The 142,753-nt window shown below is 32.7% G+C and overlaps 16 protein-coding genes, 2 long non-coding RNA genes and 1 pseudogene across 27 annotated transcripts; 13 read left to right on the top strand and 6 right to left on the bottom strand.

The window, feature by feature from the left end:
- Positions 1-1,445: 1,445 nt before the first annotated feature.
- LOC115722860 (transcription termination factor MTERF15, mitochondrial-like) lies at positions 1,446-3,735 on the bottom strand (annotated as a pseudogene).
- On the bottom strand, positions 1,446-12,785 carry LOC115722859 (transcription termination factor MTERF15, mitochondrial). 5 transcript variants are annotated; one of them, XM_061104260.1, is made up of 3 exons: positions 12,568-12,703; positions 11,370-11,669; positions 9,987-11,305 (listed from the first exon to the last, which is right to left on the bottom strand). In XM_061104260.1, exon 3 carries the CDS (start codon positions 11,303-11,305, stop codon positions 10,184-10,186), a length of 1,122 nt encoding a protein of 373 aa, XP_060960243.1. In that variant the 5' UTR covers positions 11,370-11,669; positions 12,568-12,703; the 3' UTR covers positions 9,987-10,183. The 5 variants fall into 5 exon arrangements, 4 of the variants coding, with proteins under 4 accessions (XP_060960243.1, XP_030508057.2, XP_030508056.2 ...); XM_030652197.2 differs by lacking the exon at positions 12,568-12,703 and adding an exon at positions 12,467-12,528; XR_009684560.1 differs by lacking the exon at positions 12,568-12,703 and adding an exon at positions 1,446-1,576 and having other exon boundaries at positions 10,067-12,529.
- On the top strand, positions 3,924-8,186 carry LOC115722858 (protein NRT1/ PTR FAMILY 8.3). Its single transcript, XM_030652195.2, has 5 exons — positions 3,924-4,081; positions 6,033-6,138; positions 6,234-6,451; positions 6,534-7,051; positions 7,323-8,186. The coding sequence occupies exons 1-5, from the start codon at positions 4,049-4,051 to the stop codon at positions 8,143-8,145; spliced, it is 1,698 nt and encodes a 565-aa protein (XP_030508055.2). The 5' UTR covers positions 3,924-4,048; the 3' UTR covers positions 8,146-8,186.
- LOC115722857 (protein NRT1/ PTR FAMILY 8.3-like) lies at positions 12,658-15,511 on the top strand. The gene is made up of 5 exons (XM_061104258.1): positions 12,658-12,816; positions 13,201-13,306; positions 13,402-13,619; positions 13,702-14,219; positions 14,523-15,511. The coding sequence occupies exons 1-5, from the start codon at positions 12,667-12,669 to the stop codon at positions 15,343-15,345; spliced, it is 1,815 nt and encodes a 604-aa protein (XP_060960241.1). The 5' UTR covers positions 12,658-12,666; the 3' UTR covers positions 15,346-15,511.
- A 9,928-nt stretch (positions 15,512-25,439) lies between these two features.
- Positions 25,440-28,650, top strand: LOC115722856 (protein NRT1/ PTR FAMILY 8.3). The gene is made up of 5 exons (XM_030652194.2): positions 25,440-25,783; positions 26,151-26,259; positions 26,807-27,024; positions 27,101-27,612; positions 27,692-28,650. Exons 1-5 carry the CDS (start codon positions 25,727-25,729, stop codon positions 28,527-28,529), a joined length of 1,734 nt encoding a protein of 577 aa, XP_030508054.2. The 5' UTR covers positions 25,440-25,726; the 3' UTR covers positions 28,530-28,650.
- Positions 28,651-32,897: 4,247 nt separating this feature from the next.
- LOC115713875 (uncharacterized) lies at positions 32,898-41,554 on the bottom strand. The gene is made up of 6 exons (XM_061105034.1): positions 40,838-41,554; positions 37,586-38,921; positions 36,462-37,479; positions 35,712-36,310; positions 33,510-33,707; positions 32,898-33,460 (listed from the first exon to the last, which is right to left on the bottom strand). Exons 1-6 carry the CDS (start codon positions 41,552-41,554, stop codon positions 32,898-32,900), a joined length of 4,431 nt encoding a protein of 1,476 aa, XP_060961017.1.
- Positions 41,555-45,204: 3,650 nt separating this feature from the next.
- Positions 45,205-46,877, bottom strand: LOC115722144 (allene oxide synthase 3). The gene has a single exon (XM_030651275.2). It carries the CDS (start codon positions 46,853-46,855, stop codon positions 45,359-45,361), a length of 1,497 nt encoding a protein of 498 aa, XP_030507135.2. The 5' UTR covers positions 46,856-46,877; the 3' UTR covers positions 45,205-45,358.
- Positions 46,878-51,265: 4,388 nt separating this feature from the next.
- On the top strand, positions 51,266-53,376 carry LOC133031515 (uncharacterized). Its single transcript, XM_061105033.1, has 2 exons — positions 51,266-51,968; positions 52,560-53,376. Exons 1-2 carry the CDS (start codon positions 51,266-51,268, stop codon positions 53,360-53,362), a joined length of 1,506 nt encoding a protein of 501 aa, XP_060961016.1. The 3' UTR covers positions 53,363-53,376.
- A 34-nt stretch (positions 53,377-53,410) lies between these two features.
- On the top strand, positions 53,411-53,812 carry LOC133030800 (uncharacterized mitochondrial protein AtMg00860-like; the record flags this gene model as incomplete). Its single annotated transcript, XM_061103690.1, has 1 exon — positions 53,411-53,812. A coding segment is annotated over exon 1 (402 nt), but the record flags the coding sequence as incomplete, so codon positions are not given.
- Positions 53,813-64,979: 11,167 nt separating this feature from the next.
- Positions 64,980-67,858, top strand: LOC115723348 (protein NRT1/ PTR FAMILY 8.3). The gene is made up of 5 exons (XM_030652791.2): positions 64,980-65,261; positions 65,359-65,464; positions 65,536-65,753; positions 65,852-66,372; positions 66,891-67,858. The coding sequence occupies exons 1-5, from the start codon at positions 65,205-65,207 to the stop codon at positions 67,726-67,728; spliced, it is 1,740 nt and encodes a 579-aa protein (XP_030508651.2). The 5' UTR covers positions 64,980-65,204; the 3' UTR covers positions 67,729-67,858.
- A 2,699-nt stretch (positions 67,859-70,557) lies between these two features.
- On the top strand, positions 70,558-74,192 carry LOC115722294 (protein NRT1/ PTR FAMILY 8.3). The gene is made up of 5 exons (XM_030651463.2): positions 70,558-70,897; positions 71,529-71,634; positions 71,752-71,969; positions 72,279-72,835; positions 73,104-74,192. Exons 1-5 carry the CDS (start codon positions 70,847-70,849, stop codon positions 73,924-73,926), a joined length of 1,755 nt encoding a protein of 584 aa, XP_030507323.1. The 5' UTR covers positions 70,558-70,846; the 3' UTR covers positions 73,927-74,192.
- A 213-nt stretch (positions 74,193-74,405) lies between these two features.
- LOC115722049 (protein NRT1/ PTR FAMILY 8.3) lies at positions 74,406-77,698 on the top strand. The gene is made up of 5 exons (XM_030651169.2): positions 74,406-74,793; positions 75,512-75,617; positions 75,697-75,914; positions 76,085-76,641; positions 76,713-77,698. Exons 1-5 carry the CDS (start codon positions 74,749-74,751, stop codon positions 77,533-77,535), a joined length of 1,749 nt encoding a protein of 582 aa, XP_030507029.2. The 5' UTR covers positions 74,406-74,748; the 3' UTR covers positions 77,536-77,698.
- Positions 77,699-78,801: 1,103 nt separating this feature from the next.
- Positions 78,802-87,149, top strand: LOC115722050 (eukaryotic translation initiation factor 3 subunit I). 5 transcript variants are annotated; one of them, XM_030651170.2, is made up of 8 exons: positions 78,802-79,164; positions 79,256-79,471; positions 79,585-79,712; positions 79,833-79,952; positions 80,064-80,153; positions 80,258-80,344; positions 80,446-80,525; positions 81,452-81,692. In XM_030651170.2, the coding sequence occupies exons 1-8, from the start codon at positions 78,981-78,983 to the stop codon at positions 81,525-81,527; spliced, it is 981 nt and encodes a 326-aa protein (XP_030507030.2). In that variant the 5' UTR covers positions 78,802-78,980; the 3' UTR covers positions 81,528-81,692. The 5 variants fall into 5 exon arrangements, with proteins under 5 accessions (XP_030507030.2, XP_060960238.1, XP_030508591.2 ...); XM_061104255.1 differs by lacking the exon at positions 81,452-81,692 and adding an exon at positions 84,984-85,035 and having other exon boundaries at positions 78,852-79,164; XM_030652731.2 differs by lacking the exons at positions 78,802-79,164; positions 79,256-79,471; positions 79,585-79,712; ... (3 more) ...; positions 80,446-80,525; positions 81,452-81,692 and adding exons at positions 84,567-84,910; positions 84,984-85,183; positions 85,271-85,397; ... (3 more) ...; positions 86,184-86,237; positions 86,332-87,149.
- Positions 87,150-93,960: 6,811 nt separating this feature from the next.
- LOC115722141 (uncharacterized) lies at positions 93,961-96,677 on the top strand. 2 transcript variants are annotated; one of them, XM_030651271.2, is made up of 9 exons: positions 93,961-94,076; positions 94,238-94,304; positions 94,387-94,634; positions 94,736-94,852; positions 94,957-95,112; positions 95,209-95,363; positions 95,456-95,543; positions 95,642-95,695; positions 95,787-96,677. In XM_030651271.2, exons 5-9 carry the CDS (start codon positions 94,963-94,965, stop codon positions 96,480-96,482), a joined length of 1,143 nt encoding a protein of 380 aa, XP_030507131.2. In that variant the 5' UTR covers positions 93,961-94,076; positions 94,238-94,304; positions 94,387-94,634; positions 94,736-94,852; positions 94,957-94,962; the 3' UTR covers positions 96,483-96,677. The 2 variants fall into 2 exon arrangements, with proteins under 2 accessions (XP_030507131.2, XP_060960235.1); XM_061104252.1 differs by having other exon boundaries at positions 93,961-94,125.
- LOC133031036 (cell division control protein 2 homolog) lies at positions 94,089-126,575 on the top strand. The gene is made up of 4 exons (XM_061104253.1): positions 94,089-94,275; positions 125,869-125,885; positions 125,964-126,211; positions 126,315-126,575. Coding segments are annotated over exons 1-4 (438 nt in total). The 5' UTR covers positions 94,089-94,274; the 3' UTR covers positions 126,487-126,575.
- Positions 98,974-100,787, bottom strand: LOC115723182 (cytochrome P450 CYP94D108). The gene has a single exon (XM_030652615.2). It carries the CDS (start codon positions 100,619-100,621, stop codon positions 99,086-99,088), a length of 1,536 nt encoding a protein of 511 aa, XP_030508475.2. The 5' UTR covers positions 100,622-100,787; the 3' UTR covers positions 98,974-99,085.
- LOC115723935 (uncharacterized) lies at positions 103,508-105,226 on the bottom strand. Its single transcript, XM_030653397.2, has 2 exons — positions 105,014-105,226; positions 103,508-104,923 (listed from the first exon to the last, which is right to left on the bottom strand). The coding sequence occupies exons 1-2, from the start codon at positions 105,044-105,046 to the stop codon at positions 103,604-103,606; spliced, it is 1,353 nt and encodes a 450-aa protein (XP_030509257.2). The 5' UTR covers positions 105,047-105,226; the 3' UTR covers positions 103,508-103,603.
- On the top strand, positions 110,182-112,759 carry LOC133031035 (uncharacterized). The gene is made up of 2 exons (XR_009684559.1): positions 110,182-111,585; positions 112,488-112,759. It is a non-coding gene; the product is annotated as an uncharacterized LOC133031035 (long non-coding RNA).
- Positions 116,475-119,439, top strand: LOC133031034 (uncharacterized). The gene is made up of 2 exons (XR_009684558.1): positions 116,475-118,316; positions 119,192-119,439. It is a non-coding gene; the product is annotated as an uncharacterized LOC133031034 (long non-coding RNA).
- Positions 126,576-142,753: the final 16,178 nt, after the last annotated feature.

Below are 142,753 nucleotides of genomic sequence, written 5' to 3'. Positions count from 1 at the left end.
TTGTTAAGTTAGAACTTAACGCAATTCTTTTATGTGGTTTTAATTTTCTTTTTTTTTTTTTTTTTTTTTTTTGGATATTCCTAATCCATGAAACAATGTCTAAAGAATGTAATTTATTAGAAATTTTTTCAAACAATTTCAAATGAAATTGACTTATATAAAATAAGACTCTATAATATTGTGGCAAGTCTTTGTCTACTTCTCCAGTGAACCCAAAAATTCTACTCTATAGGAGCTTAGTTATAAAAAAGTATTGATGTCTTACACAAAAAAATATAATTGCTCTTAGTAAATTTATTTAATTTTAAGAAACTTAATAGTTACAAAAAATATAATTTGTGAGGTTTTTCTTTGCGCAGAATTGTTGGCGGGTGACGAGTTTGGCTATGATTCCAGTTGATGCAGGGTCGTTTGGGAGCTGATTTCTTCATTTGTTCTCATGTTTGGGTGAGGAATAAAGTGTTCAGGCGATGATGTTGGTTTGGGCAATTTGGTTCGCACAAAATCAACTCTTGTGGAAGGGTAGATAAATTTGAGTGGAGTTTGTTGTCAAATTAGCTCGTATCACTCTTGATGAGTGGATAATATCTCAAGAAAGAAGTTTATTTCCTGCGTTTGATATTTGGTATCTTTCGGATGGAGCTGAGCTATGGTCTAAACTAGATTATGAAAAACTCAAGGTGAATATATATTGCATTGTTTAACGAGGAGGGAAGGCATGTTTTTGGTGGCGTTGTTCAAGATCACAAGAGTCGGGTCGTGGCTGGAATTACGGCACTGCAGATTGGGCAAGTTCTTCTAGAGTTTGCTGAAGCCATGGCTCTCAAGGAAGTGTTATCATAGTTGAAGCACAATTTTCTAGATGTTAGTATTATCAAATCTGATTGTCATGTATTCATACAAGCTGTTAGAAATTTAAATGTCTTATCATCCACTTTAGGTGGTATCATTAAGGATTGTAAATAACTTTTATCTTCTTTTAAGGATATTTTTTTATGTTTTGTCAACGGTCTGGTAATCAAGTTGTTCATCTTATGGCTAGAACATCTTATTTATATGTTAGTCGTATTTTTTTTGGAGTATAATCACCCCTTTAATGTCGTTAATATTGTTAAGGTCGAATTAGTCTAATTGAATAACATTTACAATTAACAGGGGAAATTTACAAAAATACTGAAATTTGAGTTAATTTTTACAAAAATACTGTGACACGAATTTTTTTTCAAAAATACGGTATTTTTATAAAACACCAGTAAAACACAAAGCAAAACAACTCAAAACAACAGTAGAACACTAGTAAAACACCAGTACAACATCAGTGAAAATTTGACACAGTATACTGCAGTATGAAACTTATAAAAAAATACAGTAAAAAAGTAAAAAATACCGCCTGACAGTATTTTTGTAAAAAAATAACAAAAGTTAGTATACCATGTAAATTTCCCTTAAAAAATTTGTTAAAAAATTGAATAACAAGGTTTGAAAGCCTTAATCTTCACACAAAGAACTCTTAAAATAACAAAGAATAATCTAAGAAAATGAAAGTAAGAGATAGGTTTTCCAAGAGCTTGAGGACGTATTTACCACACAATAATAATACACCACAAGTACAAAACCATTTATGGAAACATTTAGAGGGAGTCAAGAATAGATTCAAAAACAGAATTCTTAACAGCCTCTAGCCAATGATAGCACCATTATAATTTCATAAACACTTTCATGTTTTCCACATCTTCTTTGGTTGCTGGTTTGCTCTGTGGTTTCAAAATCTTCCATAATCCAACTGGTTGTTGGCTTTTGACTTCAACATCTTCTGAATACCTCCCGAAAAACTTCAGACACTCCGGATAAGGCTTCACGTAAAGGTTGTAGAACTTCAGTCTACTAGGCTTGATCAGTGCTCGTAAACCAATTGGAGAACCAAGACCGTCTTTTGATCTTAAATACTCAATTACATTGAACCGAGGAACTATCTGCTTATCGAAATTCACACCAACATACTCTGGGACTTCAAGCAAGCAACGAATGTTGAATTTCATCCTATTCACTAAAAAATCAACTTTTTGTTCGACATCTTCCATCTTGTACACAATTGATCTCGGCTCCTTCCATAACACCTCAAAGGCCTCTCTGCGAGTCAAACCTTGCTTGCAAAAGTAATCAACTCTCAACTTCACTTCAAAGCCTGCTCTAAATTCACCCTCACTATAGATCTTCTCCAGGATTGCCACTCTACATTTCAAACTCCTCAATAATTCAAAACACCGCGAAAGTTCGCCTAATTCCATACTGAGAATTCTTGGGTCTCTACTAATTTCTCTGCTTATCAAATCATTATCAAACCCCAACGCTTTAAACTCAGAAATCAATGGCTTCAACCTATCTTCTACCCCGAACCCCAACACCTCCAGGAAGGAATGCAGAATCTAATCAACTCCTTCTGCTGACATGGGAATCCCATCCATCAAGAATTCAACTCTCCTTCGAATTTCACTTTCGTTCATCAAAGTAACCTCGGGAAAACCTTCTAAAACACTACTCAAAGTAGCATTGTTAAACCCCATACCCCTCAAAACAACAAGGGTTTTGAAAAAATTGTTAGGGTCTAAGTGATACTTTCTAGAATGCTCTAAAACACTCCTAACCATCGATGGAGAACCCGTCGAAAGCCCCAATTGTGAAAAACTCATTTCCCATTTATTGAGAAACTGGCAATCCAAAACACCAGGACATTCACAGACCAAAGATACAAGTTCATTTTGGGGAATTTTGAAGTTGAAAAGAATACCAAGGGACTTTTCCATGTCCTTTAGGTTCATCTGCAGTAAAAAACGATTGTTCTTTGAGAGAAAACTGTGGAGCAAAGAAGACGGGAAGCCATACCTTTGAAGCAGATTAGCAATGGAGATTTGATTCCTGTAATGGGATTGTTGAGGGAGCCTGGAATTGCTCTTGATTGGGATTGTTGAGAATGATTGAGAATCTTGGTTCAAGAAAATTGGTAACTGATTCCGAAGAAGATTAAAAGAGACTCTTCTCATTACACTTGCTTTGGCCATTGTAAGATTAGTACAACAATTTATGAGTCAATTTCCTTTCAACTTCCATTGGTAGACATTTTCCTATCCAAATCTCTAACAGCAAAATATATCTCTATCTCAACTTGTAAAGCTACCCTTACAAGAAAAAAAACCTTGAAAAGCTGCATTTAGAAGAAATGCCATAGATCAAAGTGAGTCAAGAAATTCTAACAATAATTGTAATCATCTATTATATTTAACAAGAGATTATAAAACACCCTGATGCTAAAATTGAGCATGTGTGGTCATCAAATCATTGGAATTTTTACAACTACAGAAACAAAAACTATGATGATGGCGCAACAAACAACGAAATGAATAAATTGAGACTTGAGAGAGAGAGAATGATATAGATTAAGACTAAATTATTAAAATTACAATAACAATGAATCTAATTACAAATAAAGAAATGTGTTCAAAAGCTCTATTCTTGCCTAAAACTACACACTCTGCAAATTTCCATTATCACAGGTGCTCTTGGTTGTTAACAATTAACAGTCTAAATCCCCATTTCAGTTCACAAGCAAGAAATTCCACCAAAATTCGCATTCATCTTCAGTAAGAATCTATCTAGGCTTGATTAGAACTAAGAAGAAATGGCAGATTGTTTACATATTCGAATTGTTTCTTTCAAAGAACAAAATTATTAATAAAACAAGAAAAATGAAAGAAATAATTACCTGCTTTGAGGTTGGGGAAGAGCCCTAAAAATAAAGTAATTAACTTTAAAAATCAAAACAAATAAGAATAATAATAAAGTAATTAACCTTAAAACATTAAAACAAAAAGGTAGAACTGCAGCTTGACACGTCAACTGAAAAGTAGGTTTTTTGTTCTTTTTTTTTTTTAAATGAAAATAAATATATCTTATCTTTTTCCTTGCTAAACTGAATATATATTATCTTATCAGATTGTTTCAAGTCAAATTTTCATTTTGGTTTGATTGGAGAGTGTTGAAGAAATTGAGCATGGAGGATGTGGTTGAAGATGGTCTTCCTCAGGTTTAGACCCTCTTTTTTAACATAAAGTTCTAATTTTTACATTACTTTCTATCAATATTATCAGTCGTTTTTATTTGTAGAATTAGAAAAAAAAATATTGAATTGAGTTGATGACTGCTGTGTTTATGGAATTTGTTAACAACATAGGCTATGCTTCTTCTTCTTTCATTTATTTTTTGGTTTTAGGTAAATAGAATAATCCCAAATTAAAGATTCAACAAACTCTGAAAATGGGTTTATTTTAGAAATATTTGCACCAATAACTATTATTATTAAATTATTTAAGAATTTACCCTTACCTATTTTAATACTCACAATTTAGGCATTTCTTTTTTATAGGTATACCAATGTATATTTATTGCTTCTCTCTCTTAAACTCTGCCTACATGCTAGTTTTCTTTTTTTTTCTTTTTCTAGACAGTAGCTTTTTTTTTTTTAATAAAAATCTTATTTTTTCAAAATAATAGTAAACTAGGTTGATCAAATATTTTTTTTTTTTACATTCTATTCTTTTTTTTTTTATTTTATTTTACATTCTTTTTTGTTTTTTAATCTAATTAGTAGTTTTAGAAAAAAATAATTATATGTATCAACGTGAATTGTATTTATGAAATTTTCTTAGACCATTTTATTGTTTTCAATACCGCTATACGCCTACTAAAATTAAAAATTAACCATATGTTTTTCTTTTACATTTTATTGACTCTCCTAGTTGATATACAATCAGATTTTTTTAAAAAAAAAAAATTATGTGAATAAACGACACAAATTGTTATTATTCTCACTTTCTTTATTTTTTATTTCAAAAGCTTTTTTTCACCACGCAATTTATTATTTGGACACAAAAATTACACTATTATAATCTATTTTTTAAAGTGATCATTTTGACATGTTAGAAGCATATATTTTTCTGCTACAAAAAAAAATGACTAAAATTAAAAGTTAGACTAAGGTTTCTTAAACAACAAAATAACACACTATAATTTAAAATCTAAATAAGAAATTATAAGTCTCCTCAATATTTATCTTTTTACTTTTTTTTTCCTTTTTGTTTACTTCTTCTTTTTCTGACATTATTATCTTCTTCATTTATTTATTAATTTATTTTTTTGAAAAAATCTTCTTCATTTATTATTATTTTTTTTATTATTCTTTTTCTCTAAATTTATTATTTCTCTTAGTTTTTTTTATTTTTCCTCTAACATTTAGATATCTCTCTTACATTTTAGTATGTGTTAAAAGAAACTTTTTTGTTCCTTTTTTATATTTTGTAACAAAAAGTAATAAAATTTAAAATTTAATAAACTTTAACATATCAAGTAACATCATAACTTAACTTAAAGTCTTTTGTTATTTTGTATTTAAAAGTTAAAATATAGTATACTAATAATAAATTTATTTAATAAAAAGAATTTAATATGTTAATAAAAAAACTTATAAAGTTACCAAATAGTATCTAAAACATAATAGAATTAGTTACAATATGAAAATTATTATATATATTAATTTTAAAGTTGTCTGATCAAAATAAGCAACCAAATGTGTATGAGAAAAAAATTATCTTGAATTAATTTTTTTCTAATAAAAAGTAACCAATTGATATATTATTTACATCAAAAGCAACCAAAAGGTTGCTTTTTTTAAAATTTGCAAAACACTAAAATTTCTGGAAGCGAGATTTTTTTATTTTTTTCAATTTTCGGTAATTATTTTATATTTCGGTATTTATGCTGACGTGGCAATCGGTATTTGTGCAAATAATTTTCTTAAAGGTATTTTTATAAATAAAATCAATTTTAGGTATAATATTGAAAAGACCCCTTTATTTTAAGCTGTTCAGATTCACTGTCTTATTATTTTAAGACCACTGTTGTATTATTTTAAGACCACTGTTGATTGTCAGATGTTATTAAAGTTTAAATGTTATATGGTCCAAATGTCTTGCATTTAGGGGGAAAGTTGTGACCTTTACACTGGTGATGGCTCCACTGATATAAAGGGCAATTCTGTGCTGAAGCAAAATACTGGAAATTGGAAAGCTTGCATCTTTATTCTTGGTATTCTATTTTTATATATTTATTTTATTTCATTTTCAAATGGGCAAATTTCTTTCAAAAATGTATAATTTATTATTGTATGAATTGGAATACAGGTACTGAATGTTGTGAACGCTTGGCCTACTTTGGTATTTCCACTAATCTAGTCACTTATTTTACTCACGAACTTCACCAAGAAAATGTGTCAGCAGCTAGAAATGTCACCATTTGGCAGGGAACATGCTATTTCACTCCCCTTATTGGAGCCATTGTAGCAGATTCCTACTGTGGAAGATATTGGACAATCACCTCATTTTCGATAATCTACTTCATCGTAATCTCGAAACTCATAATCATTTCTTCATATGACATATTAATAATAATGTAATTTGATTGTGTAATTGTTGAGTGAATAGGGAATGTGTGCTTTGACTCTCTCGGCATCAGTTCCGGCTTTAGGTCCAGCACAATATGCAGTATTACTATTTGGACTTTATCTGGTTGCATTTGGGACTGGTGGGATCAAATCATGTGTTTCACCTTTTGGTGCAGATCAATTTGATGATACTGACTCAAAGGAAAGAGTCAAAAAGGGGTCTTTCTTTAATTGGTTTTATTTCGCAATTTACATTGGTATTCTTATTTCAACTACCTTTCTTGTGTGGATTCAAGACAATGCTGGATGGGGTTTAGGATTTGGTATTGCTGCATTGTTTATGGGCATTGCTCTTGTTGGTTTTGTTTCTGGTACTCACCTCTACAGATTTCAGAAACCAGTTGGGAGCCCTTTCACAAGAATGTGCCAAACTTTGGTTGCATCGTGTCGTAAGTGGAATCTCGAGGTGCCTGAAGACAGTACTCTTCTGTATGAAATACATGACAGAAGCTCTGCTATTGAAGGAAACCTCAAATTGGAACATACCGATACATTGCAGTAATCCCTCGTCCTTTCTGAACTGACAGTCTCTTACTTTTTCCTTGTTTAAATATGGAACATTGCCTATAGCTCACACATGGTGCCCAACATCATCTTATGTTTATTGGTATAATTTAGTATCGGGAGCATGAAGATGGTGGTGGGCACCATTCATCCGCTAACAAAAACACCTTTGATTCTTCCTAAAGTGGGAGGATTAATTTCATGAGTGTCTTTCAAAAGCATCTTGATGCATTGAATTTCCATTGAACTTTGGATTTTTTGACAGGTGCCTTGATAAAGCTGCTGTGATTTCCGACGCTGAGAGAAATAGCGGGGACCTAACCAATCCTTGGAGGCTTTGCAGTGTATCTCAGGTCGAAGAATTCAAGACGATGATACATTTGATTCCACTCTTGGCAACTGGAATAGTCTTTTCTTCTGTTTATGCCCAAATATCCACAACATTTGTGGAACAAGGGATGATGATGGACACAACAGTTTATTCTTTCACCATTCCTCCAGCCTCTCTATACATTTTTGATGTCATTGCAGTTGTTTCTTTGCTTCCCATTTATGACAGATTAATCGTCCCAATTGTGAGGAAATTCACAGGTGAAGAGAAAGGTTTCAACGAGTTGCAGCGAACGGGAATCGGCCTCTTCATTTCAGTCTTATGCATGTCAGCTGCAGCGGTGTTAGAAACTCTTCGGTTGCAGCTAGCCAAAGACCTCGATTTAGTTCACGAAAAAGAGGCTGTACCATTAAGTATCCTATGGCAAATACCCCAATACTTTTTTATGGGAACTGCAGAGATATTCACCTATGTTGGTCAACTTCAGTTCTTCTATCAACAGGCTCCAGGTAGTATGAGGAGTCTATGCTGTGCATTAAATCTTTTTTCACTTTCATTAGGTTACTATTTGAGCTCCTTTCTTTTGACTATTGTAACTTACTTCACAATAAAAGATGGCAAGAGTGGATGGATACCAGACAATCTGAATGAAGGTCATCTTGATTATTTCTTTTGGCTTTTGGGAGCCCTTAGCTTGTTAAATGCATTGGTGTTCACATTCTTAGCCATCAAGTTCAAACAGAAAAAGTCTTCTTAAGACTTTCTATGGATGGAGGAGGTTTCATGTCTTAGTGTAAATAATTGTTTGCATTCTTTACATTTGAGTGTATAGCCACAGGAAAAAATAAATATTTTTGGACCTTTATGTTAGAAAAAATGTTTATTTTTCAAAGTCAGTAAAAAAAAAATAATTTTAAAAGAGAAAAAATATTTGGATATAAAGTTCTACTCTTTATATGAAATTGACTTATATAAAATAGGAATTATTTCACAAATACACAAAAACAACAAAAAAAAAATTACAAAAATACGTTTTTACAAAATTTTAAATATTTTTACGATTTTTTTAATTTTATTTACTAAAAATACGGTCTTTTTATGTAGTATTTTTGTTAATTTGTTGTTGATTTTTTATTATCTGTATGTTATTTTTTATGTAGTTTTCTTGAAAACCGTAAAAATGTAAAACGAAAATTTAAACGTAAAAATGTAATTTTTTTTTTTTATTAAAAATGGTACTTTATGTAATTATCCTTATAAAATAACTCTTTAATATTGTCGCAAGTCTTTCTCTAATTCTCCAGTGAACCCAAAATTCTACTCTATAGGAGCTTAGTTGTTATAAAAAAAGTATTGATGCCTACTTTGCACAAAAAAAATATAATTGCTCTTAATAAATTTATTTAATTTTAGGAGACTTAATAATTAGAAAAAAAAAATAATTTGTGAGGTTTTTTTTTCGCAGAATTGTTGGCGGGTAGCGAGTTTGACTATGATTCCAATTGATGCAGAGTCGTTTGGGGGCTGGTTTCTTCATTTGTTCTTATGTCTGGGTGAGGAATAAAGTGTTCAGGCGATGATGTTGGTTTGGGCAATTTAGTTCACACGAAATCAACTCTTGTGGAAGGGTAGGAAAATTTATGTGGAGTTCGTTGTCAATTTGGCTCGTCTCACTCTTGATCAGTAGATCAAAGCTCAAGAAAGAAGTTTGTTTCCTGCGTTTGATACTTGGTATCTTTCGGATGAGACTGAGCTATGGTCTAAACCAGGTCATGAAAAACTCAAGGTGTATATTGATATTGCATTGTTGGACGAAGAAGGAAGGCATGGTTTTGGTGGGGTTGTTCAGGATCACAAGGGTCAGGTCGTGGTTGGAATTACGGGACTGTAGATTGAGCAAGTTCTTCTAGAGTTTGCTGAAGCCATGGCTCTCAAAGAAGTGTTATCATAGTTGAGCAAAATTTTTCAAATGTTAGTATTATCGAATCTGATTGTCTTGTATTGATACGAGTTATTAGAAATTTGAATGTCTTGTCATCCACTTTTGGTGGTATCATTTAAAATTGTAAACAATTTTTAACTTCTTTTAGGAATGTTTCTTTACATTTTATCAAACGGTCTACTAATCAGACTGCTCATCTTATGACTAGAACATAGAACATCTTGTTCATATGCTGGTCGTATTTTTTTGAAGTATAATCTCCCCTTTAATGTTGCTAATATTATTAAGGTTGAATTAATCTAGTTGAATAAAAATTTACAGTTACAAAAAAATAATAATTTGTGGGGGGTTTTTGAGTGTACAATTATTAAGTTAAAAGAATATATTTAATTTTTTAAAGTAATTTTTTTTTCCATTGATTAATTTTTTTAGTATACACATATAGCTGGGTTCGTACCTACTGACTTCTCTAATCAAACTTCTTGACACGTTGCTGTGCTGAACTCTCTTCAAAGTAACAATGAATTCCTCCCAAAACAAGATTTCTCCCAAAACTTTATCACCCGCCCAATGAAGAAAACAACCTATAAACAATCAAATAGAGTGCAAAATACAATGAGCATTGAGCACGAAAACAAGGTTTGGAAGCCTTAATCTTCACACAAAGAACTCTTACAATAACAAAGAATAATCTAAGAAAATGAAAGTAAGAGATAGGTTTTCCAAGAGCTTGAAGATATTTACCACACAATAATAATACACAAGTACAAAACCATTTATGGAAACATTTAGAGGGAGTCAAGAATAGATTAAAAACAGAATTCTTAACAGCCTCTAGCCAATGACAGCACCATTATAATTTCATAAACACTTTCATGTTTTCCACATCTTCTTTGGTTGCTGGTTTGCTCTGTGGTTTCAAAATCTTCCATAATCCAACTGGTTGTTGGCTTTTGACTTCAACATCATCTGAATACCTCCCGAAAAACTTCAGACACTCCGGATAAGGCTTCACATAAAGGTTGTAGAACTTCAGTCTACTAGGCTTGATCAGTGCTCGTAAACCAATTAAAGAACCAAGCCCGTCTTTTGATCTTAAATACTCAATTACATTGAACCGAGGAACTATCTGCTTATCGAAATTCACACCAACATACTCTGGAACATCAAGCAAGCAACGAATGTTGAATTTCATCCTATTCACTAAAAAATCGACTTTCTTTTCGACTTCTTCCATCTTGTACACAATTGATCTCGGCTCCTTCCATAACACTTCAAAGGCCTCTCTGCGAGTCAAACCTTGCTTGCAAAAGTAGTCAACTCTCAACTTCACTTCAAAGCCTGCTCTAAACTCACCCTCACTATAGATCTTCTCCAGGATTGCCACTCTACATTTCAAACTCCTCAATAATTCAAAACACCGCGAAAGTTCGCCTAATTCCATACTGAGAATTCTTGGGTCTCTACTAATTTCTCTGCTTATCAAATCATTATCAAACCCCAGCGCTTTAAACTCAGAAATCAATGGCTTCAACCTATCTTCCACCCCGAACCCTAACACCTCCGGGAAGGAATGCAGAATCCAATCAACTCCTTCTGCTGACATGGGAATCCCAGCCATCAAGAATTCAACTCTCCTTCGAATTTCACTCTCGTTCATCAAAGTCACCTCGGGAAAACCTTCTAAAACCCTACTCAGAGTAGCATTGTTAAACCCCATACCCCTCAAAACAACAAGGGTTTTGAAAAAACCATTAGGGTCTAAGTGATACTTTCTAGAATGTTCTAAAACACTCCTAACCATCGATGGAGAAACCGTCGAAAGCCCCAATTGTGAAAAACTCATTTCCCAATTATTAAGAAAATGGCAATCCAAAACACCAGGACATTCACAGACCAAAGATACAAGTTCATTTTGGGGAATTTTGAAGCTGAAAAGAATACCAAGGGACTTTTCCATGTCCTTTAGGTTCATCTGCAGTAAAAAACGATTGTTCTTTGAGAGAAAACTGTGGAGCAAAGAAGACGGGAAGCCATACCTTTGAAGCAGATTAGCAATGGAGATTTGATTCCTGTAATGGGATTGTTGAGGGAGCCTGGAATTGCTCTTGATTGGGATTGTTGAGAATGATTGAGAATCTTGGTTCGGGAAAATTGGCGACTGATTCCGAAGAAGATTAAAAGAGACTCCTCTCATTACACTTGCTTTGGCCATTGTAAGATTAGTATAACAATTTCTGAGTCAATTTCGTAGACATTTTCCTATCCAAATCTCTGACAGCACAATATATCTCTATCTCAACTCGTAAAGCTACCCTTACAAAAAAAACCTTGAAAAGCTGCATTTAGAAGAAATGCAATAGATCAAAGTAAGTCAAGATGTTCTAGCAATAATTGTAATCACCTATTATTTTTAACAAGAGATTCTAAGATAAGCAGAAACAAAGCTGTGAAAATAAATCACCCTGATGCTAAAATTGAGCATATGTGGTCATCAAACCATTGGAATTTTCACAACTACGGGAACAAAAACAATGATGATGGCACAACAAACAACCAAATGAGTAAAATTGAGAGAGAGAGAGAGAGAATGATATAGATTAAGATTAAATTATAAAAATCTACAATAACAATGAATCTGACCACATTAAAAAAGAGTGTTCAAAAGCTCTATTACTGCCTGAAACTACACTGTGCAACCATAAAACATCTATTACAATCGTTTTGCGAATGGTCGCAGAGTGTAAATTCAATGTGGTTATTTTGCAAATTTTACAATTTCATGTTGTTAGTTTGGCAAATTTCCATTATAGAATGGTCCCATAGTGTAAATTCAGTGGTTGTTATAAGAGGGTTCCAAATTTCCAATGTCTATCACTTCACACTTAACAATTAACAGTCTAAATCCCCATTTCAGTTCACAAGCAAGAAATTCCACAAAAATTCACATTCATCTTCAGTAAGAATCTATTTAGGGTCGATTAGAACTAAGAAGAAATGGCAGAATATTCACATATTCGAATTAAGTAAGAACCCTAAAAAGAAAGGGGATAGTGAAAAGAGGGTTTTCTTTAAAACAGTTTCAAAGAACAAAATTATTAATAAAACAACAAAAATGAAAGAAACAATTACTTACCTGCTTTGAGTTTAGGGAAGAGGAACTGGGAAGAACCCTAAAAATAAAGTAATTAACTTTAAAAATCAAAACAAATAAGAAAAAAAAATAAAGCAATTAACCTTAAAAATTAAAACAAAAAGGCAGAATTGCAGCTTGACACGTCAACTGAAAAGTTTTTTTTTAAGGAAAAGGTAGGGTCTTATATAATTAGTCGTCATATGAAAATAATATATCTTATCTTTTTCTTTGCTAAACTGAATATATATTATCTTATCAGATTGTTTCAAGTCAAATTTTCAGTTTGGTTTGATTGGAGAGTGTTGGAGAAAATGGGCATGGAGGATGTGGTTGAAGATGGTCTTCTTCAGGTTTAGACCCTCTTTTTTAACATAAAGTTCTAATTTTTACATTACTTTCTATCAATATTATCAGTCCTTTTTATTTGTAGAATTAGAAAAAATTATTGAATTGAGTTTATGACTGCTGTATTTATGGAATTTGTTAACAGCATAGAATACGCTTCTTCTTCTTTCATTTATTTTTATTTTTTGGTTTTAGGTAATTAGAATAATCCCAAATTTAATCTTTTGTAATCTTCAACGTTTGAGTAATAATCCCAAATTAAAGATTCAATATTTAGACTCTGAAAATGGGTTTATTTTTAGCTGTTCAGATTCACTGTTGTATTATTTTAAGACCACTGTTGATTGTCAAGGTATAAATGTTATATGGTCCAAATGTCTTGCATTTAGGGGGAAAGTTGTGACCTTTACACTGGTGATGGCTCCACTGATATAAAGGGCAATTCTGTGCTGAAACAAAATACTGGAAATTGGAAAGCTTGCATCTTTATTCTTGGTATTTTATTTTCATATATTTATTGTATTTCATTTTTAAATGGGCAAATTTCTTTCAAAAATGTTTAATTTATTATTGTATGAATTGGAATACAGGTACTGAATGTTGTGAACGCTTGGCCTACTTTGGTATTTCCACTAATCTAGTTACTTATTTTACTCACAAACTTCACCAAGAAAATGTGTCAGCAGCTAGAAATGTCACCATTTGGCAGGGAACATGCTATTTCACTCCCCTTATTGGAGCCATTGTAGCAGATTCCTACTGGGGAAGATATTGGACAATCACCTCATTTTCGATAATCTACTTCATCGTAATCTCGAAACTCATAATCATTTCTTCATATGACATGTTAATAATGATGTAATTTGATTGTGTAATTGTTGGTTGAATAGGGAATGTGTGCTTTGACTCTCTCGGCATCAGTTCCGGCTTTAGGTCCAGCACAATATGCAGTATTACTATTTGGACTTTATCTGGTTGCATTTGGGACTGGTGGGATCAAATCATGTGTTTCACCTTTTGGTGCAGATCAATTTGATGATACTGACTCAAAGGAAAGAATCAAAAAGGGGTCTTTCTTTAACTGGTTTTATTTCGCAATTTACATTGGTATTCTTGTTTCAACTACCTTTCTTGTGTGGATTCAAGACAATGCTGGATGGGGTTTAGGATTTGGTATTGCTGCATTGTTTATGGGCATTGCTCTTGTTGGTTTTGTTTCTGGTACTCACCTCTACAGATTTCAGAAACCAGTGGGGAGCCCTTTCACAAGAATGTGCCAAACTTTGGTTGCATCGTGTCGTAAGTGGAATCTCGAGGTGCCTGAAGACAGTACTCTTCTGTATGAAATACATGACAGAAGCTCTGCTATTGAAGGAAACCTCAAATTGGAACATACCGATACATTGCAGTAATTCCCTCATCATTTCTAAACTGACAGTCTATTACTTTTTCCTTGTTTAAATATCAAACATTGCCTATAGCTCACACATGGTGCCCAACACCATTTTATGTTGATTGGTATAATTTAGTATCGGGAGCATACAAGGTGGTGGTGGGCACGATTCGTGCGCTAACAAAAACACATTTGATAAGAATCAAGAATATGTTCCTAAAGTGGTAGGATTTTTTGTGCTCTTTCATAATTTCATTAGTGTCTTCCAAAAACATCTTGCTGCATTGAATTTCCAATGAACTTTGGATTTTGTGGCAGGTGCCTTGATAAAGCTGCTGTGCTTTCCGACGCTGAGAGAAGTAGCGGGGACTTAACCAATCCTTGGACGCTTTGCAGTGTATCTCAGGTCGAAGAATTCAAGACGATGATACATTTGATTCCACTCTTGGCAACTGGAATAGTCTTTTCTTCCGTTTATGCCCAAATATCCACAACATTTGTGGAACAAGGGATGATGATGAACACAACAGTTTATTCTTTCACCATTCCTCCAGCCTCTCTATACACTTTTGATGTCATTGCAGTTCTTTCTTTGCTTCCCATTTACGACAGAGTAATCGTCCCAATTGTGAGGAAATTCACAGGCGAAGAGAAAGGTTTCAACGAGTTGCAGCGAATGGGAATTGGCCTCTTCATTTCAGTCTTATGCATGTTAGCTGCTGCAGTGTTAGAAACTCTTCGGTTGCAGCTAGCCAAGGACCTCGATTTAGTTCACGAAAAAGAGGCTGTACCATTAAGTATCCTATGGCAAATACCCCAATACCTTTTTATGGGAACTGCAGAGATATTCACCTATATTGGTCAACTTCAGTTCTTCTATGAACAGGCTCCAGATAGTCTGAGGAGTCTATGCTGTGCATTAGCTCTTTTTTCACTTTCATTAGGTTACTATTTGAGCTCCTTTCTTTTGACTATTGTAACTTACTTCACAACAAAAGATGGCAAGAGTGGATGGATACCAGACAATCTGAATGAGGGTCATCTTGATTATTTCTTTTGGCTTTTGGGAGCCCTTAGCTTGTTAAATGCATTGGTGTTCACATTCTTAGCCATCAAGTTCAAACAGAAAAAGTCTTCTTAAGACTTTCCATGGATGGAGGAGGTTTCATTTCTTAGTGTAAATAATTATTTGCATTCTTTACATTTGGGGTAACATTTGGGAGTATGTGTTTAAGTCTCATATCAAATTTGATTCTAAAATTTTTAGGGAACTTTTCATCCATATATACTGAAAGTATTCATCTCAATTTTATTTTATCTTTAAGAATGTTGCAGCAGATATGGTCTGCATTATTGCCATGAATTGCTGGGCTATTTAAAAAGAACTCATCTGTCAGCACAAGTAGCTTTGAGTCATGGATAAAATCTGTTGAAAACACCATCAAGATTAATGTGGATGCCGAAACAGGTAGAGAGTGCATCAGTACATCTCTTTTATGGGAGTGCATTGTAGAAGTACCCTATACTTCTACATCGGTATATATTAAAGGACAAAACTTAGTACACATCTCTAAAGGAGTGTTTTGGTAGACACCCTTTCAGCATTCCTGAGATTTTTTTAGTCTAATTTTATTTTCATAATTATGTACGTTGTAGTTATATAAGATCTCATGTAAATTTTAATATATTTTATGTTTATAAAACCGTAATTATGTAAATATGTTAATTTTATTTTTAACTCAAATAATTTTTTTTTGAAAATAAAATCATCATCTTTATTAATTGCAATCCATAGTGATTACATGATTAAAATCTGGAGTAACATCACTACTCCTGATAACACGATCAGCAACTAAATAGGATGCTCGAGCTAAGAAGTGAGCAACACTATTTGCAGAACGTCTAATAAATTGACATAAACATCTCTCAAATTATTTAACATCATCTTACAATCAAAAATAACACTTCCAATGTATGAAACCATAAGAAGAGAACTACGTAACACTTGCACCACTGTAAGACTATCAATTAGGGGTGTTCATAAAATAGTCGATCCAATCCAATCCCCACGATCCAATCCAATCCAATTCGCAAAGTGCGGATATCCGCACTTGTGCGGATTGGATTGGATTGGAAAATTCAAAATCCGCACTTGTGCGGATTGGATGTTGATTGACATGTAAAAGTAACCGATCCAATCCAATCCACACATATTTATAACAAAATTAAAAAATTATATATACAAATAACATTTTAATGTAAAGAAAATAGTAATTTAAAAGTCTAATACATATAATACAATTATATTGCAAAACTTAATAGATAAAATGTATATTCTATTCTTATATATTTTTTTTCTACATACAATTTAAAATAAAATTAATAATATTTTTATTATATATACAATTTTTTTTCCTCCTTTGAATTTATTATTTGATATTTTGTTTATTTATTGTGTTGTTGGAGACATAAAATAATTATAGTTTGTTTTATTTTGTTGCTAGTTATGTGAAAAAAAAAAATTCATAATATTAAATAATTTAATATTAAAAAGTAACCAATCCAAAGTAACCGATCCAATCCGCACTTTTGCGGATTGGATTGGATTGGATTTGAGCTATTGTGCGGATTGGATTGGATCCAAAAAATGAAATCCGCACTTAGTGCGGATTGGATGTTGTTTGACCAAAAAAGTGCGAATTGGATTGGATGAACAGCCCTACTATCAATTTCAATGATAACCTCCTTCCACTCCTTTGCCTTAATCCAACTCAGCGCCTCCTTAACACCCAAGGCCTCCACCATTTCGGGCTGCATCACTCCTGAACGACAACAACTAACCGCCTCCACCAACGCACCAGTTTAGTCTCTAATTACCCCCGTGAAGCTATACGTTCCATTCTCTGAAAAAATGGCAGCATCGACATTAATCTTCAAGGTATTAACAGCTGGTTTGATCCATTTTTCATCTCCATCTACATCTGTAAGGAAAGCAGCAGTGGGAATCATAGTTGTATCTTGAGCCCGAGTCCAATCTGTGAGGAGGGCTTTAGCTAAATGAACAACGCTCTCAACCGTGGGAATTTTCTCAGACCAAACTAACTCATTACGATGCCTCCATATCGCCCAATACGTCATTGCAGCTAGCCTTCGATTTTCCTCATCTACCTGTTGTAGGACCGAAGCAAACCAGTTGGTAAAAGAACCAACTGCTGTCAGATTAACACTAGTATCCAACCGTTGCCAACATGCCTTGGCAAAAGAGCAATCCACCAAGCTATGGTAGATTGCTTCATCAGTTTCTTTGCACACAGGGCATATGGCATCAACCGACACATGTCTAAAGCGGAGTCTTATTTTTGTAAGCAAACAATTAGTAGCAGCCTGCCATAACAAGTCTTTCACTTTTGGGGGAACACTTAGCTTCCAAAGAGTATTCCAAAACATGGAGTTATCATCCTGTGCCCCTAATTCTTTGCTCACTTGCAAGAACTTATAAACTGATTTGACTGAAAAATAGCTCGAGCTTTCCCAACTCCAATACCAAGCATCGCATAAACGACTTGAAGACAAGAAAATGCTAAGAATCAATACTATTTTAGATTATGTATTTTGTAAAAATTATTGAAGAGATTTTTTGTTTTATTAAATGACAAAATAAATCTTATATTTTTCAAAACTGTTCAAAATGGTAGTCTGAACCCAATTTTTAAAAAAATTTCTTTAATATAACCAACTTAAACACGACAAATACTCATACATAAGGATCACGTGGATCATGTTAGCTCATACAATAAAGTAATGATAATATTACACATGTTGAACTATGGATGCCATTGATGGACCACCCTATGTAAAAACCAAATAGTAATTAATAATGTATACAGTGTTGTAGTACTCATAGACTCAGCCTCAGCCTCAGTTTAGGAGGGACCACACCCCTTTTCAACTACTAATAATAAATGATATTTCTTTTCTATTTTATACACTTACACACCAATTAAATTCTATATATTATGTTTTTAATGGAGTAAGTACTATATGTTGCAGCTATTAATTTCAATTTCCTTAAATATTATTAAATCTCATTAAATTAATATATGTCAATTAAATCTTAAAATATATAATTTATTAATTTTTATAAATATTTAATTTATTAATGATCATGATACTTTAATTTTTGTCCTAATTTACATTTTAAAATGCTATTGTGCATTAGAACATAGCAAATATGGTGCTTGTTTTATAAAGGGTAAATACCTATTTGGTACCCTATGTTTTATTAAAATACACTCTTAGTACCTTATATTTTGAATAATGGTCAATTAGTACCCTCTATTTGTAAAAACTATTCATTTAGTACCCTTAATGCATTTAAGATTTTAGTATTCCCAAACTACCCTCATTTATTATTATACTCCTTATTATATTTATTTAGTTAAAAAAATTATTTATTAATTATCATACATTAATTTTCAAGTATAAAATTATTTAAATAAATAAATTCTATAAACTTTTTTTTTCCTTTTTTTTCTTCTATTCTTTCCCTATTCTTCTTCTTCTTCTTTCTTCAACGACATGGTGGTGTGGTGAGGGCAAGGTGGATGTTGGCGATGGCAAGACGTCGACAATGTCATATCTGGGTTTGAGTGGTCGTCGTCCGAAGGCGAGTTGGAGGTGGCTTTCGTTTGCGTGTTTGGTGTTCTGGACTTTTGGGTGCCTCGATGACGAGGGTGAATGGAGAAAAATGTTCCAATTGATTTTGATTCCATATTACAGAAATAGTAATACTGTTGAACTTGAAATTCTCAAAATTAATGAAAAGTATAAAAAGAAGAACAAGTTAAATCGATTAATGAAATAGAATATTAGTGAATTGCATTAATTTATTTATTTAATTAATTTGTTTATATATATTTTTTTTTCTAATAAAGTATTTATATAATTTACAATTATATTTAACTGATTTTTTTTGTTCTTGAATACATATTTTAATTAGTTCTTTTATTTTAAAGTCAATTACTAATTTTTTTTAAATATATTTATATTTTGATTTTTTTTTTGGCGAAGACATTATGAAATTAATAAATAATTATTATTACTAATCGTGAACAGAACAAACCGTTCACTCCATTCCACTCAAAAAAATTATTAATCAATCGATTTATTTTTTTTCATAAAATCAGTATAATAAGATATATAATAATCAGATTAATATGAAAATGAGGGTAGTTTTGAAATATTAAAATTTTAAATGCACTAAGGGTACTAAAGTGAGTAGTTTTTGTAAATAGAGGGTACTAAATGATCATTATTCAAAATATAAGGTACCAAATATGTATTTTAATAAAACACAAGGTATCAAATAGGTATTTACCCTTTTATAAATTATGAGTTGAAACTGTGGAAGATTGAAGCTCACTCTCAAAATCTTTTTTCTTCAGTTAATTCCCATTCTTCTCATTATATTTCTACTTTTTTCTAACTCGTTTGAAACATATGAGTATAATATTATGATATGGTTACTTCTCTTCTCCCTTCCATTCTCTTTACATCTTTTCATAAGCTTTTCAAATCCATTATTTTCATGTTCAAATAAATATTTGAATTTTAATTTTTTTTTTTTTTGAAAAGGAATTTTAATTTTAATTTTAGAATAGTAAAACCTGTATTTTTCCTAAATAAAAAAGAAAATAAAATTTATTTTTCAATTATATTTATTCTTGTTGGGGTCATTCTTCCACTTTTCACTTAAAGTCTCATATTAGTAAGTTATTGTTAACTTTAAGCTTAAGTTCTCGCATTTTTATTTTTAGTTACTGGTAATAGATTAATTTTTTAATTAATTATAACTATTCAATAATAATCCAATAATTAATATTAGTGTAATCATTGTGGTTACATATGTAACCATTGAGTAGTATATATATATATCTATTTTATATAAAGTGTGCCTATATAACAGAATTCTTAGTTTATGAGAAAATTATGGGTGACTTTTTATTTATATTAAAAATAAAATTATTTATTAATAAAAATAAAATAGTTTATGAGAAATTCATGGGTCACTTTTTATTTATATATAATAAAATAAATAAAATAAACCCCATTAAATCTAAATACAATTGGGTTTTTGCTTTGTACATCTACTATTGGCTTTTCTAAATATACTTATGTTATTTAATTGGATTTTATTCTAAATAAGAATTTACTACTATTTATATATTATATATATATTGCTAAAGAATTTTTCTATTTGTTTTTTTGGCTCGATCAGATTATAATTGTTTGCCTCCACATCTAAATCTGAATATATAAAATGTGGCTATATAAACGAATTCTTAGTTTATGAGAAATTATTGAGTGACTTTTTTTTTAAAATATTTTCTTTTTTATATAAAATGTGGCTATGTAACAGAATTCTTGGTTTAATGTTATTATTTATTTTTCTGTCAAAATGTTAACAGAATATTCTAATATTTGACAGAATATTCTGATTAGAAAACGTTAATTATAATTGATTAATTTTAGCTAAATAATCCTACCAAAATTTAATCTAACAAATTTCTCTCTTTAGAGCAAAAACCCTAGCCTCCAACATATCCTTTACGAGTTTATAACCTTAGTTATAATTTCTTAAGCTATATTTTATAATTTTAATTTTCATTTTAAAATTTGAAAAATACTAATGAAGACAGCATGCTACATGCTATCATACAAAAGTATTGCATTTATATATCCCACGATGCTTAAAAAATACTTTGGAAAGTTCATCTTGAATTAATTATTAATATGTAATAAAAGATATTAGTTATTATATTATTACTTCAAACAAAGGAAAGTTCTAGCAGTGCTTCTACTTTCTAATCATCTCTTGGTTTCGGGCAGAAAGTCATATTCATGTGTTATGTGTACGTTAAATTTTTGTTAATAGGACAGGGAAGAGAGTATAGTCTTACAGAACTTGAAATGTGAACCTGAGTTGTCAGTATATACATAAACTTTAATTTTGACTTTTTTAACCAGCTGCCACACACAAGTTACTTACTCTGAATTTATAACTATTTATAATTTTTTAACACTCAAAAAGTTACTGGGTTTGTTTTCTATAGCTCTGCTTATTAATGTAGAAAAATATTTTTAGATTGACTCTTCTATTACGTTTATTAAATGAATTATTTTCAAGTTGACACATTAACTTAAAAATGACACAATAATGACCTACTACAAAGTATACACTTATATTCATTCTATTTATTGAGAATCAAAACTTCAATCTTCTTCACTAGATTAGCCAGACAGACACAATATTTGGACATAAACAGAGGACACAATATTATAACTCAAACTCAGAAACACTTAGTCGAAACTTGAATGAATAATGCCACTCTTTTAAGTTTTAAGACTGTATATGACTAGGCAATTTTCGTTATTGTATCATCATTGCTGCTATATAGTTGATCATTTTTAGATTTTTGATGTGAAATTTTGTATTGTGAGCTTTTTAGAATTTCTAATAGACTTCAATGAGTAATAGATTTATATAATTATACTTGGAATAAATTTTGATAATGTTGTTTGGTGGATTCCTATTTTGTTATTAGGAGAAACACTTAGTCAGAATTTGAATGAATAATGCCACTCTTTTAAGTTTTAAGACTGTATATGACTAGCAATTTTAGTTATTGTATCATCATTGCTGCTACATAGTTGATCATTTTTAGATTTTTGATGTGAAATTTTGTATTGTGAGCTTTTTATAGTTTCTAATAGACTTCAATGAGTGATAGATTTATATAATTATACTTGGAATAAATGTTGATAATGTTGTTTGGTGGATTCCTATTTTGTTATTAGGTAACATAATATTATTATTCGTTAGGTCTCTCACAATTATTAAGTAAAAAAAAATTAATTTAAAAACCTTTTACTATATTGAAAGGTGAGATTGATTTTTATTTTACTATATAAAATGTGTATATATATATATATATATATATATGAGAGTTTATAGTTATACTAAAACTTCTTTCTAGGAATATTACATATAAACAAAAACCTCTATTTTGGTACAAAAATTAGATACCAATTTCAACTATTTATAATTTAAAATACTGTTAAATTATTAAGTTCGCATTAATAAAATATAATATCTGTGTATATTATTGGATAAAACTTAGTACATCTCTCTAAATGAGTGTTTTGATAGATATTCATAAAAGTTTTTTAGTCTAATGTATGTTTTATGATTATGCACATTGTACTTATATAGGACCAGATGTAAAATTTTCAGAAAATATAAATAAAGTAAATATATTTTATGTATAAAACTGTAATTATGTAAATATGTTAATCATATTTTTAAATCAAATAATTTTGGGTTAATATTATTTTCGATTTTGTGTTTTATAAAATTATTAATCAGGCCATCAATTTTGTTAAATGACAAAATAAATCTTATATTTTTGTAAAATTATATAAAATGAAATTCTGAGTTCAATTTTCAGTAATTTTTTTTTTTAGTAATTTGTGGTATAAATACCTAATTTTAACTCTTGATTGTAAATATACCTAAGTTTAATTTTTAACGGTAATAATACATAAGTTATATTTTTAAAACTTCCGTAGATATCTGACCATTAAGTATCAAGTCAATAGCCATGTAGCAGTTCCTAATTAGTTCAGGTCATTAAATATTTATTTTTTATGTATTATAAAATTTAAATATACCAATAAAAAATAATATATGGATAATGAGTTAATATTTAAGAGTGAGGTATTTACGAAAGTTTTAGAAATATAACTTAAGTATTATTACCGTTAAAAGTTAAACTTAAATATTATGTTAAATTTAAATATTTATATTAAAATTTTTTTAATATAATTAACAACCTAAACGCACTAAAGACATACATATCACGGGGATCATGTGAGCTCATACAATGAAGTAATGATAATGAGGTTAGTCCATTACATATTGGTTGAACTATGGACCACACCCCTTTTCCCACTTATGTAAAAAGCAAGTAGTAATAATGAATATAGTAGTTATATACAGTAATAATGATATTTGAAGCTTAAATATTTTATATTTTTAATTTCATATACTTATAAAGTTATATATTTTATGTTTTTTTTCACACATTAAAATTATATATTAAATAATATGTAGCCACGTATTTTTAAATTATACTTAATGAGTTTAATTTACACTTAACAATAAAAAAAATAGGACTACTATAAAATTGTAAGATATATTTTTGCTACTATTTTTTTTTATTAGAGTTGTAACAATTATAAATCTTAAAAGAATTTCAACACAAATATTCCTAAAATTGAATATATATATCCGCACCAAATAATTCAACTAATTTTTATATTTCCATAATATATTATTCATATATTTATATAATCGGAACAATAAATCACACATAAATCTTAAGCAACATTTATTTATATACCATTTTAACCAAATAATTTAATAAATTTTAATCACGTAAATCTTGCATAAATATATTTATATATATATAAATTTTGAAAACTATATTTAAAAAATATTTATTTTTATAATAGCTTGGTGCAGTGCAGTTTAAACCGCTTTTATAGAATTTAAAACCGCACACCTCACTACACAACACAATTTAGAAAAAATATAAGCCGCAATTGCATTATGTAAATAATTTCAAATCACATTTTTATATGGTGTAAACAATTTAATAAATACATATTTAGATTAATTTTTAGTATAATGTTCTGATGTTTAATTAATGTTTTTTTATCAAAAATAAAAAAAATAATAATAACTTTATAGTAATTTTATTATGTAAAACCAAAATATAAATATACTAATTAAATAATATAAATGACATAAAAATAAATAAAAAAATAGTACATTATTTATAGTGACACAACTTTTGTATCAAATAAATGTGTTAAATTTGATACAAGATTTGTTATGTGTTAAATATGCATAACTTTTTAGCACATCATTAGAGTATATTTTTTTAACTGAGTGAGCTATATTTTAGTTTTCTATCATTGGAGATGTTTTATAAGAATAAAATTGGTATGAAATCTTCACACCATTTTCTTCTAAGGATACACTAAATTGGTGTATCAATTTTAAATTTTGAATTTACACAAAATTATAGTGCGTAACTTTTTCTTTTCATTCTAACCCTTCTTTTATTTTGTTTAAAAATACAATCATTAATAATTTTTTAACATGTGCATAATTATATCATAAATAGTTATAATTGGTTATTAATATAAATAATATAAAATTTGAGATTTTTAAGCAAAATATTTTTATTTAGTGTTAAATCATTCAAATTATTGCACCAAAATAATAAATTATATTTACTAAATTAGTGAAAAATACACACGAAAATGGTGCAACTGTTAAAAATAATCTTGTGTGATATTACTATAATGGCACGTTTACTAAACTGTAATTAGAATCAGAATAATCAGTGGAAGAAATGAATCGGGTTAAAATATAAAATAATCGAAAACAATATTTTATTTTGTTGTTTACTAAACTGACTGGAAAGGAAATCAGAATCATTTTATTTTGTTTACATAATCAGGAAAGGTAATCAGAATGACTTAATTTGACTAAATTGTCATGGTTAGAATATGTAATTATTTTTTATTTATATATTTTTGAAGGGCATATTTATCTTTTTTATTTTTAATTAATAAAAATATAATTAATATAAAGTAAATTAAAAAAAGGAAAAAGTATTCCATGAAAATGGGAGAGAACCTTTTTCTTTTTAATTTGTGTGGGCCCATTAGTTTCTCCCATTCTAAGGAAACTTACAAAAATACTGGAATTTGGGTTAACTTTTACAAAAATACTGTTACACAGAAATTTTTTCAAAATATTGTGTTTTTATAAAACACCAGTAAAACACAAAGCAGAACAACTCAAAACAACAGTAGAACACTAGTAAAACATCAGTAAAACACCAATGAAAACTTAACACCAGTATACTACAGTATAAAACTTATAAAAAAAAACACAGTAAAAAAGTAAAAAATATCGCCTGACAATATTTTTGTAAAAAAATAGCAAAAGTTAGTATACCATGTAAATTTCCCTTCTAAAATTCAGTAAACAAATGAATTGATCCCATTCCATTTTAGTAAATATGCTAAGTGTAATTTAATATCAAGTCTTAATAATAATTATAAAAATATCTCTAATTAATAAAATGCCAACTAGAATGGTTGCTCCGTTGACATATTTTTGAAGGGAGTTAGTATATTTCTTGTAATGTCCCACACGTTTCATATTTTAGTATATGTATTATTTTTTTCTTTGAAAAAGAATAATAGTACTGATAATTTTTCTTTCTAATAAAATAGTAATAATAATTAATTGATCACTTTTATTTATTTATTTTTCTGCAATAATTGAGCACTTCTTCGCATTGATTTTTATAGTTCTTCTTCTTCACTGAAACTGTACTGTATTTAATATTAGTAGTCTGAAAGATATATGAGAAGAACAAGAAATGGAAACTTTAGAAGAACAAAGCTCACTCTTGGAAAATCAAATTCCTCTTCTTCAGGTAATTCCCATTAATATATTATTACTTCACTATAATATTATGACATAGTTAATTACTTCTCCCTTTTCCATTGTTTGTTTTTTAGATCCACAATTTGATGTTCAAATAAATATTTGAATTTCATATTGGAAACAATAATGAAGCATTTTTTTTGTCTTTCCATATTTATTTTCTTAGATAAAACCCAAAACTGGGTTTGTTGTAAGTGAAAATTTGTCAAATTAACCAACCAAATGCAAAATGTAAAATAACTACATTGAATGTAAACAATAATAATAAGTTGTGGGGACTCAATTTAAAAAAGCTATAAAGTTTGGTCTGCTCAGATTCTCATTTCATTTCATAAAATGTTGTTTTGTTGTTTAAGAATGGCGGAGACACCGAGCTTTATACCGGCGATAGCTCAGTTGACGCCAATGGAAAGCGCGCGGTGAAACAGAATACTGGGAATTGGAAAGCATGCTTCTTCATTATAGGTATTATATTTAACAGGAATTACTCTATTTACTATTTTTTTAACTTTTTTTTTTTTAAATTTCCGGTTTGGATTTCTAAAGTGGTTGCAGCGCTAGTTGCAATATGAGTTTCTATACGATTTTTTGTTGCAATTTAGGTTGCAGAGCTAGTTGCAAAAATAATTTCTATGTAGAATTCCGTAAAAATGCAAAAAAAAACTGGTGTAAAAATAAAAAAGCCCTTATATTTAATAACAATAATAATTCTAACTGAATTAACTGTTAAGCAGGTCTTGAGATTTAGTGGATTATAGGAAAAAAATATTTTGGCCTTTATTTAGAGAAAAATGTAATATTTTTAAAAATCAGTAAAAAAAAATGTGTAATTTTAAAATGAAAAAAACTTTTTTTTGGACCCTGAGGTTAGTGTGTCCAAGCCTAGCTCGTCTATGTCCATGGCTGGACATGCTGTTATGACAGTTAAAGTTGTTAGACTTTAAGTTTTGTTTGGATTACATTCCACATTCATTTATATGAAATTTTATTGAACAATGATCAATGTCCACAGGTGCTGAATTTTGTGAAGGCTTGTCCTTCTTTGGTATTTCTAGTAATCTTGTTACTTATTTTACTAAAGAATTGCACCAAGGAAATGCGGCTGCTGCGAAAGCTGTTTCGGCTTGGCAAGGGACTACCTACCTCACACCCTTTATTGGAGCCATTGTTGCAGATGCTTACTTTGGAAAATATTGGACCATTGCTGTTTTCTCCACTATCTATTTCATAGTAAAATTCTCATCTTGGTGTACTCTTACTGATGAAAAGAGCACTTTTGGCTTATGAATTTGGTGTTTTTTTGTAGGGATTGTGTGCCTTGACTCTCTCAGCATCACTACCAGGACCAAGCTCTTTTTTCTTCATATGTGGACTTTATTTGGTTGCTTTAGGGACTGGTGGCATCAAACCATGTGTTTCACCATTTGGTGGGGATCAATTTGATAATACTGATTCAAAGGAGAGATCAAAGAAGAGATCTTTCTTCAACTGGTTTTACTTTACAATGTCCATTGGAATTTTCATAGCAACTACTTTTCTTGCATGGATTCAAGATAATGTTGGGTGGGGTTTAGGATTTGGTATTCCTACTATGTGTATGGGCATTGCCATTGCTTGTTTTCTATTTGGAACACCCTTTTATAGATTTCAAAAACCCAATGGAAGTCCAATTACTAGAATGTGCCAAGTTTTGGTTGCATCCTGTCGAAATCGAAATCTCGAGATGCCTAAAGACAGTAATCTTCTTTTTGAATCACAAGAAAACAATTCAGTTATGGAAGGAAGCTGCATTAAACTCAAACGCACTAATACATTGAAGTAATTATTGTTAAATTTCCTATCTTTTGTTTGTGCTCCCCATTTATTGTTTCTAATAATTAATCTCAATTTGACACAGATTTCTTGATAAGGCAGCTGTGATGTCTTCTGGTGATGAGATTAGTACTAGTGGGAAGTCCTTCAATCCATGGAGGCTTTGTAGTGTAAATCAAGTTGAAGAATTGAAGAGCTTTATTGGGTTGTTACCAATATGGGCATGTGGAATAATCTTCTTTGTTGATGCAGCTCAAGTTTCTACAATGATGCTAGAACAAGGGATGGTAATGGACACAACTATTGGTTCATTAACAATTCCACCAGTTTCACTTGCAACTTTTGATGTAGTTGTTATTCTTTTGGTTATTCCAATATATGATAGGGTAATTGTACCCTTTGTTAAGAGATTTACAGGCAATGAAAAAGGCTTCACCGAGTTGCAACGAATTGGGATCGGACACTTCATTATGGTTCTAAGCATGTCTGCAGCCGCGGTTGTAGAAATTTATAGACTTTACCTTGGGAAAGAACTTGGATTAGTTCACCAAAAAATAAGTGTACCACTTAGTATATTATGGCAAATACCTCAATATGTTTTGGTGGGAATTGGAAAGGTTTTCACTTCAATTGGACTAATAGAGTTGTTTTATGAAGAGTCACCAATTGGTATGAGGAGTTTAAGCAGTGCATTACTGCTTCTAAATATTTCATTAGGATTCTATTTGAACTCTTTTATTGTTACTATGGTAACTTACTTCTCAACAAAGGGTGGCAAGGTTGGATGGATACCAGATAATCTAAATGAAGGTCATCTTGATTATTTCTTTTGGGTTTTGGCAGCTCTTAGCTTCTTCAATTTTTTGGTCTACATAATCTTTGCTATGAAGTTTGCAAAGAATAAGAAGTCTGCTTATTATTAAGCTTTGTCCATTTCATGGAGGTATCACTTTCACTTATGTATGTTTTGTATTAATGATTATTGAATTATGGGTCATCCCAATAATTTTTATTCAAAATCATAAAATAACAATTATTGATTAACATGGATTTTGTGGAATTGAATAAGAGATGAAGAAAGAAATGAAAAACTACACATTAGTTATAAAAGAGATTCACGCGAGTTACATGTTAAACAATCACATAGATTATGAACTATCTAAAACACACATTAAATATTATTGCTCATAATCATTAAATGCAAAATCAATACTTTATTTAGAGCATTACAAACTTATGAAAACACATACCTCCCATATTGGCATTTTCCATTTGAGCTATGACACCAAAATCTTCAATGTGAATGTGTCTCCAAGATGGTAGAAGAGGAAGTAGAAGAGGAGCTTATGAAAGCAAGCCTTTTTCTTATCACCACACACACTTTCTCATCATTCTCATACTAACACATATTAACCCTTTATATATATCCAACACCTAACCCTAAGGGGTTTTATTAGGCTTATTGGGTTAATGAGTATAATTAGTGGTGGACTATAATTTAATGGGCCAATTATAGTTTTAGGGTGCTCTCATGTGCTTCTAATACATTTATTAATTATCAACCATCCCATTATGGTAGTGAATAAATATTAGGCACATAGTTAATGATTGTGTTTATGGTATTAAGCTCATGATTATATTAGTCCACAATAATAATTCTAACATTCTCCCACTTGGACAATATAATCAACCACCATAACATTTTCTATCACACATAAGGTAACCTATTAAGACGTACATAATATCATATCGACGGGATACATATACTATGTATGAATTGACCTTGAAGACATTTTAATTCAATAACAATCATTAATAATCAAACCAAACATGCATGAGGTACAACAAAATTGAGACTATGCGCATTCATCTCCTTTTGTACCTGTCACTTTAGTAAACAAACACATGCTTGCATACATATGACAACAATAACTAGAAGTGACTACAATATCATTATGCATGTTCAAAATACAAGTCATGAGCATTCCATACAAGATACTAGCATGTTCAATACATAATAGAAAGACTCCCACTGAGCTCAACAGCTAGGCTTCTAACAATCCCATTCGAGCAACATGCTCCAAAAATACACATATGGGTAAGCCTTTCGGTAGTGGGTCTGCTAACATGCCAGTGCTAGGCGTGTATTTAATGGAAATAAGAAACTCTGTAACTTTCTCTTTAACAAACTAGTACTTTATGTCAATGTGTTTAGAACGAGAAGTACTTCTAACATTTCTAGAGAAAGCTACTGCTGCGGAATTATCATAATATAGTTTCAGCGGCCTCGAGATAGAGTCCATAACACCCAATGCTGAAATGAAGTTCCGCAGCCATATTGCCTGACAAGTAGCCTCATAACACGCCATATACTCTGCCTCCATTGTTGAGGATGCTGTGAGTGTCTGTTTGACACTTTTCCACGAAACAGCTCCTCCAACCATCATGAAAATGTAGCTTGATGTGGATTTCTTATCATCCACGCATCCTGCATAATCAGCGTCACTAAACCCAACTATATCAAGAGTGTCAGCTCACCGATAAGTCAACATATGATCCTTGGTACCCTGAAGATACCGCATGACCTTCTTAGCCGCTTTCCAATGGCTAAGTCCAGGATCACTCAAGTATCTACCCAACACGCCAGCAACAAAAGAAATATCAAGGCGTGTGCATACTTGAGCGTACATCAGGCTACCCACAACTGACGCATAAGGAACCACTTTCATTTCATCTCTCTCTTTGTCATTTTGTGAACATTGGCCCTTTGAGAATTTGTCACCTTTCACTATTGGTGCCTTTCCAGGTGAACAAGTATGCATATTGAATCTTTTCAAAATCCGATCAATATAAGTTCTTTGAGACAACCGAAGAATACCTTTAGATCTATCCCGAAGGATCTGTATCCCAAGTACATATGAAGCCTCACCAAGGTCTTTCATATCAAAATGGTCAGATAACAATTGCTTTGTCTCAGACAACAGATTTTTATCATTAGAAGCAAGCAAAATATCATCAACATATAGTACCAGGAAGATGAAGCCGCTCCCACTGACCTTCATATATATCATTGATCAACTTTGTTTTCCATGAAACCATTTGCAGTGACAACTGCATCAAATTTGAGATACCACTGTCTTGATGCTTGTTTAAGTCCATAAATAGACTTATTGAGCTTGCAAACCATATGCTCCTTGCCAGGCTCCTCAAAACCAACAGGTTGAGTCATGTAGATATCTTCATACAAATCTCCATTTAAAAAAGTAGTTTTCACATCCATTTGTTCAAGTTCCAAATCAAAATGAGCAACCATAGCCATGATTATTCGCAAAGAATCTTTGGTAGAGACAGGTGAGAATGTTTCTTTGTAATCAATACCTTCTCTCTGGCTATATCCTTTAGCAACAAGTCTAGCCTTATACTTTACTGGTTGCCCACTTGAATCATATTTGATCTTGTAAACCCATTTGCACCCAATGGGTCTACAACCTTTCGATAGAACAACTAAATTCCATACTTTGTTTCGCGACATGGAACTTGACTCATCTGTCATTGCATTCAACCATAACTTAGATTGAGGACTCCTCATAGCTTCTTGGTAAGTAATTGATTCAGAAGCGTCTCCCACAACACAATCATGTTCTTGCAAATAGACAAGGTAGTCATCATGAATAGCAGGTTTGCGAGCTCTCTCTGATCTTCTCAACACAACTTCACCACCCTCAATATCAAGATTTTCATCTTGCATATGATTCTGAGGTTCATCATGAGCTTCTGTTGGAATTTGTTCAATCACGGGATCAATAGTAGGAGCAGAAGCGGAAGCAATAGGTACAGGGACATAAATACGTTCTTCCCTGAATACAATTTCTCTTGACCCTTGACTTGAACCAAATTCATCTTCAAAATAGACAGCTCTATCTGATTCTATCACCCTGGTGGTGTGAGAAGGACAATAGAATCTAGAACCTCTCGAACGAATAGTGTAGCCTACAAAATAGCCACTGATAGTCTTCGGATCAAGCTTCTTAGATTATGGGTTATAGGGTCTTACTTCAGCTTTACATCCCCAAACATGAAAATGACGCAAACTCGGTTTCTTGCCTGACCACAACTCGTATGGTGTCTTTGGGACAGACTTGATAGGCACTTGATTCAAGATATAAGCTGCAGTCCTTAATGCCTCACCCCATAAAAATTCTGGCAAGCTAGAATGAATCAACATACAACGTACCATGTCAAGATGTGTACGATTCCTCCTTTCAGCAATTCCATTTTGTTGGGGTGTCCCTAGCATTGTATATCTTGCATCAATACCACATTCTAGCAAGTATTTGGCAAAAGGCCCGGGGTTCCTTCCAGTTTCATCATAACGCCCATAATACTCTCCACCTCTATCAGAATTGATAGCTTTAATCTTCTTTCCCTTTTGAAGCTCAACATTCGTCTTGAAAATCTTGAAAGCATCTAAAGATTCAGATTTTTCACAAATGAGCTCAACATGGCCATATCGAGAAAAATCATCAATGAAAGTGATAAAGTATTTATAACCACCCATAGCAGGTGGAACAAAAGGCCCACAAATATCAGTATGAATAAGCTTTAACACATCTGCGCATCTGTCTGACTTACTCTTTCTAACCTTGGCAGTCAACTTTCCTTTTATACAATCAACACAAGCAGTAAAATCAAAAAAATCAAGATCCTGAAGCACACCATCTTTCACCAATCTCTCCATTCTATCTCTAGAAATATGGCCTAAACGTTTATGCCAAAGCATGGAAGATTTCAAATCTGATCTTGCACGTTTAGAACCAACAAGAGCATTGAGAGAAGAAGAAGAAGAACAAGAGAGAAGTAACAGGAACAACATCAAGTAAATCAAGCTTATATAAGTTTCCACACAAAGTTCCATTTCCAATCAACATAGAGTCACGATACAAAGTCAGTTTTCCAGTTCCAAAATGAAGACTATAACCTAGTCTATCCAAAATAGATACAGATATCAAATTCCTCCTAATAGAGGGTAAATAAGCAACATCATGCAACTCCAAAAAAATGCCCAGTATTCAACTGCAGATTAACAGTCCTAAAAAATTCAACTCTGACTTTAGTATCGTCTCCCATGTATACATACTCCTCCAACCTACTCGGTCTTCTTCGACTTGTCACTGCCTGCAAAGAATTCGTAACATGAATTGTAGCACCAGTATCTAACCACCAAGTGTTTGAGGGCACATCAATAATATTAGATTCCAAACAAACTATCACAAGACAATTACCTTTCTTTTCTAAATGAGCTTTGAGCTTTCGGCAATCAGCTTTCTTATGCCCGAAGCATTGACAAACTCATTCTTATGACCAGTTGAAGAAGAGCTAGCTTGTCCATTTCCCTTAGGATTGGTGGCTTTCTTCTTATGAAACCTTTGGTCACTAGAGTTGTTGGGAGTGAACTTTCTCTTGTGAGAATTGTTTGGATTGGTCACCATGGAGATACTTCTTGCTCTCCCCTTTTTCATGTCCTCTTCTTCTTTGGCAAGAATAGCAGCCATCTCCTTAATGGTCCACTGCTCCTTTTGAGCATTGTAGCTTGATCTGATCGAATCAAATTGAGAATGAATGGTTTCCATCACAAACCACACCATGTAATCCTCACCAAGATCTAATCCCATGCCCTTGAGCTTTTGGTAACAACCCATGAGCTTGTCGATGTGAGCTCTAATGTCACCCGTATCAGCGTAATTAGTGCAATGGAACAAAGTTAAGCACTCATTTTTCTCATTCTTTGAGAACTTCTTATACTTTTCCTTAATAACAACAAGAAAATCTTTTGCATTTTTCAGTTTGAGGAATACTATCACGAATGGACTCATCCATGTGATACCTCATAAGCATCAAACAACAATGATTGGAATGCTCCCAATCCTCATAGGACTTCTTGTCCTTTTCAGTGGCATCATCAGCGGGTTCAGGCGGTGCATCCATTCTCAAGGCCAAGTCCACTTTCATAAAAGTCAAATTTAGCATGAGGGATTCAACCCACTGCTTGTGGTTGGTTCCATTTAGCGTCAACATGGCAGAGTTTCTTGGAACGCTTAAAGCTGAATGAGAAACAAGAGCAATAACCATTAAATGCATGTTATAGCAAAATCATGTCATTTGTGCTCTTTCTCTCATAAATAAATGATCGCAAAATAACAAATGATCATCATGTATGCTAGAGTTCTTAAAAAAAATTAATAAAGTAGAACTCATACACAGGTAAGAACAATCTATTAAATATTATAATCAAATACATTAATTTACTATCGAAAGGATAGATAAATTGTGATTCATAATATTTAATAAATTTTCTTCACCATATTAAGCATCCTTAGTAAGCAATTATTATCGATAGGATAATTAATTATTTATAAGGATCTTAATCTTATATGGGAGGAAGATACAATATTTAAATAAATTAATATTTAAATGTTCCTCATTACCAAACAATTTCATACTTAATCTTACGATAGGTAAGAAAATAAGCACTAATCGTTAGAAAAATAAATAAAGTTTATGCCACAATATAAAAATTAATGACCAAATATAAATAAAATTCATGAATTAGTATTGTGCATACAAGTAAATGATAGAAAAATTAAAAATGGAACAAAATGGTGAAAAAAGGGCCCAAAATAGGCTGTGCACGCGTCTGCTCTTTTTTTTTTTATCTGTGTCGTACGACATATCGTTCTTGGTAAACGACATGTCGTTTGGAGAAAAACGACACGCCGTAGGGTCCAAACGACCCGTCATTTTCTCGGATGGGGACTGAACCAAAATCTGCGAACGACATGTCGTTTTTTCCAAACGACGTGTCGTTTCAGCCAACCAAAAACGACGAAATCATGCGCAAACTACATGTCGTTTGGCACGGGTCATCCCTGACCTTGGAACCGGGCGCGCGGGTCGATGAACCGGGTCGACAGGACCCGAAATCGGACCCGCCTGAAAATGACTCATCCGACCACCGTTTTCGTCGGGTTTTGTGGGGGTTTTCTTCCATTTCTAACCTTCTATCAATTTCCAACATACATTTCGTCCATTTTTCACAAAAAAATAAAATAAATAAACATGACCCACAAACACACAAATCCGAAAATAAGTTTCCACCATTGATAAACTCAATGAAAAACTAGCAATCTTACAATAAACCATGCAATAATCATCCTAAGAACAAGATAAACCCATTCTAAAACATTTAAACTCATTTTATCCGAAATTATAAAAAAAAAAAAATCAGATTTGAAAAAAAATAAATGAGTGGGTTAGTTCAAATATTTTGGAGCTCTAAAATCAAGTATTCTAGCTCTTGATACCAATTGTTAAACAATCACATAGATTATGAACTATCCAAAACACACATTAAACATTATTGCTCATAATCATTAAATGCAAAATCAATACTTTATTTAGAGCATCACAAACTTATGAAAACACATACCTCCCATATTGGCATTTTCCATTTGAGCTATGACACGAAAATCTTCAATGTGAATGTGTCTCCAAGATGGTAGAAGAGGAAGTAAAAGAGGAGCTTATGAAAGCAAGCCCTTTTCTTATCACCACACACACTTTCTCATCATTCTCATACTAACACATATTAACCCTTTATATATATCCAACACCTAACCCTAAGGGGTTTTATTAGGCTTATTGGGTTAATGAGTATAATTAGTGGTGGACTATAATTTAATGGGCCAATTATAGTTTTAGGGTGTTCTCATGTGCCTCTAATACATTTATTAATAATTAACCATCCCATTATGGTAGTGAATAAATATTAGGCACATAGTTAATGATTATATTTATTATGGTATTAAGCTCATGATTATATTAGTCCACAATAATAATTCTAACATTACATAGCAGCCTTAAAACTGAAATTAGCTCATAGCTCCCAAGTCGAATACAATCTTTATAAAATCTACTTATACAATTATATTATATATGATCATATATATATATATAAATAAATGTATACATGTCCAACTAGATTTTTTTTTTGAAAGAACAACTTGTTCATTAATTAAGAAAGTCGATGGGAATCGCAGGGGGATTACCCTCCCCTTGATACAAAATAGCTAAATCGCTAGCAACTCTAGCATTTTTAGCAATGCCATCCGCTAAAGCATTAAGACTACGATTGATAAAAGAAAAACGAACAACTGACAGAGTTTTCAAAACATTAACAATAGAAAAGAAAATATTCGACGCCTTCCAATCAGGAGATCTTGATCTTGTAATTAAAGATTGGACTGCAACTTTTGCATCTGAAAGTACTAGCACTTCATGCCATCCCAGCTCCATTGCCCAAGTTAAAGCAAGGTGAATTGCCTTGAACTCGGCTTCTAGAGCTGAAGCCGTTTCACATTTGAGGGCTTTGACGAACCAGGCACCAGTAGTATAATCTACTGCAATTGCAGCCACTCCCGTGCTTCTCCTTACCCAAGAAGCATCAGTAAAAAAAGCATGGCAAACTCGATTGCTAGGAGTGTTGATACCTATCAACTCAAGACTAACAGCAGGGGTATATGTGTCTCCAGTCGACCCCCCATTAGAGCGATTCAAGAATTGGAACTCCCTCAGATTTGATTCACTTTTAATCAAAAGCAGTGATAGGATTTGGGGGAGTGTTCTTAATGCACAAATTGTTCCTTTGCTGCCATATTTCAGTAAAAAGACATCCAATATAAGTTAGTAATTCAGTCCTACTAACCTCACTTGACAATGATGCTATCAAATTTTCGGTCAAAGAGATCATGTTGTCACCATGCACCACATCAATTCGGATAGGCAAGCTTCCTCCAAACCAGATGGCCTTGGAGAACCTACACTTGCAAAACACATGTAAGGTATCCTCCTCTTCTTCTCCACACAGACCACAGCTTTTATCATTGATAAAATGTAGCCTATTTTTTGTAGGGATAGCCTCATTTAGAACTCTCCACAACATAACTGAAATTCTTGGGTGAATTCTAGCTTTCCAAATCCATTTCCATATCTCCCTCACTGGTGCAAATCTCCAAGAGTTATCCACACTATACGCTCCTTTAACTGAGAACGATCCCTTCTGATTTCCCTTCCAAAACACTTGATCTTCATACGGGCTTGGGATTCTTGGAATATTGAGAATCTGACTGCCCAATTCATTACCAAAAATCTGAAGAATCAGCTCCTCATTCCAGCAATGGTTCGACGATACATCTGCCAAAGTTTGGACCGTGTATCCTCTATTTCTTAAGCTGTTCATTAACTCCATGAATTCTTGATACTCTAACCATGGAATCCATGGTTGTCGCCAAAAGTTGATACTCTCTCCTGAAGCAGCAACGCTCATTGAGCCTTTAAGAATCGTGTCCCTAGCTTCCAAGATGCACTTCCATTGACTAGAATCACTACTTTTTTGATTAACACACCAAAAGCTCTCGAACCTGCAATATTTATTCAATAAACAAGAGACCCAAGGTCTATCTTCCTTTGTTGCAAGGCTCCAAGCTAACTTTGACAAGAGGACTTTGTTCATTTCTGTACACTTCCGAAGTCCCAATCCACCTGACATTTTTGGTTGACAAATTTGATCCCAAGCTTTGAGAGCTAGAAATCTACTCTTTTCCACATTCCCCAACCACCAAAATTTCCTCATTAAAGAATCAAGCTCATGGCAGCTGGAGATGGGGATCTTGTTAGTAGACATGGCATAGATTGGGATAGCTGAGGCTACGGATTTAATTAAGGTTAGGCGGCCAGCATAGGATAGGAGTTTCATCTTCCACCCTTCTAACCTCTTTAGCATACTCTCCTTAAGCCTTACATATTCATCTTTTTTTCCTTCTTTTAAACACAAAAGGATTACCCAAATGTCTTTCCTCTCCGCGACATTGCTCAATTTGGAGAAGGCTCAGAATGAACTCCTTCCTATCTCTACTCATGTTACTTGAGAAGAAGACGCTTGACTTGTGTTTACTGCAAGATTGACCTGACCACTTCTCGTACGTTGTTAGGCAGTCGATTAGTGTTTTGGCGTCTCTCTCATTTGCACGGGCAAAAAGAATAGTGTCATCAACAAACATGAGATGCGACACTTGGGGAGTAGAACGGCCAATCTTAATGCCATGGATTAAACCTTGAGCCTCAGCCTTAAGAATTAGCTTCAATAACACCTCTTGACAAAGTAAAAACAGGAAGGGAGAAAGTGGGTCACCTTGTCGAAGGCCTCGTTGTGGCATGAACTTTTTTAGAGGGCACCCATTCAAAAGGACCGAATAAGATACACTGGACACACATGACATTACAAGCTTACGAGACTTGTCGCTGAAACCATTAGCACTAAGGACCTTGCCAAGGAAACTCCATTCCATTTTATCGTAAGCTTTGTGCATATCTAGCTTCAAGGCCATAAGACCCCCAAAGCCTTTTTTGTGACGTATCTTGTGGATGATTTCTTGAGTTAAGATTGAGGATTCAGCAATCCACCTCCCAGGAATGAACGCAGACTGGAATGGGGACACCAGATCGTTCATGAGCGGTCTCAGTCTATTTGATAATATCTTTGCAATTATCTTATAAGTAAAATTACAAAGACTTATTGGTCTAAACTGATCCATACTCAAAGGGAATTCCACCTTGGGGATGAGACAGATGAATGAACTATTGAGCTTTGAGTCCATCACTCCACTTGAGAAAAACTCTTTAACAGTTGCACATAAATTCAAGCCTACCACATCCCAGTACTTACGATAAAAACATCCCGAGAAACTGTCCGGCCCCGGGGCCTTTAGAGGATGTAAACAAAACACTGCTTCCCTGATTTCCTCATTTGAAGGGACTTTGGAGAGATCATCATTGGCTGAAGATGAAATTTTGTGGTCGAACAAATCCTCCAGACCTTCTGGAGTACACGGCTGCATAGAGGAATACAGATCTAGAAAGTGCGAGTTGATGGTGCTTGCTATTTGTTTTTTCTCCCTCCAAATATTTCCCTCTTTATCTTTAACTGCCCAAATACTATTCCTTCGTTTTCTCAAAACAGTGGCTGCATGAAAGAATTTGGTATTCCTGTCCCCCAGAGATAGCCAAATTTCTCTTGACTTCTGCCTCCACATACTCTCACTTTTAGCCCAAGCAACCGAAAGAAGAGATTGAGTTTTAAGTTCCTCATCTTTTAGAGCATCGCTGATAGGTTGGTTTTGAATCCACTCTAGCTTCTTTTCCAACTCTTTAATCTCATTTTCATTTGCTCCCTGGTGCTTCTTCCTCCAAGCTTGGAGGGCCTTCTTGGAGTTGCTAATATTGTTAGAATATTTATTTTACCAGGATCTTAGATCTACTCACAAGTATGTTGTTTAAACACCCTAAATATGAACTTTCTAAAACGATAAATTAAACACATATAAAGTTAAGAAAACCTTACATTGATGCAGCGGAATTAATGTCTCCTTCCACTCAGATCTCTAACCCTTGTATCCTTTCTGTAGCAGAGTATAATCAAGATCTGAGCCCGAATGTCCTTCTTCTTCAAGTTTGATCCTTCACAGTCTTCCAATCTATGATTGAGTTACTGCTTGCTGTGTGTGGGCACTTACTCTCTCACTTGGGTTCGAAATTGATGAAGGGAAAAGAGAATAGGGATTTCGGCCAGGTATAGAAAGTGGGGAAGGATCAGTTTTTCTGAAGAGAGAAATTTCTGTCAGAAGATGATATTCAAAGATGTGTATTTGACTGAGTCATCACTTTCTATTTATAGGCAACTACTAGGTTTAGGTTAAGAATTATTTGGCATTAAAATAATGAAAATATTAATTTGAAAAACCAACAATAAGTGGCCGGCCATGGTGTGTTAGTGGGCCCCACTTGATTTTGCAGTTTTATCAAATTTTATCTCTATTTTCTCAAAAACGCCAATTTTCCAATTCTAACCTTTTAATTGTCAAAACTAATTATTTAATAACTAAAATAGATTATTAAATAATATTGTCATTTAATTTAATTATTAATTAGACATATAAAGTCCATTAATAAATAAATAAACCTAGAAACTCTTTTCTTTACAATTTCACCCCTGCTTAGTGAAAATTCATAAAATTAGACATAGTCTAACTTTAGAATTATAATTGATCAATCACGAATCAATTAATGAGTCTTACAAGCAGAATGTTCTCAACTAGAATGGGGACCGTGGATCTATATGCTGAGCTTCCAATAAGTGAACCAAATTTACCAAGTAAATTCCTACTTATTAATTCTTCGTTGAATCCACTCTTAGAACTTAGAATTGCACTCTCAGACTTATATAGAGCATATTGTATGTTCCACGATATCAGTATGCTATCTCATTTAACCATTGTTATAATCTTATTGTGATTTAAAGATCCTCTATATAGATGATCTACATCGAGATGGGATTTCTTTACCGTTCTCACCCCTCAATGTATTTTGCCCCTTAAAACACTTAGCTACCTGTAAATGGTGTTTAATGATCTAATGATTAGTCAGTTAAACAAGAGCTCATCCATTTACTTCTATTTGCTAAGCTCGAAGGGAATCATCACTTGACTTCTATACACCAATAGAAGCTATAGATTCCATATTTATGTTCAGCACTCCCACTCAATCATACTATCTTGTTCCCAAAATATACGTATCACCCTGAACCAAAAGTAGGCTTAACTAATAAATCAAAGAACATGAATAGCACTCCTGAGTTGAGCCTAAGCATATCAGGATTTAGATTCTTTTAATCTTAAGATCAACTACTGATATTGACTTGGAAAGATATGTATAACGGTAAGTTTGTAATATCTTAACTTAGTTGCAATATCGGTCCAGTCCAATGTATACTCCATACATTCGAAACTAGTATACTTTACTAATGTCCTGGAAAGAACATAACACTTACTCCAAGTGTAAGTACACATCATCGCTGATTATCACATTAGTGTAAATCCAATAACACTGATGAAACAGGGACCAAATCTTTTGATTCATATGATCACAATCACATTCCACTGTGTTGACGATACTGTAATTGTGAATAAACATATGATCTGGATTTAACTGATTTTGTGTGTAATAGTAATAAACATATTTAAACCATTAGCATGTAGAATTCATGCAAACATCAATCACTTCAAATTTCTTATATTGATAACTAATCAGATTGTAAAGAGTTTTATTTAGGGCATAAAACCCAACAAATATTACGGGTGAAAGCAATAGTAGCAGTATCAGTAATGCCCGAACTAGACCAAGCATTGATGATTTCATTCTTGCACGATGCTTCCCAGGACCAAGCTTCGAAGAAACGGAATGGAATGTAGCCTCTTGAAGCAAAAAGATGAGTGTCAAGGATAATGGGACCATGGTCAGATAAAGTAACTGGCATATTCTGGGTACCCGCGGCACTATAATTCAACAACCAATCCGGGGAGCAAATGGCTCTGTCAAGCCGTTCCCTGATGAGATCTCCCTTGAAACGTTTATTTTGCCAAGTGAATTTAGAGCCAATGAACTGCACATCAATACCACCTGTGTTGTTCATGAAATTCCTCAGCAATTTCGTATCAGCATACGAGACTTTACGACCCCCTAACTTCTCCTCCTGACTACGAATGCAGTTCAAATCACCAACAAGAGCCCATGGCAACTGACAATGGTTGAATTCAGCTTCCATACTCTTCCAAAAATTCTCTTTATCACACGCATACGGCTTTCCATACACCGCATAGAACTTCCAATGCAATTGAGTTTGGTAATCCCAAACTGTTGCATCAAAAAAACCATCTTCATAGTAGTTAACTACCAGATCAATGTTGGAATTCCACAAAAGACATGAGCCACCAGCTGTGCCCGAAGCACCAACACAAACTGCTCTCGAAAAACCCAGCAAACGAGCTAAGTCTTCCATCCTACACTTCCCCACTTTAGTTTCCATCAAAAAAATACAATCTAACTTGTATTTTTTAACCCAAGCCTTTAAAGCTTGGGGTGTCGGGTCTCTGGCGAGGCCCCGACAATTCCAGGATAGGCACTTCATGGGGTTGGGGGGGCTTGGTAAGGGCCGCCTCCTCGCCTGTAGTAAAATCCTGTGAACTTTCAACTTGGACATCAACCAAATTTAGGGAGTCAATGAGGTTCTTGTGAGTGGGATCATCAATGCACGGCTTCTTACCTTTTTTTGTGGCAGGAAGTTTTGTGTAGGTTCTCTTCTTCCTGCGTTTATCATTCTTCGTAGACGATGAGGAAGCGCCAGAACCAAGTTTGAAAGATGAATCAGGAGGAGGGGAGAATTCAGGAAGGATTGGGATATCTTGGGAAAAATCCCCTGAGTTCTCAGCAGTGTGTTGTACATAGGGAACAAGAGTAAGGCTAGCTTTTCTTTTCTTTGGTTGTGGGCACTTGTGAATTAAATCAGATACATCAATTGGGTCATGGAAGAGGGTAAGGGCTGGTTCAAACTTATCCACTTGAGGAGGGCCCATAAGTTCCTCAGCTAGCCCAATTTCTTCAGCATAAGTGGGCCAAGGAAAGTGGGTGGGCTCAGGGTGTTTATGGGGTTGTCTTGATTGGCACAATTCAATATGGGGCTTTTCCACCATTTGATTATAAGTGGGCCCAATATTGGCCATAATAGTGGTTAGGATACCATTATCAGCATTATTATGAGGAGGTCTTGATGAAAAGCTATTAATAATATCACTTTCTGAAGTTGTACTATCATTACCTTTCCCATGTCGATGTAGTATTCTAGGAGAGATTGACCTTGCTTTTCTTCCCCTTCTAGTACTTCCTGAGCCTGATGCCATCGTGTCCCTTCCTCCAACCTTGTTATCCCTCGGGCAAGGAGGTGTTTTGTCAACAACTTTCAAATTTTTGCCAATTTTGGCACCTGGGTCATTGTTCTGAATTCTGATAACTTTCCTTGAAGGTTTGCTGCAGGACAGCTGATTCAGGCATGGCTCTCTGCAATTTTCTTGGTCAAGTCGTTTTCCTTTCATCTTGGGATCTAGAGTAGCCGTTGGTGATGCCCTTGCCGTCAATGGGGACCGGCCGCTTCCTTCTCGGAAATAGTCCAGTTGGTTGCGGGTATTGAAACAACTAAATACAGCAGATTCCGCCTTAATCCATGGTCCATAGGCGGGAACAACCGGTCCTTCTAGAGGATAGGCGAAAGCCGTTGATCGAAAACATGTTTTTTAATCGTGGCCAAGGTATCCGCAGTTGTAACAAAACTTTGGGAGCTTGAGATACCTGAACTGGATCCATTCTTTTCTCCCCCTTTTGATGTCAAGAAAGAACCCAAACGATAACTGATGAGCAGTATCTATTTCAACTTGAAATTTTAGGAACCCTCTTCTTAAAACTGTTCTTCGGTTTGCCAAATCGCTAGTCACAAATCTTCCCGCCTTAGCTGCTATCGTACGAGTATTAACTCCGTTCAGATACGGAGTCGGCAAACCCGTAGCCAAGACCCAAAAGATGGCCTTCCCCATGTCAACATTATACCAGTCCCTGTCTTCAGGCCATTCACGAATGACTAATAGCTTCCCGTTGATGATCCATGGTCTGTTACGGAGAATCACCGCACAGTCCTCAGGCAGATCGAAAAATATACCCCACACACCAGGCTTCATAGTTTTAAACTTCCAGTGCCCCTTTAGCTTCCAAATCTGGTTGAGAATATCTTTGAGCCTGGACCTTGACACTCCTTTGCTATCGAAAAAACTGGCCAGAACCCTGGTGCTTACAATATCGGCAGTAAGTTCAAAATCAGGCTCCAGATCTAGAGTCATAGACTTCAGGAAGTTGTTACGCAATAACTCCAAATCTTCATTTTTTTCTTCATTAACATTAACTGCAATGGGTGTCCGTTCAGTTACCTCTTCAACAGTATTGGTGTCATTACCTACCATAGTAATATCAGGGGGGTGTGGTAGTTGAGAAGAATCAATGTCCACTGTCACTTCAGGGGCCCCATTTGAAGATTCAACACCAACATTCCCTTCACGTGCATTGATAGTATTTCCCATAATGTTTCCCACGTTCACAAAGAACCAAAGTAAAAGACAGATTATAAAGGATAATGAACAATGAGACAAGAACAGAGGAACAAACAACAGTAAAAAGTAGGAACTTGAAAAATCCACCTAGTAAGATTGACAAAGTTTGTCAAGTTGGACTCCCAACACTCTCAGGCAGAGAGAAAAAAGATGTCCAACTAGATTAGATTATGTTAAGTATGATGAGGATGGTTCAGCTTAAGCGGAAATGTTCCTTTGAATATTGTGTTGGATTTCTTCTTCCCTTGATCCAACAATCTTGTCCACTACTGTCCAATTCTCAGCAACCGACTACATACATGCAACAAAACCATTAATTCATAAAAAGAAAAAAAAAACTTGATTATAATTTATTGCAAAACCAACATAAATAAAGAAGATAGGGACAAACTAAAATTAAAAATTTTGGTTTTTTTTTCTTGCGACACTAAAAGCATATCATGTGGTGCAGATTCGATCCCACCCTTTCAACATTTGTGCATGGCCCAAACCTAAGGTTCGCTAAGTATAGCCTGAACTGATAAAGGGTATCGTTGTTTTGGTTATGTAAAAAATTGTAATCAATTGCAACAAGGATTTTTACATGGTTGGGGCGTTAATGAGTCTTAGTCCATGTTGACTCAGAGATCTGGACAGAGATTCTTAAGTCACACCCGCCAACTAGATTGGCGAGAATAAAATATTGATTAAGTAATTATAAGAGAGACACATCAATTTATAGTAGTTCACTCTTTGTATCGCGACGGTAATGAAGCTATGAGATGGTAAGTACAGAAAAAAGGCTAAGTATTTCAACTCTGCTTTCTGGAGAGAGAAACTATAAAGAGATGTTCACACCTTGTGGGTAATTTTTTGAATATACCTAATAATTATTTAATTATTATTGTTGATTACGCCCAAACTTATCTTCACAAAGTAATTGTTGTAGTGTAGTATGGGCAGTCATATTCATAGAGAGATATCTTATCAAAAAATTATTAGTAGAACTTTAAGCGCAAAAAAAAAATTAAATCATTGGTAGTTTTTGAAAAAAAAATATTAAAAATAAAATTAAAGCAAATAAAATTAGTAGAAAAATTCAATAAAAAAAAGTGATAAGATTAATTATATTTGGCTCATTTATTTAAATTTTTATTCATACATGTAATACAATTAAATCATTCACTTCTTAATAATTTAATCGAAAAATAAAACATAAAAACATATGTAATAAAATATATTCAAGTAATAACAATTCTGCCATTAAGAACTTAGAAAATAATTTTATGAAAAAATTTAAGAATGAAAATATATCTTATTGGCAATAACATAATGAAAGACTAATAATCATAAAATTGCAATATCAATATACTTGTACTAATTATATAGAAAAAGTACATAACTATTTTTTACTATTAACTATTTTATATAATAGTAAATAAATAAAAATATTAATATAGAAATAGAGAAAAATACACAAAAAAAAAATATTAATAAACTTTATTCTTATAGGTGATTCTTTTGTTTATTACTTATATTTATTTATTCTTTTATTTATTCATTACATATATATATATAAAAAAAAATAAAAACAAAATACAAACAAACAAACAAACAAACTCACATGCACAAAATACATAAAAAACACAGAGTACGTAATATTACATTTAATTCTAGATAAGGAACTTAGAGACCTTGGTCAACGATGTGAATGTAACCATTGTACCCAACAAGAATGGCTCATCCACACACGTAAATGTATCATACTTAAGAAAGAACTCCACCAACAATACCCTCGCCATCAACACAACCAAATCTTTCCCAGGACACTGTTTATTATCCACGGTAGGATCTTCAGTCTCTCTCCCATTAGACCAAAACACATACTTTAGATTTTCTTCACCTTTCCCCATAAACCTATAAGCCACAAACTTCTCTGCATTTTCAAACACTTTCGGGTCTTTTGTCGCAAACGGTTGATACCCAAACATCATCTCCCCTTTTTTGACCTTAAATGACGCATCATGGCTTTGGATGACTAAATCTTCCTTAGCGTGGCCGTACTGGAATGGAACCGGAGGCTCAATCCTTAAAACCTCGTACACCACTGACTTGGTCAGTACCATTTTCTCTATGGCAGCAAAAGTCACCCCTCCTTCTTGCTTAACGATGTTTCTGATCTCGTGAGCCAGTTGGGCATGCAAACTAGGCCCTGCTCGACCTATCCACTTGAACAAGTTTGGGAAGAGGACTTTCATGCCTCCATAGGTATTAAAGCACGCGAGGAAAATCAAGTTATGGCAAGCCTCTTCTTTGTCGAGTGCGAATTCCTTTGCTCTGTCCAAAACTTTGGTGGCCGAGGTGGAGAAAGCTTGGTATATTTTATCATACTTTGATTTGACAAGGAAAGGTGGTATTGGGAATGTGTGAATGAGAAGATCTTCCGCTAATTGTAGGAACTTCGATACACCTATGGTTATAAGTGGAGCCACTTGTGGGACAAGCCACGTGTCAACAATGGTGTTTGCTTGAGACCCTAAGATGGTGTCTTTTGGAGTTTTACCACAGAAGAGATTGAATACATACTCGAATGAGTAGGTGTCGCTTATGGGGTTGAACTGAACTTCTTTCTTTGATGACAATTCTGAGTTGAGAGTGTGGAAAAGCTCGGTTAAGGATTTTCGCAAGAGAGGGATGAAGTTGTCGTGTTTGGAAGAGAGAACAGAGAGGAAGTAGCCTTTGAGGGCTTTGTGTTTGGGCTCAGAGGGGTCGAGAAAGGAGAGGACTCTGTAACCACCGGTAAAGCCAGTAGAAGGCATGTAAGTTCCATCAAAGACATTCTTTTTCTCGACTTTGGTCATGTCGAAGAGAATGGGAAAACTTGCAGCGTCGAGAAGGACAATGACCTTAGGATTTTTGGCCATGAAAGGGCCTGGTGGTCCGTTGGCTCTGAAGACTGTAGATTTGTATTGGGTCATTCGGGCTTGGAAGAATCCATCTTGACCTTGGTTGTAGTAGAAATCCCATCGATCCTTAATGGCACCGAAAAAGGGCAAGCCATAACCTCCTGGGATCTCTTTTAGTGGCAAATCTTTTCTTTCTTTTTTATAATTGGATGGTAATTGATCTTCTAAGTCACGAAGGAGTGAGTTGGATGATAGTGAAGACATGACTACAGTATTTGAGTTAATTAAGGTCAAGTACTACTGTGTATTTATGTAGTAATCTTGTGTAGTACGTGGCTCTCAATTCTCATAGCAGCAAAACGAAAGTGAATTAAAACGTGTAACGCATGCATATAGGAAGAAAGTAGTTGAGGATTCATCTTTACCAATGAAGAATAATTAATTAATTAATTTACTCTTGCTTATATAAGGGTTATATTAAACTTTGATTTATTCTATGTTGTTTTTAGAGAAATAATAAAAGGCATCATTCTATGTGTTAATATTGTTATTGGTTCAACTAAGTATTGGGTCCCATATAATTTAATATAATAGCTTTTATGAAATATTACTAGCTAATCGCAATGTAACATGTCGCAAAAGTACTAAGCACCACTAATATTTAATAACAATGCTCTTGTTTTTAATATCTTGGGCAGTGACGGTGGCAAATTTATATGACAAGCCTAGAAGTACTTTTGTACTTAAGATCATTATTGTTATATTAGATACTTTTTATATGAGATGTTTTATAATTAGTTAGTAATATTTTTTAAAATTTATTTTTGAAGTTATAAGAAGTTAGATAATTAATTACATTAAAAGGAGCGTGAAACTAAAAAAATATTAAATATGAATAATCTTAGCAATTCTATGTCCTTAATTACAACATAGTTCATATATAAAATTAGGATGAGTAGGTCGTATTAAATAATAAAACAGCTCTCGTTATCATAAACTCTTTCTCGATCCGGTCAATAAGGAATCCAACTAGGGATGAACACGGGACGGGGAATTAGTAGGGGAGTACTCTCCCCGTCCCTATTCCCGTTAGAGATTTTAATCCTCTTTCTCGCCCCATCCCCGTTTATTCCCCATCGGGGACGGGACGGGGAATCCCCTAATAGGGCGGGGACAGAGCGGGGAATCCTCTATTGTAAAAATAAAGCTTAGTTTAAAAATTTAAATGTATAAAATTATTAAATTACATAAAAGATAAAATATTACATATTATTTACTATTCAATATAGTAATTATTATACAAAAATACAACTTCAAAAATTGTAAAAATGATAATAATATACTAAAAAAAAATACAAATACATATATAAAATATAAAATAATTAATAAATTAAACGGGTTCCCGTCGGAGCAAGGAGTATCAATATAGTAATTATTATACAAAAATACAACTTCAAAAATTGTAAAAATGATAATAATATACTAAAAAAAAATACAAATACATATATAAAATATAAAATAATTAATAAATTAAACGGGTTCCCGTCGGAGCAAGGAGTATCATCCCCGTCCCCGCCCCATTTAACATTCGGGGATAAAATTTGATCCTCGTCTCTGCCCCGTTCCCCATTTAGACGGAGAATCCCCGTCCCTTTAGGGGCAGGTCCCCGCGGGGCCCATTCCCATAGGAAAAATGTGCATCCCTAAATCCAACCCTCAAATATCACGTGATTCTCTATACAGAGAAAATTTGTATTATATATGGAGAGGCAAATTGTGAGTAAATTAATTTAGAGGGCAAATTATGCCTAAAATTAGAGATCAGAATCAATTAAGAAGGCTTCTTTAATTGAGTTTTCAACATTCTGTTCTTCTCTATTTTTTTCTTTTATTCTTAATCGGCATGTGTGAAGTTGTTACGATGAATAAAAGTAGTTAAACAGTTTATTAGAATATTGATGTATATTGTTTGACATTAATTTATAGTTTGAACGCAATTTAATTTTCTCCTAATTTTTTATGTATTCTATTTCATTCGTACTTATTTCTTTTAATTGTCTGACTATCAATTAATTGTTTATGATTTTGATACGAAATTTGAGAAGTGAGTATCAATTATGCTATAATAAAATAGGAACAAATTTTGATATAAGACGAGAGTACTTATGTGGTTTGGATAACTTATATAGGGTTTATGTGTTTAATACGTACCTTTTATGTAAAGACCGCATATGATTAATACTTTAAATTATTAAATAATTAGGGTTTATGTATGAGATTTTATTATTATTGATAATAATACAATCATGTGAATTTATTTGAGTTCGTATATATTTATTATGCTATTTTTCTCAATTTCTGTGATTGTGTTCGGAGGCTGTGGACAGCGACGTTGGGCCTTTAGAGAGTTGTATATTATATGTTATAGAATATTATCGGAGTATTATAGTTAGATGTTAGAAGCGTTAGAATTGTCGGGGTTTTAATTACCAACTTACCCTTTTTAGTTGGTTAATATAAGGATTTTAGTTAAGGGCAATTTAGTAAATTGCCAAAGGAAGATTTTGTCTTATTTGGTTTTATTTAAAATCTGAATTTAAGTTTTTTTTTTAAAAAAAAAAAGAAAGGAAAAGTCTATTATTCTTGGTGTGTTGAAGGAAGGAGAATAACCTAGAAAATCACTTCTCTCTTTCCCTCTTTCTCTCGATTTGGTAGGAACCAGCACTAAGCTGGGATTTTCTTTGCTCAATTCACCTAGTTGTTGTTGTAATTGAAGCTCCAATTCAAGGTAAAACCCTTTTTGCTTGCTTTCTTTGATATTCTTTGATTTTATTTTAAGTTTTGGTTTGTAGTTTTGGGATTTAAGGGGGCTGTGAGTGTATTTTTGGTTTGTTCTCTTTTCTGGAGTTAGGTATTGATTGCTTTGAGTGTTTAGGGCTGAATTAGTTAGTTATTTTGAAGTTGGGATGGAAATTTAGTTTAAGAGCTCAAGTTGGAGCTCTAATGGTGATTTGAGAAATTGTGTGAATTGTGGTGTTTTGCTGCTTGGGATTGGTTTAAAATATTGTATACAGGTATTCTGGAAGTTTTGAAAAGATTTGGGATTGTTTTGAATTAAGGGGAAGAATTTTTGGGTTCCCAGCTCAGAACCGGAATTCCGGTTCCTGGGGCCCTGTTGCAACCGGTCGACCGGTTGGTCCCAGGAACCGGACTTCCGGTTGGGAACCGGCCTGCCGGTTGGGGCTTTTTCCCGAGCCCTAGTTTTTCCCGTTTTTAAGTAATTTAGGGTATTGGCATCCTTTTTATCGATAGGGTTAAGCTTAGTTTCTATTTTGAATCCCCGATAAGTGTTTTAGCGAGTCTCTCATGGGTTTTTGAACATATTGGTTTAGGGTCCTGTAAAAACGTCGAGCTGCACTTCCACTCAGGCTGACCGGCACACTTGAGCACGGAACGAGGTAAGATAGCGTAAAAATATATATATGAATGTAAAATGATTATTCAAGTGTTAGTATAGTATTGCATGTTAATGTGGTTACGGTGTTACCAACACGAGTACCCAGGGTACGTCGTGTCCGTGGTACAACACTTAGTAATCCCCGGGAGTACAGTTAGGGCTCTACCAACACAAGTACAGAGTTGGTACTTTAGTGCATTTGGTATAGTAGTCGTACTACCCTTAAGAACGTTCTTAATCATTTGGTGAGCTTCGTTGTTAAGCTCAGGGCAGCTTAATCATAAAGCTGGCAGCGTGCTACTTTTATATATTTCTTGCATATCTTACTGAGTCTGTTGACTCATCAGTTTGCTACCTTGTGTAGGTAAAGGAAAAGCAAAGCTGGAGGAACAGTGAGGCGGAACTCGGCATGATTGTACATATCGCGGCAGTGCAACCTGGAGGGTTTCGGTTTATTAGTATTTTGGAGTCTGTATTTTGAGGATGCTTGTCCGCTAAACTTTAAAAAAAAAATATATATGTACATATTAGTAAAATACTTTTAACTAGCATTTTGATACTCGGGATCCCGATCCATATGATTATTAATATATTAATTATTAAAATTAGATTTGGGAATTATTATTATTAAAATACGGGCGTTACAGTTTGGTATCAGAGCCACTAGGTTGTCCACTGAAGACCGTCAAGATATGTACAATCAAGGCCAGTGTCGAGTTCAACTCACGGTTCCATAAGCTTTATTTCTTTTTGCAAACTGTTTTAAGATATGTTGTGTTATATATATGATTAATTGAGATGTTTTAAATCTTAATTGCGGTCTTGAAAATATTTTGACCACTGTCTGACCTACGTGCCTTGTGGGTTCGCAGGCTAAGTCCTAAATAATGGACGACCAGCGAAACGTTAGAAGGCAGGGTGAATTGGTTGAGACCGGAGGTGGTCGGGGTGGTAGAAATCCCCAAAACCCCCGTGGACGCGGTAGAGGCCGCGGTCGAGTCCCGAGAGGTGGACAGGAGAATCCACCTCAGGCCCCTGTTGATTGGGAACAAAGGTTTGCTGAGATGCAAACTAGAATTGAGCAACAAGAAGAAGAGATCCGACGACTCAGGCAACGGGATGCTCCTGTTGAGCCTCCCCCGCAACCGCCTGCTGCGGCTCCTATAGCTCCTGCAGCCCCTGTGGTACCAGCTGAGCAAAATATTGCTGGTAACCGCATGGAGCCTTTATATGAAAGGTTCAGAAAGCAAGCGCCTCCAGTATTTTTGGGAGGCCCTGATGTTTTAAAGGCTGAGCAGTGGTTGACCGTTATTGAGAAAATACTGAATTTTATGGGAGTAGCTGGAAATGATAGGGTGGCATGTGCCACATTTCAATTTCAAGAGGATGCCCTGATCTGGTGGGAAATGGTATCCCTCACCAGGGATGTGACCAGAATGACCTGGGAAGAGTTCCGGGAATTATTCAACGCCAAATATTACAATGAGGCGGTCCGCAGTGCAAAGCGGAAGGAATTTGTTGAGTTGGTACAAGGCGAGGGTATGTCAGTAACCGAATATACCACCAAGTTTGATCGCTTGGCCAAGTTAGCCTCCGAAATCGTACCAACAGACTTCAGCAAGAAAGAAAAGTATTTGGCTGGGCTGAATGCCAAAATCAGACATGACCTGGTTATTACAACGAATGATACCACAACTTATGCAGAAATGGTTGATAAGGCTCTTCGAGCTGAAGGAGCAGTTAAATTTTTACAAGAAACCCGAGAGTCTTCTGGTGTCGGTGGGATCACTACTCTCCCTATGTCGGGTCCTGAAAAAGAGAGTGGGGGTTCTACCCTTGAACAGAAGAAAAGAACTTTTCCATCTTCGGGAAGTTCAGGACAAGGAAAAAGGTTTCGAGGAAACCAGAACAGAGGGGGACGTCAGACTTATTCTTATCGTGAGTGCCCGCGTTGCAAGAAGCATCATCCCGGGACTTGTAACCGGAGAGCCTGCTTTCAGTGTGGTTCGGTGGGACATCTCAGGAAAGATTGTCCTCAGTTGAAGAAAGAGGAACCGAAGCCCGAGGTTAAACCTGTACCTGCACCTGCTCGTGTCTTTGCTATAACTCAGGCAGATGCGGCTGCCAGTCCTTCAGTAGTTTCAGGTCAGCTTCTAATCAATGGTTTTGCTTATACTGTTTTATTTGATTCGGGTGTTACTCGGTCTTATGTGTCATCAAGACTTCTTGATCGGTTTGATAGACCTAGCGATATTCTTGAAACGGGGTTTGGAACCCTGTTGCCTAATGGAGAATTAATTATTTCAAAAAAGTGGATTAGGTCAGTAATAATTAGAATTGAAGATAGAGAATTGAGTGCTGACCTCGTGGAGTTACCATTGTCCGAATTCGATATTATACTTGGTATGGACTTTTTGTCCAAATACTCTGCTAGTATTGATTGTAAACGGAAAATGGTGACTTTTGAACCAGAAAATGAGGAACCTTTTGTTTTTGTTGGTTCGGTCCAAGGTTCTCGTGTTCCAAGAATCTCAGCGTTGAAAGCTAGGGATTTATTACGAGATGGATGTGTTGGATTTCTGGCAGTGGTAGTAGATTCCAGTAAACCTGTGTTACTTGGACCAGAAGAAGTTAAAGTGGTTAAGGAATTCCTGGATGTGTTTCCAGAGGAATTGCCGGGATTACCACCTCAGCGGGAGATAGATTTCATCATTGATTTAATTCCTGGAGCGGAACCTGTTTCAAAGGCACCTTACCGAATGGCACCTGCTGAATTAAAAGAACTGAAGATACAACTCCAAGGGATGTTGGATCTAGGGTTCACTCGGCCTAGTGTGTCACCTTGGGGAGCCCCTGTGCTATTTGTGAAGAAGAAAGATGGAACTCTTCGGATGTGTATCGATTATCGGGAACTGAATAAGTTAACCATTAAGAATAAATATCCTCTGCCCAGAATTGATGATTTGTTTGACCAACTTCAGGGCAAGACAGTATTCTCTAAGATTGACTTGAGGTCTGGATATCATCAATTGAGAATTCGAGAAGAGGATATCCCGAAGACAGCTTTCCGAACCAGGTATGGTCACTATGAATTCCTGGTTATGTCTTTTGGGTTAACAAATGCACCGGCAGCTTTTATGGATCTCATGAATAGGGTATTCAAGGATTTCCTCGATAATTTTGTAATTGTATTTATCGATGATATTCTTGTGTACTCTCGGTCAGAAGCGGAGCATGAGCAACATCTTCGAATGGTTCTGCAGCGGCTTAGAGATCATAAACTCTATGCAAAGTTTAAAAAGTGTGAGTTCTAGCTGTCACAAGTGTCTTTTCTGGGGCATATTGTTGGAAAAGACGGAATTATGGTTGATCCAGGGAAGATTGAAGCGGTGAAGAATTGGCCTAGACCTAAAACAGTCACTGAAATTCGAAGTTTTCTCGGTTTAGCGGGTTATTATCGGCGATTTGTGGAAGGATTTTCCAAAATTGCGATGCCGTTATCCGAGCTAACTAGGAAAAATCAGCGATTTATATGGTCAGATAAGTGTGAAAAGAGTTTTCAAGAGCTGAAGCAACGATTGATTACAGCTCCTGTCCTGGCCTTGCCATCTGATCAAGAAAAGTTTGTGGTATATTGTGACGCTTCAAGGCAGGGTTTAGGCTGTGTGTTAATGCAAGCAGATAAAGTCATAGCTTATGCTTCTCGGCAATTGAAAGGTTATGAGCAGCGTTACCCAACTCACGACCTAGAACTTGCAGCAGTGGTGTTCGCCTTGAAAATTTGGCGACATTACTTGTATGGTGAAAGGTGTGAGATCTATACTGATCACAAGAGTCTCAAGTATTTCTTCACTCAGAAGGATTTGAATATGAGACAGAGAAGGTGGTTAGAATTGGTAAAAGACTATGACTGTGAAATCCTGTATCATCCTGGAAAGGCAAATGTTGTGGCTGATGCCTTAAGCAGAAAAGGACCTGATCAGATATCCAACATGGTTATGATTTCCTCTCAGCTAGCCTCGGAAATGACTAGAGCAAACATTGAGTTGGTGACTGAGAAATTATTTAATCTGACACTTCAGTCAGATTTGTTGGAAAGAATCAGAATGGCCCAGTTAGAAGATTCTGAATTGGTAAAAATTCGAGAAGATGTCTTAGCAGGCAAAGCTAAGGACTTCTCCATTTCTGACAATGGGATGCTGTTGTTTAAAGCACGGGTGTGTGTCCCTGATTTCAGTGAGCTTAAAAAGGAAATTTTAGAAGAAGCTCATACAACCCCTTACTCATTACATCCAGGAACCACCAAAATGTATCAAGACTTGAAGCCCTATTTCTGGTGGTATGGGATGAAGAGGGATGTAGTGGACTATGTCACTAAATGCTTAACCTGTCAGCAAATCAAGGCTGAGCATCAACGACCGGCGGGGTTACTTCAGCCATTAACACTTCCAGAATGGAAATGGGAAGACATTGCAATGGACTTTGTGGTTGGCTTGCCTAGAACCACAGGAATGTACGACTCAGTTTGGGTTGTGGTGGATCGTTTTACAAAGTCAGCACATTTCTTACCTGCTAAGGTAACCTATTCAGTGGATCAGTATGCTGATTTGTATGTGAAAGAAATTGTCCGTCTTCATGGAGTACCGAAGTCAATCGTTTCAGATAGGGATCCTAAATTTACCTCAAAGTTTTGGGTGAGTTTGCAAAAGGCTATGGGAACTAATTTGAAATTCAGCACAGCCTTTCATCCTCAAACAGATGGGCAATCTGAACGAACCATTCAGATACTTGAAGACTTGTTACGAGCTTGTGTCATGGATTTTGGAGGGTCATGGAGTAAGTATTTGCCTCTGATTGAATTCTCCTATAATAATAGTTATCAAAGTACCATAGGAATGGCTCCCTATGAGCTGCTCTATGGAAGAAAGTGTCGTTCCCCAATTCATTGGGACGAAACAGGAGAACGGAAGTACTTGGGCCCTGAATTAGTCCAGAAGACGAATGAAGCAATAGACAAGATCAAAGCTCGAATGCTTGCTTCTCAAAGCAGGCAGAAAAGTTATGCAGATCCTAAGCGACGGGATGTTACATTCCAACCTGGTGATTGTGTCTTTCTACGAGTATCCCCGATGAAGGGAATCAGACGCTTTGGAAAGAAAGGTAAATTGAGCCCTAGGTTTATTGGACCTTTTGAAATTCTGGAGAAAGTTGGACAAGTTGCTTATCGGTTAGCTTTACCTCCTTCCTTGTCAGCAGTGCATAACGTGTTTCATGTTTCCATGCTGAGGAAGTATGTATCTGATCCAATGCACGTTCTGAGTTATGAAATGTTAGAGTTGCAACCCGATCTATCTTATGACGAACAACCAGTGCAAATTCTGGATAGGAAGGAAAAAGTTTTGCGAACTAAAACTATATCATTGGTTAAGGTACTCTGGAGGAATAGTAAAGTGGAAGAAGCCACTTGGGAATTGGAATCCGATATGAGGGCTCAGCACCCTGAGTTATTCAGGTAGATTTCGGGGGCGAAATCCTTTTAACGGGAGGATAATTGTAAAGACTGCATATGATTAATACTTTAAATTATTAAATAATTAGGGTTTATGTATGAGATTTTATTATTATTGATAATAATACAATCATGTGAATTTATTTGAGTTCGTATATATTTATTATGCTATTTTTCTCAATTTCTGTGATTGTGTTCGGAGGCTGTGGACAGCGACGTTGGGCCTTTAGAGAGTCGTATATTATATGTTATAGAATATTATCGGAGTATTATAGTTAGATGTTAGAAGCGTTAGAATTGTCGGGGTTTTAATTACCAACTTACCCTTTTTAGTTGGTTAATATTGGGATTTTAGTTAAGGGCAATTTAGTAAATTGTCAAAGGAAGATTTTGTCTTATTTGGTTTTATTTAAATCTGAATTTAAGTTTTTTTTTTAAAAAAAAAAAGAAAGGAAAAGTTAAATATACTTGGTGTGAAGAAGTAAGGAGAATAACCTAGAAAATCACTTCTCTCTTTCCCTCTTTCTCTCGATTTGGTAGGAACCAGCACTAAGCTGGGATTTTCTTTGTTCAATTCAGCTAGTTGTTGTTGTAATTGAAGCTCCAATTCAAGGTAAAACCCTTTTTGCTTGCTTTCTTTGATATTCTTTGATTTTATTTTAAGTTTTGGTTTGTAGTTTTGGGATTTAAGGGGGCTGTGAGTGTATTTTTGGTTTGTTCTCTTTTCTGGAGTTAGGTATTGATTGCTTTGAGTGTTTAGGGCTGAATTAGTTAGTTATTTTGAAGTTGGGATGGAAATTGAGTTTAAGAGCTCAAGTTGGAGCTCTAATGGTGATTTGAGAAATTGTGTGAATTGTGGTGTTTTGCTGCTTGGGATTGGTTAAAAATAATGTGTACAGGTATTCTGGAAGTTTTGAAAAGATTTGGGATTGTTTTGAATTAAGGGGAAGAATTTTTGGGTTCCTCGAATCGGAATTCGGTTCACAGGGCCTGTTGCAACTTGGCCGACCGGTTGGTCCCAGAACCGACTTCCGGTTGGGAACCGGCCTGCCGGTTGGGGCTTTTTCCCGAGCCCTAGTTTTTCCCGTTTTTAAGTAATTTAGGGTATTGGCATCCTTTTTATCGATAGGGTTAAGCTTAGTTTCTATTTTGAATCCCCGATAAGTGTTTTAGCGAGTGTCTCATGGGTTTTTGAACATATTGGTTTAGGGCCCTGTAAAAACGTCGAGCTGCACTTCCACTCAGGCTGACCGGCACACTTGAGCACGGAACGAGGTAAGATAGCGTAAAAATATATATATGAATGTAAAATGATTATTCAAGTGTTAGTATAGTATTGCATGTTAATGTGGTTACGGTGTTACCAACACGAGTACCCAGGGTACGTCGTGTCCGTGGTACAACACTTAGTAATCCCCGGGAGTACAGTTAGGGCTCTACCAACACAAGTACAGAGTTGGTACTTTAGTGCATTTGGTATAGTAGTCGTACTACCCTTAAGAACGTTCTTAATCATTTGGTGAGCTTCGTTGTTAAGCTCAGGGCAGCTTAATCATAAAGCTGGCAGCGTGCTACTTTTATATATTTCTTGCATATCTTACTGAGTCTGTTGACTCATCAGTTTGCTACCTTGTGTAGGTAAAGGAAAAGCAAAGCTGGAGGAACAGTGAGGCGGAACTCGGCATGATTGTACATATCGCGGCAGTGCAACCTGGAGGGTTTCGGTTTATTAGTATTTTGGAGTCTGTATTTTGAGGATGCTTGTCCGCTAAACTTTAAAAAAAAAAATATATGTACATATTAGTAAAATACTTTTAACTAGTATTTTGATACTCGGGATCCCGATCCATATGATTATTAATATATTAATTATTAAAATTAGATTTGGGAATTATTATTATTAAAATACGGGCGTTACATTTTACATGTTTAGTTTATCACGAGAATAGAAAATTTACATGTAATTGAGATTTATATATCTGAGAAGACTATAAATTACTTGAGTAAACCTGCTATTGCATAAAAATTGGTAATAGAAATTGAATCACCATAATAAATAGATCTTTAATCAATTGAAATCAATAACCCTAATCTTTAATCATCGTTAATTTACATATCAATTTACTTGCTTGATTTTATTGTTTTCATCGTTTTAAATTCTAGTTGTAATTTCTTCTTAAATTCAAATAACTAAATAGAAGTAAAAGTTTAATTTTAAAATACTTTATTATAATTTTTGTACACTACAAATTTTTTTACTTTTAGTCATAACAAAACTTGTGACTAAAGTGAAAAAATTGTGACTAATTATAAATTATTATTCCTATGTTGTGATTAAAAGGTCCATGACTAAATGTATTAGTCACAAAAATTACAATTTGTTGTAACTAAATGTATTTTTAGTCACAACAAGTGTTGTGATTAAAACAAAATTAGTGACAACTTATAACTAAATACTATGTTTTAGTCACAAGTAATATTTTGTTGTGACTTAAAGTCACATATAATCACAAAAAAAAATTATGTTGTGACTAAAAAGTTGTCACTAAAATTAAGTAACAATTTTTTATAGTGATAGGATCGATTTCACTCTTTGTGAGTTTATTAATTATTAACAATACGTGTACTTGCGTAATGAAAATATCACAACATTAACCATATATAGGTTTCGGTACAAAACAAGTATTTGTTTGGCTTACAATAATTGGATTATTACTTTTTGTTTATTATGAGTATTATACCTAAGAAATGTAGGATACTGTCATATAGTTTAAATTCCTTATGTCTTAATCAGAATATATAATAATTTATATTCCGTTATCATAAGTAGAAAAAAAAGATCAATTGCATTACTTAAGTAAAAAATGAAAGTAATTGAAATTAATTTTCCTAAATTTTTAAATCATTGTTATTTGTTAATTTTGCCTATTTGCTAATTTTTGTTATTTTACTATTTTCAAACATCAAATTAATGTTTGTCAGATAGAATTATAAGTTCAATTACTTAGGGACCTCGTGTTAAAAAAATTATAACAATTTTATAAAAACCCATAAAATATATAATTCTATCTTATAAGAATATGTATAGTTACACTAAAAAAAATGTATATAGTTGATCTACAAAGCCAACCAGCCAACATTAAAACATGCAATGATGATTATTTGTAACACTTTTTAAACATTTATTATCTGTAATCCAATATTTTATTCTCTTTTCCTCTTTTATTTTGGTTCACATATTAGGAATTTTGGGATAATGAATCGTACATATCGAATTTCTCACTTCAATTATGAATTTCAATTCCTTTTCAAAAAAAATTATGAATTTCAATAAAAGACAAATTATTAATACACATAATCTAATATTCTAATTAATTGAAATTATAAAATCAATTATAGACAACAGAAGATCAGAATAAGGTTAGTAAGTTTATCACAATACTAACATACGACTAGTAAATAATAATACTCTTTGAAATATAATTTTTACGTCTTCCCACCACATTTTATTTAGGGCATTTTATAATTTTGTATACATTATTTTAATTAATTACAAAATATGTGCAAAAAAATTTATTATCATTTTCTCATATATTTTTATGTATAATTAAAAAGTTTTTTTCAATTTCTTTTATAATATATACAGGGGCGAAACTAGGATTAAATCCTTGGGGGGGCCAATTATTAAAATTTTATAGTTCAAACAAAATATTTTTTATAATAATATTGCACATTACAAATATTATTTATAAAGCGTGTTTGAATATAAGTGTTTAATTACTAGTTATATTACATAGTCTAGTAATTACACTATTATATTTAAAAATACACCATGCATGGTAATTATATATGAAATTTTATGATTTTATTAAGAAAAATAATTAGCATTTACATATAAAATTAATATTATTTAGTAATTAACATTTAACATAAAAGAATTTAGTAACAACACAAATAATTACAATAATTTTTTTGCAATATATATTATTAATTAATTAGTCAATACTTTCTTCTATTATTAAAAAAAGAAAAGAATCATATGTGTAAAAGTTTTAGATCATTTTGTATGGAACCTACAAGATAAGACTTATAATTTCTATTAAAAAATGGTTAATACAATTTTAAACTATGTGTTTTGTAAAAGTTACCGACTGAAACATCTGTTTTGTAAAATGACAAATTCAACACTGCATTTTCTAAAATAGTACACTGAGCTCAATTTTTGATATTTTTTTTATATATATAATAAACTTGAAAAAAAAAATATAGCACGAATAAATGCAGAAAATATATCAAGTTTTGTCATAATAACTCTAGATCAGATTATAATTAACTTTTATATTAACAAAAAATCAGTTCAGGATACTATTTTGTACTATTTTAGAAAATATAATGTCTAATTTATCAATTAATAAAATAGAGAGTCTAATCAATAATTTTTACAAAACACAAAGTCTAAAATGATATTTACCATTTAAAAAAATATGTTACTTCAATGACCCCTTTTTAATTTAGAAAATTACAACAAAGTGTCATTATTCATAATTATATTTTTTCATCTATACATTGTTTTATGATCACGTGTCAAAAGATCATTATTATAATCATAGTATTTATTTTTATTGATATATAATATAACATATATCTTATAAGAGTAACCTTATAAATAAAGTAATGAAAACTAATAATTTATAGTTTCTCTAGTTTTACCTACATATATTACTAATACTATAATTTCATGAAAAGTTGTGGGGGGGCCATGGCCACCTAAGGTCATAGAATACCTCCGCCCCTGAATATATATATAGTAATAACTATTGATTATTATATATATGATAATATTAGCTATATTTATTTTTATGTTTACAATTATAATAAAAAAATACAAATAATATAAAATATTTTATATATGTATTTATTTTATTTTCTATTAATTAAACATACTAATTTAATAAACAAAATAATAATATTCACATAAGTTTATTATATCACTCTATGTGTGTTATGTTTATTTTTTAGTAATTTTTTAGAAAATAAATAATATATATATATAAAAAAAAATTGTTTATCTTTATCTTTTTCTTTGTTTATTGTGTCATGTTTATCTTTTCTAATTAAATAATTTTTGGAGTTTATAAAGTTATGTTTGTTTATTTATTTTTTGATGTAAGAACTATACTTCAATAAAAAATTCGTTCACTAATTTATTAGAAAATAATCAATATATAGAAACAATAGAAAAAAATGTATACTTATTTTAGTATAATATAAATTGTCTATGTCTATTTTTATGTTTACAATTATAATAAACATACTAATAATATAAAATACTTTGTATATATATGTTTATTTTGTTTTCTATTTATTAAACATACTAATTTAATAAACAAAATAATAATATTCAGATATGTTTATTATATCACTCTATGTGTCATGTTTATTTTTAGTAATTTTAAGTATTGATTTATATTTATATACATTAATGTTTATAATTTTGATATTGTATTTTATTAAAAAAATCTTATTAAATTATAATAATTCATACTAAAATATATAATAAATATTTATCTTTTAATAAAAAAAAATTAACTTGTTTATTTTATAAAACTGTTTAATTAATTTTACGAAATTGTTTATTTTAAGTTTTAATAAACATACTTTATTATTTAATGATTAAAATGTATGGTTTCATGTAATAAGTTTTCAAAATATATAAGTTTTTAAAATAATTTTTTTTTGCACATTTTTTGTAATCATGTTGTTTTTGTTGTACATTTATGAAAAACGCCCTTTTATTTAATTTTATTGTAAAATGAGTAACACATAATAACAATTGATAAATAAATACAAATTAAATATATATCTTTATATATAAAATATAGTTATTTAATAATTTTTGTTAGTTTAACAGAATATTTTAAGAATATTCCGTAAAATTAAATAGTATTAATAGGGTTAATTTTATAAATATATATTGATTAATATTATTTATTTTACATTAATTTAAATATATATAAATATTAATATATTATTTGTTTTAGTTTAATTGGACTTATACTAAATTTAGATTAAATTAAATATATATAAAAATATTAATATATTATTTGTAATATTATTATTTTTTATTGGTTGTTTTTAATATTGAGAGTATGTTCAATTTTAATATTCTTAAACTTTATATTTATTTTTTTTCAAATTTTTAAAATTTTAAATATTGTTTTTTTAAAAAAAAAAATTAAAAAATTTAATAGTACTTAACTATATCTAGTTAAGAGATGTTTAAGTTTCAGTGCCAAATTATAATTTTTCTATTATTTTTATAATAATATCTTATTTTAAATTATTTTTATAATATAATATAACAATAATTTATTATTTGTGTATTATAAATATATAATTTAATTGATAATAAAAAATTGATGTAATATGTAATATAAATATGAGCTAAAATTGAAAAAAAAAAAATTAGTAAAATATTTTGAAACATAAGATAGAGAAAGTGTTGATAGTACTCTAATAGAATAAATGACTTTCATTTCTTATAATAACTCATACTTTAATTTTTTGTTTTTTAATTTGAGTGCTCAGTAGTGGGAAGCCACATTGCCTATTGTAATGTTTAAAACTGTATAAAAATAAAAATTTCATGAGCAAACAAAGATTACTACACTGGTCAATTTTCATGTAAAAGAAAGTATTATAGTTATATATCTTGATCTCTAACCTTGTACAGAAATAAGTTTGGCGGGCAAGAGAGTTTTCTGTACGGATGCCTCTTGGCTGAATGGTGAAGCAGGTTTGGCTGCTGTAATGAGGATGCAGAATACACAGGGCCGGCCCTGAAAATATATGGGCCCAAGACGAATTAAATTTTGGGGCCCTAAAATATATATAAAAAAAATATCTAAAAAGGAGTGTTATGAGATTTGAACCCATGACCTTAAATATTATGCTATCCACCTCAACCAACTAAGCTATGAATATTTATTGCTTATAATACACTTAAATTTTACTTAAATAAAAACCTTATAATTTTTTTTATTTTTTTATTTTGGGCCCCCGAAAAGTGTGGGCCCTAGGCACGGGCCTAGTCCGCCTATGCCTAGGGCCGGCCCTGAGAATACACCTAGTTGGGCGCACAGGACCTCAAGAACCAAAGCAGAGTCAGCCCTCATTGCAGAATTAAAAGCTATTCTTCTGGCTCTCCAGTAGGCACGGGAAGAGAATTGGGATCGTATTTGTGTTCTGTCGGATTGTTCTCAAGCTGTAAATGCCTTGAGAGCAGGGCATTGTCCTCCTTTTTGGAACTCCTTTAGTGTTGCCTTAGAGATTTTAGATTGTAGTAAGAAGTTTGTTAGTTGTGATTTTATTTACATTAATCGCTCTTTTAATTTAGAGGTTGATGCACTAGCCAAGAATGCTAGATTGTCTAGCAATTTTCAGACTGTAATTCATGGGGAGGGGAATCCCCCTGTATTCCCTTTCTGTTTTTCTATCTAATAGAACCTTTGTTCTTTCCAAAAAAAAAAACCATATATAGGTTTCGGTACAAAACAAGTATTTGTGTGGCTTCTACAATAATTGGATTATTACTTTTTGTTAATTATGAGTATTATACCTCAGAAATGTAAGATATACTGCCATATAGTTTGGATTCTTTATCTAATAATTTATATTCCGTTATGATAAGTAGAAAAAGAAGATTAATTGCATTAAAAATGAAAGTAATTGAAATTAATTTTCCTAAATTTTTAAATCATTGTTATTTATTTATTTTTTTTTTATTGTTATTTGTTAATTTTGCCATTTTGCTAATTTTTGTTATTTTACTATTTTCAAACATCAAATTATTGTTTGTCAGATAGAATTTTAAGTTCAATTACTTAGTAATTAGTTACAGTCCTTGTAAGACGTCACTCACGTGTTAAAAATTTATAACAATTATATAAAAAACCCATAAAATATGATTCTATCTTATAAAAAAAATGTATAGTTGATATACAAAGCCAACCAGCCAACATTAAAACATGCAATGATGATTATTTGTAACACTTTTTAAACATTTATTATCTGTAATCCAATATTTTTATTCTCTTTTCATCTTTTATTTTGGTTCACATATTAATTTTGGGATAATGAATCGTACATATCGAATTAATTTCAATTCCTTTTCAAAAAAAAATTATGAATTTCAATAAAAGACAAATTATTAATACATATAATCTAATGTTCCAATTTAAATTATAAAATTAATTATAGACAACAGAAGGTCATACTAAGGTTAGTAAGTTTATCACAATACTAATTTTTTACATTTATTATAAGTTGTGATCATATAATATACGACTGGTAAATAATAGTATTTTATAAAATATAATTTTTACGTCTTTCCACCACATTTTATTTAATTTTATTATAAAATGAGTAAAACAATAAATAATAATTGATAAATAAATACAAATTAAATATATATCGTTACATATAAAATATGGTTATCTAACAGTTTTTGTTAGTTTAACAGAATATTTTAAGAATATAAGAATATTCTGTTAAATTTAAGTGTTAGTTAGGTTAGTTTTATAAATATATATAAATTAAGTTTATTTATTTTACATTGATTTAAATATATAAATATTAATATTATTTGTATTAGGTTAATTGGACTTATATTAATTTTAGATTAAATTAAACGTATATATATAAATATTAATATATTATTTGTAATATTATTATTTTTTATTGGTTGTTTTTAATATTGAGAGTATGTTCAATTTTAATATCCTTAAACTTTATATTTATTTTTCTCAAATTTTTAAAATTTTAAATATTGTTTTTTAAAAAAAAATTAAAAAAAATTAATAAGTAGTTTCCTTTTAATTTATAAAATTTGTAATTACACATAATAAAAATAAAAACTAAAAATATAATTAAATATACGTACAATGCACCTAACATAATTTAGTATATTTAGAACACTTCTTAATGGGTATTACCCATAAATGGTTACTAAACAAATTTAATTATAAATATTAATTTTAAAAATATCAAACTATCGAATTTTGATCTAATAACGAATAATGAAATCACAAATTTGAATTTCTGTGCTTAATTTAACTACTTAATTAAAAAAAATATTAAAAAATATCTCTTTTTTTTACTATATTATAAATATGTTCATACAAAAATTTTTAACTCAAACTCAACTTTTTCTTTTCTTATTTTTCTTGCTAAATTTTTTTTTTTTTTTTACCGATGGAACATGTCTCAGCCCATATAATATAAAAATGAGAGATTTTTTTAATTAGATAGAAAAATTAAACATAAAAACTCAAAATTTTTTAATTTTACCCATTCATGGATAATACCCACTAAGAGTGCACCCATATATTTATGTTAATAAGTAAGAGCAATCTTAAGAGCTAATGTATAATAAAAACTTCATGAGCAAACAAAGGTTACTACAGTACTGGTCAATTTTTATGTAAAAGAAAGTACTATAGTTATATCTTGATCTAACCTTATACAGAAAGAATAATTAATGGTGAGAGAAAGGGCTTAGAAACCACCACCAGAGCATTCTAATTCTAGAGACAAGTATAGTACATAAATAGTCATTAGCTGTAGAAGGAAGGAAGAGTAGAGTAAAAATGGATAATTTGGATGATCAAGCCTCACTCTTGCAAAATCCTCTTCTTCAACTTCCAGTACACTCTTTTACTCAGTCTCTCTTAATTTTCTTACTAGTAAGTAATTAAGTAAGAAAAATGTTGTTGTTAATAATTTAATTATTGTTATTATTAGAATGAAGTGAGTGAGGTTTACACTGGTGATGGGTCTGTTGATGCAAAAGGAAAGCCAGCAGTGAAGCAAAATAGTGGAAATTGGAGAGCATGTTGGTTCATTATAGGTACTTTTATTTTGTATTAAATAATGATGAATTGATTAATGTTGTTGACTATATGTAATTACATAACACAGGTGCTGAATGTTGTGAAGGGCTGTCCTTCTTTGGTATTTCTAGTAATCTTGTTACTTATTTTACTAAAGAATTGCATCAAGGAAATGTGGCTGCTGCGAAAGCTGTTTCGGTTTGGCAAGGGACTACCTGCCTCACACCACTTATTGGAGCCATTGTTGCAGATGCTTACTTGGGAAAATATTGGACCATTCTTGCTTTCTCCACCATCTACTTCATAGTATAAAGTTCTCATATTCTTGCTTTCATTTTTCATAGAAAAAGAGAAGTGAGTGTGGTATGTTAAACTTGACCAATATTTTAACTTTGTTTTTGCAGGGATTATGTTCCTTGACTTTCTCAGCATCAATTCCAGCCAATGCTATCCAATTTGCTATATTTGAATGTGGACTTTATTTGGTTGCTTTAGGAACTGGTGGTATCAAACCATGTGTGTCACCATTTGGTGGGGATCAATTTGATGACACTGATCCAAAAGAAAGATCAAAGAAGAGATCTTTGTTCATTTGGTTTTACTTTACAATATGTATTGGTATTTTCATAGCAAGTACTTTTCTTGCATGGATTCAAAATAATGTTGGTTGGGGACTAGGATTTGGTATTCCTGCACTTTTTATGGGCATTGCCATTGCTTGTTTCCTTTTTGGAACACCCTATTATAGAACTCAAAAGCCAAAGGGAAGTCCAATTACTAGAATGTGCCAAGTTTTGGTTGCGTCGTGTCGAAAATGGAATCTTGAGGTGCCTAAAGAAAGCACAAATCTTTTTGATGAAACACAAGAAAGAAATTCTTCCATGGAAGGAGGCTGCAATAAACTTAAACACACTAACACACTCAAGTGAGTATTACAATTCTCATTTAGCCTAAAATAAGGGTACATTTTTTTGATAGATTTCAATCACACACTCAAGAAAAACTATTATTTTTCATCTTGCATTACAATGGTTTTCCTTCTCATTTTTAAATAGTAGAAAATTATAGTCATTCCACTAAAATAATAGAAAATTCATTCCATTAAAATAACATTTCAATACTTTAAATGCAACCAAATGAAGTTTTGAAATAAAAATTGATTATTTCCATCCATTTCGTTACCACAACCCGAACACACTCATTACTAATGAGGTATTTGTTATGTGAGTTAGATTTCGAGGGAGTAAAGTTAATGGGCGTTTAGATTGAGAATATAAAACTTAAATGTTAGAGAAGGTTAGCATTACCATAAATTAAACTTAAAAAGTGAAACCCACTTAGAAATACAGATTTGTTGGTCATTAAAATTTAATTTACCAAACATAGATTGAGTTTGACATTCCAATTCCCACTAAGTCTAACAAACACTACTTGACACAACAGGTTTCTTGATAAGGCAGCTGTGTTTTCTGCTGCTGATGATGAGATTAGTACTAGTGGAAACCCCTTCAATCCATGGAGACTTTGTTCTGTAAATCAAGTTGAAGAATTGAAGACTTTGATCCATTTATTACCAATTTTAGCTACTGGAATAGCCTTCTCTATTAATGCTGCTCAAATTTCCACAACAATGTTGGAACAAGGCATGGTGATGAACTCAACTATTGGCTCTTTAACCATTCCTCCAGCTGCTCTTGCAACATGTGGCATAATTGTTATTCTCTTCATTGTTCCAATCTATGACAGAGTAATAGTCCCCTTTCTTAGGAGATTTACAGGCAACGAAAAAGGCGTCACAGAGCTGCAACGAATTGGGATCGGCCTCTTCATTTCGGCTCTAAGCATGTCAGCGGCCGCAGTTGTAGAAATGTATAGACTTTATGTTGCAAGAGAAGTTGGTTTAGTTCACCAAAAAGTGGTTGTACCAATAAGTATCTTATGGCAAATACCTCAATATGTTTTGGCGGGAACTTCACAGGTATTCACTTCAATTGGGCAAATAGAGTTCTTTTATGAAGAGTCACCAAGCACTATGAGGAGTCTATGCAGTGCATTATTGCTACTAACACTTTCATTGGGATACTATTTGAACTCTTTTATTATTAGTTTGGTAACTTACTTTTCAACAAAGGGTGGGAAAGTTGGTTGGATACCAGAGAATTTGAATGAAGGTCATCTTGATTATTTCTTCTGGCTTTTGGCAGCTCTTAGCTTTTTGAATTTGTTGGTTTATATAGTCTTTGCCATGAAGTTCAAGCATAAGAAGTCTAGTGCTTTTTAAGGTTTTTTTTTTTACTCCATGCATATATGGAGATTGCACAATAAGATTACTGTCATATCCATCACTAAAATTGGTTGATTGTTGTTACTAATTTGTGCCTTGATGAATGATAATCTGACTTTTGTGACTCTGTTTCTTGGCCTTTTGTTCTTCCCTTAATATGAGATGACTTTTTTATGATTTCTAAGCAAAGAGTTAATATTTATTATTATTAATAATAATTTAATTACACTTAACATAGTCTTTATTTAAGTAATTATCAAAATATACTTAGGAGCTGCTAAGTGCAAACCCCACAAATCACATCATTGTGATAATGCTTTATTTTTATAATATTTATTAAATTGAAAGATGTGAAACTAAATATTGAAATGAACTAATAACTATAATGAAATTAATTTAACAGAAGTTTTCCAACTGCATTTTAGCATGTCCTTTGAATTAGACCTTCCTACCTTTTGTAATAGTGTAGTTACTTTTGTTATCTTAGTTAACCTTCTTCAATTTACCCTCACAAAAACAAAAATTACTAATTTAAAATTTTGTAAGGTTAAATAATTATATCTCCATATTATATCACAATTCACAAACAAACAAATATATTATATCAAAAGAATTGTATTAAAAGCGCGCTCTAATCCTGTAAAATATCACAAATGAGCGGATGAAAAAGAGATTTCTATTGATCATGTTAAACGGTCTACTAACAAAGTCGCGCACTGTATGACGTGTGGTGCTTGTTATCGGTCAGGTTGTCTTTTTGCTGACAGCGATGTTCTTCTTGCTCTTCAGTCCATTGTATTAATGAATGTTTCTGTCTAATAAAGATTGCTTTCATTAAAAAAAAAAAAAAGATTTCGCATGTGATGGAATTTTAAAGTATATTTTTCCCAAACAGCATATACAGGTATCTCATATTGATAAACGAAAAGAGAGTTGATCACTTTATAACATTGAGGAGCTTATTATAGCACAGCATATATGGTTTGTTTAATTCTTTTATTAATATAAGCATATAAAATTTGTTCTAACTTCACATATAGTTATGATTCAGAAAACTATGCTTTAATTATGACCCATTAATTAATTATCTCCATATACATATATGATTAATTTTAAGAAAATCTTTCTACATCTCTCATCAACCGTCCTAAAGGAGTCGCCGCAGCTCCCTCTCATCCGCTCAAAGATCTCACTGCCCTCAACCCGTCCGATCCTCCGTGGAAGCCCAAAATGTCCGCCAGGGAAGCTCGTCCTTCGTCTCCAGTCCTCTGTGAAAACTTGTCGAAGACTCGAAATGTCCCACCACAAAGTTCGAATGTCGAAGCTCGTGGATTAATAGATAAGTATTGTTTAAATAATTGTAAAAGTATACTCTATTTTCAGTATATTTATATGGCTGTTATTTGTATTTATTTAGTTTTGATATATTTTTCGCTAAAATCATGAGATCTAGTTTTTTTAGAGTATTTTATATATTTGTAATTTTCTCTACGCTTTATCGATACATTCTCGACGGGTCTCGACGCAAATATCCTAAGGCCAGAGAAGACCTTTCTCGACAATTTTTTTTGTACTGAATGATTTTGCGTTTGCAACCATTCTTGAATGTTATCTACGTGATCTTAATTGTTTGTCGATAAATAATCGAGATCCTATCAAAAAACTGATGAGAAAAATCTTCTCTGACCTTGGAACATTTGTGTCAAGAACGTATCAAAAAAAATGTCGAGAAAAGTACGAATACACAGAATACTCCAAAAAACTAGATCTTACGATTTCAGCAAAAAATATATCAAAACCAAACAAATACAAACAACAACTACATAGATATATCGAAAATAAACTATATTTTTTCAATCATTTAACAAAATATTTTAAAAAATATTTACCTATTAACCGAGCTCTAACTTTCAATTAGAATGTGGTGTGGCAGACTTTGGGCTTTCATGAAGGACGGGAGATGGAGGACGAGAGACGAAGGATAGGCTTCCACTGCGAACATTTGGGCTTCAATGGAGGACCAGACGAGTTGAGGGCGATGACTCCTTTGGGCAGATGAGAGGGATCTAGAGAGAGAAATAGAGGGAGGAGGATGGTGGCTCCTTTTGGATGGGTTGATGAGAGAGTTGGAGAGAGAAATAAATTTTTTTAAGTTTTTGAAACAATAAATGAAAAGGATTTTTTAGGTATAGTGTGGAATTTTTAGGATAAAATGGTATAAATTTACTAGGGGTTATTTTTTGTAAGAGGGTTTTTTTAGGAATAATAAATCAAAATTTTCCTTTCTTAAAATGATGCTTTAGTAAACCCTTTTATCTATTTTGATATTTAAGAGAGCTTTTTAATTTAATTTTTTTTTACATAATTTTGTACGTTGTAGTTATTTAGGACCACAAACAAATTTTTAAGAAAATCTTTATTAATTCACCGTATCAAAAATAAAATTCAAATATATACTTACCACTTGTATAAAAAATAATCACATATGTAACAATATATTTGAAACTTATTTTTAATGCAATAAATTATTTAAAATTTTTAAAAATTTACAAGTAATTTTAAATTACTAAAACGTAAACTATTATAGAAAAATATATATATATATATATCGAACGATAAAATATCTACCAAAATACCCTCTTAAACATGTTTACTATGGACTTTTCCCATACTATACACTTTGTGCTACAAAGATTTCTTTGAGAAATCATTTTTATTTAAGTTGGGTGTGTCATAAATTGATGATGATAGTATGGTCCAATTTTGAATACCCCAAAACATGTATATCTTTTTCCAACTTCCAATGTTTTGTCTTTGGCTCATGACATCATCTAAGTTGGATAGATGGATAGATATTTCATCACTTCCAAAACAACTTCCTTCTTTCTTACCCTAACCTCATTTCAAAGTAAGCATATTCAACTCAAATAAACAAACTAATAAATAATAATTAAATAATAAACTTCAATTCAAAGCACCGATAAACAAATAAATAAATATATAGATATTACTTAAAAGAAAGAACTTTAAAGGAAAGAAAGGTATACAAGTATCCAAAGTCCCAAACTTTGTTACATCAAAAACAACAAAAAAGTTCAGAAACGAGAGAAGAGAAATGGGTTCCCTTGAAGAGGATAGATCGCTCTTGGAAGATGGTCTTCTTCAGGTTCACACTTCATTCTTCATTCTTCTTCCTTTTTTACTGATATTGATAATTCATATAATTTTCCTTTAGGCTGGATTTGTTTGACCACGACCCATATCAATTTTCTTCAGAATTTCGGAATTTAGAATCTGGTTTTTTTTTTTTATTTGTTCCAATACAGGTTATGATGGCACTGAATTTGTAAATTAATGGTTGAATTTTTATTATTCTCCTAATTTTTACTATTATTTATTTGTGTTAGTTTGGGGAATAAAATAAATACCATGGTTGGTCTTTGTGTCTCCCTTTATCCTGTTTCAAGATTGAATTGGATTGGATTGGATTGAATGTTATCAGAATATTTATGATCAACTTTCTTCTGCTATAAATTTTTGCCAAAGTATCATTTTACATCAGTCGTTTTGAACTTTTTTATTCTCATTTCCAAATTAGTGCCCATGATGTGTTTGGTTTTTGATACTCATTTCTGTAAGCCACTCATTAGTATTGTTTGTTTTATAAAGGGAGTAAGAGAAGAATCACATCTTTTGCCTTTATGAGATTTGTTTCTGTATTAGCTAGCCATATGGAAGTGTTTTTCTGATATAGATTCTTGGATTAGACGCATAATTGTTTTAGTATTTTAATTCAGAATGAAGAGAGTGGACTTTACACTGGTGATGGCTCAGTTGACTTGAAAGGAAACCGTGTGTTGAAGCAGAATACTGGAAACTGGAAAGCTTGTCCTTTTATTCTAGGTGTTCTATTGTTCTTACTGTTAAGCTTTTTTTAATCTATATTTGTTCTTGATGTTGTTTTCATTTATTAAACTGGCTATTTTTCGTCAAATCTTTGCAATATACATTACATTACAGGTACTGAGTGCTGTGAACGTTTGGCTTACTATGGGATTTCGACTAATCTTGTTACTTATCTTACGAAAAAGTTGCACGAAGGAAATGTCTCGGCTGCAAGAAATGTTACCACTTGGGGAGGAACTTGCTATCTTACGCCCCTTATCGGGGCCATCATGGCTGATGCTTACTGGGGAAGATATTGGACTATTGGTGTTTTCTCCACAATTTACTTTATTGTAAGTCCTATTGGAAACCAGCCTTTATTCTTTTTTTGCCAGTAAGTGTTTATTCTAGTTCTTTAGCATTCTATTTAAAAGGTAATTTTTAGCCTCTTTTCGCTAAGTATAGATTGGAACTTGAAACCTGTAAATGGGAATACCATTAATGCCGAGGGAGCTTCTGGGGAATCATTTCTGAATCATATAACAGTTTTCGAGTAGTTGTATGATAAATGACTTACTGTCCTGTTTTGAATAAGGTTTGGAAAGTTAAGGAAAGAAAAGCCATACAATCATAATGATAATTAGTTACTTATTTTTTTTCAGGGAATGTGTGTTTTGACTATCTCAGCATCAGTTCCAGCACTAAAGCCTCCCGAATGCGTTGGTTCTGTTTGTCCAGTGGCTAGTCCAGCACAATATGGAGTATTCTTTGTTGGACTTTATATGATTGCGCTAGGGACTGGTGGGATCAAACCATGTGTATCCTCTTTCGGGGCAGATCAGTTTGATGATACTGATTCGAAGGAGAGGGTAAAGAAAGGATCTTTCTTCAATTGGTTTTACTTTTCGATAAATATCGGTGCTCTTATATCAAGTAGTCTACTGGTGTATATTCAAGACAATGCTGGGTGGGGTTTAGGATTTGGCATTCCTGCATTGTTCATGGGAATCGCCATTGCTAGTTTCTTTGCAGGCACACCTATCTACAGGTTCCAAAAACCGGGGGGAAGCCCTATTACAAGGATGTGCCAAGTTATGGTTGCATCTTTCCGAAAATGGACTTTGGAGGTACCTAAAGACAGTACTCTCCTATTTGAAACACAAGATAAAAACTCTGCCATTGAAGGAAGTCGTAAACTGGAGCACACCAATGAACTAACGTAATCTTCTTCTTGGAAATTTCTATTGAATTTAAAAGTTAATGTCTATATTTATAAGTTAGTGACTCTTTGCCCCTCCCACCCCACGCCACCCCACCCCACCCAGCTGAAAAATAAAAATTTGTGTTAATTTTCTTGCAGAAGCTGCTGGTGATCATAGTATTTTCAACATTTATTTTAGCCAATGATCAATATTCTGTCTTTATTGCCTGTGTAGACAATTGCCCCCTTCGAAGTTTGAACTTATTTATGTGCGTATTTGTTGCAGGTGCCTTGATAGAGCTGCTATTGTATCTGATGCGGAGAATAATAGCGGCAACTTCTCTGATCCATGGAGGCTTTGCACTGTAACTCAGGTGGAGGAACTGAAGATTGTGATCCGAATGTTCCCTGTTTGGGCTACTGGAATAGTCTTTTCCGCTGTTTATGCACAAATGTCTACAATGTTTGTGGAGCAAGGCACAATGATGGACACAAAAATTGGTTCATTCGTCATTCCTCCAGCCTCTCTCTCCACTTTCGATGTCATCAGTGTTATTTTCTGGGTTCCTGTTTACGACAGAATAATTGTCCCAATTGCAAGAAAATTTACCGGTAAGGAAAGGGGCTTCTCAGAGTTGCAAAGGATGGGAATTGGCCTTGCTGTTTCGGTTCTGTGCATGTCTGCTGCCGCTGTGATAGAAATTAATCGACTGAGGCTAGCCAAAGAACTTGGCTTAGTTGATGAAGCCGTACCAGTGCCTATTTCTATCTTATGGCAAATACCCCAATACTTTCTGTTGGGTGCAGCCGAGATATTCTTTTTCATCGGGCAACTTGAGTTCTTCTACGATCAATCTCCTGATGCTATGCGGAGTTTATGCAGTGCATTGGCTCTTCTAACAACTTCACTTGGGAATTATTTGAGTGCATTTATTCTCACTGTTGTAACCTACTTCACAACCAAAGGCGGGAAAACGGGTTGGATACCTGACAATCTGAATGAGGGTCATCTCGATTATTATTTCTGGCTTTTGGCCGGACTGAGCTTTGTAAATGTGCTGGCCTATGTAGTTTGCGCCGGAAGGTACAAGCATAAGAAGGCTTCTTAAGATGTTCTCCAGAAAGTGTGGAATGGCTGGATGTCCCATATTACACTATGCAAGAGTTATGCTCCCACTAGTTTGTAAATAACCACTGCAATGCAATCTCCACAAATAATTGAATTTCTTTTCCTTTGATTTTAGTTGGAAAAAATGAACCTGTAAATTATTTGTTTTTTTCTGTATTTAATCAAGAAGTCTTTAGTTTTAGCTGTTGATTCAATACTTACTTCTGTGGAGATTATAAAAGAACAATCTTTGGCTTTTTATTTCAAGATTGGGTATCACATTTTATACTTATGTTGGTTCCAAAATTTCCATCTTAATTATTCCAAAGTTTGTGTTTTTATTTTGACAAAATAGCATTCTAGTTTACCTTTTTTTTAATTATTATTATTATAACTAATGTCAAAGATTTGGAGAAAATATTACTGTAACAAAAAACACATAATATATAATCATAAATTAGTGATTATTTACTTCGATGTAAAAAAGGTTAGTTACTCCTTTTTGTTGGTGGAACACAGTGGACTGGAGACATAAGAAATGAAGATGAGAGATTTTCTTAAATCTCCAATCCAAGTAGTGGCCTTTTTATTTTTGAAAGGCCAAGTTGTGTCCTTTAAAAAATTATTATAAATCTTCTATGGATATGGAAATAATGCAGGTGTTTTCTGGTGTAGTGATTTGAGCAATTACAGTGATATTTTGTGAAGTGACGGCTTTGCTAACTGCTAGCTATTCACTACCAGTCTACCACTCCACTATAACAACACTCAAAATTCCTTTTTTTTTCTCCCAAAAAGAAAAAGGCAATCCAAAATCACTATCATGGCTTCCCAGGTCGATGGCACACCCCTCCTCGAAAATACCCAGGTTCTTGTTCTTTCTCTCTCTTATATATATCTGGGTTTTGAAAAAGGATGATTTTTTTTTTTAATTTTTTTTTTTGAAAAAGGGAAAAAGGAATGATCTTTCTGGGTTTACTAGGTCAGTGTTTTCTGTTTCTGTTTCTGTTGCTCAGATCCAATATCTTTATAATTATAATGCCAAAAACGAAAAGGGTACACAGAAGTGTGCTGGGTAGGTCCCCGGGCTTATATATCTGACCCAAAACATAGCTAAGGAGATTTTGAAGTGAGTGAAGCAAAGAGTTGACCTTTTTTGTTTTCTTATCTTCATCTGTACTACTTTGTCTTATATGACTCTACAAGAATCAGTGGCTTTATTGATTATTTTCTTCATATAAGAGAGTTATTAATTGTGAGTTTCAAAGTTTAGACAATAATATTATTGCAGTTATTAATATTTTCTTACACTTTTCAGTGAGTTTAGTTCATTTAGGTTGTCTTAGCTTTTTGTGACAAGTGCCATAATCTCTTGAACAATGGAATTCAAATGGAACTTCCCATACTATTTAATGGCATCTCCCAAAATTTATATTGATCAGTTCTGTTCCATTAAGACCTTATTTAAGTGCAGTTCAGGCCATACCATCAATTGTTACTTTTTGCCTATTTGGAGGCATCAAAAAAATTTTGTTTTCTGTGAATGAGTGATGGGATTTTGTGTTTTCATGAATATTCACCTTCAGGATGAAGATACCAGACTGTATGCAGGTGACGGTTCAGTGGACATTCGCGGGAGGCCTGTTCTTAAAAATAATACTGGGAAATGGAGAGCATGTTCTTTCATTCTAGGTTAGTGTAGTCTTTTAAAGCATTACTCTTGTTTGCTAATGTTTTCTCTCATTTTAATGATTCTAAATGTGAAATGCAGGTACTTTTTTCTGCGAGCGCCTTGCCTTCTATGGCATTTCGACGAATCTTGTCAGTTATCTAATTGAAAAACTACACAAAGGAAATGTCTCTGCAGCAAGAAGTGTTACTACTTGGCAAGGAACTTGCTATCTTACACCTCTAATTGGAGCCATCTTAGCAGATACCTATTGGGGTAGATATTGGACAATTGCAGTTTTCACCACAGTTTATCTAATTGTATGTTTAATCTTTTTCATACTTGTTTCTCTCATATGCTCAACATTCTCAATAAAGTGAAGCTCAAGCCTTTAGTATATCATCGCGATGATGTTGTGAATGTGATCTCAGCTTTGATTTTTTGTAGTTTGGATCAAAATACTGATATGTTGGATTGGTGATTGGTGTAGGGAATGTCTGCCTTAACTCTTTCAGCATCAGTTCCATCATTGAAGCCTGCTGAATGTATAGGTTCTGTATGCCCTTCAGCTACTCCTGCACAGTATGCCATATTCTTTTTCGGGCTCTATATGATTTCACTTGGGACTGGTGGGATGAAACCTTGTATTTGGCCTTTCGGGGCAGATCAATTTGATGATACTGATCCTAGAGAAAGAGTAAAGAAAGGAACCTATTTCAACTGGTTTTACTTTTCTCAAAACATTGGGGCCATAATAGCAAGTAGCTTATTGGTATGGATTCAAGACAGGGTTGGCTGGGGCCTAGGATTTGGAATCCCCACCTTGCTTATTGGCATTGCTATTGCAAGTCTGTTCTCGGGCACGCTTGTATACAGATTACAGAGAGCAGGAGGAAGCCCTTTAACAAGAATATGCCAAGTTTTTGTTGCAGCATTCTATAAGAGGAGACTGGATGTGCCAGAGGATAGTGGCGTCCTTTATGAAACGCAAGACAAAAGCTCGATTATCAAAGGGAGTCGCAAACTGGAGCATAGCGATGAACTGAGGTGATCATCTTTCTAATCTCCCTGGTTTTAACTACTATTCTTTCTTACCTACTAATAGATATAATTTACAGGTGCCTAGACAAGGCTGCTTTGGTCTCAGAAATGGAGACTGAAAGTGGGGATTACTCTAATCCCTGGAGACTTTGCACTGTCACACAAGTTGAGGAACTGAAGATTTTGAGCCGAATGCTTCCAATTTGCGCAACTGGAATTATCTTTTCAGCTGTTTTTGCCCAAATGCCAACCTTGTTTGTAGAACAAGGAAAGATGATGGATAAAACTCTGGGGTCATTCTCAATTCCAGCTGCCTCTCTTTCACTTTTCAATCACATTAGTGTCATTATCTTGGTACCAATCTATGACAGACTGATTGTCCCTATAGCAAGGAAGTACACAGGTAAAGAAAGAGGCTTCTCGCAGTTGCAACGAATGGGAATAGGCCTTTTCATTTCGATTCTCTGCATGTCTGCAGCTGCCATAGTAGAAATTAAGCGACTAGAACTTGCGAGAGAGCTCGGGTTAGTTTACAAGGATGTTGTTGTGCCTGTCAGCATATTTTGGCAAGTTCCTCAGTATTTCTTGCTGGGTTCTGCAGAGGTGTTTACTTTCATTGGGCAACACGAGTTCTTCTACGAGCAAGCACCAGATGCCATGAGGAGTTTATGCAGTGCATTTTCTCTGCTAACAAATTCTTTAGGGAACTATCTTTGCTCATTGGTTTTGACCATTGTGACTTACATGACAACACAAGGTGGTAAGCCTGGATGGATTCCTGATAATCTGAATGAAGGGCACCTTGATTACTTCTTCTGGCTTTTGGCTGGACTTAGTTTCTTAAACATGTTGGTGTACATTGTTTTTGCAAGAAAATATAAGGAGAAGAAAACTTCTTGATTGTGGGGGATGAGATTCATAAGGCATTGTTTGTATAATTCATTAGTAGAAGGTTTAATGTATATTGTGAAAGTAAAATTCATTAGAGGGCCAATACTCAATAGGGGCACATACAATTGTTGAGAAACATTATGCATAATGTGATTATATATATTTTAGAAAATTTAAGTTTGGGTTCTCTTTCTCTATGTCAAAAACTCAAAATAGTAATTTTCAAAAATATTCATTTTAGTTTTTTAAGGGACTATAACTTATAACTTATGTAAGTCACACCTAAAATAGGCATTTTTAGCATAAAAGATAAAATTAGAGACATAATTGAAACAATTGTAAAAGAAATAGCAAAAGCCTACATCTATTAAAAATGATATAAAAACCCGAGCACATCTCCAATGAGATGCAAATAAGTGAGTAAATGTAAAGTATAGTTCACTTTGTTAAAAATTTACTTTAATAGTGTACCAAATTTATTATGATGCAAATATCTCACATAACAAATAGTAATCTAAATTTGGATGACAATATAACATGATGCAAAATTTGCATCACAATAAATGTTATGATTTTATATTTGTTGTTATACTATTTTTAATATTTTGTCATTAAAGTTTAGTTAGCATGCTCATTTACATTAAATAACTTGCATAATTATTATTAATTTATTATTAAATTTTATATTTATTTTTTTGATTATTATTATTTTAGATTTTTAATAAATTATTAAATAAGCATTAAATGACATTAAATTTTGTATCAAATGTACTGTATTTTATAAAATAACAATGGAACACCAAATAGAATAACTAAAAATAATAGTGGAATAATAAAAAAAAAAAACTTAACATATTTTTGAAGAAAAATAAGTATTTTCTAAAAAAAAAGGGAAACTTGCAAAAATATTGAAATTTAAATGAATTTTTACAAAAAGACTGTTACACGAAATTTTTTTCACAAATACTGTGTTTTTATAAAATACTAGTAAAATACAAAGCAGAACAACTCAAAACAACAGTAGAACAACTAAAAAACACCAGTGAAACTTCACAGTATACTGCAGTATGAAATTTATAAAAAAAATACAGTAAAAAAGTAAAAAATTTCGCCTGACAGTATTTTTGTAAAAAAATGGCAAAAGTTAGTATATTATGTAAATTTCCCAAAAAAAAATCCGCAAAAATGAGAAATTCGATTATGTGGTGTAAAAAACATTTAATATTTTGTTGGGTTAAGCTAAAAGCCCAAACCAAAGAAAAGCCCAAGAGCCCATTTTTCTACCGCTCTCACTGAACCCAAACCCTAATTAATAACAACAGAGCACACAACGCTCGTCTTTCTCTTTCTCAGAACCTCCGTCTCTCTTGTTCAGCCGAAGAAGAAGAAGAACCCACCTGTGCCCTGAGATCCTCGATCGTTTCGAGGGTCCAAATCAAAAAACCTAACTCAAGATGAGGCCAATTTTGATGAAAGGGCACGAGAGGCCCCTCACCTTTCTCAAGTACAACAGAGATGGGGACCTTCTCTTCTCATGCGCCAAGGACCACACTCCCACCGTCTGGTTCGCCGACAATGGAGAGCGTCTCGGAACCTATCGAGGTCACAACGGTGCCGTTTGGTCCTGCGACGTATCAAGTAAATCTCCCTTCTTTCAAAATTTTACCTTTTTTTGGGTTTTTGGTTTTTAATTTCTTGTGTTTAATGAGTTGGAGGGTTTATGGTTTAGGGGATTCGATGTTGTTGATTACTGGAAGTGCGGATCAGTCGGCTATGCTATGGAATGTTCAGACTGGTCAGCAATTATTCACCTTTAACTTTGATTCTCCGGCCAGGTCTGTTGATTTCTCGGTGGGTGATAAGCTCGCTGTTATCACCACTGACCCTTTTATGGGTCACACTTCTGCAATTCAAGTCAAGACTATTGCTGAGGATCCAGAGGATCGTAAGTCACTATTTTTGAGCTGAAGCTTTGTTTTTTGTTGTATTCAAGATTTCAAAATAGGTATATGATGTTTAAGGTTTGTGTGTTCTTAAGTGTTTTATTAACTTTTTCAGAGATTGGTGAATCTGCTTTGGTCATTAAGGGTCCTCAGGGAAGAATTAACAGGGCTGTTTGGGGACCTCTTAACCGCACCATTATTAGTGCTGGTGAAGATACTATTGTTCGTGTCTGGGATTCTGAGGTGAATATAACTCTCTGGTTTTAATTTGAATGGTTAAACTTAAATTAGAGTATTTTTGCCAATGGTTCTTTTTATTTTGATTGTGTAAATTTATGTTACTTGTATCCATCAAACTTATAGACCGGAAAGCTGCTTATTGAGTCGGAGAAGGAAGTTGGCCACAAGAAAACCATTACTTCACTTACAAAATCAGCAGACGGTTCGCACTTTATTACCGGTTCGCTCGATAAATCTGCCAAGGTTCTTTGCTAATACTCGTCATGTTTTATTCTCATTTGTTTTCATTTAATATATTTTCTTTCTGGGGCTGTAGTTGATCTTTTTGCTTTCTTTGAATTGTCAATTTGTTAGCTTTGGGATACAAGGACCTTGACTCTTATCAAGACCTACGTTACAGAGCGCCCGGTGAATGCAGTCACTATGTCTCCATTGCTTGATCATGTATGTATCTATATTTTTTTAGAAAATAAGAGTTATGTATTGTGTAAGGTTCAGTGGTTTAGGATGTGTTTAAGATTTATTTGAATGTGTTTTGTGCTCCATAGGTGGTACTTGGAGGTGGTCAGGATGCATCAGCTGTCACTACAACTGATCATCGTGCCGGGAAGTTCGAGGCAAAATTTTTTGACAAGGTTAGTGATTTGATTGTTTGACCAACTGATTACTTTCTTGTGTAATTGGGTTTTTTTTCCTTAGTTTTTACATCATATATTCCTATTGTTCATCTATTTAGATACTTCAAGAAGAGATTGGAGGAGTGAAAGGGCATTTTGGGCCAATAAATGCTCTGGCTTTCAACCCCGATGGTAAAAGGTATATTTCTAGTCAGTAATGCAATCTATTTAATTTGAAATGTGTACTTGGTTCAAAATCTTTTATTAACAGCTGGTTAGGTCATTGTGGATGTTGGTTACTTTGCTTGGTTTTAATATCTCAATTTCTATTACAAAATTAAGGGTTTTGCAAGTTTAATTTTTAGGTAACTCTTACATAGATAGTTTTGTATGTGAAATTTAAGTTAAACACTATTACAAAATTAAAGGTTTTGCAAGGTTTAATTTTTAGATAACTCTTAAATAGATAGTTTTGTATGTGATTTTTAAGTTAAACTTTATTTTATATAGTTTCATGATTTAATTTGCGCATGAAGACCCGACATAATCGTTTCCTAGTTATTTTTTATTCTTGTGTATATTTACTTGCTTAAACTGTTGGGTTCGCAAATAAGTTAATTGGCGATTAATTATGGCGGAAGTGGATGTAGTACTGGTGTTGTTTCCCATGCTGTTTCTGATGCAGCAGTGGTTGAGGGGAAGTTTGGTTAATTTTCTGCTGATGCTAAAATGAGTTTCAACTCAATTTTCTTAAGCTATAAAAGTTGAACCCTGTTCTATATTGAGATGGTTATCCTTAAAAAAATAGATTCTTGTTGGGATAATGGATAATCATATACTTAGTCCTCCTTCACTCAGATTCTGTATTGCCGCTGCAGGCCTGTTCATCTATAGTAGATAACTATATACAACTCTATCTTTTGTATTAGTTTGGACTCATCTGACTTGTAGTATCCCCTTATTTTATAGACAGTATACTTGAAATCATTAATAATAACCTTTTCTTTCTAAATGAGATCATTTGTGGCAGTCATGCAAGTTTTAGAGACAAGAAAAATGTATTCTTAACTTTGAAGTTGTACATATTGAAGATTGAGTTATTTAACCTTATTCATGATTTTACAGTTTCTCAAGTGGAGGTGAAGATGGTTATGTACGTATACATCATTTTGATCCAGATTACTTCAACATCAAGATTTAGGTTTGGAGCTTTCTCATCCCCCAACCCGGCCGGCGTCTTTTTCGATAGTTAGTTTGCATTGTGATTGTTGTTCCAAAAACTCAGCCCTCTGATTTTTACTTAATGAAAGTAAAACAATTTTGTAGAAATATTTATCGAGATAATCATTCTTTTTCTTTTTCATCAGTTACATGAGTTTTTTTTCTTTCTTCTGTTCATTTGGAAATTCAGCTACGTGGGCATAAAGAAAAGTAACATAATTAGTGGCTTCACAAGTTTTACGATGCCTTATTTATATATATTTGTACCTTCTCATGTACCATTATGCCATTATTTTCTAAGTTAAGAGTACATAATTTAAACAATGATTTGTATTTCAACCTTTATTACTTTTGAACAATGATTTGTGTTTAAACTTCCATTAAGCTTAAAATTGAAACAACGATTTCTTTTCATCATTCTCTCAGTTGCTAAAGCCCTCTTGTGAGTTTATATGGTAAGAGGAAACTAACAAAAGTGAGATGATTTTGGAAGAAAATGGTCGAGTCCAATCGATAAAAAAAATAATAAAATACAAAATATGTTGCAAATCAAGAAAATATGTCAAATGAGATCGCTGACATTGTTTTTGAGAGATTTATTTGAGGGTTTTTAATGATAAAATCCCATAGAAGGGATATATGTTTATCTCATAACATAGATTCTCTCCTAATAATGCTCTTTAGTTCTTTTATCACTTTTCACATTCATCTCTCACCTTCCTCTAGCCACAAATTGGGAAACCAAGGCCACTCGTAACTCCAATCAAGTCGCTTATTTAGCTTTAGGATCAAGTTTTATCGCCCTTAAAATAATAAAAATGTAGAATTTAAAACACAAAGCTATCATAGCTCTTTTAATATCCATTAAGCCTTATCTAACTAATAAAAATATTAATGTTTGCGATCTAACTAAATATTATTGAGTCCTATAAAGCTATTTTTAAATTCGAATCTTTTCTTACATTGATCAAGTCTAATTTTTTATATTTTACCCAAAATACCCTTCTAATTTTTCCATGTTTATATCTCATTTTTTTTTTGAATGAAAAAGGATGCTTTATTTAAATGTTGATATCATCCATTACAATCTTTAATAATTCGGAAGGTGAATTGTTTTTAAAGAAACTACGATCTGACAAATAACAAGAACTACGCGCAAGGAAATGCGCGACCTTATTAGCAGAACGCTTTACAAAGCACAATTGAACATGAGATAATTGTGAGAGTAGGTACTGACAATCTTGCACAAGCATACCAAACAAAGATAGCAGCACCACTTTGGTATGGATAGCCTGAACAGCAACGAGACAATCACTTTCAATCACCACCTTACTCCATATTTTCCCCTTAATCAAACTGAGGGCTTCTTTTATGCCCAACACTTCAACAGTTTCGGGTGAAGAATTCCCACTCTTGCTAGATATCTTGCTTCAATAATCTCTCCATTAGTGTCCCTTGAAATGAAACCATAACCGAAAGCATTAGTAGCTTCAAAAGTAGCTCCATCCATGTTAACCTTTACCATAGATTCAGTTGGTTTTGTCCAATGCTCCGCCTCTCTTCCTACCTCAAAGTGAGATAAAGGAGGTTCACCTTTAGTTTGTTGAGCATTTTGCCATTGGTAAAGATGAGTTCGCGCTGATAAAACTACTTCAGCAGCAGTAGTATTCTTTTGGTTCCACATTAGGTTGTTTCTAGCATTCTAAATCGCCCAAGACACCATCAATGCTTCCTCTATTTGTTCCTTAGAATTATTCTGCAACAAGTCTTGAAACCAGTCTTGAAATTGCAACTGACCAGTCGAGACAACATTGAGAGAGGATCTATGCCAACAAGACATAGCATAAGGACATTGCACCAGAACATGGATTATTGTCTCCTCCGCCATATTGCAGAAAATGCATAGTTTATTAACATAAACATGCTTTGTGGTGAGTTGAACCTTCGTAGCTAAAGTGTCAGTAAGAGCTCTCCAAGCAAATTGAAGTACCTTCGGTTGAACTTTTATCTTCCAAAACACTTTCCAAAAACCAATATCCAAACCAGGAACATTGGTCTGGTTTTGTAGCCACCCGTAAGCACTCTTTACTGAATATAATCCCGTACAATCCTTGCTCCAAGACCAACAATCAGTTTGTACAGTTTCGGGCAAAGGGATACTAAAAATCAAGTTACGATCTCTCGTATCAAATAAGTCCTCAATGATCTCTTTATCCCATTGCTTAGACTAAACACACATTAAAGAAGCCACTGTTTGATTCACCAGCCCCGGATGTATAGAATGCACATAAGGATCCTCCACATCAGGGAGCCAAGGGTATCCAAGTATCGAAGTTTGAATGCCACTTGCTATACTCCTCCTAGCCCCAGCCATAATAAGATCTTTGGCTTCGAATATGCTCCTCCAAACGTAACTAGGGTTGTTTCCCAAGCTAGCAGATAAGAATGACCCATTAGGAAAATATCTAGCTTTAAACACCTTACTCACCAATGTTGAATCATGCACCAACAATCTCCAAGCTTGTTTACCCAATAAAGCAATGTTATGTTGTCTCAAGTCTTTAAAGCCGAGTCCCCCTTTATGTTTGTGCCTGCATAATTTGTTCCAACTCATCCAAGACACCCGCCTACTTTGCTTAGAAGACTGACACCAATACTTACTCATGATGCTCTCAAGGGATTTACAAGTTTTAAGTGGCAGTAAGAAGACTGACATGGCATGATTGGGAAGAGCCTGCGCAACCGTTTTGAGAAGCAACTCTTTACTTGCCTTTGACAAAAACCTCCCTTCCCAACTCATTATTCGCTTGCTAGCCTTGTCCTTTAGAAAACCAAATACAACACTTTTATTTCTTCCAATTATACATGGCAGTCCCAAGTATGAACTGTTTTCACCAGCTTCTTGAATCCCCATACTTTGGCAAACAGTAGTACGGACAGAAGCTTGGGTATTAACACTAAAGAAAACTGAGGACTTCGAAAAGTTAACCTTCTGGCCAGACTAATATAATACCATTTTTCGAAAATATATATTTTTAATAAAGTTAGCTAATTATTTTCCAAAGAAATAATAATAATAAATAAATAAAAAAGCTGTTGGTTACAGTTAGATTAAAAGCGCGCGAAAGGTCTCAAGAGACTTATTTAAACAAACCCAACTCTGTTCTTTCTTTCTTTCTTTCTTTCTCTATCTAATCTCTCTATGAATGTTCAATTGTCTCCCAACAAAAATAGCTTCAACAACTTCTCATGATCTCTTTCTTATTATTTCTTTAATTCTATATAATCATTGTTTTCCTGGAAAGAAAGAAAAGAAAAGAAAACTAAGGCAAGAAGAACAACAACATGGATTTCCCAAACAAGGTTAATCTACATTTATATATTTAATTTTTGTTCTTGGGATTAAGTACTAATAATGATTGTATTATGCATGCAGATCAAGTATTTTTTGGATAAAGAAACTGGTAAAATAATTGCGTTGAAGAGAATCAACCTGAGGCAGGAACTACTTCAAGCTATCCCTCTTACTGGATCATCAATTTCACTTCAAGAACAACCCATTGATGTTGAGATTCCTGCTAACGCAATTCGACAAATTTCCTTCTACAAGATTCTCCACCATCCAAATGTTGCACGGTATATTTCTTTCTTTCTTTCTCTATTAATTTTTCACTTAATTATTAATAGTAATAAGAATATGTAATTTGGGGGGAAAATTTTCAGTTTGGAGTATATAGGAATTGACCCTCAAGATCATTTTATTCGTCTTGGATTTGAGTATGTTGGTGTGGATCTCAGAAAATTTCAAAAGGATAATCCCATAAGAGCCAGTCACCCAAAGTTGATAAAGGTTCCATTTTTATGTTCTTGTTGTGTTTGTTTTAATGTTTTTAGCTTTTTGGATTGAAAAAATGAGCCTAAGCTGAATTGGGTAACTTTTTTGTAGAGGCTAATGTATCAACTTCTTAGTGGTATTGCTTATTACCATTCTATTAATGCTTCCCATGGAAATATCAATCCCACGAATGTGCTCATAAGTTACAGAGACGATGACAGTGATGCTGAACATGTCAATTTACAGATCACAGATCTTGATTTGGTAATTGAAAATGTTTTAATGTTTATTATGGTTTTTGATTATTTCAAATGTATTATACGATTTATGACAAAAGTGTTGATTTGGTACATGAATGCAGCGTATACAGCCATCTTACCAAGCACCTGAAATTTTTTTGGAGTCTAATCAATTATCTAGTGCTGTTGATATGTTCTCTGCTGGTTGCATATTTGGTCAAATGCTGATTGGGAAACCAATTTTCGATAAAGAAGATGAACTAGGCAGCATTTTCAAGTATAATCACAACTTATCTTTGCACATATTTTTGACTAATTAATCAATTTGTTAGTATAATTGAATAGTTAATCTGTTAATTTGTATTGTAGGCTTTTGGGTACACCAACTAAACAAACTATGCCTGGGGTGATTGATCTGGATGAGAAACTTAAAAAGTACCAAAAACATTCCCCAAAGGTAACATTAATCTCTTAAAGATCTTTCTCTCTGTTTCTTCTCCTTGTTTCAATTCAAACATATTATCTTATTAATTATACAATGTATTGTAAACACTTCTTGCAGGACCTGTCTGAACAATTCATTGATGTTGAACCTGCTGGAATTGATCTTCTGTCTGTTAGTTTTGGTTTTATTTGTTATTATATATATAAGCTTATTAAAATCATAAGATTTATTTATTTCTGGTCATTTCATAATCTTTGGTATGCAGAAACTGCTGTGTTTGAATCCAAGAGAAAGAATTATGGCTGCTGAGGCACTTAAGCATCGTTACTTTGATGAAATTAAGGCAAAGAAACTCGTGGCTACACCAGCTGCTCAAGTGGGAAGCTCGTCTGCCGGGCCTTCTGCTGCAATGGACAGCTCGGCTGCCTGGGCATCTGCTCTCGTTGAAAGCTGGGCTGCTGTGGTTTCTGCTGTCGTGGACAGCTCGGCTACTGGTGCTTCTTCTGTCGTGGAAAGCTCAGCTACTGGGGCTTCTGCTGCCATGGACAACTTGGCTGCCAGTGCATCTGCTGTCGTTGAAGGTTCGGCTGCTGGGGCTTCTGCTGGCCTGGAAAGCTCGGCTGCTGGTGCGTCTTCTGTCAAGGAAAGCTCGGGTACTGGCGCTTCTTCTGTCAAGGAAAGCTCGGGTACTGGTGCTTCTTCTGTCAAGGAAAGCTCAGCTACTCACGCTTCTGCTGTGGCGGGCTGCTCGGCTACTGGGGCTTCTGCTGGCCTGGAAAGCTTGGCTGCTGGTGCTTCTTCTGTCGAGGAAAGCTCAGCTACTGGCGCTTCTGCCGGGGCGGGCTGCTCGGCTGGTGGTGGTTCTGCTTCTGCACATGTGAATCCTAAAAATGTTTTTCCATTTGGTTCATGTTATTGTTTGGTCATATATGGATGGACACATTGCATATAATTGTTTGTATGATAAAAATGCAACGAATTCATTCATTATGTTTGGACACTTAAGGTAGGATTATAGTACGATATACAAATAAACATATTGTAGGATTTGCTTTATATCAATGAATATATCAGCTCATCAAATTTATATGACTATTTATGAGATTCTGCAATGCAATCTTTAAGAGTGAGTTATGGTTTATGTATCACTACATATCAAAGCCTTGTTCATCATAGTAAATTCTCCTTCACGCAGATGAGGGACCCAAAATCCTTTATCCAATCCCCAGTAAATAGAATACAAAAAACTTATAATAGAAAGGAAAACGAGAAAAAGCATTAGAGAAAGGACCAAACAGTTTATACCTTGACTCTTTCTCTCTTATGCTTTACTTCTCAGACGAGAAAATTAATGATAAGTCAAATTCCGTGATAATATTTATAGTTGTCAAAAGTAATACATCATCCCAAAATATGATTTTTTGTTATTATCTCTCATTTACATAAAATTTGACACAATTTTTTTTTTTTACAAAAAATACTCAAATGGTTGATAAAAATTGTCCATTATGATCTTATATATCACATTTTAAATATAAAATTAATGAAGTTTCTTAGTAAAAATAACTTTGTTTTTTTTTAAAAAAAAAGGTTAATTAGGATATTTGCCCCTGAATTTTGACATGTACCAAATCATGCCCTTGAACTTTTAAGGCTATTGAAAATGCCCCTGAACTATTGAGATTGTTGGATTTAAGGAATTTTGTCTAATTTTATTTAATTTTACTATTTCAAAGATTGTTTATGTACTAAACCATGTTCCTCTGACTTTGATATCTACCAAATTATACCCTTCGAACTTTGACATTCACTAAATTATGCCCCCTGAACTTTCATCTATGTTAGACTTTTTTACTAAAATTAGAAAAAAGTCCTTAAATCCAACAATCTCAATAGTTCAGGGGGCATTTTCAATGACCTTAAAAGTTCAGGAGGCATGATTTAGTACATGTCAAAGTTCAGGGGCAAAAATCATAATTAGCCAAAAAAAAATATGACATGGCTATTAGTTTTTTTTTGGACAACACTCCAACATTTATATTCTCAAAATTTGTCTTAAATTGAACTACATTGCATATGTAGCAAGACCAATTCAATAGACAATCTCATTGGAGATTGGGGCTTTAGATGGTTTAGGGTTTCAAGTGTTACTCGTTAGTGTGATTAGGGCTTTTAATAGAGGGAACTAACGTTTATACGTTAATTTTGACAGAAAATTAAAGATAAACACTGTTAAAAGATGTGTACCTTAAGATTTATTATAACTAAAAGTTTAGGAATGTATCTTAAAAAAAAATTGGTAATGGAATCCTGTTTTAATATACACAATTTATTTTTATTTTTTTTATAAAAGTTTTAATTTTAATTTTTTTCACAAGGTTTCTAAAATACTTGTCTGTGAAGAACTTATTAATGATTTTTCGATCTTTAAATTTTTCTTAATTGTTATTTTAATTAGTTTATTTAATTTCTAATATGAACATTCCAAAGTTACACTACAAAATATATATATATAGTTACTTTTAGTGACAATTTTTTAATCATAACATAAATTTTTTGTGACTAAATGTGATTTTTAATCATAACAAAAAATTACATGTGACTAAAACATAGTATTTAGCTACAAGTTGTTACTAATTTAGTTTTAGTCACAAATTAAAAACATATTTAGTCACAATAAATTGTAATTTTTGTGACTAATACTTTTTAGCTACGGACTTTTTAGTCACGACATAGAAATAATAATTTATAATTAGTCTCAACTTTTTTACTTTTGATCACAAATTTTGTTGCGACTAAAAGTAAAAAAAATTATAGTGTTAATTTTCAGAGAAAGTATCATGGTAAATTGCTTATTAAAGCAACTAATTATTCAAATATATATTATGAATTTATTTAGCCTTCGAATCTTATAGGCAATAATTTATATAAATATAAATACATTGAAAAAAAAAGTAGTAATAGTTTGTTTTCGGTTTCTTTTTGGTTTTCTCCCATTTTTGAAATTTTTTCATATTCAACTTTTGTGGGTTTTGTGTTTATTGATTTCTCATTTTGTAATAGTTTTTTCATAGTTCTTTAATAGTGTAAACACCTTCTGTATGTATTTTTTTTAATATGTTTTTTATCTAGTTGTTTCTTGTCCATTTTTATATCATCAATGGGTAACAATGAGATTTATCATGGATGTTGATGTTCAAAGAGTTTTTCCTGTATTTTAATTTGTATACAGTTGTTTTGTAGTTTTATTATAGTTTTGCTACTTGCATATGTTATTTCATTATAAAACTAATACGCAACTATTTGCACAAAACTTACTATGTATAACTACTATTTCATAGTTCCCGTCAAATTAAATTCCTGCATAATATATAAACTATCATAAAACGATAATGCAAATATAAGGCAACCAAAACAAAAAATAAACAGACTTATACGTAACTGGTTGTATCTTAATTCGAATTTACTCTTCTTATTGTGTTTTTAAAAAAATATATTTATATTGGAAACCAGTAATCAATCAAAATGCAACTGTATATAACGTAGATGTATTATTCATGAGGTTTTTTTAAAATTTAACACATCATACATTGTTTTGGATTTGGTGGGAGCTCCAGATCTGTTTGTTACAGATCTACATTTCATGAATCTGGATTTCGATATTAGGGGGAGTTGTTTTGATCGAATAAAACAGAAAACAAATGTGTAATTTCAGTTTCTTCACAGTTTTTCTGTTTAGATCATTGCAGATCTTCTTTTCCAGTTGATTTCGCCTGAATTAATGGTTGTATTTTCCTCATTTTGGTTTCATTTTGGTTGTTTTGCGGTTTTGAAACGATTGAGGTATGTTCATCTTCATCGTTCGCTCTGTACAGCTGAAGGCTTAGTGCATGTGGTATTTTTGTAAATATTTGTATGTGGACTGTATAAATGTTTAATGGGTTGGCCTAAATGTGATTTTTAATCACAACAAAAAATTACATGTGACTAAAACATAGTATTTAGCTACAAGTTGTTACTAATTTAGTTTTAGTCACAAACTAAAAACATATTTAGTCACAATAAATTGTAATTTTTGTGACTAATACTTTTTAGCTACGAACTTTTTAGTCACAACATAAGAATAATAATTTATAATTAGTCTCAACAATTTTATTTTTAATCACAAATTTTGTTGCGACTAAAAATAAAAAAATTTATAGTGTTAATTTTTAGAGAAAGTATCATGGTAAATTGATTATTAAAGCAACTAATTATTCAAAAATATATATTATGAATTTATTTAGCCTTCGAATCTTATAGGCAATAATTTATATAAATATAAATACATTGAAAAAAAAAAATAGTAACCTAAAGCAAAATTAACAAAAAAATTTTATTATAATTTGTGGAGGACAATACAGTTTTCATTAAAAAATAAAATAAAAAAATCTCAAGTCTTTTGGGAACAAATGTGACCACCAGTTTTTTATTTCTTTATGATAATTAAGAACATTGTACCTGAAACAGAAGATAAATTAATCATGTATATATAGTTGATAAAATTGATCAAAAATAATAAACTATATTAATTAAGTGTTCACAGATTAATTTTAAGAAACTGAAAAATCAATATAGTCAATTAATTAATGTACCTCAATTTATAAGAAAGACACTTATAATTTGTTTGTCGAGCCTTTCTTACAAGTTTTCTTCATGAAGTTCTTTAATCTCTTCCAATAACTAACATCACTTTTATTATGGCTGATAATAAATTACAGAAAATTAATAATCAGCAAGATAATAATAACAATAATAATAATTGTAATTAATCACTAGATTTCTAAATTTGCGTTATGTTAAATGGAAAAAAAATGGAAAATACCAAAAATTAAAATAAGATTACATATATAATTAGTTACCTCGTTGTTTTGATCTTGTTGTTGTCATTCTCATTGTTCTTCCTTTTATTGGAGAAAAACACCATGAAAAAAAAAAGTTAATAAGAAGAAAAATATATAATCAAATATATACAAATATATATATATATATATACAGAATATATACTTACTGGATGATGTAATTATTAAAATTGAGAATGAGTTTTCCATGATTGTGAGAGTGAATTACTAATTGTGATCCACGTGGAATTATTCCTTTTACAGAAAGCAAATAACGTTTACCAAAGTAAAAAGTGAGGCTGTAATATTCTTTATGATCAAAAGAAATATATTTGGAAGCACCAGGACTTATCTCTTCAATAATTTTATATCTACCACCTATGATATTTGTAATCTGAATATAATACTCAGACTTATTATCAATTATCATATGTTTCTTCTTTCCCATCTTGATTTAAATAAATTTAATATTCTAATAATAACGAATAATTATTAACTATAATCAAAACTATATATTTATTATCATGAATATGATCGTAGTATATATAGTATTTATACTAAACAATCTAGCTACGTGATTTCAAAATAATAAATAATGTGTATTTTTTTTTGAAGATTCCTATTGTTGTTATGATTTTATATATAATTTTTGAAATAATAATCGTAACTAACTATTTGAAATTTAAAATATTAAAATGATATTATTTTTTTTATCTTTTTTTAATAAATAAATAAAAATGATATATTAATTTGCTATATTAGTGTCAAAGAATGTGATAAATATCTTGAAAATCATCTTCATATAATAATAGGAATAGGAATTTTAAAAATATATATATAGTTAATTTGTGCCGTGTGTTTGTGTGGTTTATAATTATAGGCAAAGAGTGTGATAAATATTATTATTTTTCTAAAAAAAATTATAATATTTTAGGATTTTATATTTTGATCTATATTGATATATAGATCATCATCATCATTATATTACCAATTAGTTCTCTTTGTGATCATCGCATCATCAACAAAACATAAAAAAGGTACGTATGATTATACAATTTAATTAATTAGAATTTGATATATATACATATTAATTATTATTAATATTCTAAAATATTGTATTTACTAATTGCTAATTTATTATGTGTATGTGTATGTAGAGAAAACTCATCAACAATGAAGGACGGAAGAATGATACGAATTTTTAATGATTTAAAAAATAAAAATGAATATATTATCGTGTTGCTTACTATTGTGAACGGTAACCGCCATAATATTTATGATGTGTGTAACAATGTTAATAATTTTAAGTATGAAAATTTTGAAAATATTCAAAATCTTGGAACTATATATCCAGGTCAATTTATAGATGTACCTTATAGTAAACTTATTATGAATCGATTTCCAAACTATATGACGGTGATACAATTTCATCTGAGAACAAAATCAATCTCTACTCCGTGTGTCAATCGTTTTGCAAATTTTAATTATATAGATTTTACAACAACGACACGATCATCATTATCATCGTCAAAATCTAATAATTCTAAATTCAATTACTATAGTCATTCTTTAGTAGAAAATGAATTTAAAGGCTGTAAAGAAATCGAAATCTTCGGTCATGATGGAGTTATTGTTATTCATTCCAAATTAGGATCTCTGTATCTCCGAAAATCATCGTAAGTTTTTATGTGTATTTTTTTTTTTGTAAATTTGTCTTTTAAATTAAACTTTGTTTTTCAAAGTCATTTTGAAAAGTAGTGAAATATACATATGCTATAACTGTTTTTATTAATATTGATTTTTTTGTTTATTTGTTTTGTGTTGTTTAAACTTAAGATTAATACGTTATTTGAAGAAGAAAGTGGAAGAATTATCACCTGATTACAAAATGATAAAGAATTTTTTAAAGAAGTTGCAACACGAAAATTCATCGAGGTAAATTATATTATCCATTATTTTAGTTTTATTTAATATATATATATATATATGATACTATAACTATGTATGTTATGGTTTATTTTTTCAGGAGCAAGATTAAATTGGAGTAGATTTGAGCGAAAATTTTTTAAGTTCTATTACCTAAGTTTTTTTAGTATGTATTGATTGGGTATCAATAATTGAATGAATTTATTAGTGGTTTATCATTTATTTTCTATTGAAGTACTATTTTTTTTCTTTCTACAATATGACAACACTCTTTTAGTATTTGATTATAATCTGTAACTTGAACATCAAGTTTATTTATTTTGCATATGACATCTAGCAATATCAAATTCATTGAGCCTTTTAAATAAAAAAAAATGTAGAATTTAAAACAAAAAGCTATCAAGGTCTCTTAATATCCATATTAAGCCCTATATATAAATAAATAATAATAATAAAAAAAAGAGAATTACCCATATATTATTTTTTTTCTTCAAATTTTCAGTTTCGGTTGTTCCTGTAATTAATATATCAATTTTAATTACAATTTAAGTTAATTTGTTGCTATCTGAGTTTTTATTTGTATTTTCGTAAAAAAAATATATATATATTTCAAAGTAAAAATAAAAATACTTCTAGAGAGGTGGTTGAAGCGATTTTTGAGTGAATTGGTTTTAGAGCTTGGTCTCTAAACTTTGATAATTGGTTAGTGATGCTATCTACAAAAGCAAGTTGCAGTAAAGATCATATTACTTATGCCTTATTTGCTGCCACTGTTTATAATGTGTGGCTTAATAGGAACAAGTGTATTTTTGAGAAAGCCAGTTACTGGGTTAATCATGTTGTAAAAGATATTCAAAGAGTGATAAAAAATAGACTGTATAGCTTAACTCATAGGAAATTGACAAATTGTAATTATAGGCTTTTGAGCAGAATTCTCATGTAGATTTTGGTGGGCTGCTGTTGCTGCTCTGGTGTAATTGTGCTCTTGTTGATAAATGAAATTTCATTTCTTTGTTAAAAAATAAAAATACTCCTAATAATAATAATAATAATAATAATAATAATAATAAAAAATAAAAATATGTTGTTGACAGTTAGAACTTAGAATAAAAGGGCGCGAACGGTCTCAACAGAGTTTTATAAACAAAACACACACTGCTCTCTCTCTCTCTCTCTCTCTCTCTCTCTTCATTGCATTTTTCAGGTGAATCTTTCTTTCTCTGTCTAATCTTTCTATGAATTTTCAATTTCATGTTCACTTTACTATAATTGTTAAACAACTTCTCATGATCTCTTTCTTCTTATTTTGTTCATTCTGGATGAATTTGTGAGAAAACTACTCATAATTGATTTTATTTTCTTTAGTTTTCTGGCACAATTCGATTGATTAAGCTACAACAACAACAACAACAACATGGATTTCAGAGACAAGGTTAATATACATTTATATATATATATATTTATATATTTAATTTTAGGTTCTTGGGATTATAATGTTTACATTATGCGTGCAGTTCAAACAACTGGACTTAGGAATTGGAACGAGTTTAAGCAGACGACCCATATTCAAGTATTTGGATAAAGAAACTGGTAAAACAATTGCTTTGAAGAGAATCATCCTCAGGCACGAACTACTTCAAGCTCTCCCTCTCACTGGATCATCAAATTCACGTCAAGAACAACCCATTGATGTTGGGATTCCTGCTAACACAATTCGACAAATCTCCCTTTACAGGATTCTCGATCATCCAAATATTGCTAGGTATATTTATCTTCCTTTCTTTCTTTCTTTCTTTCTTTTTTTCTTTCTTTCTTAATTTCACTTAATTATTAATAAATTTTAATTTGGGGAAAAAAAATCAGTTTGGAGTATATAGGAACTCACCCTGAAGATGTCTTGGATTTGAGTATGTTGGTGTGGATCTCAGAAAATTCCAAAGGGATAATCGCATAAGAGCCCGTCACCCAAAGTTGATAAAGGTTCCATTTTATGTTCTTGAAGTGTTTGTGTTAATGATTTTAAGCTTTTCGGATTGAAAAAGAATAAGAACCTAATAATCTGAATTGGGTAACTTTTTTTGTAGAGCCTAATGCACCAACTTCTTAGTGGTATTGCTTATTACCACTCTGTTAACGCTTCCCATGGAAATATCAATCCCACGAATGTGCTCATAAGCAACTACGGAGACGATAACAATGATGATGAACAAGTCAATTTGCTGATCACAAATCTTGATTTGGTAATTGAAAATGTTTTGATGATTATTATGGTTTTTGATTATTTTAAATGTAGATTAGATAGATGACAAAAGTGTTGATTTGCTACATGCGTGCAGTGTGTACAGCCATCTTACCAAGCACCTGAAATTTTGTTGGAGTCTAATCGATTATCTACTGCTGTTGATATGTTCTCTGCTGGTTGCATATTTGGTGAAATGTTGATTGGGAAACCAGTTTTCGATACAGAAAATGAACTAGGCAGCATTTTCAAGTATAATCCCAACTTACCATTGAACATATTTTTGACTAATTAATCAATTTGTTAGTATAATAGCATAGTTAATCTGTTAATTTGTATTGTAGGCTTTTGGGTACACCAACTAAACAAACTATGCGTGGGGTGATTGATCTGGATGAAAAACTTAAAAAGTACCAAAAACATTCCCCAAAGGTAACATTAATCTCTGCAACAGCTTTCTCTCTGTTTCTTCTCCTTGTTTCAATTCAAACATATATGTTATTAATTATACATATAAACATTTTTTGCAGGATCTATCTGAAACATTCATTGGTGTTGAACCAGCTGGAATTGATCTTCTTTCTGTGAGTTCTGCTATTATTTGTTATGAAGTATATGCTTATTAAAATCTGAAGTTTTATGTATTTTTATCATTCTTTAATTTTTGGTATGCAGAAACTGCTGTGTCTGAATCCAAAAGAAAGAATTATGGCTTCTGAGGCACTTAAGCATCGCTACTTCTATGGAATTGAGGCAAAGAAACGTGTGCCTACACCAGCTGCTGCTGCTGCCGAAGTGGGCAACTCCTCTGTGGGGCCTTTTGCTGCAGAAGTGGGCAGCTCCTCTGCGGGGCCTTCTGCTGCCATGGACAGCTTGGCTGCTGGTACTTCTGCTGTTGTGGGCAGCCCGGCTGCCAGTGCATCTGTTCTCGTGGAAAGCTGGATTGATATGGTTTCTGCTGCGCTGGACAGCTCGGTTACTGATACTTCTTCTGTCGCGGAAAGCTTGGCTTCTGATGCTTCTTCTGTTGCGGAAAACTCAGCTTCTGATGCTTCTGCTGTCGTTGAAAGCTCGGGTGCTGGGGCTTCTGCTGTCGTTGAAAGCTCGGGTGCTGGGGCTTCTGCTGTCGTAGAAAGCTCGGGTGCTGGGGCTACTGCTGCCATGGACAGCTCGGTTACTGGGGCTACTGCTGCCGTGGATGGCTCGGCTACTGGGGCTAATGCTGCCGTTGAAAGCTCGGCTACTGGTGCTTCTGCTGTCGTTGAAAGCTCGGGTGCTGGGGCTACTTCTGCCGTGGAAAGCTCGGCTACTGGTGCTTCTTCTGCCGAGGAAAGCTCAGCTACTGATGCTTCTGCACATGTGAATCCTTAAACTGTTTTCTATTTTGGTTCATTTGTTCATATATGATGATGGAAGTAGTTATGATCTCATTGCATATAATTGTTTGTAAGATAAAAATGCAACAAATTCTTTCAGTATAATTGGTTAGTTGAGGTAGGAATGTAATACCATTGATTTGCTTTTTATCAAGAAGATCAGCTTATCAAATAAAAATGTGTTTTTCAATTTTTGACTTCTCATATATATTTGATGTCCTTTTCTCTCTTTCAAGCTGTTTCCCTATGTTTACAATGAATATAAATGAGAAATTAAGTTATAGGCTTTGAAATGCTACATTCTATTAATAGATGTCATCTCTGTTAAGATTTTTTTTCAATGATAAGAAAAGGTATTTTTACAATATTTTTAGTACATAGTTTGTAGGAAAATTAACGGAATCTTGTACATTTTTTTAAAAAAATCTTAATTATAAAATAAAATAAACAAAAGTTATTTGTGACAAGTTCAATTATACTATTATTAGTGTCAAGAAAATCAAGCTCTGGAAAATAATTTGCAAGACCAAAGTTTGAGGACAAATAATTTGTAAAATTACCAATTATTTGAAACTTTTGTCGTGAGATATTGTTGTAAGAAGTTTAAATTGTTTAATTACTCTTTTTTATCACATTAATGATCAATTTTCTGCTTCCAAAAAATAAAAAAAAAAAGATCAATTTTCTTTTTTAATAAATAAATCCTCAAACCGTTAATGAATAATAGTGAAAAACTAACACCAATACACCATCAAGAAATCAAAGTTGGGGCACTAGTTTGACCCAAATTAATGATAAGTGACCACTTCAATTATTATTTCTTTTTGGTGTGAACACTTGAATTATGCTAAAAAAAAAGTATAATTAGACCTTAGCAAAGTCATATGGGTAAGTTTTATGTAAAAACTTTTAGAGTATATAGCTGAAAGTATCTTTAATGATAATATTTTAAAAACTCTTTAATAAAGTAGAAAATTTAGGTACTGAAATATAAAAAATGTTATATTATTAGAGATGAAAGAATATTATTCTTAAAATTTGTATTGATGTCACACAGTGATATTGATAGTATATTTTTAAAAAAACAAAAAAATTAAAAATTAAAAGTGTAATATTTATATACTGATTTAATAAAAATAAATACATCTTTAGAAGTAAGAGTATTAAAATTAATGTAAAAGAAAAATAAAATAAAATATTATATTTTTGGATGATATAAAAATATTTAGCACATTTAAAAATGTTATCATTAGGGATGCTATCAATTTTAAGGCGTCACTTAGGACCAATCTAATTACAAGTTTACAACCAATCAATCCAATCCTAACAGATCTAATATAATCGGATTGTTGGATGTAACATCTGATCCAATAAATAACCAAATCGAACCGATTCAATTATCATCTAATGATTATCAATTATATTTATATATTTTAAAATATATTTATAATTTTATATATTTAATATATTTCATTTAAAAAAATATATATTAATTAATTTAATATATATTTAACACGTGAGATTAAAGAAAAAAAAAATTAAATCTAAAATATTAGTTCTCATTTTCTTAAATGTTAATAAAATTGTTATTAAGTATTGAATAAATTTCATTTTTTTTCAATTTTATTATGGGATTATGATAATTAAGTTAGATTAAATTAATATTTATTATGTAGGTTGTATTATTAAGTTTTAAATTATATTTTTATATATATATATATATTTGAGAAATTTTACAATACACTTCCTTAAAATGCATATATTGATACACCCTTGTCTGTTTTAGCACCCGAAATAATTTTTTAGTCAAATTTTTTCTCATAATTATGTACGTTATAGTTATTTAAGACATCTTGTAAAATTTTAAAAATTTTGGAAAAATTTAACATGCCGAAAATTACGTTTAAATAGTGTGTTGCACTCGTGACTATTTTATTTTATACGCGCGTAAAATAGACTGTTTGAACATTGTTTTCTATATTGTAAATTATCTAGAATTTCTCAAAATTTTGTAGGTTATCTTAAATAGCTATAACGTACATGAATATGAAGAAAAAAAAAATAGACTAAAAAATTCTTCTGAATGCCGAAACAAATCAAGGGTGTATCAGTACATCCTTTTAAGGGAATACATTGCAGAATCACCTAATATTTTTTTATAAAATTAATTTAACAAGTAACTAAAATAAATTGAATGGATATAATCTAATTCAGTAAAAAAAACTAGTTACAGTTAATAGTTTGAAGCTGTCTAATCCAATGTATTCATTGAATCGAATCAAATCAAATCGAATAACTATACATTTAAATTCTTTCAAAAAAAACTATACATTTAAATTATTTAGGATCATAAGCTCGTGACAAGTCGTTATGCTCAAGATTCTCATCTTTAAATACTGATAGCAACAGCACACATATTATTATTGCACGCAAAAAGAGATGATAACATAAACAAAATTTCAGTTTTGTGATTATATTTCTATAAATGAAATTGTTTTCCAATCATTAATGGTGACTTATCAAATACCATATGATCCAAACCCTTCATTCATACTTGTATATTAATTAATCCACATAAGCAAGAAAAAGATTATTAAATTAATTAGGACCTTTCCTTTTCCTAATCCTCACAGGTAAACCGCCTTTCATTCTAAAAGTCACAACAAGCAAATGCTCAGGACACGTGTCTTTATCCAATACGTCCACCTCAAACCTCCCAAGCACAGAAGCTGCAATCGACTTCATTTGAATATAAGCCATATCTTTACCCAGACACATTCTCGGACCTCCATGAAACACGGGATACCTGTACGGATTCTCCGGCCGAAATACTCCGTCGACCATCCACCTCTCCGGCTGAAACTCGTAGCAATTCTCACCCCATATACTCTCCATTCTCCCCATCGCGTACGGATGAAACGACACCAAACTACCCTTCTTAACCAAAGTTCCATCTGGCCAAACGTCGTCGTTTTTACACACTCTCGAATCCACCGGCAAAGGTGGGTACAGTCTCATACTCTCCGTTATCGCCGCGTGTAAGTATTGCATATCTCTAATTTCATCAAAACTGTAAGTGTTTCTGAAATTTGAATCGTCGGTGGTTCGATCTCGGATTGACTTGATTTCTTCTAATATATTATTTTGGATTTTTGGTCTTGACGAGATGAGCCAGAAGAACCAGGATAGAGCTGCTGACGTGGTATCTCGTCCAGCGAGAATCATGTTAGTCACGATATCTCGTAAAAACTCGGGCGAGTTTAACTCGTCGTCTTCGATAAACCTCGACAGTAAGTCTCCTTTAGTGTTTTTCTCTTCTTTTCTTGATTTTATAATCTCATCTGCGAATTTATGAACGGTTGAGATTAATTGTTTCAGACGTTTTTCTGATCCAACGTTCAGAAATCTCTTGATCTTCCATATAAAAGGGATCAAATCCATGAACCTATTGGAGCTGATTTCGACGGCTTCTGCAAAAGCTTTCATCAGTTCATCGCCGGAACCACCACCATCACCGGCGACGGCAGAGAGACAACCGGGATCGACATCGAAAGCTAATTTGCAGATATTATCAAAAGCGAATCTCTCCAAAACGTCTTGTAAATCTATAATCTCCCCTGTTTCGGAAGCCTTTTGGAGAATCGGAAGTAATCTAGTTTCGATTTCGAAGACGACGCTTTCAACGACAAAGTTTCTCAATGACTTAGTGCTGAACTCGTGACTCACTGCCTTTCGCTGAACCTTCCAGCGTTCGTGGTCGGAGTTGAATATCCCTCCGCCGAGTAATTCGCCGAAGAGTGATAAGATATAATCGCCTTTGGGGTAATTCTCGAAATTGGTCTTGGCAAAGTGCTCCATGTTTGAAGGGTTGGCGGTTTCGATGGTGACTTGATTGAAGGGGCGTTTCAAGAGCACGGTGTTGTTTGGGTTTTGTTTAAGGAAATCGGTGAACCAGTCGAGTATTCTGTTTCGGTTGTTGATTAATTCGAGTAGGTGACCGAGTATGGGGTAGCTTTTGGCTGTGAAAGTACTGGAAGTTGTGATATTGGGTGTTGTTTGATAATAATGAATGAAGAGATAGAGAGAGAAGAGAATGAAGAGAAATGAGGTGAGTAGAGCTGAGAAGAAGTCCATAGAAATGGAGATGAAGATTGATGAAGAAGAAGTAATGTGATTGGTGTGGTTGTGGTTGTGCTTTATAATGTGGTTACATTATTATTATTATTATTATTTTTTTTTTGAGATAAAAAAATGGTTACATTCTTAAAATTGAATAGAATTAAATAGAAGCTGTCAATTTTTGAGAATTTTTAACTAAAAAACTTTAGATGCATGTTTTATGTTAAAATTCTACACATAAAAATCTTAATTAACTTAAAATAGATATAAGTGCCCATAAAGATAATAGAGAAATGATAAGTTATATCTTAAGGTAGCAAATATTATAAAAAATGACATATTGTTATTGGTATAATTCAATATTAATTTACTTATTTTAATTTTATTTCTTTTAAAGAGTGATATGAATCACACTATCACAATCGTCGACGCAGAAAAATTTTAAGTTAACAAGCTAATTGTCTAGCCAAAAATATACAAAGTCAGAATATGAGTTACTACAAACAAAGCGACTTATATAAGACCAAATTATCTCATAAATTTAGACAAATAACTTGAGACTACCTTCTAGAAGCATCTGATATAAACAACCAAAACTACCTACAAAATAAATAAATATAAAGAAGTGGATTAGCACACTAAACAATGATAATAATGTGAATTTTTAAATTAAAAATAAAACGCAAATATTATTTTAAGAAAAAAAACTTATCTTTGAAGCATGATGTCACCATTGAAACTAATATATTATGTTCAATTATTAAAATTAAGTCTTCCAAAATAAAAATAAATTAGCCACTATAACCTTGCAAAAAATTAAACAAACTTAATAAATTAAATCCCATTTAAAATTAACTATTTTTAAAAGAGATAACAAAACTCAATTAGCTAACAAATAAATAATAAGAAAATAATGATATAAAATAATAGAAAGAAATCTTCAAAATTATTAAAATATAATTAAAAGCAAGATTTAAAACTTATCTGTGATTCTTTGAGGTTGCCTCCATGCGCAACAACATACAAATCCAATAATATGGTACAAAATAGCCAAACAAAATGGTTCAAACTAGCCAAAAAAAAAATTATGACACAAACTAACCAAATAAAAATAAAAATATATATAGAACATAAGTAATCAAAACATTTGACTATATCAAATAAAACTACTAAATTAATACATATTAATATAAATAAACTGTCGAAAAAGGTAAAAGTACTACAATTTGATGATAATTATAATAATACTAACATATGAATAAAATATAAAAGGAAATACAAACAACTTGCACTAAAAAAACATGAGAAAGAATTAGACCCTATTAATAACAATAAATATAAAGCAGTAACATTAGGAGACACATAATTGTAGTGTTAAGTACTTTTATTACAAAATTTTTTACTTTTAGTCCCAATAAAACGTGTGACTAAAAATAAAATTGTGACTAATTACAAATTACCATTTCTATGTTGTGACTAAAAAATATGTGACTAAATGTGTTTTTAATCACAATACTTGTTGTGATTAAAACTAATAAACTAGTGACAACTTGTGTCTAAATACTATAATTTAGTCACAAGTACATAACTTTTTGTTGGGACTAAAAGTCACATTTAATCACAAAAAAAAATTATATTGTAACTAAAAAACTGTCACTAAAAATAAGTGTTTTTTGTTGTGTAAGATTACTAATAACAATACTTAAAAGATAATATTTAAAAGAAATGTTTAATAAATAGAAAACAAAATAAACATATATATACAAAGTATTTTATATTATTAGTATGTTTATTATAATTGTAAACATAAAAATAGACATAACTAATTTATCCTATACTAAAATAAGTATATTTTCTTTCTATTGTTCTATATGGGCTCGTGTTGTATTGTATTATATTAAATAAGATTATACATCATATTTTTATATAATACTATACTATGTTAAACTTTAATTTATACTAAAATATTATATATTTACGTTCCTATAAAAGTTAATAAACAAACATAACTTTATAAACTCCAAAAATTATTTAATTAGAAAAAATAAACATGACACAATAAACAAAGAAAAAGATGAAGATAAACAAATTTTTTTTTTATATATATTAATTATTTTCTAAAAAATTACTAAAAAAATAAACATAACACACATAGAGTGATATAATAAACTTATGTGAATATTATTATTCTATTTATTAAATCAGTATGTTTAATTAATAGAAAATAAAATAAACACATATATAAGATATTTTTTATTATATGTATGTTTATTATAATTGTAATCATAAAAATAAACATAACTAATATTACCATATATATAATAATCAATAATTATTACTATATTTATTATAAAAAAAATTGAAAAAAAGTTTTAATTATATATAAAAATGTATGAGAAAATGATAATATGTTTTTTTACACATATTTTGTAATTAATTAATATAATGTATACAAAATTGTAAAATGCAAAAAAAAAAAAAAGTGTCAAGTGGTATAAAAAAAAGGGCCAAGTGGTATTTAAAAGAATTAGGCGGTATTAAAAACAACTAACTTCATTTTTGACAATTAGATCCACCTTTAGATGGTCAATGTAAAAATCTCTAGATTCTATTTCCCACATTTCTTCTAAATTTGTTATTCATTCTTTAGATTTCAATTTCTCATTGAACATTAAGATTACGTTTGGTTGTATTAATAAAGTGGAGTTGAAAGAAATTAATCTTTACTTATTTTATTATTTTGTTGCATTCTAATGAATAAGTCTTCCACTATTTTCTAAAGAATGAAAAAACCTTCGTATTAGAGTAATGTATAAATCAATATCATTCATAGATAACTCGTTGGTTGTATGTATTTATGTCCCAAAATCAAATTGAACTAATTTGAATAAAATCAAACGATTAACAGAAACAAAATCAAATTAAGGTTTCCATTTCATTGAACAAAAATAAAAATCATTAAAAGATAGAATGATTTTGTTCTAATAATTCTAAAATCTAAGTAGAAGATGGAGAAGGGTGATTGAGAGGAAATATTTGAGTGGGCCACCATGGATGGATAATAGGATTAACACGTAATTTGGCTAGGGATATCTTAGGTGGAATATGAACAAGAGTTTCAATGCGATTCTCATTTTGGCTAAGTATTTTACATTGAAAAATCTTTATCTCCTCCTTAGCTTTAGAAAATTTATTTGAGTGCGAGAAAAAGAACACATCTCCGTCATCTGGATGAAGAGCATGTATAGCAAGAAGCGACGACGAGCTTATGCAACACTCAAACTTCATCATCATTTCATCATGATGATGCACCAAATTCCAACTACACATCTCACCATCATCAAACAATTCCCATGCCTTGAAAACAAACAATTGCTTCTTCTTACACCAATAGAATTGTGCTACTCGTACTCTTCCCCGAACCACTCCAACATGTACCCTAGAATTTGAATAACGACCTAACTCCTTAGGCAAACCAATCAAACGGTGTTGTTTTGAACAAACATCTAATGCAACAATGCCTTCAGTTTTGCGTAGACCATATGGCCAATATATTACCCCATTGCTTCCCACGATGGCTGTTCGATCTTCGCTTTCATTAAAAATGGTAAGCATTTCTGAAAAATTTAAAGTTGAATGACTCCATCGTCCCGTCTCAGAAGAAAATATTGTTAAATGAAGTAAATGTGGTGGTATACTTATTGAATCAACTGTCCCCATACTAATTTTAACTACTTTATATTGGGTCTTACTATAATCAGATACCACTAATGCATATCTACGATGTAAATAAAAAGATCTACTATACTCATATTCATGAAAAGGATCTGGAGGTTTAGGAAGCTCAACAAGCTGCCTTGTAAAAGGATTGCAAATGCAGAATCGTTGACCAGGAAATAATTCAACCAACAACAAATCCTCAAACGATGACCATAAATATGCTCTTTTCTTGGAGGACAATAAAAATTGTAATGCCGGTATCTGACCATAGTCAAGAATCTTTGATCTCTCGGAGAAATATTCTATTGACAAATTAAATTCAGGCAAGTAAGAGTGTGTAAATAGTAGGGTAAAAGGAAGAGATGGAGATGACGACTGTGATGAGTTACTAAGCCTTTTATGACGATGATAATAATTAAATCTGCGACTGAAATATGCTTTGGAATGAGAAATAATTGAAAACCAACGCTTGCAGACATAAGCACACTCCACTATACATTTAAAATCAGGAAGTCGGAGTAATATTTCCAAAAGTATGTCATCATTGAAATTAGTGCATCCTTGTTGATTAGTGATTTTTTGTCTTTTCCTACACAACTGATAAAACAATGGTTTTCATTTACATTTACATAATAAGAGAAAATAAAATGAAGAGCTACTTACTATAAATATATATAAATGAGTTACCTCAACATCATCATTCCTGGGTATTTGGTCCATTAATCGTTCTTGAGAACTTGAGAACTTTTTGGTGGTCTCTGAGATTTCTATTAAACTGAAGAAGTGGAAATAGGATGTGCACTATCTGATTTCCTTTTAGCTATCAAAAAAAACTTGTGATCTCAAAAGTTTATGAATACATTGGATATATATATATATATATATATATATATATATATATATATAAACACATATATGAATTGATTTGGAAGCAAACTTAGTCAGATTGTAACCTCGCTCGTAATGTGGAAGATATATAACAAACTTCCTCTCCCTTTTATTTTTTATAATAATAATAATACATTATGTTTATTTATTTATTTGACTTAAATTTTCAAGCAATATATATCATTAGTAGTTATATCTTAACTAGGGGTGTGCATAAATCGATCCAATCCAATGAGAACCGACCGATCCAATTACAACCGACCGCCAAACATTGGATATCCAATTGTGATCGGATCGGATTGGATGTTATTTTTAAATATCCAATTGGATCGGATCGGATGGTGGATGGGGTGTCTAAAAATCCAATACATCCAACATCCAATCGAACTAATTAGTATTTTCATTTAGTTTGGATGGGTAATTAGATTTTATATTGTTATACGTCAAATTTATATGTATATATGAAAATTAACATTATAGTTTTACTCTTTTTTTCTTGGATTGGATGGATCCAGTCTGATCCAATACATACTGGATCTAAAATATTGGATGGATCCAATCCGATCCAAAAAATATTGGGTTTAAAATATTGGATAAACCCAAATTAAATAAATAAATATATGTGAAATACATCCAATGGATAGAACCGATCCAATCCAACATCCAATGGATGTTGGATCGATTGGATGATGAAATTAATTGGATCGGATCGGATGGTAAAATCTAACATCCAATATATGATTGGATCGGATCTGGATAGGCCTAAAAACATTGGATGTGATCCAATGAACACCCCTAATCTTAACCCGTGAATTTCTAAGCTATAAGCTATATTTAATATTTGATTACAATAATTAAGTTCCATTTTCAAAGCACATCAAGTCAAACTCCCTATAGTGTAGGATGTAGTTAATTTTCTACAACTATGTTTAGAATATCTATTTTACACCAACTCAATAGATTGATTAAACGACAAAGTCAAAACTAACATTCAGTAATTAAAACCTTAAAAGGTGGACAAAAAGCTTTTTTACCTCTTAAATTGAATTAATTATTGTACTTATAGGCTCTTACCTTTGGATTATTTTACTTGGCAAAAATACCCTTGGAAAAGAAACAAATTTTCATTCGGTTGCATTTTGGGGTCCATTTGATAAGCAGGACTGGATTGGTTAATTTGTCAAATCTAGTGTTTGGGCATATTAGAAGTTACTAATCCAGCTAACCTCATATTATTTATCCCATCCAGCAAGGTGAGATAAACAATCCCATGCAGGTGAGTTTTTTTTTTTTTATCGTTTTTTAATTTTAATTTTATTAATATATTTTAAATTAATAAGAATTTGAATGAAAAAATTATCACACATTTATTTATACATTTTTTTTAATCAAAAACTTATTTATTAAAATTAGTGAAATGTATAATTATGAATTATTATACATAAGTTTTTAAAATTTAAAATATCATTAATTAAACAATAGTTACTTAAATTGATTCTACGAAAAATAATATGACAATAAAATTATATATTATTTTTAAATTACTAAAATTTTATATAAATATTTTAAAAAATTAATATTTATATTAAATTAGTGTTTAAGATAAAACAATTTTATACTATTTAAGTATTTTTATTTACTATTTTAATTATTTATTAAATAAAAATATGATAAAATATTTTATAATATATTTATGATATATACTTGATCATATAGGATACATTATTTTATTTTATTTTATAACTTAATTATTGTTATTTTTTATTTTTATATTTTTTTGCTGTGAATTATTTGTTTTTTTTTTATTTATTATTATATATTTTAATTTTAATTTATTGTTATTTTAATTTAAGTTTTTCTTTTTCTAAAAGGAAATAAATAAAATAGTCCAGTCTATTTTTAAACCAAATACAGGATTACTTTCAGCATAATCCAATCTTGTCCCGTCCAGTCCAATCCTTTTCAGTGCAATCCAGTCCAATCTTGCGTACCAAACGGGCCCTTAAAGTATTGGATATCTATTCCAATGGAATGCCCTTGTCATCATTTCGGTACAATGACTATTCTATTTTGAAATAAAAAAAAAACCACTCCAGTATAACATGAAAAAAAAAATTAATGATCTAAAATATTAATTTTGTTGCTCCTAAACACTAATAAAATTTTCAAGTATTGAATAAGTTTTATTATTTAGCGTTGGGATCATGAGAATTAAATTAGACTAAATTAATATTTATTATGTATGTTAGATTATTAAGTTTAAAATTATGTTTTTTTATGTCATTTTTATTAAGAGTTAGTGCGACATTGCTAATGTGTGGAAATAAATTGTGATATATAAGATGAATGGGCTACTCCTCCCATTGCCAATTAGTTTTGAGATGGAACCCCATTCATCTTATTCTCAAATTCTAACATGGTATCAGAACCACTTGTGATCCGTTGTGAGCCCAAAGTGCCACCGGTCCAAAAAGCCACTTGTGATCCGTTGTGAGCCAAAGTGCTGTCGGTCCAAACAAATACTTCTGCTGTCTCCCCTTTAACCTCCATTTGGGACCTTTCGGTCAATGTGTGCCAATTTCCAGTGTTGGGGTCTTTAACTTGTTTCAAAATCCACAAATTTCCCGACGTGTACACTCACAAATTTCTCGATATTTGGCCTCGTGGGATTCTTTCAAATGTCACGTTCGGTCCTATGGTCTCTCAAAGGCCCAAACGTGAGGAGGGTGTATTAAGAGTTAGTCTCACATTGCTAATAAGTGGAAATAAATTGTGATATATAAGATGAATGAGCTACTCCTCCCATTGTCAATTGGTTTTGAGATGAAATCTCATTCATCTTATTCTCAAATTCTAACAATTTTGAGTTTTCTGGCAGTCTGAAATGAAGATTTTGGGTTATGTGGGTTTGGAGAAGACAAAACAACTTAAAAATAAAAGGAAATAAATTAGTGTTTAAGATAAAAACAATTTTATATTATTTAAGTATTTTTATTTTACTATTTAAATTATTTATTAAATAAAAACTATGATAAAATATTTTATTATATATTTATGATGTATACTTGATTATATAGGATACATTATTTTATTTTATTTTATGACCTCGGTACAAGTGGCCTCATTACAGGTGGATTTTGCGAAACCCACAAAGCTTCATCCCAGGCTGCCTGAAACCCACTCATCCAAGTCCTGCTCTAATTAAGAAACACAAACGAACTAGGTTTGGATTGTTTAATTTGAATCAAATATTCCTATTGTTCATTTGTTTAGATTCTTCAAGAAGAGATTGGATGAGTAAAAGGGTATTTTGGACCAATTAATGCCCTGGCTTTCAACCCTGGTGGTAAAAGGTATATTTCTAGCCAATAATGCAATCTATTGAATTTGAAATGTTTACTTGGTTCAAAATCTAATTGCACTCTGATTCCCTTGTTCATCTATAGTAAATAACTATATACAACTCTGATTATTCCTAGGTTATGTCGTCTTTGGTATTAGTTTGGACTCATCTCACTTGTAGTATCCCCTTATTATTTATATAGAGTATACTTAAAATCATTAATGAGAACCTTTTCTTTTCTGTAAGTTCCTATGGTTCGTGTGGCAAATTATGCTGCCTATGTCATCTGTCTGGTTGATAGTGTCATCTAGTTTTTTGATCTTATCTTGTCTTTGACAGGTCAGCTAAGGGAGCTAAAAATATGACAGCTGTCTTTCCTTGTTGGCTGAGCTGTTAAAGTTTGTTAGTTTAGAGTTGGTATTATAGAAATCAGGGATTACCGGTTTTTTAACTAACTCTTCTGATTTGATTAATTAGTTCTTGCTCTGCTAGGGCAAAACTCTGTTCTTGTTTTTGTTGAAGTGTTTCTTGCAGATCTGACGAAGTGATCTTCAAATTGAAGGTGCTTCAGAAGTCGTGCGTTCCTGAAGAGAGTTCAGATCTCCATGCTGAAGAAGAGTTCAGCTGAAGAGAAGCAAGGGAATCTTGCCTACTGAAGTCCAAGGCTCTTGGATGATTTACTGATTTGAGTGTGTTCAAATCATTTGGGTAATTTCTGTATGAATTAGTTTCAGATTACTTTTGGTGTAATTGTAATTGAAACTGGAAAGTGTATCTTTTGATTCATAATGAAAGTTATTACCCTGGTTCAAGGGAACCCAAGCACTAATCGCCTGAAATGAGTTTTCAGGGTCCGACGAAGCTTGTAAATTTGAGTGTTTTCTGGTTAGTTTCATGCATTTTACATTCAGTATAAAAAGCATTTTAACATACATTAAGAATTCAACACTGCTAGACTTTTCATTTTCTAATAGAGATAATTTGTGGCAGTCATGCAAGTTTTAGAGATAAGAAAAATGCGTTCTTAACTTTAAAGATGTGCTGTTTTGGAAATATGCTGAGGATGGGGAATTCTCTGTCAAAAGGGCTCTTAATGTCTGTTCCAATTCAAATAGCCGTAATGTTGCAAATGACCATAATGCTGACATTGATAGCAAACTATGGAAATTAGTTTGGAACGATAAGGTCCATTTTCGACTTTCGGTATTGATTTGGCGAGTCTTAGTTGGTTGCCTCCCAACCAAGGATAAGTTGCATTTTGTGAGGGAGAAAACCTGTCTTCTGTGTGACTCTGCATTGGAAACCAGTTCCCATCTTTTCTGGGAGTGTTCTTGTAATATCCAGATTAAAATAGTATTTAATTTTTTTTTTTTTTTGGATATTAATTGAGCGAGGATAATTATCTTGTTTCTTTGTGTTGTTAGTGAGTTGATATTATTGCTTAGAGTAGTTGTACCAATTTTCTAGAGAGAGTTAAAGTTGTATTAACTACGAAAGTAAAATATTATGGTATTTTTACAGAGTAAGTAATCGTTTAATTAAAGCCCAATATGAAGGTCCATTAGGGTTTTATAATATATTTAGTGAGTTTAATTAATTAATGTTAAAAATTCGTAGGTTTGGATAAATTCGCAGGATTAAAAACCGTTTTACTAAAATGATCATATCTGGAGTTCTAGAGCTCGGATTGAGGTGATTTCAGTGGCGTTGGAAAGATAATTTAAAGATCTATAAATTTTGTAGAAATAACTATATCAGAATTCGTAATTTTTCTAGGTCAAAACTAAGCCCTAAAGTTACGAGATTGAGAGCTAACAATTTAAATTTAAAAGTTAGATATTTGTTTATTTAATAATTTATCATATTATTATTGTTATTATGTTAATATTATTATTATTCATAAAACTAAAGCTAATAAGATTCAGAATAGTATAGGTTTCATTAACCCTAAAATTATATCGTTCTATTCTTCCCACCTATTTGAGCAAGACTAACCCTAAAAATTTTCAAGTCATCTTTCCATTACATCCTTAGCCAAATCTATACCACTCTTCACTCTCATCTTTGATCACCATCATCTTATGTCTATCGATCCAAGTAGCTTGATGTATTTGAGGTAAGAAACTCTACATTAACTTATTTATTGATCACAATAGGAGAATTTTCGTAGGTCTCCTTTTCTTATTTTTCAGAATGAAACATGTCTCAGTAAAACTGTCATATCTCTTTAAATACTCATCTGATTCTCGCAATCTTAGTGTCTATAGAAAGCTTATTAAATTTCCTATAATTCTTATGAAGAAAGATTTTACAGAATCGAAATTTATCTATGTCAAAAATTAGTATTTTTACGCTGTTTGTTGTAAATCGTTTTTCATATTTTCTATATAAGTTGTTTCAGTAAAATCCGAATATCTCTCTGAATAATGATCCGATTCTAGCGATCTTGGTACTGTTGAAGAGATAATTTAATTTTCCAAATGTTTTATGAAGAAACTATTCACTAATTATTGATTATTCTAAGTCAAAATTATTGTTTTATTGCTGTAGTTCGAAATCCATTTGTTTCAGGATTTCTAGAAAACTGTTTCGGTATAATATCTATATCTCTTACGTTATAACTCCGATTTTAAAGATTTTAGTGTCATTAGAAAGGGAATTTGATTTTCTAAAACTTTTATGAAGAGAGTATTCTCTGATTTGGAATATTTCAGTATCAAAACTTTGTATTTTCGATGTCTCCTGTGATTCGTTACTCCATATTCCTTCTCAGAAATAGTTTCAGTAAAACTATCATAACTCCCTCAGTTTTAATCCATTTTTAATGATCTATATATCGTTGGAAAGATAATTAAATTTCCTATAATTTTTATGAAGGAAACTTTTACTGAATTCGTGTAGTTATTGGTCAAAAATAGTATTCTTTCTGCTGTACTGTAAGAGTGTGAATTTTAATGTTAGGGCCTTGACCCATGTGTTATTATAGGTAGTAGTGACGAGATAACAAGTTTAAGCAGCGGGATTTGAGGTAAGGAAATTAGATAGTTTTGTATGTGTTTATCTGCATAAATTTAATCTTTATGTATTGAAATATGATTTATGATTTGTTATTATGAATATGTATATGGTACTGAGAATGTGTGGTATGGACACAATATGAGGTTGTGAATTGATACATAAATTATGATTGTATGACTTGTATATGTTGTATGTTGTATTTGTATGTTTTAGGTTGTATGTTGTATGATGTATTTGTATCTTGCATGTTGTATGATGTATTTGTATCTTGCATGTTGTATGATGTATTTGTATCTTGCATGTTGTATGTTGTATGGTGTATGGTTTATGTTGTATGTTATATGTTGTATGCTAACGTCTCAGGTAAAGTGAGGGACCATGGTGGGGTATGATACGGGATAAGGCCGTTGAATGTAGAGATACCCTACCCTACATTTTACTGAGTCGTGTATGAGATTGTTATGGTGGGTATGATACAGTGATGTTACTGTTGAATATAGAGATACCCTATCCTATAACAATGGTAGGGCTGCATAGGCCCATGTTATTATATGGGCAGATTAGGCCCAGGATATTGTAGGGTCAGGCTAGGCCCGGGTTATGTAAGTAATGGCTATGATATGCCAATGTTGTGATAATGTTATTATTATCTATAGTATTGATATGATTATGTTATGAGTATGATATTGGAGTTATGATCTCTGTATATGTGTACGGTGTGAACAAATAGTATAGACTTGTATGATAAAGGTTTCTATATGTACAGTTATTTGGTTATAGTTATAAAAGAGCATGTATGATATTGCTAAAACTTAATAAATACATTAATGGTATGTGTGATATTATATGGTATTGTTTGATAAGCATTTCCTTACTGAGCTTTTAGCTCACCCCCTTACTTTCCCCCTACAGGTATTAGACAGGGAAGTATGTATAGTGAGCAGGGTCAGTTCTGGTACGTATACTGTGAGCGGCTACGGGCGGACAAACGATCTAGAACGCCAGTGGTGCCTTAGTTTTATTTTAAGCAGTTGATAAATCTAACACAGTGGAAATGCATTATTTAAAATTATTTACTTACTGTATCTTGTTTTACAAATGAAGGATCCTTCTCTGTTGCATTTTGATTTTTTTTAAAATCCACTGTTGTATTTAAATTATTTTTTTTTTATCTTTTCAAATTATGCATGAAAATAGTATTTTTGTAAAATAAGGCAAAATATCGGGGCGTTACAGTTGGTATCAGAGCCGATCGTCCGTTAGCCCGAAGGATACTCACGGTATACATACAGAAGACTGAAAAAGATCCCTCTCACTATTATGTAAGTGTTAGTTTTAATTTTCTTGGTATTGCCATTAATAGTTTTATATGTGATACATAGATTTTTGTTAAAATATGTTTCCTAGAATTAGTGCCTCATCTGTAGTGGGTGCTTAGAGAAATTAAGAGTATATTACCTGTTATGATTGATTACACTTTTTATGAAGAATATGAATAGGTTTTATTTTTCTTTATTGTCTTGAATTGAAACTAGGAAGGACAGTGTTCCTTTCTTGAAAATTTAGAATAAATTATATTAGGAATTCATAAGATTTTGTTTGATAAATAGAATATTACTAGTTAAGCTTGACAACATTAAGTTTAGATATATTCATGGAATCTTCTCTCCCTATAATTGAACTCTTTTGTTTCTATTAAATTAACCTTTCTTGTAAGAGCTCACACATGAAACTAGAAGATCAGTTAGAATCAATGTGAAAAGAACGACCAATAGAGGTGGGGGCTAAGGATGTGTGTTCCGCTGACCCACAGATGGTTGATGTTCTAGAAAACCCAATAATAGTTAAGGCTAACGATCTAATAGAGGTATTGGAAGGACTACGAGCATGACTAAGGCAATTTGTTGAAGAGTTTTCACAGGCTCAGCAAAATATCACCAACACTAGTAGTGGAACTTGAAGCACATAATGAAATGTACCAATAGCCAACTAAGTACCGACGCATATATTTTCACCTATCTATGAATGGTTGAAGAAGCGGTCTCTACACCTAGCCATGAATGGAAGCCCAACATATAGGAAGTAGGGATGACTTAGAATAGTAGACGTTATACCAGACTGGGACAGTATAATTTACGAAACCTACTTATTAAGAAGGATGAAATAATAGATCTTTAAGGAGAAGGTACTATCTTGTTGGATATTCTATAAGTTACACACTCTTAAGTTAGATGGTAAGAAGTATGAGTACTGTATGCAAAGACATTGGAGATAAGTATGTTATAGAAATGAGTCAGGAGAGGACGATGCCATCATATAGAAAGGAGTGTAGTGTGCTGAATAGAATCCAAAATGAGAAGTTAGAAAGAGACATGTTAAAATTACTAGAGGTAATAACTTATGAAGGTATCTTAAACACTAAGAGATAAGCAGAGCATCAACAAATATTAGATTACCGAAGGAAAGTTGTAAACTTTAAACTCAAGGTCATCTACTTGGTGGAGGAGATAATAGAGAAAAATGTGTATGGCTTCGACAGAGACATTTTCAAAGGAGAAAGACAAAAAAAGGTCCAGGCACGGCTAACAATTTGGGTACAACATGAATGAGAGACAACTAAGAGGGTGACTACTCGGAATTGATCACAACTACACAACTAAGAGATTGTGGATGCAGCTTTGTGGCGGGTGTACAACAAACAACTATAGAGAGTAGATCGCAAATTCAAAACTTGAGAAAGAGGAGGAATTAGCATTCAAGGGTGACATCCCTAGATTCCAAATACTCACTGATGCAACAACAATGGTGTGGAGTATAGCTCAATGAGAAAATGTTAGGAAAGCCTCACTTAGAGACAGGAGAAAAGTGAGACACAATTAGGACCAAAGTAACATATATTGAAGAATGTCATGGCATGTCAAGGACTATACAAGTTTTTGATAAGTGTTGGGATTAGAAAATACACTCATGCAACATAAAGGAATTCAAGGCACAACGTAAGCAATGGATACTACAATCCAATTACGACTTATATTATGGGCAATAGTATAAGTATGTTGGAGTGTCATCTAATGAGAAACTAAGAGGAAAACTCACAAAGTCCAGCCCTGCTGAAAAGAGATGGTGTTTCTAGGCCCTATAGTGCCCGAGAAGAAAATGACTATGGATTTGTCAAAAGCTAAAATTGTTAAGAGCAAAAAAAAGGGAAAAATATTAGATATTTTTCTCAATCTAAAAAGCCAGTAATAGAGATCTTTGGAAGGACTCTCTCAAGCTGACAATAACTAACTTATTGCACACTACTAAGTCTTGTCCAATTGAAAGTGCAAAGTTAGAAGAAGAAAAAAAACAAGATAGGTATTGATAATTTGGTGGCGTTTGGATGTAAAATGAGACGCTTGAACAAATTATTGACTTGTGCTTAAAGGTAGTATGGGAAGTAAGAATAAAAAATTCCTGACTAAGGAATTATAAATAGTGAGTCTCCAGTAATAAATCAAATACAAGTAGGGGTATAGGAGGTATAATAGTGATGGACAGAGTAAGGTCTGTTCGGCATAATTTGCAAATTATATATATAGTATCCTTACCCTGATAACTTGGATGATCAATACATTATGAGATTGGTATAGTTGACTTATTGTTAAAAGTCAACAAATAATAAATAGTTGGGTTACGATAAGCTATGGTAGGATTGAACTTATTTTAAAGGGGTTATTAGTGTGCTTTCTATGTTTTAATACATATATGTTATAGTCTTAAGTAAATAATCAGTATTGGAATGTATGTTTAAGAGATTTGGAAGATTTAGAGGTACAATTAAGAAGTTGAGATATTTTTTTTTTGGTGAATTAAAGAAGGCTACAATATATATAGGATATGAATATGGCTGGAATAATCAATGCTATGATAAGTATGAAGTTATGTGATACCTCAGATGGCTGGTATATTAGAAGAAGCAATCATTGAACATAACTATTAGAATCTATCGGCATTACAGATTTAAACTTCATCACTATATCGATGTAATACCAAAGTAGATAAAAGTTAGTATAGAAAACTAGCTAATCTCATAATCAAGTCAACTTGATTGAAGGGGGTAATGGAGGACCAAGCACCATAAGAGAGATTAGCAAAGAAAATACAATAGAGTGATACAAAAATCAGACAACAAAAGGATCCAAAGACGATTATCTTGGAAAATGGGAAGTCATGACAAGTGCAACGAATGCATGGATAAAAGAAATTAAGAAGTGAACGTTAGACAAAAAGGTGGTCGGATAGATAGTTAAATATTTATACATAGAAGACCTTTTAAAGAGATTCCATGTTTATTTCCAAGTGCCATGGAAAAAGTATCTATCGATGAGTAACAACTATGAAACTGCAAGAATGACACCGTAGCTTTACAGTGGAAAAAAAAAAGACAGAGAGAGAGTAAGATTTTAGTCTGTAATAACATTCAACGAGAGAATGGGAATAATTAAAGAGAAGTTTGCATAAGATCTTTTACCCTACTCTTTGTGTTTGTTATTTTGTATTGTTTAATGTGTTCTCAAGTGACATGTAAGGATGTTCATTTAGAGAATAAATACTGTGACTCTAAATGGCATGTAAGGATGCTCATAGAAGAATAAATAATTTCACTCTTAATGGCATGCAAGGATGCTCATAGAAGAATAAATAATTTTACTCTTAATGGCATGTAAGGATGGTCATAAGAGAAAGAAAAACTTTTCATATATTACGAGCATGTGATTGCAAAACTTATGTATTCAAAGCATGTATATGTAAGTTATTATGATGGAGTATATTTTGGTATTTAAAGTAATGTATAGAGAAATAATAATACTTAATTAAGTTGTGTATATTTTATGTGTTATGGATTGACCAGATAAGACATAGGTTAAATGCATGTTTATTGGGTCCATATATATATGGTAGATAATGAGGTAATGCAGTAAGTGGTGAAAGACATGACGACTCAACACCCCGAGTGTTGGTAAGTTAAATTTCGAGGACGAAATTTCTTTTAAGGAGGGTAGAATGTAATATCCAGATTAAAATAGTATTTAATTTTTTTTTTTTTGGATATTAATTGAGCGAGGATAATTATCTTGTTTCTTTGTGTTGTTAGTGAGTTGATATTATTGCTTAGAATAGTTGTACCAATTTTCTAGAGAGAGTTAAAGTTGTATTAACTACGAAAGTAAAATATTATGGTATTTTTACAGAGTAAGTAATCGTTTAATTAAAGCCCAATATGAAGGTCCATTAGGGTTTTATAATATATTTAGTGAGTTTAATTAATTAATGTTAAAAATTCGTAGGTTTGGATAAATTCGCAGAATTAAAAACTGTTTTACTAAAATGATCATATCTGGAGTTCTAGAGCTCGGATTGAGGTGATTTCAGTGGCGTTGGAAAGATAATTTAAAGATCTATAAATTTTGTAGAAATAACTATATCAGAATTCGTAATTTTTCTAGGTCAAAACTAAGCCCTAAAGTTACGAGATTGAGAGCTAACAATTTAAATTTAAAAGTTAGATATTTGTTTATTTAATAATTTATCATATTATTATTGTTATTATGTTAATATTATTATTATTCATAAAACTAAAGCTAATAAGATTCAGAATAGTATAGGTTTCATTAACCCTAAAATTATATCGTTCTATTCTTCCCACCTATTTGAGCAAGACTAACCCTAAAAATTTTCAAGTCATCTTTCCATTACATCCTTAGCCAAATCTATACCACTCTTCACTCTCATCTTTGATCACCATCATCTTATGTCTATCGATCCAAGTAGCTTGATGTATTTGAGGTAAGAAACTCTACATTAACTTATTTATTGATCACAATAGGAGAATTTTCGTAGGTCTCCTTTTCTTATTTTTCAGAATGAAACATGTCTCAGTAAAACTGTCATATCTCTTTAAATACTCATCTGATTCTCGCAATCTTAGTGTCTATAGAAAGCTTATTAAATTTCCTATAATTCTTATGAAGAAAGATTTTACAGAATCGAAATTTATCTATGTCAAAAATTAGTATTTTTACGCTGTTTGTTGTAAATCGTTTTTCATATTTTCTATATAAGTTGTTTCAGTAAAATCCGAATATCTCTCTGAATAATGATCCGATTCTAGCGATCTTGGTACTGTTGAAGAGATAATTTAATTTTCCAAATGTTTTATGAAGAAACTATTCACTAATTATTGATTATTCTAAGTCAAAATTATTGTTTTATTGCTGTAGTTCGAAATCCATTTGTTTCAGGATTTCTAGAAAACTGTTTCGGTATAATATCTATATCTCTTACGTTATAACTCCGATTTTAAAGATTTTAGTGTCATTAGAAAGGGAATTTGATTTTCTAAAACTTTTATGAAGAGAGTATTCTCTGATTTGGAATATTTCAGTATCAAAACTTTGTATTTTCGATGTCTCCTGTGATTCGTTACTCCATATTCCTTCTCAGAAATAGTTTCAGTAAAACTATCATAACTCCCTCAGTTTTAATCCATTTTTAATGATCTATATATCGTTGGAAAGATAATTAAATTTCCTATAATTTTTATGAAGGAAACTTTTACTGAATTCGTGTAGTTATTGGTCAAAAATAGTATTCTTTCTGCTGTACTGTAAGAGTGTGAATTTTAATGTTAGGGCCTTGACCCATGTGTTATTATAGGTAGTAGTGACGAGATAACAAGTTTAAGCAGCGGGATTTGAGGTAAGGAAATTAGATAGTTTTGTATGTGTTTATCTGCATAAATTTAATCTTTATGTATTGAAATATGATTTATGATTTGTTATTATGAATATGTATATGGTACTGAGAATGTGTGGTATGGACACAATATGAGGTTGTGAATTGATACATAAATTATGATTGTATGACTTGTATATGTTGTATGTTGTATTTGTATGTTTTAGGTTGTATGTTGTATGATGTATTTGTATCTTGCATGTTGTATGATGTATTTGTATCTTGCATGTTGTATGTTGTATGGTGTATGGTTTATGTTGTATGTTATATGTTGTATGCTAACGTCTCAGGTAAAGTGAGGGACCATGGTGGGGTATGATACGGGATAAGGCCGTTGAATGTAGAGATACCCTACCCTACATTTCTTGAGTCGTGTATGAGATTGTTATGGTGGGTATGATACAGTGATGTTACTGTTGAATATAGAGATACCCTATCCTATAACAATGGTAGGGCTGCATAGGCCCAGGTTATTATATGGGCAGATTAGGCCCAGGATATTGTAGGGTCAGGCTAGGCCCGGGTTATGTAAGTAATGGCTATGATATGCCAATGTTGTGATAATGTTATTATTATCTATAGTATTGATATGATTATGTTATGAGTATGATATTGGAGTTATGATCTCTGTATATGTGTACGGTGTGAACAAATAGTATAGACTTGTATGATAAAGGTTTCTATATGTACAGTTATTTGGTTATAGTTATAAAAGAGCATGTATGATATTGCTAAAACTTAATAAATACATTAATGGTATGTGTGATATTATATGGTATTGTTTGATAAGCATTTCCTTACTGAGCTTTTAGCTCACCCCCCTTACTTTCCCCCTACAGGTATTAGACAGGGAAGTATGTATAGTGAGCAGGGTCAGTTCTGGTACGTATACTGTGAGCGGCTACGGGCGGACAAACGATCTAGAACGCCAGTGGTGCCTTAGTTTTATTTTAAGCAGTTGATAAATCTAACACAGTGGAAATGCATTATTTAAAATTATTTACTTACTGTATCTTGTTTTACAAATGAAGGATCCTTCTCTGTTGCATTTTGATTTTTTTTAAAATCCACTGTTGTATTTAAATTATTTTTTTTTTTTATCTTTTCAAATTATGCATGAAAATAGTATTTTTGTAAAATAAGGCAAAATATCGGGGCGTTACAGTTCTTTTACAAGAGCACTCTGGTTTGGAGGGCCTTTCTCAGTGACTATTGACCATGGGACATCTGATGCTCCTTCGCGAAGAATGATGGAAATTCTGTCCAACATTCCGCCGGATCTCAGGTATCCTTTTATCAATTTCTTTGGTTGCCTTGCGGACTGTGTGTGGAGAACAAGGAATGATCTTATGTTTAAAGGTAATCGAGTGAAAATTGACAATGTCCTGAGGACTCTGCATTCGAGATATAAGGAAATCAGTGTGGGGTGTAATGTGATTCAGCAAGGTCAGATAAGGGACAATAGGCCAACTCAACTTGATAATATCTCTGAAAGCAATTCAACATTCATGTGTATGGTCGATGCATCTTGGAAAGAGGAAGCTGCGGGGTTGGCAGTGGTGTTAGTCGATCCATATACGGGGTCTTGGAAATGGATGGCAAAAAGATGCAAGGCAGCCTCTCCTTTGGAGGCAGAGATGTTTGCGATCTGGTGGGCTTTACAGTTGGGGAAGGATATGGGGCATGATTCGATTACAGTCTTCACCGATGCTCAAGTCCTTGCAAGGTCTTTTCAGGCGAGGCGATGTCCCCCGGTGTGGAAAGTTAGGCCTTTGGCGCTTAACATTTTAAATTTATGTTCTGATTTTAGTTCTTGTAATTTTTTCTATATTTCCCGTTTAGACAATTCTATAGCTGATAGTATTGCTAAAAAGGCTAGGATTGATGGTCTTGTTACCAGCCTTTTGTTTAGGGAGGGGTCCCCTGGTGTGATACCCAATTTTCTTATTATATGAACTCCCTAAGGTTCTTCCAAAAAAAAAAAAACTTTAAAGATGTACAGATTGAAGATTGAGTTATTTGACCTTATTCATGATTTTACAGTTTTTCAAGTGGAGGTGAAGATGGTTTGGTAGGTATACATCATTTTGATTGAATTTATTATTATTATTATTAGTATTATTATTATTATTATTATTATTATTATTGACTGTTTTCATCATTCTCTCAGTTGCTCTTGCTCTCTTGTGACTTTATATAATAAGAGGAAATAAGATGATTTAATTTAGAAGGAAATAACCATGCTGAGTCCAATCGATTAAAATAATAAAATACAAAATATGTTGCAAATCATGAAAATATGTCAAATGAGATCGCTAACATTGTTTTTGAGAGATTTATTTGACGGATTTATCGATTTTTCTTTCCTAATAATGCAACTATATAAATATGATATTCTTCAATTCTTTCTTTTATCTTAGGAGACATTCTTCTCTCACTCTCTAGTCTCAAATTCGGGAAACCAAAGCCACTCATGACTCCGATCTCAACCCTTGCGAGCTTGTGCAGGAATATGAACAGACAACTCGCAACCTTATAAGTCGCATACGTTGTTGCACTTATTAAAACGAAATAAACTGTTATTCATTTATTCTTTTACGTTTATTCTAATTCAATATATTGTTATTAATTATAAAACAACAAATAATAATAAATACTAATAGCAATAGTAGTAATTAATTTTTTAATTATAATAAGTTTATTAATTGTAAAACGGGCGACCAGTCAGTTATGGGTAACTAAAAGGACACTTACCTTATTATAAATGAGTGATCCAACCTGAATAAACTAAGCAGAAATTATTTGCAACAGTGGACTAAGTAAAGCGTGATTTGACTGAACCACTATATTCTCTTGTGTTCATTTTACTTTTCCATATGTTTTATTGTCTGGATAGTCTCTTTGAATACTCATTGTTCTAAACAAGAGTGTTCGTAGTTTTTCTTTTAATTATTTATTGTTATATACTACTTGGTGTCTTCCGAAAACTACCAAACCAAAACCCCAAAGAAATTTATTTTCCCAAATTAATCAAGATATAATATCACGTAAATCGCAAAACAAAACTATAAAATAAACTAAAATAAAAAATTAAAGATATAACATCTAGCATTATCAAATTCATTGAGCCTTTTAAATAAAAATTCTTGCATTTAAAACACAAAGTTATCAAGCTTTCTTAATATTCATTAACCTTTATCTAATATGGCCGGTCCTAAGATATATAGGGCCCAAATAAAATTAAATTTTAGAGCCCTACATCAATATTTTAATTATTTTTAAAATAATAATTTTAGTACTTTAGTATTAAGTTACTGGTTACTGATGGTTACTAGCTACTTAATATATTACTTAGTATATTCTGTTTCCCAGTATATTATTGTTTCCCAGTATATTATGTTAAGTGGTTAGTGTACATATAGGTTGTTTTATCCCTTTAGGCATTTCGGTTAGTGTCAGTAGTTAGTTAGTTAATTTAAGTTGAGTCTGTTATGTTGTTGTTTCTTTGAGTCGGTTGTAATGAGGTCCAAGGCTATATATATAGCTGACCTCTCCTCTGTTCTGATCAACGAAGAATTCTCTCTTCTCTGTCAAAACATTCATCTCAGTTTTCTCAATATGGTATCAGAGCGGGAAAGATAGGCTTTCCCGTCTGATCCTCCCAGCTGTCGTGTTTCCTTTCTCCGGCATCGCTGTGTATTTCACGGTCATCTTCTCCGATCTTCTTCCTTCTCTGTACATTGATTCCACTCAATGGCTACAGACGAAACTCAAACCAGTGTTCCTTCTGAAGTCGCAGATCTTGGAAATCCCTCAAATCGAGCTAATCAAGGTCTTCAAATCACTTCCATCAAGAATCCATTGGAGGATCCAGCCAGCCCTTTCTTTCTTCACCATGGTGACAACCCAGGGAATGCTTTGGTGTCTCAACCACTTACTGGACAAGACAACTATGTCTCATGGAGCAGGGCAATGCAGCTCGCAATTTCTGTCAAGAACAAAATCGGATTCCTCGACGGTTCTATTCCTAAACCCTCTATTTCTGATCAAAATCTTTACAATGCTTGGTATCGTAATAATAACATTGTGATTTCTTGGATCTTGAATTCGGTTTCCAAGGAAATCTCTTCAAGTATTCTTTATGATGAATGTGCATCGGGTATTTGGAATGATCTAAAGACCCGTTTCCATCAGAAAAATGGTCCTCATATATACAATTTGAGAAAAGATCTCATGAATCTTAAGCAAGAAAATCAGACCATTAGCATATACTTTACTAAGCTTAAAACTATATGGGAAGAACTAACCAATTACAGGCCATCATGCACTTGTAATGGATGCACTTGTGGAGGAGTCAAGAGAATTCAAGACCACTACCACATGGAGTACATCATGTCATTCTTGATGGGACTCTCGGATTCTTTCTCGCAAGTTAGAGGTAGCATCCTTCTCATGGACCCTTTGCCTGAAATAAATCGTGTATTTCATCTAGTTACTCAAGAAGAACATCAAAGGGGAACTACCTCAAACAACAACAACAATAACTCTGCCATGGCATTTGCCTTCCAAGGGGACAAAAGAGGGAACCAAAAGGATGATAATCAATCCGGAAAACCCCATCCTCCTAAAAGAAATCGTCCATACTGTACTCACTGCAATATACACGGCCATACCATTGAAAAATGCTATAAAATCCATGGATATCCCCCGGGATTTAACAAGCAAAACAGATCTAAGGAGGCTGCTGCAAACCAGGTGCAAACTGGGGAAGAAAACAACTCTGCTGCATCAGAAAATCATGCGATTCTCCCTCAGCTTTCCTCGGCTCAGTACCAGCAACTACTCAACTTACTCGCCTCTCAAACTAATGGTATGAATGGTAATGATCCTAGTACTTCAGCAGGTAATACAGGTATCATTCTGTCACACCATTCTATTTCTCCTTTTCTGAATTCCTGGATAGTGGACACGGGAGCAACTAGACACATATGTTCTGATATTAAAATGTTTCAATGTATATGTAAGACAACACCAACCAAATTAATTCTTCCAAACAATGATAGTGTTACTGTGAATCAAAGTGGATCTGTTGTTCTACAAAACAACATTATATTGACTAATGTTTTATATGCCCCACATTTCAAATACAATATCATCTCTGTAAGTTACCTCACTAAAAATTCACCTATTTCCTTTTATTTCACTGCTGATGAGTTTATAATGCAGGACAAAACCAGCAAGAAGACGATTGGAAGAGGTAGTAATATCAAAGATTTATACATTCTTGATACTACGCCAAGTCAATCTCAAGTCTTCTCTGTCTCAGCTGAAGTTTGGCACTCACGGCTTGGACATTTATCCAATAAACGCCTGAATTTGCTTAAGAATACTCTCAGTTGTAACACATCTGATTTACATAAAACTTCCCCTTGCTATATTTGTCCTATTGCTAAACAAAGAAAACTCCCATTTCCTAATAGCAATACGGTTTCTAATAAAGTTTTTGATATTGTTCATTGTGATGTTTGGGGGCCATATCATGTTGTATCACACACAAATCACAGATATTTTTTGACTTTAGTTGATGATTTTTCTAGATTCACTTGGATATTTTTAATGCAACACAAATCGGATGTCAGCTTCATTTTACCTCAATTTCTGACCTATGTTCAAACCCAATTCAAGCAGGTTTTTAAAGTTTTCCGTTCGGATAATGCACCAGAGCTGGTGTTTAAGGATCTGTTTTCTAAACACGGCATTTTGCATGAGTTTTCGTGTGTTGAAACGCCTGAGCAAAATGCCATTGCTGAACAAAAACATCAGCACCTTCTAAATGTAGCTCGATCTCTTTATTTCCAGTCTCGTATTCCCATTAAATTCTGGAATGAGTGTGTATTAACCGCTGCCTATCTAATAAATCGAATTCCTACTCCTTTGCTGAATAACAAAACCCCATATGAGTTACTTTTTGATAAGTTACCTAATTACCAACATCTAAGGTCATTCGGATGTCTGGTTTTTGCCTCAACTTTATCAAATCAGGGAAATAAATTCTCCCCAAGAGCCCGTACTTGTGTCTTTATGGGGTACCCTCAAGGTGTAAAAGGTTACAAACTCTATGATATCAATAATAAACAAATGTTTGTATCTCGAAATGTTGTGTTTCATGAAAACATTTATCCATTTTAAAAGCTCAATAATGAGAATGCTAACATAGATCCTTTTTCTCTAACTATACTTCCTCATTCTGTGACAAATGACTTACCTGGCTGTGAGTATCCTACAGGTACTAGCAATGACTTCAATGATGCCCATCACATAGACGATCTCAGTCTTAACTCAGATCAAATACAAACAGCTCCTACTCCCACTGGTGCACCAGAAACTTCATCTCAACATGCACCTGACACCACGGTTACACCAGAAACTTTACCTACACCAACAGTTTCACCACAACAAACAACACAGGAACTGCCAAGAAGATCCAGCAGACAATCCAAACCACCAGGCTACTTGAGAGATTTTGAGTGCTACTCACTCATCCAAGACCATTCTTCTACTCCACATAAAATTGATAAATTCATTTCATATTCTAACTTGTCTGAAACTCACAAAGCTTTTAGTGTAGTAGTAAAAACTTTTAAAGCTCAAAAATTCTAAGATTCAATCTTTTAAAGCTCATGACCTCTTAATTTAAAATAACACTCTCTACCACTATAACAAATATTATTTTGATATAAATTTTTTATTATATAATGATAATTATTTTTTCACAATTTTGAGTTCTGAGTGTTCGGGAGCTCGAGGCGCACGAGTGGCTCGCCTCATTTCAAGAGCCGCCCTGCTATCTAACCAACGATAATATTAGTTTGCGATCTAACTTAATCTGCCAAAACATAATCAAGTCCCATTAAGCTATTTTCAAATTCCATCGTGAAGCCTAATTTTTCATATTTTAAACAAAATACCCTTACTATTGTTATGTTTTTTCTTTAATCTCTCAAAAAAAAAAAAAAATTATCACCACCCCTCCATTGATCTGAAATAGAAATAAATAAATAAATAAATAATAATAATAATAATAATAATAATAATAATAATAATAATAAGAAATAAAAATCTGTTGTTGACAGTTAGGAATTAGAATAAAAGCGCGCGAAAGGTCTTAACAGGGTTATTTAAACAAAACACACTCTGTTCTCTCTTCCCCATTACTCTCTCTCTCTCTCTCTCTCTCTCTCTCTCTCTCTCTCTCTCTCTCTCTCTCTCTCTCTCTCTCTCTCTCTCTCTCTCTCTCTCTCTCTCTCGCTCTTCATTGCATTTTTCAGGTGAATCTTTCTTTCTCTGTCTAATCTTTCTATGAATTTTCTATTTTATCTTCACTTTACTCTAATTGTTAAACAACTTCTCATGATTTCTTTCATCTTATTTCGTCCTTGATGAATTTGTGAGAAAACTACTCATAATTGATTTTATTTTCTGGCACAATTCGATTGATTAGGCTACAACAACAACATGGATTTCAGAGACAAGGTTAATATACATTTATATATATATATACATATTTAATTTTAGGTTCTTGGGATTATAATGTTTACATTATGCATGCAGTTCAAACAACTGAACTTAGGAATTGGAACGAGTTTAAGCAGACGACCCATATTCAAGTACTTGGATAAAGAAACTGGTAAAACAATTGCTTTGAAGAGAATCATCCTCAGGCACGAACTACTTCAAGCTCTCCCTCTCACTGGATCATCAAATTCACGTCAAGAACAACCCATTGATGTTGGGATTCCTGCTAACACAATTCGACAAATCTCCCTTTACAGGATTCTCGACCATCCAAATGTTGCTCGGTATTGTTCTCTTTCTTTCTTTCTTTTCTTTCTTTTCTTTCTTTCTTTCTTTCTTTCTTTCACTTAATTATTAATAATTTTTAATTTGGGGAAAAAAAATCAGTTTGGAGTATCTAGGAAATGACCCTGGAGATCATTTTGTTAATCTTGACAATGTTGGCGTTGATCTCAGCAAATTTCAAAAGGATCATCCTATAAGAGCTCGTCACCCAAAGTTGATAAAGGTTCCTTTTTTATGTTCTTTCTGTGTTTGTTTTAATGTTTTTATAGATTGAAAAAGTGTAAGAGAGCCCAATAATATGAACTGGGTAACTTTTTTGTAGAGCGTAATGTACCAACTTCTTAGTGGTATTGCTTCTTACCACTTTGTCAACGATGGTGAACATGTCAATTTTGTAACAGCTCGATTGAGCTTGAACAAGAGAAAAGCAAACAGAGAGAACAGAGAGAAAATTGTACAATTGTATTGAATCAATCAAGTTATGTACAAACACCAATGCTTTGCTACTTATACTAAGCAACAAAGAAAACAAAACAATGCAGCTAGAATAACAGAATGTACAGCTGGACTACCAACTAACACAACTAATTCCCAACTAACTCAAAACTAATATAACTGTCTCAACAGTTCTTGAAACTCCCCCTCAAGATGGAGAAAATATGTTCTTCAATCCCATCTTGTCTTTAAAGTTGTTGAATTGGTTGGGAAAAAGGGGCTTAGTTAGGATATCTGCTATTTGGTCTTTTGTAGAAACATGGACTGTCTTTATCACACCTTGTTGCACCTTTTCTCTAACTAGATGACAGTCTATTTCTATGTGTTTAGTTCTCTCGTGAAAGACCGGGTTTGCTGCAATGTGTTGGGCTGACTTGTTATCACAATAGAGAAAAGCAGGTCCTTCATGTTTGATTTGAAGTTCTTTGAGGATAGAAAGTAACCAAACCACTTCACAAGTGGTATTGGCCATGGCTCTATATTCAGCCTCTGCAGAGGACCTTGAAACCGTGTGTTGTTTCTTGCTTTTCCAAGAGATGATGGACGTTCCAACAAAAATACAAAAGCCAGTTGTTGACCTCCTTGTATCTGGACAGGCTGCCCAATCTGAATCCGTATAGGCATGTAACTTCACTTCAGTATTGGTAGCAAAGAAAATTCCTTGTCCAGGAGTCCCTTTAACATATTGAAGAACTCTTTGTGCTGCATGTAAATGAGTGACTCTTGGTGTGCATAAGAACTGGCTTAGCTTGTTTACTGAGTAGGAAATGTCAGGTCTTGTGATGGTCAAATATTGTAGCTTTCCCACTATCCTTCTATATAATGTTGGATCGGCCAACTTCTCTTTCTCATCAAGCCCAAGTTTGAGATTTGCTTCCATTGGTGTACTCACTGGTTTGGAACCTAGATAGCCTAGATCTTCCAACAATTGAAGTGCATAAGGTCTTTGTGAAACAAAGATCCCTTTGTCAGATCTAGCAACTTCAAGACCTAGGAAATACCTCAAATTTCCTAAGTCTTTTAGCTGAAATCTTGTGTGTAATCTTGCTTTGAGAGCTTCAAGTTCCACTAAATTGTTGCTAGCAAGAATTACATCATCAACATAAACCAATAGAAATATGAAATTTCCATTGAAATGTTTGATGAACAAGGAATGATCAGTTGCTGAATGGTGAAACCCTTCATCATTCAAAGCACTTGAGAACTTGGCAAACCATTGTCTTGAAGCTTGCTTCAATCCATACAATGACTTTTGCAATTTGCAGACTGCATTTGGTGGTAACTCCCCCTTAGGTCTATACCCTTGAGGTATAGACATATACACATCTTCATGGAGATCACCATGTAGAAAGGCATTATTTACATCCAATTGATGTAAATGCCAGCCGTGAATGGCAGCCAAAGAAAGGACTAACTTGACAGTGACAAGCTTAGTAACCGGAGCAAAAGTGTCTGTGTAGTCAATCCCTTCCTGTTGATTATATCCCTTAGCTACCAACCGAGCTTTGAACCTTTCTACACTACCATCTGCATTGAGTTTGATCTTGTAGACCCATTTTGAACCAATGACATGGTGTCCCTCGGGTAAAGAAACAATGATCCATGTATGATTATTCTCAAGAGCCTCGATCTCAGTATCCATTGCATTGTCCCAAACAGGAATACCATGAGCTTGATGAAAAAATTCAGGCTCAAAATGACTTGAAATAGCCAGAACAGCAGCTCGAAATGGTGAAGACAGCTTGTTGTAACCAATGACCTGAGACAAAGGATGAGTTGTGACAAAAGAAACTTTAGCCAACTTGGATAAATTGGTAGAAGCAAGATAACAATGGTATTCATTCAAGTAAGATGGTTTATGCACTGTCCTACCAGATCTGGTATGAGAAAAATTAGGAGAAGAAACATCCGCTGTACCAGGCAGATCAGAAGGCAAATCAGGTGCAGAAATAACAGTGTGAGACAACTCACCTGAGGCAGAAACTGGTGGAGAAGTAATAGTATTTGAATCAGGAGGGTGAGAAGAAAAAGACTCACCTGGTACTGGTATACCACCTGAAGCAGTACCTGGTGAACACAAATGTTCTGCAGAAATAGATGTACCACCTGGTGCAACCCGATTGTAACAATCTATAGGATCTGATGCAATATGTGGAAGAGAGGCAAAAAAATTCTCATGGGCAGGAGAGATACCTCCAGTAGAAACAAAAGGAAAAATATGCTCATAAAAATAAACATCTCGAGAAATGAAAGTGAGATTTTTATTCAAATCAAGCAGTTTGTAACCTTTCATACCTGGAGGATATCCCAAAAAAATACAAGGGGCAGACCTAGGTGAGAATTTTGGCCTTAATTGACTCAAAGTAGAGGCATAGGCTAAACACCCAAAGGCTTTTAAGTGGTCATAGGCTGGTTCTTTAGAGTGAAGAATAGCAAAGGGTGTCTTGCCTTTGAGATTAGGTGTAAGAGTTCTATTAATTAAATAGGCTGCAGTAGCCACACAATCACCCCAATACACCAAAGGAATGTAAGATTGAAAGAGCAAAGCTCTAGCAACATTGAGTAAATGTTGATGCTTTCTCTCAACAACAGAGTTTTGTTGAGGTCTTTGCACACAAGAGTGATAGTGTATAATCCCAAGTTCATTGAACAAGTTATTGAACTGTAACTCTTTTGCATTATCAGACCGCATACCCTTGATTGTCTTACCAAATTGATTTTGAACAAGAGTAATGAATTGAGGTATAGCATGCTGAGCATCAGATTTTTGTTTGATGAGTTTGATCCATGTATATCTGGAACAATCATCAACAATGGTAATAAAGTACTTATACCCTTCAATGGTACAAGTACTATATGGACCCCAAATGTCAACATGAATAAGATCAAAACATTTTTCAGCAATGTTATGATTTGAAATGAAAGGAAGTTTCCTTTGTTTGGCATAATGACAAATAGAGCAATGAAACAAGGAATTAGAATCAACATGAAATTTCAAAGCTTTATTTAATGGATGAGTTTTTACACAAGATGGATGGCCCAATCGATAGTGCCAAACAGTTTCATTTGAAATTTTAGAATCAGAAAAAATGGCAGCAACAGAAATCTGATTCTTATTACAGCTTTGATCAACATTCAAGTAGTATAAATTGTCAAATTTTCTACCCATCCCAATCACCTTGGTCTTGGAAGTGTCCTGAATGATACAATCATCATCAGAAAACAAGAAGGTGCAATTAGTTGTGGCTGTTAATGAATTCACAGACAACAAATTACACTTAAAAGTAGGCACATATAGGACATTTTTAAGAACAAGTTCAGGACTCAAATGAACTGTTCCTATGCAAGAAATTTCAGCATGCAAACCATTAGGCATCAAGACAGTTTTCAATCGGGTATTGACAGAGGTATTTTTGAATAAATTGATATCATAACACACATGATGTGTTGCACCTGTATCAATAATCCAATAAGAGCTAGGAGTAGAGATTTTCATACCAGAAAAATGAGACACAACAGGCTGTTCTTCAGAGACATTTTGAGTGCTGTTCTCAGTGGCTTTTTGAGCAAGAATAGCCATCAGCTTCTGGCATTGAACACTTGACAAGCTTGAGATGAGATCTCTTTCCATTGTAGGCTCCTCGGCCTTGCCTTCATCAGCACCAGAAAAATTAACACCTGCTGATTTTCCAGGATTTCCATTAGCATCTCGATTAGGAAATTTTCCATGGTATTTATGTCCAGGAGGATATCCATTCAGTTTGTAGCATCTCTCAATTGAATGTCCATTCATACCACAATGAGTACAATTGTACTTAGATCTGAATGGTTGGACAACACCAGCAAACTGACCATTATTTCCTGAACCATTAACCTGTCCATTGCTACCTTTGTCTTGATCAGTAGCATTACTGTAATTATTTGTCAAATTTCTCTGCCTTTCCTCTTGTATAACAACAGCATAAGCCTTGTTAACACTTGGAAGGGGATCACGCATCAAGATCTGAGACCTAACAAGGCTGTAGGAATCATTTAATCCAACCAAAAACTCAAGCAATCTGTCCTCTTCTTGATACTCTTGTATCACTTTCACTGCGCCACAGGAACAAACAGGTGGTGGGCGAAGTTCTCTTATCTGATCCCAAAGAGATTTCAGTCGAGTATAGTATGTTGTGACAGAATTAGATCCTTGAACTAGGCTTTGCATCATCTTCTTTGCTTCAAAGATTCGAGGTGCGTTTCTTTCATTGAATCGTTCATGTAGCTCAGCCCAGATTTCTGCTGCATTATCATGATAGACAATACTGTCTGCAATTTCATCAGAAATTGCGTGCAAAATCCATGAGATCACGGTGCTATTACATCTGCACCAGCTATCGTAGTCATCGTCATCTTCATCAGGCTGTGGTAATCTTCCATTGACAAATTTCACTTTGTTCCTAGCAACCAAAGCAATCAACATAGATCGTCTCCAGGTGTTGTAGTTCTCACTGCCTTTGAGAATGTTAGGGACAAGCACCGCACCTGGATTATCGCCATTTGAAAGAAAGTAAGGATTCGACAAATCATTAGCGTTTGTCGATCTCGAATTTTCTCCAAGAACTGAGAAAGTATTCGAGTTCAGAGAAATGTTTTCAGCTTCTCGATTCGACCGGGTATGGACTCCATTGCTACGACCTTGAGCTCCACCTCCTCGAACCATATTCACACAGCACAAGAGTACACAGATCAAAGAACAAACAAGATGAAGAATAGCAAGGATACAACAACCTGCTCTGATACCATAACAGCTCGATTGAGCTTGAACAAGAGAAAAGCAAACAGAGAGAACAGAGAGAAAATTGTACAATTGTATTGAATCAATCAAGTTATGTACAAACACCAATGCTTTGCTACTTATACTAAGCAACAAAGAAAACAAAACAATGCAGCTAGAATAACAGAATGTACAGCTGGACTACCAACTAACACAACTAATTCCCAACTAACTCAAAACTAAAATAACTGTCTCAACAGTTCTTGAAAGTACTGATCACAGATCTTGATTTGGTAATTGAAAATGTTCTAAAGATTATTATGGTTTTTTATTATTTCAAATGTAGATTAGTTGATGACTTGTTTCATGCATGCCGTATATACAGCCATTTTACGAAGCACCTGAATTCTTTCTGGACTCTAATGAATCATTTAATGCTGTTGATACGTTATCTGCTGGATATAAATTTGGTGAAACGTTGTTTCTCAAGTCTGTTTTCCATAAACAAGAGGAACTATGCAGCGTTTTCAAGTAAAATCACAACTTGTCATTGCTTATATTAACTTTGATTAATTAATCGATTTGTTAGTATAATTTAATAAGTTTTTGTTAATTTGTATTGCAGGCTTTTGGGTACACTCACTCAATAAACTATGCCTTGGATGATTGATATGGATGAGAAACTGAAAAAGTACCAAAAACTTTCCCCAAAGGTAACATATTTCAAGATTTTTCTCTGTTTCTTCTCCTTCTTTCAATACAAACATATTATCTTATTAATTATACAATGTAAAAACTTCTTCCAGGACCTATCAGAACAGTTCATCTATGTTGAACTACCTATAATTGATCTTCTTTGTTTGAGTTTGTTTTTATTAGTTATGAATATAATTAAGCTTATTAAAATCTTAGTTTTTGTGTATTTTTTTATCCTTCTTTTTTTTTTTTTTTTTGTGTTGTAGTTTACTTATGCCGTAATTATGATTTATCTTTGTTTTTTTTTTCTTCTATAATATGTTTATTTATTTATCTATTTATTATTATTATTATTATTATTATTATTATTATTAGGATAAAATTTACACGTTTAGCACGGCTCATCCTCCAACTTCATCAGCTCTACCTCCAACTTCATCATCAGCTCCAAGCTCATCTTCCCCTCAAAAAAGGTTTATCTTTATTAATTAATTAATTAATTTAAATTTTTATGTTATTTATTGACTTTTTTTTTCTTTAAAAAAAAAAACAGGATTAATAAGAGGGAGCCACCTACGTACTGCAACTGCGCCATTGCCGGTTGTCTAAAAATGTACAACTAAAAAAATTTTATTTATATTATCATTTTTTTATATATAATATTAAAAAAATTAAAAATTTCTAACTTGTTTTTTCTCATATATAGGTACTGTCCTTGTTTTGCACAGGATAAAATGTGTGTTGATGCATGCATTTGTGACAATTGCAAAAACAATGATAATTCCATTTTTGGCATATTTAATTGACAAAAATATTTTATTATTCATTGTATATTTTCGGCTGGTATACATTAATATGGTTTCCTATTTGGTGTATTCAAACTTGAAAGGAAAGTTGTCTAGCTTTCCTATTTTTGGAAAAAAGGTAAAAATGGTAAGTTTGGTTACCCATTTCGTTTTTTATCTAACCAGCTGTTATTCTGATCTTGTGTTGAGTTTCCCATTTTCTAAGATCAGGTTTCTTGAAGAGAAAACCGGAGCTAAACTTTCCTTTTCTATAAAAGGAAAGTTGTAGTTACTGCCCACGATTCTGTATGTACAGAAACGGAAATTCCTGGACTGATTGAAGAATTATTTTAGGGAAGTTTCTAGTGGGTTGAGGTCTTGTTCAGACCGAATGTAAGCTGTCTATGAGATGTATATTCATTATAAATACATCTTATAGCTGCTAGGTTTTGTATCTCTTTCACACACTTAGAATTGCTTTCATATCTTAAGGAAAGAGTGTCTTTGTTTAGTACCTCTCTTGGTACCTCTCTTGTATCTTTGAATTTCATTCATATCTTTAGAAAAGAGAGTCTTTGTTTTGTAGAGAAGAGTTGTTCTACTCTTACTCTGTTTATTTGTTGTTTGTATTGTCTTGAGTCTGTATTCAAGTCTACAACGAAGAAGAACATCAGTGCACCTTCGGGAGAAGGGTATTTATAAGCTTTCGGGAGATTGCTTTTGAAGTCTTGCATCGGGAGGATACAAGCACACAACCTTCGGGAGATGGTTGTATAGGCTTTCGGGAGATAGCCTTTAAGCCTTGAATCGGGAGGATTCAAGCACTCTTCAAGGTGATCGAAGGGAGTTCGAGCACTTGGAGTTTTATCAAGATTCGGTTAGTAGGTGGAATACATCAAGCTTGCGGCATACAATAAGAGGGAGTCTATTTATGCATAAGTCAATTACTTTGTATTTTTGACACCGATCTAATGAATCTTATCTCGGGCGTGGCCCCGTGGACTAGTAACAATGCGAAAGGATTGTTGAAACCACGTACAAAAATCTTGTGTGTTTTTACTTTTATGCACCGTTTGTTTTTACGGGTTTCTCTGGAGTTACGAGTTGCATTCTGTAACTAAAATCGTTTTCGATACCGCTTTATTATTCCGCATTTAATTAATCATTTAATTAAATAATCAAACTGGGAATATTAAAATACGGAATTTCAATTGGTATCAGAGCAAGTCACTAAATTCTTAGTGAGATCTTGAGGTTATTCCGTTTAACTTGTTTTGTGTGAGATGTCTTTGTTTGCAGAAGGAAGTTCCATCTCTAGACCTCCTCTATTGAATGAGTCGAATTATCCTTATTGGAAGGTCAGGATGAGAGCTTTCATCAAATCGCAAGATGAGAAAGCATGGAGAGCTATTCTTACAGGATGGTCTCAACCTACTGAAAATGATGAAAAAGGTAATACTCGAGTAAAATGCGAACTCGGTTGGACCACCGAAGATGAAAAACTGTCTCGGTTATAATAATAAGGCTTTACATGCTATTTTTAATGGTGTTGGTGAAGGTTTTATTAAATTAATATCATCTTGTGAATGCAAAAGAAGCATGGGAAATCCTTCAAATTCAATTTGAAGGTACGCCGATGTAAAAAGATCACGATTTACCATGCTTCAAACTAGATTTGATGAATTGAGAATGTCAGATACTGAAACTTTAAATGATTTCTATGAAAGATTATCTGACATCTCTAATGAGTTTTTTGCCTTGGGAGAAAAACTAGATGAATCTGTCTTGGTTCGAAAAATTGTTCGAGTTCTTCCTGACAGGTTTGATACAAAATTGCTTGCAATGGAAGAGGCGAAAGATTTTGGCAAAATGAAGGTTGAGGAACTCATGGGATCTTTAAGAACCTTTGAGTTGAATCAACAAATCAAGAAAAAGAGTAAGCAAAATCTCTCGAATGAGAAAAGCAAAGGTATTGCCTTTAATGCTTCTGAAAATATTGTTTCTGATGATGAAAATGATGATGAAATGGTTCTATTGGCAAAAAATTTCCAAAAATTCTTGAAATCTGGTGGAAATAAAAAGTTCTTTTCAAAAAACCCAAAAGGTAACATTTCTGGTAACATTCCCTCTAATCCTTTTCCATCTAACAATAAAAAAGGTATTAAATGCAGAGAATGTGAAGGTTTTGGTCACACTCAATCTGAATGTGCTAATACCTTAAAGAAAAATAAAAAGGGATTGAATGTTACTTGGAGTGATGATTCTGAGAGTAGTGAGGATGAAAAAGAAAAAGTTGTTCTAACAAGTGTTTTGTCAAGAAATTTGCAGGAAAAAGGAAAAAGCATTTGCTTGAACAATATCCTGATCAATGACAACAAGGAAGAATCCAGATCCGAATCAGATGAGTCAGAAATTGATGAGGATTCCATGATTGAATCCTACAAGGTAATGTTTGGTAAGTGGTTGGAAACTAGTGCTGAAAATCGCTCCCTGGTTAAAGATAATAAAATTTTGTGTAACAACATTAATGAGTTGGAAGATAAACTCAAATGTTGTGAATCTGAATTGTCTTTAAAAGAGTCAAAAATTATTTCTTTAACCAAGGAAATTGATAACATTAAAAAGAATGTTAAAATGTTAAATCCAGGTTCCACCATCTTTGAAAAAATTCAAAAATCTGGCCAAACCAATCATCTTTGGGTAATTTGGGTTATGTTCCAAATCAACCCGTGTCTAATACCACTAATAGTTTTGTTTCGGAAGAAGCTGTTTCTACCTCGCAGTCTCGTCTCGACAAAGAAAGCACTCTGTTGTTACAGAAAAGAAGCAACACGGTAAGTTTGACAACTTCAAAGGGAAAGGAAGACGTTTCATTCCTATTTGCCATTTTTGTGGAGTAAAAGGTCACATTCGACCTAAATGCATAACCATGCATAACATGTTTAAATCTAATTACATTGGAAATAAACATGTTTTACAAAAACAAAAATGGGTTGTCAAAAACAAATGCTTGGTAGGTTCTACTTGTTTTAAAACTGTTGCTTCTAACATGTGGTATTTTGATAGTGGTTGTTCCAAACACATGACAGGTGAAAAAGAATTTCTTGTGAACATAAGACCAATGCACCTTGTGGAGAAGTTACATTTGGTAACGGTCTTCTTGGTAAAGTCATAGGAATGGGAACTCTCAAGTTCGAAGGGCTTCCTAAACTAAAGAATGTCATGTTGGTTGAAGGACTAAAAGCTAATCTACTTAGCATTAGTCAGATCTGTGATCAGGGTTATTATGTGAGCTTTGATAGCAATCATTGCTATGTATATAATATTCTTGATGAAATTGTGTTACAAGGGCTGCGATCTAGTGATAATTGTTATACTCTCACTACGCATGCCATTTGTCATTCTGTCATTGAAAATGTTACTGACCTATGGCATGAAAAACTTGGTCACATTCACTTTAAAAATCTGAAAAAATTATCTGTTTCAGGGATTGTTCGAGGATTACCTAAATTAGGTAAAGAGTCATTGGGAAAATGTGGTCCATGCCGGTTAGGTAAGCAATCGAAAATTTCTCACAAGAGTGTCCCGGATGTGAATACTTCCGAGTTCTCGAACTCTTGCACATGGACTTAATGGGTCCAATCCAGGTAGAAAGCTTAAATGGTAAAAGATATATTTTTGTTTGTGTTGATGATTTTTCTCGATTCTCATGGGTGGATTTTTTGAGAGAAAAATCTGATACTTTTGAAGCTTTCCAAACTCTCTGTTTGAAATTACGAGTTGAAAAAGATTGTAACATTGGCAAAATTGTTAGGATTAGGAGTGATCATGGTAAGGAATTTGAAAATACCGTATATGATGAATTTTGTAAAGCTAACGGTATTTCTCATGAATTTTCTGCTCCTAAAACTCCTCCACAAAATGGAGTGGTTGAAAGAAAGAATCGTACTCTAACAGAAATGGCTAGAGTAATGTTGAATAGCAAGAAGCTCACAAAGCGCCTTTGGGCCGAAGCCATTAACACTGCTTGCTATACCATCAACAGAGTATTCTTGCGCCCAGGTACTCACAAAACACCATATGAAATCTGGAAAGGTAAGAAACCAAATGTAAGTCACTTTCATGTGTTCGGATGTAAGTGTTATATTTTACGAGATCGTGATTACATTGGTAAATTTGATTCTAAAAGTGATGAAGGTGTTTTCTTAGGATATTCCACAAATAGTAGGGCATATCGTGTGTATAACATGAGAACCCAAACTGTTATGGAATCTGCTAATGTTGTTGTTGATGATCTAAAAGATTTTTCTGAGTTTTCCACAAAAGAACAGATTGAAGATTTGCTTGAAAAACCTGCTGCTGAGGAAAAGGAACCTGACGAAGCTTCAGAAGCAGTCGTCGAGGTTACTGTGCAGGAATCTGTTGCTACAGAAAATCCAACAACAAAAGAATCCGAGTATCCTTTAAATTCAATCACTAATCCAATACAGAGGGAACCATCCTCCAGGGTTAAAAAGAATCATCCTTCAGATCTCATCCTTGGAAACTTGGATGAGAGCATGGTTACAAGAAGAAAATATGCCAATATAATTCAATTTTTATGTTTTATTTCTTCTTTAGAACCTAAATCTGTAAAAGAAGCTTTAATGGATGAAGATTGGTTTTTAGCTATGCAGGATGAGCTTCATCAGTTTGTTCGAAACAAAGTCTGGAAAATGATTCCAAGACCACCGTTTGTGAACATCATTGGAACCAAGTGGATCTTCAAAAATAAGAGTGATGAGTTTGGCACTATCATTCGAAACAAGGCAAGGTTGGTTGCCCAAGGATACACTCAAGTTGAGGGTGTTGACTTTGATGAAACATTTGCTCCAGTAGCTAGACTGGAATCGATCAGGTTACTTCTTTCCATAGCTTGCATTCTTGGTATTAAATTGTATCAAATGGATGTCAAATCCGCTTTTTGAATGGGTTAAAAGAAGAAGTGTATGTGGAACAACCTAAAGGGTTTGAGGATCCACATTTTCCTGATCATGTTTATAAGTTAGACAAGGCATTGTATGGTCTAAAACAAGCACCACGTGCTTGGTATGAGCGTCTAACTGAATTCTTGCTTTCTCATGATTACAAGAGAGGAAATGTTGATAAAACACTTTTCATCAAAAACATTAATTACGATGTGATTGTTGCTCAAATATATGTTGATGATATTGTGTTTGGCTCTACTTCTAACTCTGAAGTGCAGGTCTTTGTTTCCCAAATGCAAAAGGAGTTCGAAATGAGTATGGTAGGTGAACTCACTTATTTTCTCGGTCTTCAAGTGAAGCAATCAGATGAGGGAACTTTTGTCACACAAAGCAAGTATGCAAAGAATTTGGTGAAAAAATTTGGCCTTGAAAAAGCCAAACATACCAACACTCCCATGAGCACAACTTTGAAATTAAGCAAAGATGAACAAGGAGTAAAGGTAGATCAAACTTTGTATCGAAGTATGATAGGAAGTTTGCTTTATCTTACTGCTAGTCGTCCTGATATTTGCTATAGTGTTGGTGTTTGTGCACGTTATCAGGCTAATCCCATGGAATCCCATCTTTCTGCTGTGAAAAGAATCATTCGCTATGTAAATAGCACTATTGATTTTGGGATTTGGTTTTCAAAAGACACTAATTCTAACCTTGTTTGCTTTAGTGATGCTGATTGGGCGAGTAATGCGATGATAGAAAAAGTACTAGTGGTGGATGTTTCTATCTTGAAAAAAATTTGGTTTCATGGCATAGCAAGAAGCAAAACTCAATCTCTCTCCACGGAGAGTGAGTACATTCTTTGCGGGTAGTTGTTGTACCCAATTGTTATGGATGAAACAAATGATGGCAGATTATGAGTTTGATTTGAAAACTTTAACCATTTTTTGTGATAACACTAGTGCTATAAACATTTCTAAGAATCCTGTTCAACACTCTCGCACTAAGCACATAGACATTCGTCATCACTTTATTAGAGAGCTTGTGGAAAATAAAATTCTTGTCTTAGAATATGTTGAAACTAGCAAACAAATTGCAGATATTTTTACTAAAGCTCTTGACTCGGTCCGATTTATTTCTCTAAGGAAATCCTTAGGGGTTTGTACTGTTTAATGCGTTTATTTTTCCATAATCCTTGATATTTGAGTTGTCTTAGAGTTCATAATGTCTTGTCTTTGTCCTAGAAGAAAATTTCAACCTTATAAGAATTTCAGTCATTATTTTATTGCTAATGTTGTAATATTATGATGTCATACAGGTTTGTCAGGAAAATTGTCCACTCCTCACAGGAATATTCAGGTTCATCAAACAGTGTTATGTAAGCTACCTTTTTCGAATGTTGTTGTTCAAAAACTGTGTTCAAGCTCCATTGGATGAATAGAGCTACCTATCTCAATGTGTGAAAGCCATCTCTGAGTAAGTTGGAACTATGTAATTGGGAGTTATGTAGAAGATACGCTACCATTGAAAAGGGCTACCATTGAGGTAGTGTGACAGCGTCTCCTATGGGTACAATTTATCAGAAAAAGTCTTTTTGACAAATTGGGCAATGTTCCCTGCTTACACTTTCACACACTAATGCTTGACACAGTTTGTGGTAAAATGTGTTTTTTCTCGAAAATGGTGTTATAAAGCTATTACATACTGTTTGATGTGCTTTAATATTCTTGGTGATGGAGTCAATTTTTCCTGTGAACCGGTATGACCTCATTCTATTACTTCATTAGTTTGATAAAATAATTTCTGATTATTCTTATGAGTTTGATTTTTTCATCAGGGACAAAGACAAATGGACATTGTGAATTCTAGTTGCAAAAAATATCAAGGTTATTTTATTTTTCTGTCTTTTAATCAAAAAAAATAAAATAAAAAAAAAAGGGTTCGTGATCGAGTTGTCAAGTGAGCTTTGTTAAAAATTTTTTGTTATTTTTTTTTTTGTTATGTTTCATTATGTTCTTAGACACAATTTTTGCTCTTAAGTGGTGATTAGTGTTTTTTTTGTGTCTTGGTGTGTTCTCTTGTTTATTATTTGCATTTTTTTGAAAAAATAAAAGAAAAAAGGGGGGCATATTTTTTTCGAATTCATTTTCGAATCCTTGTATGTATTTTTTCTTTTATTTTTCATGGAAACATGTTTTAATTGTATTTATTTATGTAGAATGTTTCCTTTATTTGTGGAGATTTGGTCTTTTTGGTGTATATAGGAAACTTGTTCTTAAATAATTAATTTTATTTTTGGTTTCCTTGTTGGTGGCATTTTCGGATTTGGTGGGGTTATTGTTTCTTGGATTTTGTGGGAAGATATGGTTTCCTTTTTTCATTTAAGGAAACATTGACCACATTTGAAAAAACTTTCTTTGGTTTCCTTTTTTTTTTTTTGTTTTCTTTCCACACGTGGGTCAAAGGTAAGGAAGTTACCTTCCTTTTCAGTTTTTTTTAAATTTGGGCTTTTAAAATTGGAAGTTATATATTCTCAACTTCCCATTATCCCACGATCACATCTCTCTCTTCTCTTTTTATTGTTTTCTCTCAAAGGTCTAACATTGTTCAAAATAAGAGGGTTTGTGTTCTAGGGTTTCAAAGAAAAAATGGCCAAAACTAAGAATGCCCAACCATCCAAGAAGCCCACTCGTGGATGCCGCCGCTTCACCGTGTCTCACGCCGCGCCGCACCGCTCCAAAGAACCGGAGCTTCTGGTTCGTCTTCTGCTCCGACGAAGTCTGCCAAGAAATCGAAGACCCAAGCTCGAAAATCAGTGGCAAAATTTTCATCTCCTCTTGTTGGTGCCTCTCCTATTGCTTCTCCAACACCTGGGTTGGGTGATCATGATGAATCCCATTCATCCGATCACACATTGTCGAAGTCCTCTTCTTCGAATGGTGCTCCTAATGTCGACCAAGCTTTGGTGACTTTGCCCACGGTGAGTTCTCGAACAAGGTCCAAGGTTTCCACTCCTTCTAAGCCTGAAGTGGTTAAACCTAAAATTGCATCCAAAGGGAAAAAGGTGGTTTCTTCATCTTCAAAGGCCAAAAATCTCAAGGAGAATCCCCCTTCGGTCTCTTCCTCGGATTCGAACCGAAGAAAGTGAGGAGGATCATGATTCGGAGGGCTTGTCCGATTCAAGTGAAGAATTTGTGCCCAAAGATCTTCCTGTTGTTGATGATTACGGATCCGAGAGTGAAGAACCGAACCGAGCCCGTCACTACGGACCGCTCCAGTGCCTCCTGCTGTTCCAAAGAAGGACAAAGGAAAAAGGCCCATTGTCTCTAATCCTGTTCTTCCACAGAAAAGAAAGAGGCCCTCTGGTATTTCTCTTGATAACTTCAAGCCTCACTCTCATTATTTTTGTTATAATGATCATGCTAGAGATATGAAATTCTATGAGAATAGGAATTTTACTGTGGAGAAAAATTTTAATGTTATTGCTCATAAGCCTTTTGGAGTGTATAACATGTTGAAAGAAAGACAATGGGTAGATACCTTGATCGGTTTTGATGGGTATGTGGATAGAATTGTGAAGGAATTTTATGCTAACATCACTGATGAGTTTCTCGATGAGGACTCTTTCATGTTTGGCAAAGTTTTTGTCAGAGGACACTGGTATTCCTTCACTGTGAAGGATGTTGCTGAGGCTCTCAATTTGCCTATGGGAATTGAGCCAACTGATGTGGAGTTTGATCGTCAAAAGGTGTTCGGTTATCTCCGGTGATAATGAAATTGAACTCTCCGACACCATGCATATGTCTCAACTCACCTATCAACATGCTGCTCTCATGAGGTTTGCCCTATCCAATTGGTTTCCTTGCTCCAATCCGGTAAATGTTTCAAATGAACTTGCTTTCTTTTTATATAAAGTTTCAATTGGTGCTAAAATTGATTTGGCTGACATGATTTGGGAGCAAATTGTCTCTCTTCGAAAGGGTAAGAAACCTAGGCTCAATCTCATTTTTCCTCACTTAATCTATAAAATTTTATCGATCAAGAGGAATTGATTCTTGAGAATGAATCAATTGAGATGCCTATTTGTTGGAACCACTTTCAAAATTCTGAGAAGCCTCCTCAAGGAAAAGTTTGCTCGGAGAAAGGCTCTGCCCGCTCCCCGGTCTTACAATTGATCCTGCCGTCGGATGCTGCTTCCACTTCGCTCCTACGTAAATGGCGAGAATTCAACTTGCGTTTGGGAAGAATGGAGACAAGTCAGGCCTTGCTTCTTAGGAAGATGGACAGCATCATGAAATACTTCCGACCCAATGATGATGAATAAGTGGTTCAATCTTTTATCTTTTGCTTTTTATTAATGTTTATTTGAATTTATGACTTTGTTCTTGATTGTTTTTGTTATCTTTGGCTCCTTGATAGACAAAAAGGGGGAGTAGTCATATTTTTTTGGATTCATTGAACTCTTTGTTACACTCTGGACCCTTGGTTTTAGGGGGAGTTGCTTGTTTGTGGTTTAACACTTTTCCGTTTAAAAAGTTGTTTGTGGTTTAACACTTTTCCATTTAAAAAGTTGTGTTCTTCGGTTTGCAAGCTTTTCCGTCCAAAAAAAGTTATTTGTTTTATGTGTTAGAGAGCTTTCATGCAGGGGGAGTATTTTTTATACTCTTGTATCTTTAAAAGCTATTTGCTTTGGTTTCTAACACTTGATGCAGGTTTTCTCATAATAAAATGTTTTGTCAATCAAAGTGCCAAAGGGGGAGATTGTTAATTCCATTTTTGGCATATTTAATTGACAAAAATATTTTATTATTCATTGTATATTTTCGGCTGGTATACATTAATATGGTT

This window comes from Cannabis sativa, chromosome 9 (genome assembly GCF_029168945.1).
Source record: "Cannabis sativa cultivar Pink pepper isolate KNU-18-1 chromosome 9, ASM2916894v1, whole genome shotgun sequence".
Classification (NCBI taxonomy): domain Eukaryota; kingdom Viridiplantae; phylum Streptophyta; class Magnoliopsida; order Rosales; family Cannabaceae; genus Cannabis; species Cannabis sativa.
The sequence above is the reverse complement of the archived record's forward strand: the minus strand, read 5'-3'. Positions and strand labels throughout refer to the sequence as shown.

Coding starts and splice junctions, on each gene's coding strand:
- LOC133031515 (XM_061105033.1), top strand. CDS start 51,266: ATGGAGCCTTTATATGAAAGGTTCAGAAAGCAAGCGCCTCCAGTATTT. Junction 51,969..52,559: donor AAACCAGAACAGAGGGGGAC/GTCAGACTTATT, acceptor GTTCGGTCCAAG/GTTCTCGTGTTCCAAGAATC.
- LOC115722856 (XM_030652194.2), top strand. CDS start 25,727: ATGGAAACTTTAGAAGAACAAAGCTCACTCTTGGAAAATCAAATTCCT. Junction 26,260..26,806: donor AGCATGCTTCTTCATTATAG/GTATTATATTTA, acceptor CAATGTCCACAG/GTGCTGAATTTTGTGAAGGC. Junction 27,613..27,691: donor AAACGCACTAATACATTGAA/GTAATTATTGTT, acceptor AATTTGACACAG/ATTTCTTGATAAGGCAGCTG.
- LOC115722294 (XM_030651463.2), top strand. CDS start 70,847: ATGGGTTCCCTTGAAGAGGATAGATCGCTCTTGGAAGATGGTCTTCTT. Junction 70,898..71,528: donor TGGAAGATGGTCTTCTTCAG/GTTCACACTTCA, acceptor ATTTTAATTCAG/AATGAAGAGAGTGGACTTTA. Junction 72,836..73,103: donor GAGCACACCAATGAACTAAC/GTAATCTTCTTC, acceptor TATTTGTTGCAG/GTGCCTTGATAGAGCTGCTA.
- LOC115722144 (XM_030651275.2), bottom strand. CDS start 46,855: ATGTCTTCACTATCATCCAACTCACTCCTTCGTGACTTAGAAGATCAA.
- LOC115722857 (XM_061104258.1), top strand. CDS start 12,667: ATGAAAATAATATATCTTATCTTTTTCTTTGCTAAACTGAATATATAT. Junction 13,620..13,701: donor TTTCGATAATCTACTTCATC/GTAATCTCGAAA, acceptor TTGGTTGAATAG/GGAATGTGTGCTTTGACTCT. Junction 14,220..14,522: donor GAACATACCGATACATTGCA/GTAATTCCCTCA, acceptor ATTTTGTGGCAG/GTGCCTTGATAAAGCTGCTG.
- LOC115723935 (XM_030653397.2), bottom strand. CDS start 105,046: ATGGACCAAATACCCAGGAATGATGATGTTGAG. Junction 104,924..105,013: donor CCAGGAATGATGATGTTGAG/GTAACTCATTTA, acceptor TTGTTTTATCAG/TTGTGTAGGAAAAGACAAAA.
- LOC115722141 (XM_030651271.2), top strand. CDS start 94,963: ATGCACCAACTTCTTAGTGGTATTGCTTATTACCACTCTGTTAACGCT. Junction 95,364..95,455: donor GAACTAGGCAGCATTTTCAA/GTATAATCCCAA, acceptor TTTGTATTGTAG/GCTTTTGGGTACACCAACTA. Junction 95,696..95,786: donor CTGGAATTGATCTTCTTTCT/GTGAGTTCTGCT, acceptor TTTGGTATGCAG/AAACTGCTGTGTCTGAATCC.
- LOC115713875 (XM_061105034.1), bottom strand. CDS start 41,554: ATGGAAGACTTAGCTCGTTTGCTGGGTTTTTCGAGAGCAGTTTGTGTT. Junction 38,922..40,837: donor TCACCCGTAATATTTGTTGG/GTTTTATGCCCT, acceptor AACTCCAAGAAG/GCCCTCCAAGCTTGGAGGAA. Junction 33,708..35,711: donor TATTTTGTATCAAGGGGAGG/GTAATCCCCCTG, acceptor TTTCTCATTCAG/CTTTAAGCGTTCCAAGAAAC.
- LOC133031036 (XM_061104253.1), top strand. Junction 126,212..126,314: donor GACCATCCAAATGTTGCTCG/GTATTGTTCTCT, acceptor AAAAAAAATCAG/TTTGGAGTATCTAGGAAATG.
- LOC115723348 (XM_030652791.2), top strand. CDS start 65,205: ATGGATAATTTGGATGATCAAGCCTCACTCTTGCAAAATCCTCTTCTT. Junction 65,754..65,851: donor TCTCCACCATCTACTTCATA/GTATAAAGTTCT, acceptor TTGTTTTTGCAG/GGATTATGTTCCTTGACTTT. Junction 66,373..66,890: donor AAACACACTAACACACTCAA/GTGAGTATTACA, acceptor TTGACACAACAG/GTTTCTTGATAAGGCAGCTG.
- LOC115722050 (XM_030652731.2), top strand. Junction 85,184..85,270: donor CACCATCCAAATGTTGCACG/GTATATTTCTTT, acceptor GAAAATTTTCAG/TTTGGAGTATATAGGAATTG. Junction 86,079..86,183: donor ACCAAAAACATTCCCCAAAG/GTAACATTAATC, acceptor CACTTCTTGCAG/GACCTGTCTGAACAATTCAT.
- LOC115722859 (XM_030652196.2), bottom strand. CDS start 11,545: ATGGCCAAAGCAAGTGTAATGAGAGGAGTCTCTTTTAATCTTCTTCGG.
- LOC115722049 (XM_030651169.2), top strand. CDS start 74,749: ATGGCTTCCCAGGTCGATGGCACACCCCTCCTCGAAAATACCCAG. Junction 74,794..75,511: donor CCCTCCTCGAAAATACCCAG/GTTCTTGTTCTT, acceptor ATTCACCTTCAG/GATGAAGATACCAGACTGTA. Junction 76,642..76,712: donor GAGCATAGCGATGAACTGAG/GTGATCATCTTT, acceptor TATAATTTACAG/GTGCCTAGACAAGGCTGCTT.
- LOC115722858 (XM_030652195.2), top strand. CDS start 4,049: ATGGAGGATGTGGTTGAAGATGGTCTTCCTCAG. Junction 6,452..6,533: donor TTTCGATAATCTACTTCATC/GTAATCTCGAAA, acceptor TTGAGTGAATAG/GGAATGTGTGCTTTGACTCT. Junction 7,052..7,322: donor GAACATACCGATACATTGCA/GTAATCCCTCGT, acceptor ATTTTTTGACAG/GTGCCTTGATAAAGCTGCTG.
- LOC115723182 (XM_030652615.2), bottom strand. CDS start 100,621: ATGGACTTCTTCTCAGCTCTACTCACCTCATTTCTCTTCATTCTCTTC.